This window comes from Salmo salar, chromosome ssa13, assembly GCF_905237065.1.
Source record: "Salmo salar chromosome ssa13, Ssal_v3.1, whole genome shotgun sequence".
NCBI lineage: Eukaryota > Metazoa > Chordata > Actinopteri > Salmoniformes > Salmonidae > Salmo > Salmo salar.
The window spans coordinates 6,603,902-6,748,080 of NC_059454.1; the positions used below are offsets into that span (position 1 = coordinate 6,603,902).

Genomic DNA, 144,179 nt, shown 5'->3' on the forward strand with positions numbered 1-144,179 from the left:
AACACGCACACACACACAGCTGCTTTGTTAGACTTCAGTGCAGCCTTTGATATCATTGATCATAACATATTGCTGAAACAACGTAGGTGTTATGGACAGTTACCTATCTAATAGAACAGAGTTTTTTCTTTAATGGAAGCTTTTTCTGATGTAAATTCGGATTGTGTGTGGTGAACCGGCATGGCAGCCGGATAGGGCAATTATTGTTTTCTGTTTTTTTTTATTATAATTATTTTTTGTTTTTACGAATGACCTTACACTGACCTTGAATTAAGCCTGTGTGTCCATGTACGCTGACGACTCAACACGTCGGCTGAAACAGTCAAATAAATAACTGACACCCTTAACATGGATCTCCAATCAGTTTTAGAATGGGTAACTACCCTGGTGCTAAATATCTAAAAAGATAGCTGATAGCGTAATTTTTTTAAATTTACAATTTTAGATTCTTCAAAGTAGCCACCCTTTGCCTTGATGACAGCTTTGCACACTCTTGGCATTCTCTTAACCAGCTTGACCTGGAATGCATTTCCAACAGTCTTGAAGGAGTTCCCACATATGCTGAGCACTTGTTGGCTGCTTTTCCTTCACTCTGCAGTCCAACTCATCCCAAACCATTTCAATTGGGTTGAGGTCGGGTGATTGTGGAGGCCAGGTCATCTGATGCAGCACTCCATTGGTCAAATAGCCCTTACACAGCCTGGAGATGTGTTGGGTCATTGTCCTGTTGAAAAATAAATGACAGTACCACTAAGCACCAACCAGATGGGATGGAGTATCGCTGCAGAATGCTGTTGTAGCCATGCTGGTTAAGTGTGCTTTGAATTCTAAATAAATCACAGACAGTGTCACCAGCAAAGCGCCCCCACACCATAACACCTCCTCCTCCATGCTTCACGATGGGAACTACACATGTGGAGATCATCTGTTCACCTACTCTACACCTCACAAAGACTCAGCGGTTGGAACCAAAAACCTCAAATTTGTGCAGATTTCCACCTGTCTAATGTCCATTGCTCGTGTTTCTTCAAGCAAGTCTCTTCTTCTAATTGGTGTCCTTTAGTAATGGTTTCTTTGCAGCAATTCAACCATGAAGGCCTGATTCACTCAGTCTTCTCTGAACAGTTGATGTTGAGATGTGTCTGTTACTTGAACTCTGTGAAGCATTTGGGCTGCAATTTCTGAGGCTGGTAACTCTACTGAACTTATCCTCTGCAGCAGAGGTAACTCTGGGTCTTCCTTTCCTGTGGCGGTCCTCATGAGAGACAGTTTCATCATCGCGCTTGGGGGTTTTAGCAACTGCACTTGAAGAAACTTTCAAAGTTCTTGACATTTTCCGGATTGACCGACCTTCATGTCTTATAGTAATGATGGACTGTCATTTCACTTTGATTATTTGAGCAGTTCTTGCCATAATATGGACTTGGTCTTTTACCAGATAGGGCTGTCTTCTGTTTACCAACCCTACCTTGTAAAAACACAACTAAATTGGCTCAAATGCAATAAGAAGGAAAGAAATTCCACAAATTAACTTTTAACAAGGCACACCTGTTAATGGAAATGCATTCCAGGTGACTACCTCATGAAGCTGGTTGAGAGAATGTCAAGAGGGTGCAAAGCTGTCATCAAGGCAAAGGGTGGCTACTTTGTAGAATCTAAAATCTAAAATATACTTGTTTAACACTTTCTGGGTTACTACATGATTCCAATATGTGTTATTTCATAGTTTTGATGTCTTCACTATTATTCTACAATGTAGAAAATAGTAAAAATAAAGAAAAATCCTTGAACGAGTACGTGTGTCTACATTTTTGACTGGTACTGTATACTCCGGTGTCCAACATTGCTCGTCCTAATATTTCTTTATTTCTTAATTCCATTCTTTTACTTTTTAGATTTTGTGGGTATTCTTGTGTATTGGTAGATATTACTGCAGTGTTGGCTCCAGGAACACAAGCATTTCACTACATCAGGAAAAAATCTGCTAAATATGTGTATGCGACCAATAACTTTTGATTTGATTTTGATTTGATTTGCCTTGGCAGCTAATGAGGATCCTAATTAAATACTAATACACACACACACACACACACACACACACACACACACACACACACACACACACACACACACACACACACACACACACACACACACACACACACACACACACACACACACACAAACAGTCCCCTATTCCCTAATTAGTCATTAGAGTACTATTTTGGAGATAACTCCAGTCTCCTATTGAGTCAAACAAAAGCCACATCGTTGACTGACACAAGGTAAAACATGTTGATGTGGATTGAGCTACAGCTTTATGGTTAAAAAAAAATACTTACCAGTGATTTACCACCCACATCCAATGATAAAGCCTTCTAGAACCACTGAAAATAAAATTAAAATGACTTCCTTATTTTTATCTTCATGCTGCATGTACGGGGGGCCTTACTGTGGCATAAGCAGTTCTCTGTCCATGGTCAATACACTGAGCATGTACAGTATATCACTTGACAGACAGACAGACAGACAGACAGACAGACAGACAGACAGACAGACGTGGAGCGATCCAATCAGAACCTTTCATCACCCCGTGTACTCCCCCCCCCCATCCATCCTCCTGGAGATCATTGATTTCCTGTTGATTCTCTAACTCTCTAATTTGAAAGTGTTCTTAATGTTTTGATGAATAAGGTACAATTTGAGACAATACATCCTTTAGAAAACAAATACATCCAATATGTGACCATGTTGTTTTAGTACAGCAATTTTTAAGCAATAGAAAATTAAATATAGGAATATATATTTTGTTAGCTGGCTAGACTCATTTACCAATCTAAATATTATTAGCATACATGAGAGTGACTTTGATGTGTGCGGCATATATTCACACACACACACACACACACACACACACACACACACACACACACACACACACACACACACACACACACACACACACAGACACACACACACACACACACAGATAAAACACAAACATTTACACCTGCTGAAGTCAGGGCCAGCCTTTTGAGAGCTCTGAGAGAGCAAAATATTTCACTTATTGACGGGGGAGTGACTTTAACTTTAAAATAAAAAATGTTCATCTCCCCCGTCAACAAGGGGGCCACTGAAATATTTTGCCCTCTTAGGGATCCCAAAAGGCCGACTCTGACTTCAGTGGGTGTACATTTTTGTGTGTGTGTGTGATATATAGTTCAGTGGGGAGATACAAAAAAATGTATTTTCAAGTTAATTTCCTGCAAATCGACACATTTTGCCATGAGAAATTGAGAAAATGTTGCCGTTTTAAAAGCAAACCTTTTGCAATTTTACAAATGTTGACAAATATTTTCATAATACAAAAAAATCTCAGGATATAAAATGAACGTGGAAAAACAAAATAATGGCAACAGCGTGTCACGTCTTGGCCAGTATAAGGGTTAATTGTTATTGTAGTTTGGTCAGGATGTGGCAAAGCGTATTTGTTTTATGTGGTTCAGGGTGGTGTGTTAGTTAGGAGGGTGTTTGATTTATTATTTCCGGGTTTTGAGTTATGGTCTATGTTTATGTATTTCTATGTGTAGTCTAGTGAGTGTGTTTCTATGTTGAGTTAATTGGGGTGGACTTCCAATTGAAGGCAGCTGTTTGGTGTTGCCTTTGATTGGAAGTCCTATATTAGTTGGGTGTGGTTGTTTTTGCATTGCGTGTTTTTGTGAGCCTGCAAAACTGTCATTGGTCGTGCTTATTGTTTTCTTGTTTTTTGTGTTCAACGTTCTTTAATAAATTAAGAAAATCAACACCAACTCTGCTGCATATTGGTCCACCTTTTCAGACGACGATTTCGCTATATCGTCCTCCGACGAAGAAAGCCGTGACACAGCGATCCTTTAAGTGGACCACAAAACATATTAAATAGTTAGGATGCTTAATAGGTGACAACAAACAACAAATATATAAAATAACTTTATTCTATTACTCAACAATATGAAAACAGATCTAATTAAATGGAAGAATCTTCCCATAATTTCACGCCTTGACCATAGAGAGCTCTTATTTTCTATGGTAGAGTAGGTCAGGGCGTGACTGGGGTTTTTTCTAGTTATTATATTCTATGTGGGGTTCTAGTTTAATTTTTCTATGTTTGGGTGTTTGGTATGATCCCCAATTAGAGGCAGCTGGCTATCGTTGTCTCTAATTGGGGATCATACTTAAGTAGAATTTTCTTCACCTGTGTTTATGGGATATTGTTTTGAGTTAGTGCACGTAGAGTTCTCTGTAGTCACGGTTCGTTGTTGGTTTATTGTTTATTTGTCTTTGCTTAGTTTCACTTTCTAATATATAATGTGGAACTCAATATTCGTTGTGCCTTGGTCGACATTCATTCCAACGAACGTGACACATACATTTTACAAGTAGAATAAACCTCTTCAGAATGTTATGGCTCTCAAAGTTTCTTGTATTTATTTTCCGTAATACCAATTACCCCATCTAAGACATTATTGAATAAAGTATACAGTATCAGTTCATAACAGACTTAAAATTCATATAATAAAAAGGAAAGTTTTACATCTTCCTAAGTCCGAGAGTGGTTTTAATAACCTTCCAGACTTGGAATTGTGTCAACTTGCTACTTAAGGCTTTGACTTGCGACATATAGGTAAATACAGTAAATAATAACAATGGGTACACGTTGAATATGCTCATGTTCATCCCTAGATAATTTTTACGTGTTTATTTTCAAAAGGATAAAGCTAAGAACACAAATAACTTCATAGATAAGAACACTAAAACAATATGGAAAAAAAGTAAATGTATTCTACAATAACCTAACTAATATCACTCCCTAGAAACACAACCTTCTGGAATACTCCTTGGATAGTTTTTCAGAATTCACAGATAAATTGGCCCACATGGAAAAGTAGACATAGAAACCGTAAATGTCTTGTAAAAAGGAAATCTATTTATTGTAGATAGTTTCATATACATACAACTTAAAAGTTACATATCACAACATTTCGAATTGAAATATTTTGGACATCAGAGCAACCTTGAGGGAATCTTATTTGAGTCAGAAAAGCATGTTCACATGATAGGGAAGATATACAAAACCTTGTAGAGTGTCACGATTCCCACCGACGGTGGCGCCCCCTCCTGCTCGGGTGGCGCTCGGCGGTCGTCGCCACCGGCCTATTAGCTGCCACTGATTCCTTTTGTTTTTCCCCTGTTTGTGATTGTGTGCACCAGTTCTGAGTGGGGGTGATTAGTGGGGATATTTATATTAGCTGGTCCGCCTTTTCTTTGTGCGGGATTGTATTTACTGTTGAGGCTTGTGTTTACGCTTGTGCGTTAGTGTTGCGCCACATTGTTTTTCCGCTGTGTTTGGAGGCACGTTATTTTGTGTGCGTGTATTTTCACTGTTTGGGGTGGCTTGTGTTTACTCGCCTGTTGAACCTTATTAAAGCCACTACACTGTGATCGCTGCTTCCTTGATTCCACCTACGACGCCCGACCCTTACATAGAGACCATATCCAACTGACAATCTCTTAGAAAAAAATGTTGGCACAAGATGTAGTGAAAGTTGGAGCATAACTAACGGAATAACAGTTAACTAAAATGTACCCTTAATCCAGTATAAACTAATGTATAGAATGTATTATACAGAAGTCAACATTCACAAATTCTACAGTTGAACAGCAGAGTGTAAAACTAACAATGACTCAATAATCCTTAATAATAATATAAATAATAATAATAATAATAAGCATTAATAAATCAATAATCCATGCTTTCTGGGAACGCTATGAAGTCTGGAAGCTGTGCGCGGAGCTAGAAAGTTGGCTGTCAGAGGTACTACGACGTAAACGTGCAAAAGGGTGGCTATATGAAGGATCTCAAATATAAAACACATTTTGATTTGTTTAACACTTTTTTGGTTACTACATGATTCCATATATGTGTTATTTCGGGGTTTTGATGTCTTCACTATTATTCTACAATGTAGAATAATAGTAAAAATAAAGAAAAACCATTGAATGAGTAGGTGCTCTAAAACTTTTGACCGGTACAGTACGTAACTGAACACCGCTTCAAATTAGTGGATTCGGTAACTTCAGCCGCACCCGTTGCTTACAGGTGTATACAATTGAGCACACAGACATGCAATCTCCATAGACAAACATTGACAGTAGAATGGTCTTACTGTCATAGTATGCCACCTTTCCAACAAGTCAGTTTATCACATTAGACCTGCCTCGGTCAACTGTAAGCAACAACAGCTCAGCCGCGAAGTGGTAGGCCACACAAGCTCACAGAACAAGACTGCCGAGTGCTGAAGCGTGTAGCACACACAAATTGTCTGTCCTCGATTGCAACACTCACTACGAAGTTCCAAACTGCATCTGGAAGCAACGTCAGCGCCAGAACGTTCGCCGGGAGCTTCATGAAATGGGTTTCTGTGGCCGAGCAGCCGCTCACAAGCCATAGATCACCATGCGCAAATGCCAAGCGTCAGCTGGAGGGGTGTAAAGCTCACTGCCATTGGACTCTGGAGCAGTGGAAACGTATTCTATGGAGTGATGAATCACACTTCAACTTGTGGCAGTCTAATGGACGAATCTATGTTTGGCGGATGCCAGGAGAATGCTACCTGTCCCAATGCATAGTGCCAACTGTAAAGTTTGGTGATGGAGGAATAATGGTCTGGGGCTGTTTTTCATGGTTCGGGAGCCTTAGTTCCAGTGAAGGGAACGCTACAGCATACAATGACATTCTAGATGATTCTGTGCTTCCAACTTTGAGGCAACAGTTTGGAGAATGCCTTTTCTTGTTTCAGCATGACAATGCCCCCGTGCACAAAGAGAGGTCCATACAGAAATGGTTTGTCGAGATCGGTGTTGAAGAACTTGACTGGCCTGTACAGAGCCCTGACCTCAACCCTATCTAAAACCTTTGGGATGAATTGGAACACCGACTGCGAGCCAGGCCTAATCGCCTAACATCAGTGCCCAACCTCACTAATGCTCTTGTGGCTGAATGGAAGCAAATCTCCGCAGCAATGTTCCAACATCTAGTGGAAAGCCTTCCCAGAAGATTGGAGGCTGTTGTAGCAGAAAAGGGGTGACCAACTCCATATTAATGCCCATGATTTTTGCATATATATATATATATATATATATATATATACTGTATACATAATGTATTTTTCTATTTTTTGAAGGGGGGGATCGAGGGAAGCAGACTACTCTGGACCCAGCCCTGACTGAAGTGCACACACAGCATCACCCAGCATCACACAGCATCCCACCCACCCAGACAGACATGTGTATGCACAGAGACAAAATTATAACTGTGATGTGCATTGATCTAGTTAAGCAAATCAAGGACGGACGTGGGCTCACTCACAGTGTTGCACCCAGACTGCCTCAGACAGCACCCAGACAGCCTCAGACAGCACCCAGACACACCCAGACAGCACCCAGACATCACCCAGACAGCCTCAGATAGCACCCAAACAGCACAAAGACAGCACCCAGACAGCACCCATACAGCCTCAGACAGCACCCAGACAGCACCCAGACAGCACCCAGACAGCATCCAGACAGCACTCAGACAGCACCTAAGCCAATAGTTGCATCCCAAAATTCCAATGGGCCCTGGTGAAAAACAAGTACAGAACAGGGATTATAGGGAATAATACATGATTCTGTAAATACCCAGAAAGCCCTATAACTGATCTGATCTGGTCTGATCTAATCTAATCTTGTCTGATCTGTTCTGATCTGTTCTGGTCTGATCTGATCTGGTCTGATCTGATCTGGTCTGATCTGGTCTGATCACATCTGATCTGATCTGGTCTGATCTGGTCTGATCTGGTCTGATCTGGTCTGATCTGATCTGGTCTGATCTGGTCTGATCTGGTCTTGACTTGTCTTGAATGGAAAGATGCTTAAAATGGATGTTATCTCTAGCTATTTATATTCACACCCTCTCTTCTTCTCCTTACCGCCCACACCTCACATTTTAATGGCTGTGTGTGTGTGTGTGTGTGTGTGTGTGTGTGTGTGTGTGTGTGTGTGTGTGTGTGTGTGTGTGTGTGTGTGTGTGTGTGTGTGTGTGTGTGTGTGTGCGTGTATGTGCGTGCGTGTGTCATTAGAAAGGAAATTGAAAAAGTGCACAATAGCTTTTCCAAAAGATTACCATATTCCATTCCTACACCGTTGCCTATAGCTATGCATTATTCATCATGAGCTTCTTTGGTTGTGTGTGTGTGTGTGTGTGTGTGTGTGTGTGTGTGTGTGTGTGTGTGTGTGTGTGTGTGTGTGTGTGTGTGTTACAAAATAGCTGGACGACATCTTTCAATTTCTCTTCATAAAATCAGATTGTAAACCCTGATATTAATCCTGATATTAACCCTGGCATTAACCCTGACATTAACCCTGATATTAACCCTGATATTAACCCTGACATTAACCCTGATATTAACCCTGATAATAACCCTGACATTAACCCTGACATTAACCCTGATATTAACCATGACATTAACCCTGATATTAACCCTGACATTGACCCTGACATTAACCCTGATATTAACCCTGATATTAACCCTGATATTAACCATGACATTAACCATGACATTAACCCTGACATTAACCCTGACACAGCAACTAAACAGTGGAATAGGCCATGACTTAGTAGAATAGGCCATGACTTAGCGGAATAGGCCATGACTTAGTGGAATAGGCTATGACTAAGTAGAATAGACCATGACTTAGTGGAATAAACTATGATTTAGTTGAATAGACCATGACTTAGTAAAATAGACCATGACTTAGTGGAATAGACCATAACTTAGTGGAATAGACCATGACTTAGTAGAATAGACCATGACGTAGTGGAATAGACCATGACTTAGTGGAATAAACCATGACTTAATAGAATAGACCATGACTTAGTGGAATAGACCATGACTTTGTGGAATAGACCATGACTTAGTGGAATAGACCATGACTTAGTTGAATAGACCATGACTTAGTGGAATAGACCATGACTTAGTGGAATAAACCATGACTTAATAGAATAGACCATGACTTAGTGGAATAGACCATGACTTAGTGGAATAGACAATTACTTAGTGGAATAGACCATGACTTAGTAGAATAGACCATGACTTAGTGGAATAGACCATGACTTAGTGGAATAGACAATGACTTAGTGGAATAGACCATGACTTAGTAGAATAGACCATGACTTAGTGGAATAAACCATGACTTAATAGAATAGACCATGACTTAATAGAAAAGACCATGACTTAGTGGAATAGACCACGAATTAGTGGAATAGACCATGACTTAGTAGAATAGACCATGACTTAGTAGAATAGACCATGACTTAGTGGAATAGACCATGACTTAGTGGAATAGACCATGACTTAGTGGAATAAATCATGACTAATAGAATAGACCATGACTTAGTGGAATAGACCATGACTATCCTGCCCATGCAGCGTATAACCAGCCAGCTGTATGTCCATTTTGAATGTCCCGTTGGTAGTTTCAAACCTCTGTCTGTCCTGACCCCGAGCCTGACTGCTGTTCTGTACCTTATTGACTCTGCCCTGGATTACGGACCTATGCCTGCCTTTGACCTGTCTTTTGCCTGCCCTCTGTTTGGGTCAATAAACATCTATGACTGTAGCTGTCTGCGTCTGGGTCTCATCCTGAGTCCTGATACACAAGGAGTTCCCACATATGCTGAGCACTTGTTGGCTGCTTTTCCTTCACTCATCGGCAAACCATCTCAATTGGGTAGAGGTAGGGTGATTGTGGAGGCCAGGTCATTTGATCCAGCACTCCATCACTCTCCTCCTTGGTCAAATGACACTTACACAGCCTGGAGGTGTGTTTTGGATCATTGTCCTGTTGAAAATCAAATGATAGTCCCACTAAGCGCAAACCAGATGGGATGGCGTATCGCTGTAGAATGCTGTGGTAGCCATGCTGGTTAAGTGTGCCTTTGCTCTGACGTGCACAGTGAACAGCGGGACCTTATATAGACAGGTATGTGCCTTTCCAAATCATGTCCAATCAATTGAATTGACTGCAGGTGGACTCCAATCAAGTTGCAGAAACATCTCAAGGATGATTAATGGTAACAATTTCGAGTCTCATAGCAAACGGTCTGAATACTTAGGTAAATAAGGTATTTTTGTTTATTATTTTTAATACATTTGCAAATATTTCCAAATACCTGTTTTTAAAAATGTATTTAATCCATTTGCGAATAAGGCTGTAATGTAACAGCCTTATTGGTGCCGGAGAAGAAGGCAGACGTTTTACATGCCCCGAACCGATTGTGTTTTTTTTTTTGTTTATTTGCAACTTATTTTTTTACTTATTTTGTACATAATGTTGCCGCTACCGTCTCTTATGACCGAAAATAACTTCTAGACATCAGGACTGTGATTACTCACCACGGACTGGCAGAATCCTATTTTTCCTTTAACATGTCTGACGAGACCGACGCGAATGATATACTGCTTTCTCGGGAACAGGCCCCCGATCCCCGTGATCTGGGTGAAGAGGAGGCGGAGACAAAGGGGCCGGAGGGCGGGCTGCCTTCTGAGAATTCGTAGGCAGTCGAATTAACCCCCACTTCCTTCCATTCTGCTAGCAAACGTGCAATCTTTGGACAATAAAATAGATGACCTACGCGGAAGATTAAACTACCAACGGGACATTCAAAACTGTAATATCTTATGCTTCATGGAAAGGTGGCTGAACGACGACACTATCAACATACAGCTGGCTGGTTATAAGCTGCACGGGCAGGATAGAACAACGGCGTCTGGTAAGACAAGGGGCAGTGGACTATGTATTTTTGTAAATAACAGCTGGTTCACGATATCTAAGGAAGACTCGAACTATTGCTCGCCTGTCACGTCCTGACCAGCAGATGGAGCTAGTGTTTTAGTTTTGGGGTCAGGACGTGGCATGTTTGTGTTGGTTAAATGTTGGGTGGATGATTGGGACTTCCAATTGAAGGCAGGTGTGTATAGTTGCCTTTGATTGGAAGTCCTATATAGGCGTGTGTGTTTTTCTTTGGGGTTGTGGGTGGTTGTTTTTTGCACTGCGTTTCTAGCCTGCAGAACTGTAGCTGTTGTTACTTTGTTTGAATTGTTAACCTGTTGGGTCTAGGGGGCAGCATTTGCACGTCTGGATAAAAAAAATGTACCCGATTTAATCTGGTTACTAATCCTACCCAGTAACTAGAATATGCATATACTTATTATATATGGATAGAAAACACTCTAAAGTTTCCAAAACTGTTTGAATGGTGTCTGTGAGTATAACAGAACTCATTTGGCAGGCAAAACCCTGAGACATTTTCTGACAGGAAGTGGATACCTGATGTGTTGTATTGACTTTAAAGCTATCCCATTGAAAGACACAGGGGTTTAGGAATATTTTGGCACTTCCTATTGCTTCCACTAGATGTCACCAGCCTTTACAAAGTGTTTTGAGTCTTCTGGAGGGAGATCTGACCGAACAAGAGCCATGGAACGGTGATGTCCCATTAGACACCTGGCGCGCTACTTCATGTTGGGTACCCTCGTTCCAATACGTTATAAAAGGCTATGCATTCGTCCACCTTGAATATTATTCATGTTCTGGTTAAAAAAGGCCCTAATGATTTATGCTATACAACGTTTGACATGTTTGAACGAACGGAAATATATTTTTTCCCCTCGTTCATGACGAGAAGTCCGGCTGGCTTACATCATGTGCTAACGAGACGGAGATTTTTGGACATAAATGATGAGCTTTTTTGAACAAAACTACATTCGTTATGGACCTGTGATACCTGGAAGTGACATCTGATGAAGAGAATCAAAGGTAATGGATTATTTACATAGTATTTTCGATTTTAGATCTCCCCAACATGACGTCTAGTCTGTATCGCAACGCGTATTTTTCTGGGCACAGTGCTCAGATTATTGCAAAGTGTGATTTCCCAGTAAGGTTATTTTTAAATCTGGCAAGTTGATTGCGTTCAAAAGATGTAAATCTATAATTCTTTAAATGACAATATAATATTTTAACAATGTTTTCTAATTTTAATTATTTAATTTCTGACGCTGACTTGACTGCCGGTTATTGGAGGGAAACGATTTCCTCAACATCAATGCCATAGTAAAACGCTGTTTTTGTATATAAATATGAACTTGATAGAACTAAAAATGCATGCATTGTCTAACATAATGTCCTAGGAGTGTCATCTGATGGAGATTGTAAAAGGTTAGTGTATCATTTTAGCTGGTTTTATGGTTTTGGTGACCCTGTCTTTGACTTGACAAAACATTACACACAACTCTTGTAAATGTACTGTCCTAACATACTCTAAATTTATGCTTTCGCCGTAAAACCTTTTTGAAATCGTAAAACGTGGTTAGATTAAGGAGATGTTTATCTTTCAAATGGTGTAACATAGTTGTATTTTTGAAAAATTTGAATTTTGACATTTATTTGGATTCAAATTTGCCGCTCTTGAAATGCACCTGCTGTTGATGGAGTGCACCACAGGTGGCACGCTAGCGTCCCACCTAGCCCCAAGAGGTTAAGTAGATGCTTTACTCCTTTATTTTAATTAAAGATGAGTATTCACGTACCTGCTGCGCCATGGTCCATTTCTACAGAAGACAACCGTTACAGAACCACCCACCAAAGGACCAAGCAGCAGAAGAGGAGGAAGCCACAGGAGAAGAAAATGGAGGAATGGACCTGGCAGGACGAAAGAAAATTCTGGGCGGACAAGTTAAGGGAGCTAAGGGAACCCGAGAGGCAGCCCCAAGATTTTTTTTGGGGGGGGCACACGGGTAGTTTGGCCAGGCCAGGGAAGAGCCGTAAGCCAGCTACCCGTGACTACAGGGAGGTGCGTACGAGGTGGAGGGCGCCATGTTACGCTGAGGTGCGCACCATCTCGCCTATACGGACGCACAGCCCAGTTCGCCCAGTACCAGCGCCCCGCAGGTGCCAGGGCAAGGGGAGCATCGAGCCAGAAGGGTTGATGCCAACCCTGCACTCAAGACCGCCAGTGCGCCCTTTCGGTCCGGTGTTTCCCGCGGGACACACTAGCATGGAGGTGCGTGTCTCCAGGCTGGTACGTCCAATACCTGCCCCACGCATCAGGAGTCAACAGTCGTCATCAGAGCTGCCCGCCAGTCAACAGTCACCAGAGCTGCCCGCCAGTCAACAGTCACCAGAGCTGCCCGCCAGTCAACAGTCGTCAGAGCTGCCCGCCAGTCAACAGTCGTCAGAGCTGCCCGCCAGTCAACAGTCGTCGGAGCTGCCCGCCAGTCAACAGTCGTCGGAGCTGCCCGCCAGTCAACAGTCGTCGGAGCTGCCCGCCAGTCAACAGTCGTCGGAGCTGCCCGCCAGTCAACAGTCGTCGGAGCTGCCCGCCAGTCAACAGTCGTCGGAGCTGCCCGCCAGTCAACAGTCGTCGGAGCTGCCCGCCAGTCAACAGTCGTCGGAGCTGCCCGCCAGTCAACAGTCGCCGGAGTGGCCCGACTGCGCTGAACTGCCGGAGTGGCCAGACTGCGCTGAACTGCCGGAGTGGCCGGACTGCGCTGAACTGCCGGAGTGGCCGGACTGCGCTGAACTGCCGGAGTGGCCGGACTGCGCTGAACTGCCGAGTGGCCGGACTGCGCTGAACTGCCGGAGTGGCCGGACTGCGTTGAACTGCCGGAGTGGCCGGACTGCGCTGAACTGCCGGAGTGGCCGGACTGCCCTGTTCTGCCGGAGTGGCCGGACTGCCCTGTTCTGCCAGAGTGGCCGAACTGCCCTGTTCTGCCAGAGTGGCCGGACTGCCCTGTTCTGCCAGAGTGGCCGGACTGCCCTGTTCTGCCAGAGTGGCCGGACTGCCCTGTTCTGCCAGAGTGGCCGGACTGCCCTGTTCTGCCAGAGGTGCCCGCCTGCCCTGATCTGCCAGGGTGCCCGGCCTGTCAGGATCAGCCCGAGTGGTCCTCCTGCCCTCCGGCCCAGCCCGAGTGGTCCTCCTGCCCTCCGGCCCAGCCCGAGTGGTCCTCCTGCCCTCCGGCCCAGCCCGAGTGGTCCTCCTGCCCTCCGGCCCAGCCCGAGGGGCCCTCCTGCTCTCCGGCCCAGCCCGAGTGGCCCTCCTGCCCTCCGGTCCAGCCCGAGTGGCCCTCCTGTCCCCCGGCCCAGCCCGAGGGGCCCTCCTGTCCCCCGGCCCAGCCCGAGGGGCCCTCCTGTCCTCCGGCCCAGCACGAGTGGTCCGTCTGCCAGGGTCAGCCCAAGTGGCCCATCTGCCCGGCGCAGCTAGCAGCGCCACCGAAGTGGGCTACGCCGACGGTGGAGCAAGGTCCACGCCCTGCACCTGAGCCACCTCCAGGATAGGTGGGTTGGGGAGGGAGGGTGTAGCACAGTGCCGTCGGTGATGGCAGCCACCCTCCCTTCCCTCCCTTATTGTTTTAGGGTTATTGTTTATGGGTTTTGTGTTGGGGTTTTTTGTTGGTAGGTGCATTCCGGGGTCTGCACCTTGAGGGGGGGGTACTGTCACGTCCTGACCAGCAGATGGAGCTAGTGTTTTAGTTTTGGGGTCAGGACGTGGCATGTTTGTGTTGGTTAAATGTTGGGTGGATGATTGGGACTTCCAATTGAAGGCAGGTGTGTATAGTTGCCTTTGATTGGAAGTCCTATATAGGTGTGTGTGTTTTTCTTTGGGGTTGTGGGTGGTTGTTTTTTGCACTGCGTTTCTAGCCTGCAGAACTGTAGCTGTTGTTACTTTGTTTGAATTGTTAAGTGGATGCTTTACTCCTTTATTTTAATTAAAGATGAGTATTCACGTACCTGCTGCGCCTTGGTCCATTTCTACAGAAGACAACCGTTACATCGCCTGAGGTAAAGTATCTCATGATAAACTGTAGACCACAATACCTACCTAGAGAGTTTTCATCTGTATATTTTCGTAGCTGTTTACATACCACCACAGTCAGAGGCTGGCACTAAGACAACATTAAATGAGCTGTATTCCGCCATAAGCAAACAAGAAAACATTCACCGAAAGGCTGCGCTCCTTTACCCAGGGAAACTTAAATACGTTTGACCAAATTTCTATCAACATGTTAAATGTTCAACCAGAGGGACCACCGTTACTTACTATGCATAGAAAGCTCTCTGTCACCCTCCATTTGGCAAATCTGACCATAATTCTATCCTCCTGATTCCAGCTTAAAAGCTAAAATTAAAGCAGGAAGCACCAGTGACTAGATCAATAAAAAAGTGGTCAGATGAAGCAGATGCTAAGCTGCAGGACTGTTTTGCTAGCACAGACTGGAATATGTTCTGGGATTCCTCCGATGGCATTGAGGAGTAAACCACATCAGTCATTGGCTTCATCAATAAGAGCATCGATGACATCATCCCCACAGTGACCGTCGTTCATACCCCGACCAGAAGCCATGGATTACAGGCAACATCTACACTGAGCTAAAGGCTAGAGCTGCCGCTTTCAAGGAGTGGGAATCTAACCTGGAAGCTTATAAGAATATAAGAAATCCCGATATACCCTCTGACAAACCATCAAACTTGCAAAGTGTCAATACAGGACTAAGATTGAATCGTACTACACCGGCTCTGATGCTCGTCGGATGTGGCAGGGCTTACAAAATAAAAAGGGAAGCACAGCCGAGAGCTGCCCAGTGACACAGGCCTAAGAGACGAGCTAAACTATTTGTATGCTTGCTTCATGGCAAATAACACTGAAACATGCATGAGAGCACCAGCTGTTCTGGAAGACTGTGTGATCACGTTCCCTGCAGCCGATTTGAGTAAGACCTTTAAACAGATCAACATTCACAAGGCTGCAGGGCCAGACGGATTACCAGGACATGTTCTGCGAGCATGCGTTGACCAACTGGCAAGTGTCTTCACTGATATTTATAACCTCTCCCTGTCCGAGTCTGTAATACCAACATGTTTTAAGCAGACCACCATTGTGCCTGTGCCCAGGAACACTAAGGTAACCTGCCTAAATGACTACCGACCCGTAGCACTCACGTGTGTAGCCATGAAGTGCTTTGAAAGGCTGGTCATGGCTCACATGGACAAAAGGAACGCCTATGTGAGAATGCTATTCATTGACTACAGCTCATCAATAAGTTAAAGACCCTGGGACTAAACACCTCCCTCTGCAACTGGATCCTGGACTTCCTGACGGGCTTCCCCCAGGTGGTAAAAGTAGGCAACAACACATCTGCCACGCTGATCCTCAACACAGGGGCCTCTCAGGTGCTCAGTCCCCTCCTGTACTCCCTGTTCACTCATGACTGCACGGTCAGGCACGACTCCAGCACCATCATTAAGTTTGCCGATGACACAACAATGGTAGGCCTGATCACCGAAAACGACGAGACAGCCTATAGGGAGGAGGTCAGAGACCTGGCCGTGTGGTGCCAGGACAACAGCCTCCCCCTCAACGTGATCAAGACAAAGGAGATGATTGTGGACTACAGAAAGAAGGCCCTAAAAATTGTCAAAGACAACCAGCCATCTTAGTCATAGACTGTTCTCTCTGCTGCCGCACGGCAAGCGGTACTGGAGCGCCAAGTCTAGGTCCAAGAGGCTTCTTAACAGCTTCTAACCCTCTACATCTAATCAAATGGCTACCCGGACTATTTGCATCCCCCCCTTTTACATCGCTGCTACTCTCTGTTGTTATCATCTATGCATAATCACTTTAATAACTCTACCTACATGTACATATTTACCTCAACAACCGGTGTCCCCGCACATTGACCCTGTAACCGGTACTTTTATTTCTTATTCTTATTGTATATATTTTTTAAACTGCATTGTTGGTTAGGGGCTCGTAAGTAAGTAAGCATTTGACTGTAAGGTCTACACCTGTTGGTCACGGCGCATATGACTTATACCATTTGATTTGATTTGAAAATGTGTAAAGGGTAATGGGGTCTGAATGCACTGTGTCACTGAATCATGTTTATCTTTCGAATGTGTAATACAACCCACATTTATCTGATCTATATAGACCCATTTTTCAATAAATCTACATCAAACATCTAAATTCATAAGCAGTTTGGAGTCAGTAACTATTGCTCCCCGTCTCTGACAATGTGCATACTGTGGATAGACATCTTGCCAGGCAACAAGGGTGAATTATTATTTCTCTGTTTTGTGAAACGGAGTAATATTCAGTCTGGACACCATTCAGCAGGTAAGTAAATGTCTAGATAATAAATATGTTTTTGCCAAGGCAAATGGACTCTCTCTTTCCCTCTCTCTCACTCTTTTGCCCCCCCACCCTCTCTCTCTCTCTCTCTCTCTCTCTCTCTGTCTCTCTCTCTCTGTCTCTCTCTCTCTCTTTCTCTCTCCCTCTCTCTCTCTCTCCCTCTTTCTTTCCCTCTCTCTTTCTCCCACCACCTCTCTCTCTCGCTCTCTTCCCCGCTCTCTCTCTTTCTCTCTCTCTCTTTCTGTCTTTCCCCCTCTCTCATTCTCTCTCTCTTTCTTCCAACTCTCTCTCTCTTTCACTCTCACCCCCTCTCTATCTCTCTTTCTCTCTCTCTCTCTCTTTCTCTCTCTCCCTCTCTCTCCCCCTTTGTTTCTCTCTCTCTTTCCTCCCCCTTCTCTCTCTCTTTTGCTCTCCCCCCTCTCTCTCTCTTTCTCTCTCTCTTTCTCTCTCTTTCTCTCTCTCACTGGTAGTCTGTCGGTTCCCTGTAATGGGATGTTGCTACTCTCTCTCTCATTTCCCTATCAATGGATGCTGTAATTTATGTATGAGGAGTGGTTCAGAACATTCTTTATTCCAAGTTCCATTACTTTAATAGGCTGTACGGTACGATGACTGCCTTGACGTGTTAGACAACCTCCTCTATTCAGACCAATGGTTTGGAAATAGAAGTCTTCTATTTGAATAGCCTTGATGGTATAGAATCTGTGCCCACGACTATGAGGAAACGTTTATAGTATATACAGTGAGGGAAAGAAGTATTTGATCCCCTGCTGATTTTGTACATTTGCCCACTGTCAAAGAAATGATCAATCTATAATTTTAATAGTAGGTTTATTTGAACAGTGAGAGACAGAATAACAACAAAGAAATCCAGAAAAACGCATGTCGAAAATGTTAGAAAATGATTTGCATTTTAATGAGGGAAATAAGTATTTGACCCCTCTGCAAAACCCCCCTCTGCAAAACATGACTTAGTACTTGGTGGCAAAACCCTTGTTGGCAATCAGAGGTTAGACGTTTCTTGTAGTTGGCCACCAGGTTTGCACACATCTCAGGAGGGATTTTGTCCCACTCCTCTTTGCAGATCTTCTCCAAGTAATTAAGGTTTCGAGGCTGATGTTTGGCAACTCAAACCTTCAGCTCCCTCCACAGATTTTCTATAGGATTAAGGTCTGGAGACTGGCTAGGCCACTCCAGGACCTTAATGTGCTTCTTCTTGAGCCACTCCTTTGTTGCCTTGGCCGTGAGTTTGGGTCATTGTCATGCTGGAATACCCATCCACGACCCATTTTCAATGCCCTGGCTGAGGGAAGGAGGTTCTCACCCAAGATTTGACGGTACATGGCCACGTCTATTGTCCCTTTGATGCGGTGAAGTTGTCCTGTCCCCTTAGCAGAAAAACACCCCCAAAGCATAATGTTTCCACCTCCATGTTTGATGGTGGGGATGGTGTTCTTGGGGTCATAGGCAGCATTCCTCCTCCTCCAAACACGGTGAGTTGAGTTGATGCCAAAGAGCTCCATTTTGGTCTCATCTGACCACAACACTTTCACCCAGTTGTCCTCTGAATCATTCAGATGTTCATTGGCAAACTTCAGACGGGCATGTATACGTGCTTTCTTGAGCAGGGGGACCTTTCTTAATGGTCTCTTAAAAGAAGACTGGAGAAGTAATCTGAATTGCTATATGTATATCCCAAGTTCACGTTTCCCTTTATGATTATGAGAAGGACCAAAAAATTGAAAGTCTAAGTAAAGCACCCTGCAGGATTTCAGTCCTTCACGGCATAGTGTGTTACCAATTGTTTTCTTGGTGACTGTGGTCCCAGCTGCCTTGAGATCATTGACAAGATCCTCCCGTGTAGTTCTGGGCTGATTCCTCACCGTTCTCATGATCATTGCAACTCCACGAGGTGAGATCTTGCATGGAGCCCCAGGCCGAGGGATATTGACAGTTCTTTTGTGTTTTTTCCATTTGCGAATAATCACACCAAATGTTGTCACCTTCTCACCAAGCTGCTTGGCGATGGTCTTGTAGCCCATTCCAGCCTTGTGTAGGTCTACAATCTTGTCCCTGACATCCTTGGAGAGCTCTTTGGTCTTGGCCATGATGGACTGTTTGGAATCTGATTGATTGATTGCTTCTGTGGACATGTGTCTTTTATTCAGGTAACAAACTGAGATTAGGAGCACTCCCTTTAACCTGTGCTCCTAATCTCAGCTCGTTACCTGTATAAAAGACACGTGGGAGCCAGAAATCTTTCTGATTGAGAGAGGGTCAAATACTTATTTATAACATTTTTGACATGCATTTTTCTGGTTTTTTTGTTGTTATTCTGTCTCTCACTGTTGAAATAAACCTACCATTAAAATTATAGACTGATCATTTCTTTGTCAGTGGGCAAACGTACAAAATCAGTAGGGAATCAAATATTTTTTTCCCTCACTGTAGTAGGCCGTCATTGTAAAAAAACAAATTTGTTCTTTAACTGACTTGCCTAGTTAAATAAAGGTTAAATAAATAAGTAAATATACAATGTTGTTCAGGAAGAGGAGAATTTCATTGGGGGAAAAGGGTCCATATTTTTACATAACAGATAACAGTTGGTTGATATTCTACAGACCTTGTCCAATGTGTATTTGGAGTTTTGTGGATATGAACCATATCGTGACATTCTGAGCTTTGAGGGCACTATGGTGTTGAACGCTGAGCTGTAGTCAATGAATAGCATTCTCACATAGGTGTTCCTTTTGTCCAGGTGGGAAAGGGCAGTGTGGAGTGCAATAGAGATTGCACCATCTGTGGATCTGTTGGGGCGGTATGCACATTCGAGTGGGTCTAGGGTTTCTGGGATAATGGTGTTGATGTGAGCCATTACCAGCCTTTCAAAGCACTTCATGGCTAAGGACGTGAGTGCTACGGGTCGGTAGTCATTTAGGCAGGTTGCCTTTGTGTTCTTGGGCACAGGGACTATGGTGGTCTGCTTGAAACATGTTGGACTCCCAAGTCCGTTGGGGAGTTGCAGCGTTGACACAAGATCTTAAATAGATATGATGAAATTGGGGAGAAAAAGGAGGTAAAATACAAAAAAAATTATAAAAAATAAAATAACTCTATAATGTAACTAAATGAGGAAAAAGTCAAGGGGTCTAAATTCTTTCCAACTGCACTCTATGTCACTTTCATATGAAGAAGCACGAAGAGATTTTCGGCACCTGAACAAGTAAAATAATTTTGCCGCTGATCATGAGCCAGATTCAGTACATTTTCGATCAGACATACTAGGATGAATATTAAATGTCATGTAAGGATATTGAAATTATGAATCTGAGGAGAAATACGGATCCATTATTGATAAAGTAATGACTACAAATATGATATATTTCTGAAAGGATGTGTATTCGTACATGCCTAAGTATTAAGGCGTAGATATGTCAACCCATACCCTTTCCGGAGTTAAAATATTCTGCACATATGTAATCGGGTGCATGCGGGTGCAAGGCCGTGTATTGAAGGGATCTCAACCCAGATATCTCCCTGGACACATACGGTAGCAGGGAGATTTCTGAGGTCTGGAATGGATGCATGTAGAAGCTGTCCCATTGCGGAGAATATCCTAGCTACATATATGCCTTTGGAAAGTATTCAGACCCCTAAACCTTTTCCACATTTTGATACGTTTCATCCTTATTCTAAAACTGATCAAATATTTTTTTTTTCCCTCAGCAATCTCCACACAATAGCCCATAATGACAAAGTCGAAACAAGTCGTTCGAAATTCTTTTGCTATGAGACTCAAAATAGAAATCTCAGACCATGAGAAACAACATTCTCTGGTCTGGTGAAACCAAGATTGAACTCTTTGACCTTAATGCCAAGCGTCTCGTCAGGAGTAAATCTGGCACCATCCCTACGGTGAAGCATGGTGGTGGCAGCATCATGCTGTGGGGAAGTTTTTCAGCGGCAGGGACTGCAAGACTAGTCATGATTGAGGCAAAGATGAACAGAACAAAGTATAGAGAGATGCTTGATGAAAACCTGCCCCAGAGCGCTCAGGACCTCAGACTGTGGCGAAGGTTCACCTTCCAACAGGACAACAATCCTAAGCACACAGCCAAGACAACGCAGGAGTGCCTTTGGGGTCAAGTCTCTGAATGTCTTTGAGTGGCCCAGCCAGAGCCCGGACTTGAATCCGATTGAACATCTCTGGAGAGACCTGAAAATAACTGTCAGATTTGCTGTCAGATCTCTCTTCGTGGGTGTTGCCTTCAAATTGCATGTATATTAACAACAAGTTTCTACAAATACCTAACTGTCACACGTCAAGTCATTAAGACAGGTGTGACTGCTCTGTGTGTCCCTCTACGCTTTACTATTGTTCACATTAGCCAGCAGTTCTAATAATTTCGTTTTCATTCCCCCCCCCCCAGTCAGTCATTGTTAGGAATGGATTTCTTCACATACCTGACATGTCGCATGTCAACCAGTCACAAAGCTCCGTAACGCTGCTCACATTCTTTAGTCTTCTCCGTCATTTATGTTTTATTCTCAGAACCCTCCAAACGTTGCTTCCCTTTTCCCTCCCTAACCCTAACCCTCCAAACGTTGCTTCCCTTTTCCCTCCCTAACCCTAACCCTAATCCTATCCCTAACCCTAACCCTGTTCAGTGGCATCATTCAGTCACCTCTTCCCTGAGGCCCAAGTGCATCTCAAATGGCACCCTATTCCCTATGTAGTACACTACTTTTGACCAGAACCCATAGGGTGCCATTTTGGTGATGCAGACCCATGTTTGAAGCTCATTACTGCAGTACTATGATAGATCGGGATGGTGAGTGCCTGGACAAAAACGTTATCCCACTGGGACCCGCATGGAACTCAGGCAGCATTTACACCACCTGCCACGGGGGTCGGGAAATCAGCTTGAGTAGTCATGCACTGCACGCAAAACTACACACCTGACAGATGGGGTATGCTAACGAGAGAGAGAGAGAGAGAGAGAGAGAGAGAGAGAGAGAGAGAGAGAGAGAGAGAGAGAGAGAGAGAGAGAGAGAGAGAGAGAGAGAGAGAGAGAGGAAGAGTGAGAGAAGAGAGAGAGGGGGGGTGGAGGGAGAGAGAGGGAGGGAGGGAGGGAGGGAGGGGAGAGAGACAGAGAGAAGAAGGAGAAGTGATATAGAAATCTTGAAACGAAACACATGGATACAGAAACACAGAGAGAGGAAGAAAGAGACAGAGAGAGAGAGGAGCGATTGAGACAAAGAACAAGACAGATTATAATTATCATTTTAAAGTTCCCTTTATTGAATTCATAACTCCACCATTCAGTCCTCAAATGTCAAAAAATTCAAATAAATAAATAACAGCCTGATGAGAAAACATGGTAAACAGATCTCTCTCCTCATTGAGGTGTGGCAGGTAGCCTAGTGGTTAAAGCGTTGGGCCAGTAACCTGAAATGTTTGCTAAATCAAATCCCTGAGCTGACAAGGTCAAAATCTGTCTTTCTTCCCTTGTACAAGGTAGTTAAACCCACTGTTCCCTGGTAGGCTGTCATTGTAATTAAGAATTTGTTCTTAACTGGCTTCCCTATGTAACCGATGTGAAATGGCTAGTTAGTGGTGGTGTGTGCTAATAGTGTTTCAATTGGTGATGTCACTCACTCTGAGACCTGAAGTGGTTGTTCCCCTTGCGTTGTAAGGGCTGTGGCGCGATGGGTAATGATGCTTTGTGTGGGTGTCAGTTGTTGATGTGTGCAAGGGTCCCTGGTTCAAGCCCAGGTTGGGGCGAAGAGAGGGACGGAACCTACACTGTTACATTGATGCTGTTGACCCGGATCATTGGTTGCTGCAGAAAAAGGAGGAGGTCAAAAGGGGGGTGAGTGTAACCGATGTGAAATGGCTAGTTAGTTAGTGGTGGTGTGTGCTAATAGCGTTTCAATTGGTGACGTCACTCGCTCTGAGACCTGAAGTGGTTGTTCCCCTTGCGTTGTAAGGGCCGTGGCTTTTGTGGCGCGATGGGTAACGATGCTTCGTGTGGGTGTCAGTTGTTGATGTGTGCAAGGGTCCCTGGTTCGAGCCCAGGTTGGGGAGAAGAGAGGGACGGAACCTACACTGTTACACCTAGGTAAATAACAGTTAAATAAAAACGTCAATTGACAGAGCATATCACCCCCCCTGAAGGCCATATATACCAACAAAGAGCCTAATGTTTCCCACCAGCCTGTAATAGGTAATACTCAACCCTCAGTCTTGCTGCCAACATCCCTCTGAGCATGTCCACAGACCCCTGTATGAAATTTTTCCTGGTTTTCCAGATAGCTCGTTTGGCTGCTCCTGATATGAAATGATGTAGGGCTGCCACTACCCTGAGCCTAAAATAATTCAAAACTAAAAACAGCGTTTTAAGTGAGAAGTAGGCATTGGTCCGAAGCTTAAAAATAAAGGAAATTCGCATGAGCAGCACAATTCCTATTCCCCACATGTTCTACTAAGGTTTTCCAGCACACAGATTTGACCTACTACAGTAGCTATTGTTGGTCTATTGTACTTCAAACAATGTGTAGGCAGGTTGCTAATGATTCAAATCTTTCTCAAACAACCAGATTTTTTGTTGTTGTTTACTTTAGTTTATTAATTTCGACCATTTAAAAAAAACAAGCACACATAAAACTTGAAAAAAGCCATACATGCACATGAATAAAATCATAGAGGATAACACACCATAAAGTCTGGGGACTTATTTCCATTGTGGTCCTCTTGAGACAAGATGGCTGGACAAGATCCAACACAGTATGGCAGTGAAATAATAAAACAAAAACAGAGAAGAAGAACATCTATCTCATCATTCCAGTTACATCATAGGGGTTATTCATATGGGGACAGAAGACATCAAAACATATTTTAACTTTATTTTTAATGCTGCCCAGAGGACATTGTTTTTATGGGCAGAGGCAACTCATTCCATTCTGAGGCTCCAGTATACAAGAAAGTACATTTCTCAGCATTACTACTGAACCTGTATAAGCACACATCAGCAACACCTGATCTGGTGCTGTGATTGTGTGCATCCAGTAACACGAGGAAAGTAATCACTTAGATATCTGGGCGCAGGACCATAAATACTCCTGTAAACCAAACCTAGTCTAATCTGGGACACCGTAGCTGGGACACCCTAGCTGGGACACCCCCAGATCCATACTGTTAGAGGAGGTGCTTCTTCAACAATGTGATTTATATTGCATACAATGTAAATTATTAGATTCTTCACACACCGCAGTAAGACATTATCCCATTACAATACCTTTTCATGCTTTACTTTTAAACTTACAAGATCGTCATGCTTTGTTGAGCTGTTTTGTTTCAAAGTAATGTGGCGCTTGACTGTAGGTGGCCAACATAACAACAGGTAGTGGAGTGTTTGACACAGTCACTCATATACAGTGGCATTTGGAAAGTATTCAGACCCCTTGACTTTTTCCACATTTTCTTACGTTACAGCCTTATTCTAAAATGGATTATTAAATGTGTTTTTCCCCTGATCAATCTGCACACAATATGCCATAATGACAAAGCAAAACTGAAATATAACATTTACATAAGTATTCAGACCCTTTACTCAGTCGAAGCACCTTTGGCAGCGATTAAAGCCTCGAGTCTTCTTGGGTATGACGCTACCAGCTCTGCAGATCCTCTCAAGCTATGTCACGTTGGATGCGTCGCTGCACAGCTATTCTCAGGTCTCTCCAGAGATGTTCAGGTTCAAGTCCGGACTCTGGCTTTGCCACTCAAGGACATTCAGAGACTTGTTCCGAAGCTACTCCTGTGTTGTCTTCGCTGTGTGATTAGTGTCGTTTTTCTGTTGGAAGGTGAACCTTCACCCGTCTGAGGTCCTGAGTGCTCTGGGGCAAGTTTTCATCAAGGATCTCTCTGTATTTTGCTCCATTCATCTTTCCCTCGATCCTGACTAGTCTCCCAGTGCCTGCTGCTGAAAAACCTCCCCACAGCATGATGCTGCCACCACCATGCTTCACCATAGGGATGGTGCCAGGTTTCCTCCAGACGTGACGCTTTGCATTCAGGCCAGAGTTCAATCTTGGTTTTATCTGACCAGAGAATCTTGTTTCTCATGGTCTGAGAGTCTTTAGGTGTTTTTTGGCAAACTCCAAGTGGGCTGTCATATGCCTTTTACTGAGGAGTGGCTTCCGTCTGGCCACTGTACCATAAAGGCCCGATTGGTGGAGTGCTGCAGAGATGGTTGTCCTTCTGGAAGGTTCTCCCATCTCCACAGAGGAACTCTGGAGCTCTGTCAGAGTGACCATCGGGGCCTCAGGAACTCATTACGATATCTCGGTGCATTCATTTTTCCATCAATAAAATGCAATTGTGTTTGTTGTCTGTAGCTTATGCTTGCCCATATCACAATGTTGACTTCAGCAAACCGCTCACCTACACGACGCCATGCAGCTGTCTGCCAGTTGAAAGCGTGATTCATCTGTGAAGAGCACACTTCTCCAGTGTGCCAGTGGCCATCGAAGGTGAGCATTTGCCCACTGAACTCAGTTATGAATCCAAACTGTAGTCAGGTCAAGACCCTGGTGAGGATGATGAGCACGCAGATGAGCTTCACTGAGACATTTTTTGTTGTTGAGACATTTGAACAAGCTCACAGTTTTCATCAGCTGTCCGGGTGGCTGGTCTTAGAGGATCCCGCAGGTGAAGAATTCATTGGTCTCATTCCCCACACAAGTCTTTAAATGTTGTTACACCCTTTGGAGATTGGGTCTTGGTGGTCAGGTTACTCTGTAAATTTGGTATCGTTTGATTGGTCAATGGTTTTGGGTTGAAAAGTTACAACTTCAGATGTCATCCTGTATTTATCCTGTATTTATTCTTATGAAAAGGCCTTTTGTTCTTATCCTGTATTTAGTCCTTTAAGAAAGCACTGCTTATGCGTTGTTCTGTAAGTTAACCTTAGGCTCTGTGCTTGGAATAATGCCCTGTAATGCTTGTTAATGATTTTAATCTTAATCTTAATCTTTCTGCCTTGTATGTGAATCTATTCATTGTACGATTCTAATTGAATATCTGCCTTTGATATAGACAATTCTCAGACCATTTAAAAAAAAAAAATATTATGATTATTTTTTACCCCCCAAAATCTTGTCTCAACGCTGCACCTCCCCAACGTGCTCGGGAGGCGAAAGTCGAATCACGCGGCCTCTGAAAAATGATCTGTCAAACCGCGCTTCTTAACACCCTCCCACTTAACCCGGAAGCACCAATGTGTTGGAGGAAACACTGCTCAACTGACAACTGAGGTCAGCCTGCTGGCACCCAGCCCACCACAACGAGTCTCTTGGGCACGATCAGCCAAGTACAGCCCCCTCTGGCCAAACTCTCCCCTAACCCAGACGATGCTGGACCAATTGTGCGCCACCCCATGGCACTCCTGATCACAGCCGGTTGTGATACAGCCTGGGATTGAATCCAGGTCTGTATTGACGCCTCTAGAACTGTGATGCTGTGCATTAGACCGTAGCGCCACTTGGGAGGCCCTAGACCAATTCTTGCAAATCAACTCATTGCCTAATGCTTGCTTGTATATTTAAATTATCTTTATGGAGCCAGATAAACATTTGAATTGTCTAATTGGTTAGTCATATTACGAGTCACGTGATGTATATATAATATACTGTATATACATATATCAAATATTACTGGCCACTACATATCAGTTGAGAAGCCTTTTTGTCCTAGACTTGGCACTCCGGTACCGCTTGCCATGCGGTAGTAGAGAGAACAGTCTATGATTTTTAGATCCTTCCTCTGACACCGCCTGGTGTAGAGGTCCTGGATGGCAGGGAGCTTGGACCCAGTGATGTACTGGGCCGTACGTACTACCCTCTGTAGCGCCTTGCGGTCGGATGCCAAGCAGTTGCTATACCAGGCGGTGATGCAGCCTGTCAAGATGCTCTCAATGATGCAGCTGTAGAACCTTTTGAGGATCTGAAGGCCCAAGTCAAATCTTTTCAGCCTCCTGAGGGGGAAAAGGCCTCGTCGTGCCTTCCTCGCCACTGTGTTGGTGTGTGTGGACCATGTTAATTCCTTAGTGATGTGGACACCGCTGAACTTGAAGCTCACAATCCGCTCCATTAAAGCCCCGTCGATGTGGGGGTGTGCTCAGCCCTCCATTTCCTGTAGTACATGATCAGATCCTTTGTCTTGCTGACATTGAGGGAGAGGTTGTTGTCCTGGCACCACACTGCCAGGTCTCTGACCTCCTCCCTATAGGCTGCCTCATCATCTACCTGACCCTGTCTGTAATACATACATGTTTCAAGCAGATCACCATAGTCCCTGTGCCCAAGAACAACCAGGTAACCTGCCTAAATGTCTTTCACCCCATAGCACTCACATCTGTAGCCATGAAATTATTTAGAATATTGAGTTTGTATTCTGGAGGGAGTAATTGAATGGGTGGACACACTCTGAGTCCTAGACAGTGTCAGCGGTTACGTGGGTGACATACTGCCACTTGCACTGGAGGTAGACAACTCATAGTGGTAGTTTAGAGTTGGAGGTAGGGGCGTATATAAGAGGCCCGTGGATGCTGAGAGTGAAGGAGGAGGGATGGAGGGAGGTGGGAATGGAGGGATTGAAGTGCTTTGGGGAGAATGGATGTGTGTGGGCGTTGCACAGATCTTTGCTGGAGTCTTTTGAACAGCATGAAAGATGGAGAGAGGCTGAGAGACAGGAGGGGGAGAGGGAGGAGGGGAAAGAGAGAGGAGGGGGAGAGGGACGAGGGGAAAGAGAGAGAGGAGGGGGAGAGGGACGAGGGGCAAGAGAGACAGGAGGGGGAGAGGGACGAGGGGAAAGAGAGACAGGAGGGGGAGAGGGACGAGGGGAAAGAGAGACAGGAGGGGGAGAGGGACGAGGGGAAAGAGAGACAGGAGGGGGAGAGGGACGAGGGGAAAGAGAGAGAGGAGGGGGAGAGGGACGAGGGGAAAGAGAGACAGGAGGGGGAGTGGGACGAGGGGAAAGAGAGACAGGAGGGGGAGAGGGACGAGGGGAAAGAGAGACAGGAGGGGAGAGGGACGAGGGGAAAGAGAGACAGGAGGGGGAGAGGGACGAGGGGAAAGAGAGACAGGAGGGGGAGAGGGACGAGGGGAATGAGAGAGAGTGGGGGAGAGGGACAAAGGGAATGAGTGAGAGGAGGGGGATAGGGACGAGGGGAATGAGAGAGAGGGGGGAAAGGGACGAGGGGAAAGAGAGAGGAGGGGGAGAGGGATGAGGGGAAAGAGAGAGGGGGGAGAGGGACGAAGGGAAAGAGAGACAGGAGGGGGAGGGGGAGAGAGAGTGAGAGAGAGAGGAGGAGTAGATAGAGATGGAGATATAAGGGAGAGAGAGAGAAAGAGAGAACAAACAGAGATGTGAGATGTGGAAGAGGGACATGTACAATCTTTCACAGCAGCCAGACAGGAAACACAGATAACCAAACGAAATAATCCATTAAACCAGATAACTCCGTTTCGTTAACACTAGAAGAGCCGTGTCATTTTGACTCAATATGAATTTAAAACTAAAATAGTCACCTTGACTTTTCCTAAATAAGTCTATTTGACATGTTATAAGAATTTCGATATCACAAACATAATTAGTTATAATTTATAATCAGCTTTAAGAGGACGTTGTTTCTTCTTCAAAAAGTGACGAAGAAAAGAATTTATATCCTACAGAGTCACATGCAGGTATGACGTTTTGATCTTCGATATAGTATTCTGAGGTTTCCAAAACCTTTACCATAACTCTCAAAATGGAAGAGATGAGCTCTATTTCAAAATATCACTTTTCCCAAGAATCAAAATCAAATCAAATTATATTGGTCAGAAACACATAGTTAGCAGATGTTATTGGCGGGTGTCATTGGCGAAAATCTGATATCAACTTTGGAGGGGACAATTACATGAAATTTTCTCAAGAGCAATTCCTGAGGGGGACACCAAAAGTAGTGCTGTAACACATAGCCTACATTGTAATATGGTAAATGTATATTGAGGAACCAAAGAAATAAGGTGTTTGCCGTACTCCTAACTACCGGTACCCAAAACTACACAACTAATCACAACAGCAATACCATTGCCTTTAACAAATCTTAGTTCAGTCACCAGTTTAAGTTGAGAGTGGGGGGTATCCATGGCATTTTCCAATTATGTTCCTATTTTACAAGTAAAAAAAATTGAGAACCTTTCATAATGTTGCCAAACAAAGACTCAACAAACTTACCTGAGACTCCCTGTCTCTGCCAGTCTGTCCCTGCATATCTGTCCCCAACTCTGCTGTCTGTGTGCCATCTGTTGCATGCTCTGCCTAATGACATCATTGTGAAACATTTCCATTAGAATTTCATTTCTTTCTTATGAACATTTTATCAACTAGTCTTTGAGATATTAGGCTACTAGGTTTCTTACTATGCATTTTGGTGTATTGAAAAATACTCTGATGTCCGTCTTTTATTTTTCTGACATTTTTCTACCTGGCTGTCTGGCTGGCTACACACACAGTGTGTAGGTTATTTACAGTAGGAGATGGGCTTCTATCATCTTCAATCATTCTATTTGGGCTTCGATCTAAAAGGTAGCTAGCAAATGTGAAACGGATTAAAATGACAAGAGTTGACAGCTGTATGAGTTCACCATTTACACAACATATGCTGCAACCTTTGGTAATTTTAATAGTTTGTTTCATATTGGCTGGCTTCCAACAATAGCTGAATTTGCAAAGCTAGTGAGCACCAATTCCGTTTCAGTGGTGTTTGCTATAATCTTTGCTACCCGGGTTAACCTGTTAGGGCTAGGGGGCAGTATTGACACGGCTAGATAAAAAACGTACCCGATTTAATCTGGTTACTACTCCTGCCCAGTAACTAGAATATGCATATAATTATTGGCTTTGGATAGAAAACACCCTAAAGTTTCTAAAACTGTTTGAATGGTGTCTGTGAGTATAACAGAACTCATATGGCAGGCAAAAACCTGAGAAGATTTCATGCAGGAAGTGGCCTGTCTGACAAGGTGTCGTTGTTCTTGCCTCTGTTTATTGAAGACTGAGGATCTCTGCTATAACGTGACACTTCTTACGGCTCCCATAGGCTCTCAGAAGGCGGCAAAAAGCTGAATCGTGGCTTTGCAGGCTCTGGCTGAAAAAAAGTAGCGCGTTTCGGTAGTGGCTGGTTACAGTACTGTGAGACTCAGGCGCATGCCCGCGTCGACCGAATGCTTTGTTTTCTTTCCTCTGTTTACCTAAACGCAGATTCCCGGTCGGAATATTATCGTTTTTTTACAAGAAAAATGGCATAAAAATTGATTTTAAACAGCGGTTGACATGCTTCGAAGTACGGTAATGGAATATTTAGAATTTTTTTGTCACGAATTGCGCCATGCTCGTGACCCTTATTTACACTTCGGATAGTGTCTTGAACGCACGAACAAAACGCCACTATTTGGATATAACGATGGATTATTTTGGACCAAACCAACATTTGTTATTGAAGTAGCAGTCCTGGGAGTGCATTCTGACGAAGAACATCAAAGGTAATCAAACTTTTGTAATAGTAAATCTGACTTTGGTCAGGGCTAAACTTGGTGGGTGTCTAAATAGCTAGCCGTGATGGCTGGGCTATCTACTGAGAATATTGCAAAATGTGCTTTCACCCGAAAAGCTATTTTAAAATCGGACACCTCGATTGCACAAAGGAGTTCTCTATCTATAATTCTTAAAACAATTGTTATGTTTTTTGTGAACGTTTATCGTGAGTAATTTAGTAAATTCACCGGAGGTTTGCGGGGGTTATGCTAGTTCTGAACGTCACATGCTAATGTAAAAAGCTGTTTTTTGATATAAATATGAACTTGATTGAACAAAACATGCATGTATTGTATAACATAATGTCCTAGGGTTGTCATCTGATGAAGATCATCAAAGGTTAGTGCTGCATTTAGCTGTCTTCTGGGTTTATGTGACATTATATGCTAGCTTGAAAAATGGGTGTCTGAATTATTTCTGGCTTGGGTACTCTGCTTAAATAATCTAATGTTTTGCTTTCGTTGTAAAGCCTTTTTGAAATCGGACAGTGTGGTTAGATTAATACATCTAGACGTTCCGCTAGCGGAACACCTGCTCCAATATCCAATGATAGGCGTGGCGCGAATTACAAATTCCTCAAAAATACAAAAACTTCAATTTTTCAAACATATGACTATTTCACAGCATTTTAAAGACAAGACTCTCCTTTATCTAACCACACTGTCCGATTTCAAAAAGGCATAACAGCGAAAGCAAAACAATAAATTATGTCAGCAGAGTACCAAGCCAGAAATAATCAGACACCCATTTTTCAAGCTAGCATATAATGTCACAAAAACCCAGAAGACAGCTAAATGCAGCACTAACCTTTGATGATCTTCATCAGATGACACACCTAGGACATTATGTTATACAATACATGCATGTTTTGTTCAATCAAGTTCATATTTATATCAAAAAACAGCTTTTACATTAGCATGTGACGTTCAGAACTAGCATACCCCCCGCAAACTTCCGGGGAATTTGCTAACAATTTACTAAATTACTCACGATAAACGTTCACAAAAAGCATAACAATTATTTTAAGAATGATAGATACAGAACTCCTCTATGCACTCGATATGTCCGATTTTAAAATAGCTTTTTGGTGAAAGCACATTTTGCAATATTCAAAGTACATAGCCCAGCCATCACGGGCTAGCTATTTAGACACCCGGCAAGTTTAGCACTCACCAATATCAGATTTACTATTATAAAAGTTTGATTACCTTTTGTTGTCTTCATCAGAATGCACTCCCAGGACTGCTACTTCAATAACAAATGTTGGTTTGGTCCAAAATAATCCATTGTTATATCCGAATAGCGCCGTTTTGTTCGTGCGTCCCAGACACTATCCGAAATGGTAAATCAGGGTCGTGCGCATGGCGCAATTCGTGACAAAAAAATTCTAAATATTCCATTACCGTACTTCGAAGCATGTCAACCGCTGTTTAAAATAAATTTTTATGCAATTTATCTCTTAAAAAAGCCATAATATTCCGACCGGGAATCTCCTTTTCGGCAAACAGAGGAAAAATCACAAAGACAGGGGCGGCCAGGCCACGTTAGAGCAGAGAAGTGTCACGTTAGAGCAGAGATCCTTTGTAAAAGATAGAGATGGCAAAGAAGTTCAAGAAATGGTCAGACAGGCCACTTCCTGTAAAGGAATCTCTCAGGTTTTGACCTGCCATTTGAGTTCTGTTATACTCACAGACACCATTCAAACAGTTTTAGAAACTTTGGAGTGTTTTCTATCCAAAGCCAATAATTATATGCATATTCTAGTTACTGGGCAGGAGTAGTAACCAGATTAAATCGGGTACGTTTTTTATCCAGCCGTGAAAATACTGCCCCCTAGCCATAACAGGTTAACGAGAGTCTTGTCTTTAAAATGCTGTAAAATAGTAATATGTTTGAGAAATTGAAGTAATAGCATTTCTAAGGTATTTGAATAACGCGCCACAGGATTCAACTGGCTGTTGAGTGGGTGGGACGAATTTGTCCCGCCTAGCCCAGAGAGGTTAAATAAAGGTGAAATAAAATAAATAAATAAAAGTTCACTTGCGACAATTTAGCTTTTGCAACGAGACCATTAAATATATTTAAGACAATGGCAGAAGAGAGTGTAGTTCTGTTCAGTTTGGATTTCAGTTTATCGCTAACCTTATCACAGGGACTTTGAAGCACTAATTTACATCATCTGCGTGCTGATTCCATCTTTGACGACGCCACATAAATGGAATAGGTACTAGCTAGCTTAATAGTTCATATTTGCGCGCTAGCTCTGCATATTCAGCTAGTGTGTGTGCGCGATTGACTGGATTAACCTCACGTCAGTTACGTAGCAAGCTAAGGAACTGGCAGTGGATCAAACCATTGTGAGGCAAAGGGTGGGGGGGTTGCAATCTTTTGAAACTTAACGCGCTATTAAGTGTCTATAATCAGCACAATTGATATCATTGCGTATTATTAATATTATTTAAATGACATAGTTATGTTTCAGTGATATATTGGGGGGGACAAATCATATTTTTCCCAGGATGGGGGGGTCGTGTCCCCCCCGTCCCCCCGGGATTTCCGCCCCTGGCGGGTGTAGCGAAATGCTTGTGCTTCTAGCTTCGACAGTGCAGTAAATATCTAACAAGTAATATCTAACAGATTACACAACATACACCCAATACACACAAATCTAAAGTAAAGAATTAAGAGTATATACATATGGACGAGCGATGTCAGAGCGGAACGGACTAAGATACAGTAGAATAGTATAGAAATACAGTATATACATATGAGATGAGTAATGCCAGATATGTAAACATACAGTAGGCAACAGATAGTCTACAGTAACATACATTTATGAAATAATTATGTTATTATTATTTTTTTCGTATTCTAATGTTACCCATGACCTTTATAAAACCTAAAGGGTTATTTACCTGATATGAAATGCATTTATTAGACTGGTAGAATGTTTGAGTCAAAATTACTCTTCGTTGGCTCAAAGGGGTTCCATTGTGTTAAAGCTAACCCTAATTCCGCTATGGATAAGAGGATCTGCTAAATTACAAAAAATAAAATAAAATAAAAATAATTTAGAATCCTTAGTTGTTACCTCATTTATTGATTAAATAATTATCCAAAGCAACTTAAAGTCATGCGTGCATTCATTTTACGTATGGGTGGTCCCGGGAATCAAACCCACTATCCTGGCATTTTAAGAGCCATGCTCTACCAACTAAGCTTCAAAGGACCTCATGGATGGTTAGTCCTTGTATCCATAGCTCTGTCTATGAATTTCAGAGTGGTTACATTTCTCCAGGCCCATAATCTCAGCTTTTTTTTTAACCAAAAACAGAGGTTTATTTATTTATTTATTTATTTAAAATGTATTTAACCAGGTAGGCCGGTTGAGAACAAGTTCTCATTTACAATGGCGACCTGGCCAAGATAAAGCAAAGCAGTTCGACACATACAACATAGAGTTACACATGGAGTAAAACAAACATACAGTCAATAATACAGTTCAAAAATAAGTCTATATACAATGTGAGCAAATGAGGTGAGATAAGGGAGGTAAAGGCAAAAAAGGCCATGGTGGCAAAGTAAATACAATATAGCAAGTAAAACACTGGAATGGTGGATTTGTAGTGGAAGAAAGTGCAAAGTAGAAATATAAATAATGGGGCACAAAGGAGCAAAATAAATAAATAAATAAATACAGTAGGGGAAGAGGTAGTTGTTTCGGCTAAATTATAGATGGCCTATGTACTGGTGCAGTGATCTGTGAGCTGCTCTGACAGCTGGTACTTAAAGCTAGTGAGGGAGATAAGTGTTTCCAGTTTCAGAGATTTTTGTAGTTCGTTCCAGTCATTGGCAGCAGAGAACTGGAAGGAGAGACGGCCAAAGGAGGAATTGGCTTTTGGGGTGACCAGAGAGATATACCTGCTGGAGCGCGTGCTACAGGTGGGTGCTGCTATGGTGACCAGTGAGCTGAGATAAGGGGGGACTTTACCTAGCAGGGTCTTGTAGATGACCTGGAGCCAGTAGGTTTGGCGACGAGTATGAAGCGAGGGCCAGCCAACGAGAGCGTACAGGTCGCAGTGGTGGGTAGTATATGGGGCTTTGGTGACAAAACGGATGCCACTGTGATAGACTGCATCCAGTTTATTGAGTAGAGTGTTGGAGGCTATTTTGTAAATGACATCGCCGAAGTCGAGGATCAGTAATATGGTCAGTTTTACGAGGGTATGTTTTGCAGCATGAGTGAAGGATGCTTTGTTGCGAAATAGGAAGCCAATTCTAGATTTAACTTTGGATTGGAGATGTTTGATGTGAGTCTGGAAGGAGAGCTTACAGTCTAACCAGACACCTAGGTATTTGTAGTTGTCCACATATTCTAAGTAAGAACCGTCCAGAGTAGTGATGCTGGACGGGCGGGCAGGTACGTGCAGCGATTGGTTGAAGAGCATGCACTTAGTTTTACTAGTATTTAAGAGCAGTTGGAGGCCATGGAAGGAGAGTTGTATGGCATTGAAGCTCGTCTGGAGGGTTGTTAACACAGTATCCAAAGAAGGGCCAGAAGTATACAGAATGGTGTCGTCTGCGTAGAGGTGGATCAGAGACTCACCAGGAGCAAGAGCGACATCATTGATGTATACAGAGAAAAGAGTTGGCCCAAGAATTGAACCCTGTGGCACCCCCATAGAGACTACCAGAGGCCCGGACAACAGGCCATCTGATTTGACACATTGAACTCTATCAGAGAAGTTGTTGGTGAACCAGGCGAGGCAATCATTTGAGAAACCAAGGCTATTGAGTCTGCCGATGAGGATGTGGTGATTGACAGAGTCGAAAGCCTTGACCAGGTCAATGAATACGGCAGCACAGTATTGTTTCTTATCGATGGCGGTTATGATATCGTTTAGGACCTTGAGCGTGGCTGAGGTGCACCCATGACCAGCTCTGAAACCAGATTGCATAGCGGAGAAGGTGCGGAGGGATTCGAAATGGTCAGTAATCTGTTTGTTGACTTGGCTTTCGAAGACCTTAGAAAGGCAGGGTAGGATAGATATAGGTCTGTAGCAGTTTGGGTCAAGAGTGTCCCCTCCTTTGAAGAGGGGGATGACAGCAGCTGCTTTCCAATCTTTTGGAATCTCAGATGACACAAAAGAAAGTTTGAACAGGCTAGTAATAGGGGTTGCAACAATTTCGGCAGATAGTTTTAGAAAGAAAGGGTCCAGATTGTCTAACCTGGCTGATTTGTAGGGGTCCAGATTTCGCAGCTTTTTCAGAACATCAGCTGACTGGATTTGGGAGAAGGAGAAATGGGGAAGGCTTGGGCAAGTAGTTGTGGGGGGGTGCAGTGCTGTTGACCGCGGTAGGGGTAGCCAGGTGGAAAGCATGGCCAGCCGTAGAAAAATTCTTATTGAAATTCTCAATTATAGTGGATTTATCGGAGGTGACAGGGTTTCCTATCCTCAGTGCAGTGGGTAGCTGGGAGGAGGTGTTCTTATTCTCCATGGACTTTACAGTGTCCCAGAACTTTTTTGAGTTTGTGTTGCAGGAAGCAAATTTCTGCTTGAAAAAGCTAGCCTTGGCTTTTCGAACTGCCTGTGTATATTGGTTTGTAACTTCCCTGAAAAGTTGATGTAAAAAAGGTGATGTAAATGTTTTGTTATTGTTTTAATTAAGGACTCTACCTTTAAGCCAAACCTCTGTTTAATTGGAATGTATGATAGGGAGGTGGTGATGGATGACTGACGTTTCCCTCTTGTTAAGGGCTTTAGGGCTGAGAATATTAGGCTTGATACCTAACTATATTAGGTGGGCTTTGGTAACAGGAGGCTACGTAACGTTAGACATGAATATTTCAGAAACCTCCTTGGCAGTATTAATTGAGATCAAAAGATACCGTCTGAAAACAGGTGGGATGGATTCCATATGAAACGTTACTATAGCAACCAAACAACAAGAAATATAAAATATTGACGTAAATATGCAACAGGTGCCCCAGGGCCGGCGCCATAATGAATCAGTTGGACGAGCGTTTGATTTCTACAGGCGGGTCTGTGTTTTGTTAATGGGTTTTAAGTTTAGGGAAGCTTACAATTTATCCTACGATTTCTATTTAACTGCGTGCCAGTTCTGATTATTTTTAGATGCGCATTTTCATGGAACAGTTTCATTTCAGTAATAACGTTTTTGTAAAAAAATAAATAAATGTCACGTGGTTATTAATCATAAAAATCTGGTAGATGACTGTAATGCACGCATTAACAGTAATTAATTTAACCAAATGACAGGGATTAACATACATTTACTATGCCTACTGGTTGCATATGTAAAAGGGATTTGATTTAAAAAAAAAATAAACAATCAAAGGGCAAACAATTCAGACAATGAAACAATGAATGTGCAAGAATTAGCAGGGAGACAGGGAACCATTCTGGAGAGCTGATTGGACGGGCTATTTACAGGGGGGCAAGTTTCAATGGGGACGGGGGGGACATGTCCCCACCACATTCTGAAATTGCGTATTTGTCCCCCCCCCCCAGTTTTATCATTGGAATGTGATACAAAATGAGGCAACAGTGTGCTTTAGCACCATGCGGGCGCCTCCGAGCATTCGGGTAGGCTGTTTGGAGTGTTTATCCGACTGGATAATAATAATAAAAAAACATAATTATGTCCCCCCCTTACTTTTAAAACTAAAGTTGTGCCCCTGCTTTTAAGTGACAGTCACAACTCAATAATCAGCTAGGCCTAATACCATGCACAATGTCCAAATTGCTAGCTTCCCAAATAGGCAAAGGCCTATGCACTTGTAATGTTAAACAATCCATAGCTCTTTTTAAAATGAAGCTAATGATCCTCTGTCGCTAAGTCAAGTTCTCTGGTAAAGTATTTTGGTTTGTTTCATTTAGACGGGAGTAATTATGTAATTTTTGGCAAAACATCAATTTATTTTAGGTAAAGGTAGCATCCGAACAGCGCACTGTGCACCCACCAACTTTCCTTTCTAATTTGCAAGTGACTGAAACCAGAGATCTGTATATAACGACGACATGCTCATGTCTCCGTCCTAACAATGCTAGTCGTTGTCCCAAAGGTGTGAATGCAGGCGACAAGCTTAGGTCTGCACATTATACCAATAGAAACGCATTGGGCTTTTCAGGACAGATTTTGGAGAGAGTGAGCCATCTCACTTTGCCTCTTCCTCTTCTGAAACTAGCGAGCATAACAGCGCCCCTCTGTCTTACTATATGTAGCCCGTGTATCTGATGCTGTCTGGCCAGACAAAGTATGACACGCCATTTTCCTCTTGTCCAGACAGCATTAGATACATGGTCTATGCATACAGAGACAGAGGGAAGCTGTTTTGCTCGCTAGAATACTTTATCTGAGATTTATGCGTCCTTCTGTCGGCGCGTCTCAGTCAAATAAATGATCAATATTTAAAATATTTTATTTGGACAGGCAATGCGGTACGGTAGGACGAGCCAGGTCCCCTAAGGCCCTGAGGTGGCCTGTCATCCTGCTGTGATCAGCCCTTTATGTCGGTTTGTGGCCTTGTTATTTCTCAAGAAGAAACGTTATTCAAAAAATACCTTTTTTTTGCTCACGTCCTCGGAATATGTTATCCGTAATTTGACAGCATGTTTCTATGGATAGAAAAGTGATAATTTCAGAGATCAAATGATCAAACAATCAATCTACACATCACAAAAACTCAATTTCAAAACAGAATGTTGATTTAAGATGTTTTGGATTTTTAAAGCTGAAAAATGAAAGGACTTTCCTTTGATATGATGTGAAAGAACCTGAAGAAAAAAAAAAAGATTAAAACTCAGATTTCCCTAATTAAAATGCAAATCATTTTATAACATTTTTGACATGCGTTTTTCTGGATTTTTTTTATGTTATTCTGTCTCTCACTGTTCAAATAAACCTACCATTAAAATTATAGACTGATAATTTCTTTGTCAGTGGACAAACGTACAAAATCAGCAGGGGATCAAATACTTTTTTCCCTCACTGTACATGTTGTGGATATGTAGTGGCATAGTAATGTTATATGTTGTACATGTTGTGGATATGTAGTGTTGTAGTAATGTTATATGATGATGTTGTGGATATGTAGTGGCATAGTAATGTTATATGTTGTACATGTTGTGGATATGTAGTGTTGTAGTAATGTTGTGTTGTACATATTGTGGATATGTAGTGTTGTAGTAATGTTATATGTTGTACATGTTGTGGATATGTAGTGTTGTAGTAATGTTATATGTTGTACATGTTGTGGATATGTAGTGTTGTAGTAATGTTATATGTTGTACATGTTGTGGATATGTAGTGTTGTAGTAATGTTATATGATGATGTTGTGGATATGTAGTGTTGTAGTAATGTTATATGTTGTACATGTTGTGGATATGTAGTGTTGTAGTAATGTTATATGATGATGTTGTGGATATGTAGTGTTGTAGTAATGTTATATGTTGTACATGTTGTGGATATTTAGTGTTGTAGTAATGTTATATGCTGATGTTGTGGATATGTAGTGGCGTAGTAATGTTATATGATGATGTTGTGGATATGTAGTCCTGTTGTATGATGTACTGTGTTGTTATATTTGTTATTAATGTGTTTGGACACCAGCAACAGAAGTTGCTTACTTGATTTCAGCTAATGGGGATCCCTAACAAAATACAATACAATACATTCATGTGGATACAACGGGATGAAATGGATGCAACAGATGAAATGGGAATAATTAAAGTTGTACCTTGTTTCCATTTTATCTTAAGTATTTGCGGCTCATCCAGACCAGGGTTGCACTATTCTGGTAACTTCACCAAAAAACTCCTTATTAGAGGATTTCTGCTTATCACTTTTGCTTCCCGAAAATCTTCCAACCAGGATTTCTGGACAACTAAATTACCGGAATTTTGCAACCCTTATCCTGTCACGTCCTGACCAGTAAAAGGGGTTGTTTGTTATTGTAGGTTGGTCAGGGCGTGGCAGAGGGTGTTTGTTTTGTGTGTTTCGGGGTTTTTGGTGTATGTTCTATATTTTCTATTTCTATGTGTTTATCTGGGTTTTTTATTTCTATGTTGGGGTTTTGGAACAACCTCCAATTAGAGGTAGATGGTTGTTGTTGCCTCTAATTGGAGGCCATATTTAAGTGGGTTAATTTTCTCTTGTGTTTGTGGGTGGTTGTTTCCCTGTATAGTCTGAGCACCTTACGGGACTGTTTTTCGTCGTTTGTTTTGTGTAAGTGTATTTTGGTTTTTCCTTCTAATAAAAAGAAGATGTTCACTATACCTGCTGCAGTTTGGTCCGCTCCCTACAACGACGCTTATGACAGAACCACCCACCAACGAAAGACCAAGCAGCGGAGGAAGGAGCAGCAGGAAAAGTATAGGGAGTCATGGACCTGGGAGGAGATCCTGGATGGGGCAGGACCATGGCACCAGGTTGGGGAGTACCGGCGCCTGAAGGAGGAGCTGGAGGCAGCAAAGGCTGAGCGTCGGAGGTACAAGCCACTATATCCTCCATTTCAGGAGGTGAGGAGGCAGCCCCCCCAAAAATTGGGGGAGGGGCACACGGGGAGTTGGAGTAAGTCAGGCAATAGGCCTGAACCAACTCCTCGTGCTTATTATGGGGTGTGTTTGGCGGTGAGAGCACTGTGCTATGCGGAAGTGTGCACGGTCTCGCCCATCTGCACGCACACTCCGGTACGAGCGATACCAGCCCCCCGCAAGTGCCGTGCTAGAGTGGGCATCCAGCCAGGGTGAAGTATGCCTGCTCAATACATCTGGCCACCAGTGCATCTCCTAGGCCCAGGCTACCCTGAGCCTGCTCTACGCACGGCAGCCATCATGCCTCGGCACAGCCCAGTTCGTCCTGTGCCAGCACTTCGTCCGTGCCGGGCTACAGTAACAATCCAGCCAGGACGGGTTGTGCAGGCTGTGCGCTCCAGACCTCCAGTGCGTAGTCAAGGCCCAGTGTATCCAGTTCTTGCTCCTCGCACTAGCCCTGTGGTGTGCGTCACTAGTCTGGCGCCTCCAAAGCCAGCCCCACGCATCAGGCCTTCAGTGCGCAGTCTCCGTCCAGAGCTTCCGGCGACAGTTCCCCGTCCAGAGCTTCCTGCGACAGTTCCCCGTCCAGAGCGTCCGGCGACAGTGCCCCGTGCAGAGCTTCCGGCGACAGTGCCCCGTCTAGAGCTTCTGACAACAGTTCCCCGTCCAGTGCTACCGGCGACGTCCTACAGTCCGGAGCCGACAGAGACGGCTCACAGTCCGGAGCCGGCAGAGACGGCCCACAGTCCAGAGCCTGCAGAGACGGCCCACAGTCCGGAGCCTGCAGAGACGGCCCACAGCCCGAGGTCTCCAGAGACACGCCTCAGCTCGAGGTCTCCAGCGACGCACCTCAGCCCGAGGTCTCCAGCGACTCGCCTCAGCCCAAGGTCTCCAGCGACGCGCCTCAGCCCGAGGTCTCCAGCGACGCGCCTCAGCCCGAGGTCTCCAGCGATGCGCCTCAGCCCGAGGTCTCCAGCGACGCGCCTCAGCCCGAGGTCTCCAGCGACGCGCCTCAGCCCGAGGTCTCCAGCGACGCACCTTAGCCCAGAGCCTTTAGCAGTGGTCTACAGCCATGAGCCTTCAAGGGGGGTGGGTAGGTTAGGATGGGGACTAAAGCCGGAGCCTGAGCCACCTCTGTAGTTGGAGGATTGGGGAGGCGGGGTGTAGCATGGGAGCCGTCGGTGACGGTAGCCACCCTCCCTTCCCTCCCTTTAGTTTGGGGTTATTTTTTGTGGGGTTTTGTGTTTCGGTGCATCCGGGGTCTGCACCTTTGGGGGGGGGTACTGTCACGTCATGACCAGTAAAAGGGGTTGTTTGTTATTGTAGGTTGGTCAGGGTGTGGCAGAGGGTGTTTGTTTTGTGTGTTTTGGGGTTTTTGGTGTATGTTCTATATTTTCTATTTCTATGTGTTTATCTGGGTTTTCTATTTCTATCTTGGGGTTTTGGAACGACCTCCAATTAGAAGCAGCTGGTTGTCGTTGCCTCTAATTGGAGGCCATATTTAAGTGGGTTCATTTTCTCTTGTGTTTGTGGGTGGTTGTTTTCCTGTATAATCTGAGCACCTTACGGGACTGTTTTTCATCGTTTGTTTTGTGTAAGTGTATTTTGGTTTTTCCTTCTAATAAAAATAAAATGTTCACTATACCTGCTGCAGTTTGGTCCGCTCCCTACAACGACGCTTATGACAAATCCAGACAAGTCTGAAAGTCTGTTAGTGGGTTATTCAGCAATGCACACCATCACCTGACTAGCATTTTTTGGAGTTTGTAGCAATAATAATGGAAACGGATGGACCCAGCTAACTGTGCTCTCAGAAGCATGAGGTAAATTGAAATATAAAGGTAAAACTTTATTTGAGATGAACTATCGTTTTCAGTGGTTATTCTATGTGGGTTGCTAATACAGGTTCTATTACTACTGAAGAGAATAAAACAAAACCGAAGGAAGCTTCCCATCAACACCATTTTATTAATATTCAGATAAAAATATACAATTTTCAAATTCAAGCTTCAGCAAATGTTCTTTAGCATCAACAACAAGCTGGCTAGCATATCAACTGTCTTTAGCATCAACAACAAGTTGGCTAGCATAGAAACTGTCTTTAGCATCAACAACAAGTTGCCTAGCATATAAAATGTCTTTAGCATCAGCAAATTAACCATTCATTAATAATAATAAATAGCTACTTAAAATGCAGTTCATGAGTAAACATACTGTTACAATCTTCATTACAGCAACAACCATTTACGCAAACACTGTTTTTCTCTTTTAATATTAATTACAACAACATTTTTTTGCTAGATTTGGCTTTTTGAGAATTTTCTGTTGACATTCAAGTGGTCTGGAAATGTAAACTAATGGAAACACTCTGATAACTTTCCCAGAATTCCCTGTTATTCCAGAAAAAACTGGTTGAAAGATTCCAGGAATCAGGAGGGAATAAGCAGGACATCTGGAATCCCCAAACCAATACTTTTTGGCAAAGTTACCAGAATTTTGCAACCCTAGGAAAGATTCTACCTGCGCCTCTGTACACAAAGAGTTAACAGCACGCATACAGACTCAAGAGGCAAATATACACCAATAACATGATTCATATATAAAGACAGAAGTCTTAGAAGTCTCTTAGATAGATGACTGTAACAATACTTATATACTTTTACATACCTTTATATAGCATGTCTATATATACAGAGTAACACCACCATAAAAATAGAATGAATATAATTAATTATATTTCTATGCACACCACATTATATATAATTATATATTTTAATTTTGCTGCACTTTGTTTTTCCCTTTTTAAGCAATCTTACTTTAAGACTGTGCTGCTCCAAAACACATTGTAATACCAAAGTATTAGTAATAGTATTGTATTAGTATTGTATTAGTAATACAAAATACTGTTGTTTCTTTTTTACAGGACGACAAGCAAAAAATATGTATACGTGGAACCTCAGGCAGCATCATCATCATCTAAATTATTATTTCATTGGTAACAATGAATAAAGGCTTCAAACAAGCAAGTCTCTGTTGTGACGTGCTGCCCGTTCCTACACCTGCAAGGTGATAGAAAACAAACAGTAAAGCACCATCAATGACTAACACGCTTTATCCAGGATAGTGGATAGCATTTATAACAGACTTTGCTTGGTATCTAAGGCCATGGAGTCAGATAAGTTGTTCCTCAGCAAACAAAATAAAACAGAAATACACAAAGAAACCTCCACTTACAGTAATTACTTACAGCATAGAAACAGACAAAAAAAGCATCCATACAACACAAGGAAAAAATGACAACCACATCATTAATCAACCAACCAACAATGGGCCAGACTCAGAGTGGAGAGAAGCGTGCGCAAAAAAAACTGTTGACTTTTCCTGGAAATCGTCCTTGAAGCACACAGAACTAAAGTCACAGACCTAAACTCTAAGCTTAATCGGCCCAAAAATGATCAATCAACTAATATATGACAAAATGACAACCATGTTTACCAAAGACACAGAGAAGTAGAGCCCCTTAGTCCCGAGTAGAAAGTCTGTTAGAATATATGACCCTGCTGTTCGGCATCCAAGCCGCTCCGGCACAGATCCGGTTCCGGCACCAACCAGGCCATTCACACATTGCCCCTGCCCCGGGCTACTTACGGCCCCCAGGCTCTGCCCCTACCCTGGCCCGTCCCCGTTCGGCCCCAGCCCAGGGGGCCGACGTGCTGCTAGATGGTAGTGATCTGCGTGAGCTCTGTGTTGGAGTTCCCTGTCCCTTGGTGGTGGTTGTTCTGGGGCTCCTGGCAGACCAGGGGCAGCTCCACGCCTAGTCATGCGGGATTTGTATTCCCATCCGCCGTTTTGCAGTTGTAGGCAACTTCACGGGCGATGCTCCTCATCCGACCAGACTGCTGCCGGCTATCCAGGCGGAACGGACCCGGGTGGCAGAACTCCCTGAAGCACCTCTTGAAGTTCTCGTCCAGGAAGGCATAGAGGACTGGGTTAAGACTGCTGTTGACGTACCCCAGCGCAATACAGAAGTGCATCAGGGCCATGGTGAGGAGGCTACCCAGGTTGAAGCCCAGCAACTGGGCCAGAGCCATGATCTGGACGGGGGTCCAACAGACCACGAAGGCTGCCACTACGACCAGGACCATGCGGGTGATGCGGCGCAGGTTACGGTCCTTCTCCTTGGAGCCAGACAGGATGCGGACGCTGCGAAGGCGATTGACCATCAGGCTGTAGCAGACACTGATGATGGTAACCGGGATGAGGAAGGAAAAGAGGAAGACGCAAGTGCCGAACACCGGGTCCCAGTAGCTACGGGGGTCTGGAAGGACTATGTTACACTCTATACCTAGGAGAGAGACAGGAGACAGGGTTAGGGTTAGAAACAGGACATAGGGGTTAAGGTTAAGGTTGGACATAGAGTCCCAGTAGCTACGAGGGTCCGGGAGGACTACAATACACTCTAAACCTGGGAGGGAGACATGACAGAGGGTTAATGTAAGGGTTAGGACATCAGGGTTAGGACTAGGGTTAGGGCATGAGGGTTAGGATTAGGGTTAGGACATAGGGTTAGGACTAGGGTTAGGACATGAGGGTTAGGACATGAGGTTTAGGACATGAATTTAGGACACGAGGGTTAGGACTAGGGTTAGGACATGAGGGTTAGGACATGAGGTTTAGGACTAGGGTTAGGACTAGGGTTAGATCATAGAGTTAGGACATGAGGGCTAGGACATGAGGGTTAGGACTAGGGTTAGGACATGAGGGTTAGGACATGAGGGTTAGGATATGAGGGTTAGGACTAGGGTTAGGACTAGGGTTAGGACTAGGGCTAGGACATGAGGCTTAGGACTAGGGTTAGGACATGAGGGTTAGGACATGAGGGTTAGGACATGAGGGTTAGGACTAGGATTAGGACATGAGGGTTAGGACTAGGGTTAGGACTAGGGTTAGGACTAGGGTTAGGACTAGGGCTAGGACATGAGGGTTAGGACATGAGGGGTTAGGACTAGGCTTAGGACTAGGGTTAGGACATGAGGCTTAGGACTAGGGTTAGGACATGAGGGTTAGGACATGAGGGTTAGGACATGAGGGTTAGGACTAGGATTAGGACATGAGGGTTAGGACTAGGGTTAGGACTAGGGTTAGGACATGAGGCTTAGGACTAGGGTTAGGACATGAGGGTTAGGACTAGGGTTAGGACATAGGGCTAGCACAAATGATTCACACCCCTTGACTTTTTCCACATTTTGCCTAGTTAAATAAAGGATAAATTCAATTAAAAGATAAAAAATATACAATTGTGTTACAGCTTCAATTTAAAATTGATTAAATTGAGATTTTGTGACACTGATCTACACACAACACCCCATAATGTAAAAGTGGATATATGTTTTAGAACATTTTATAAATTAATAAAAAATTATAAGCTGAAATGTCTTAAGCCAATAAGTTTTCAAACCCTTGTTATGGCACGCCTAAATAAGTTCAGGAGTAAAAATGTGCTTAACATGTCCTAACTCAGTTGCCGGAGAGGAAGGAAACTACTCAGGAATTTCACCATGAGGCCAATGGTGACTTTAAAACAGTTACTGAGTTTATTGGCTATAATAGGAGAAAACTAAGGATGGATCAACAACATTGTTGTTACTCCACATACAGAGTGAATAGAAGTAAGCCTGTACAGAATAAAACATATTCCAAAACATGTATCCTGTTTGCAATAAGGCACAAGTAAAACTGCAATACGTTTTGGGGAAAATCCACCACACATCACTGAGTACCACTCTTCATATCTTTAGGCATGGTGGTGGCTGCGTCATGTTATGGGTATGCTTGTCATCGGCAAGGACTAGGGAGTTTTTTAGGATAAAAAGAAATGAAATAGAGCTAAGCACAGGCAAAATCAAAGAGCAAAACCTGGTTCAGTCTTTTTTTCCAACAGACAATGGGAGACAAATTCACCTATCAGCAGGACAATAACCTTAAACACAAGGCCAAATATACATTGGAGTTGCTTACCAAGAAGACATTGCATGTTCCTGAGTGGCCTACATACAGTTTTGACTGAAATCGACGTGAAAATCTATGGCAAGACCTGAAAATGGTTGTCTAGAAATGATCAACAACCAACTTCACAGAGCTTGAAGAATGTTTTAAATAATAATGTGAAAATATTGTACAATCCAGGTGTGAAGGGCTCTTAGAGACTTACCCAGAAAGACTCACAGCTGTAATTGTTGCCAAAGGTGAATCTAACAAGTATTGACTCAGTGGTGTGAATACTTATGTAAATGACATATTTCTGTATTTAATTTTCAAGAAATATTTTAAACATGTTTTAATTTTGTCATTACGGGGTATTGTGTTTAGATGGGGGAGGAAAAAATATATGTAATCTAATTTTAAATTCAGGCTGTAACACAACAAAATGTGGAATAAGAATTATATCCACCTTGATCCACCTCTACGCAGACGACACCATTCTGTATACATCTGGCCCTTCTTTGGACACTGTGTTAACAAACCTCCAAACGAGCTTCAATGCCATACAACTCTCCTTCCGTGGCCTCCAACTGCTCTGAAATGCTAGTAAAAGTAAATGCATGCTCTTCAACCAATCACTGCCCGCACCCGCCCGCCCGACTAGCATCACTACTCTGGACGGTTCTTACTTAGAATATGTGGACCCTACAAATACCTAGGTGTCTGGTTAGACTGTAAACTCTCCTTCCAGACTCATATTAAGCATCTCCAATCTAAAATTAAATCTAGAATCGTCTTCCTATTTCACCTCCTTCACACATATTTCGCCTCCTTCACACACCCCCTTCACACATGCTGCAAAACATACCCTCGTAAAACTGACTGTCCTAACAATCTTTGACTTCAGCGATGTCATTTACAAAATAGCCTCCAACACTCTACTCAGCAAATTGGATGCAGTCTATAACAGTGCCTTCCGTTTTGTCACCAAAGCCCCATAAACTACCCACCACTGCGACCTGTATGCTCTTGTTGGCTGGTCCTTGCTACATAGCAAGCAGTTGTCCAGCCGTGAAAATACTGCCCCCTAGCCCCAACAGGTTAACCTGTTAGGGCTAGGGGGCAGTATTTTCACGGCTGGATAAAAAAACGTACCCGATTTAATCTGGTTACTAATCCTACCCAGTAACTAGAATATGCATATACTTATTATATATGGATAGAAAACACCCTAAAGTTTCTAAAACTGTTTGAATGGTGTCTGTGAGTATAACAGAACTCATTTGGCAGGCAAAACCCTGAGACATTTTCTGACAGGAAGTGGATACCTGATGTGTTGAATTACCTTTAAGCCTATGCCATTGAAACACACAGGGGCTGATTAATGTTTTGGCACTTCCTATTGCTTCCACTAGATGTCACCAGCCTTTACAAAGTGTTTTGAATCTTCTACTATGAGATCTGACCGAACAAGAGCCTTGGAACGGTGATGGCCGATTAGACTCTGGCGCGCGAGGTCATGTTGGGTACCCTCGTTCCAAAACGTTTTAAAAGAGAATGCATGTGTCCACCTTGAATATTATTCATGTTCTGGTTAAAAAAGGCCCTAATGATTTATGCTATACAACGTTTGACATGTTTGAACGAACGTAAATATATTTTTTCCCCTCGTTCATGACGAGAAGTCCGGCTGGCTTAGATCATGTGCTAACAACACGGATCTTTTTGGATATAAATGATGAGCTTTTTTGAACAAAACTACATTCGTTATGGACCTGGGATTCCTGGAAGTGACATCTGATGAAGAGAATCAAAGGTAATGGATTATTTACATAGTATTTTCGATTTTAGATCTCTCCAACATGGCCGTTTGTCTGTATAGCAAAGCATATTTTTCTGGGCGCAGTGCTCAGATTATTGCAAAGTGTGATTTCCCAGTAAGGTTATTTTTAAATCTGGCAAGTTGATTGCGTTCAAGAGATGTAAATCTATAATTCTTTAAATGACAATATAATATTTTACCAATGTTTTCTAATTTTAATTATTTAATTTGTGGTGCTGACTTGACTGCCGGTTATTGGAGGGAAACGATTTCCTCAACATCAATGCCATAGTAAAACGCTGTTTTTGGATATAAATATGAACTTGATAGAACTAAAAATGCATGCATTGTCTAACATAATGTCCTAGGAGTGTCATCTGATGGAGATTGTAAAAGGTTAGTGCATCATTTTAGCTGGTTTTATGGTTTTGGTGACCCTGTCTTTGAATTGACAAAACATTACACACAGCTATTGTCAATGTACTCTCCTAACATAATCTAACTTTATGCTTTCGCCGTAAAACCTTTTTGAAATCGGACAACGTGGTTCGATTAAGGAGATGTTTATCTTTCAAAGGGTGTAAGATAGTTGTATGTTTGAAAAATTTGAATTTTGACATTTATTTGGTTTCAAATTTGCCGCTGTTGAAATGCACCTGCTGTTGATAGGGTGCACCACGGGTGGCACGCTAGCGTCCCACATAGCCCCAAGAAGTTAAGACCACACACTACAGTCGTGGCCAAAAGTTTTGAGAATGACACAAATATACATTTTCACAAAGTCTGCTGCCTCAGTTTGTATGATGGAAATGTGCATGTACTCCAGAATGTTATGAAGAGTGATCAGATGAATTGCAATTAATTGCAAAGTCCCTCTTTGCCATGCAAATGAACTGAATCCCCCAAAAACATTTCCACTTCATTTCAGCCCTGCCACAAAAGGACCAGCTAACATCATGTCAGTGATTCTCTCGTTAACCTGTTAGGGCTAGGGGGCAGCATTTGCACGTCTGGATAAAAAAAATGTACCCGATTTAATCTGGTTACTAATCCTACCCAGTAACTAGAATATGCATATACTTATTATATATGGATAGAAAACACTCTAAAGTTTCTAAAACTGTTTGAATGGTGTCTGTGAATATAACAGAACTCATTTGGCAGGCAAAACCCTGAGACATTTTCTGACAGGAAGTGGATACCTGATGTGTTGTATTGACTTTAAACCTATCCCATTGAAAAACACAGGGGCTGAGGAATATTTTGGCACTTCCTATTGCTTCCACTAGATGTCACCAGCCTTTACAAAGTGTTTTGAGTCTTCTGGAGGGAGATCTGACCGAACAAGAGCCATGGAACGATGATGTCCCATTAGACACCTGGCGCGCGAGTTCATGTTGGGTACCCTCGTTCCAATACGTTATAAAAGAGTATGCATTCGTCCACCTTGAATATTATTCATGTTCTGGTTAAAAAAGGCCCTAATGATTTATGCTATACAACGTTTGACATGTTTGAACGAACGGAAATATATTTTTTCCCCTCGTTCATGACGAGAAGTCCGGCTGGCTTAGATCATGTGCTAACAAGACGGAGATTTTTGGACATAAATGATGAGCTTTTTTGAACAAAACTACATTCGTTATGGACCTGTGATACCTGGAAGTGACATCTGATGAAGAGAATCAAAGGTAATGGATTATTTACATAGTATTTTCGATTTTAGATCTCCCCAACATGACGTCTAGTCTGTATCGCAACGCGTATTTTTCTGGGCGCAGTGCTCAGATTATTGCAAAGTGTGATTTCCCAGTAAGGTTATTTTTAAATCTGGCAAGTTGATTGCGTTCAAGAGATGTAAATCTATAATTCTTTAAATGACAATATAATATTTTACCAATGTTTTCTAATTTTAATTATTTAATTTGTGACGCTGACTTGACTGCCGGTTATTGGAGGGAAACGATTTCCTCAACATCAATGCCATAGTAAAACGCTGTTTTTGGATATAAATATGAACTTGATAGAACTAAAAATGCATGCATTGTCTAACATAATGTCCTAGGAGTGTCATCTGATGGAGATTGTAAAAGGTTAGTGCATCATTTTAGCTGGTTTTATGGTTTTGGTGACCCTGTCTTTGACTTGACAAAACATTACACACAACTCTTGTAAATGTACTGTCCTAACATACTCTAAATTTATGCTTTCGCCGTAAAACCTTTTTGAAATCGTAAAACGTGGTTAGATTAAGGAGATGTTTATCTTTCAAATGGTGTAAAATAGTTGTATTTTTGAAAAATTTGAATTTTGACATTTATTTGGATTCAAATTTGCCGCTCTTGAAATGCACCTGCTGTTGATGGAGTGCACCACGGGTGGCACGCTAGCGTCCCACCTAGCCCATAGAGGTTAACACAGGTGTGAATGTTGACGAGGACAAGGTTGGAGATCACACTGTAATGCTGATTGGAAGCTTCAAAAGGAGGGTGGTGCTTGGAATCATTGTTCTTCCTCTGTCAACCATGGTTACCTGCAAGGAAACACGTGCCGTCATCATTGCTTTGCACAAAAAGGGCTTCACAGGCAAGGATATTGCTGCCAGTAAGATTGCACCAAAATCAAACATTTATCGGATCATCAAGAACTTCAAGAGAGCGGTTCAATTGTTGTGAAGAAGGCTTCAGGGCACCAAAGAAAGTCCAGCAAGCACCAGGACCGTCTCTTAAAGTTGATCCAGCTCTGGGATCAGGGCACCACCAGTACAGAGCTTGCTCAGGAATGGCAGCAGGCAGGTGTGAGTGCATCTTCACGCACAGTGAGGTGAAGACTTTTGGAGGATGGCCTGGTGTCAAGAAGGGCAGCAAAGAAGCCACTTCTCTCCAGGAAAAACATCAGGGACATACTGATATTCTGCAAAAGGTACAGGGATTGGACTGCTGAGGACTGGGGTAAAGTCATTTTCTCTGATAAATCCCCTTTACGATTGTTTGGGGCATCCGGAAAAAAGCTTGTCCGGAGAAGAAGACAAGGTGAGCTCTACCATCAGTCCTGTGTCATTCCAACAGTAAAGCATCCTGAGACCATTCATGTGTGGGGTTGCTTCTCAGCCAAGGGAGTGGGCGCACTCACAATTATGCCTAAGAACACAGCCATGAATAAAGAATGGTACCAACACATCCTCCAAGAGCAACTTCTCCCAACCATCCAGGAACAGTTTGGTGACAAACAATGCCTTTTCCAGCATGATGGAGCACCTTGCCATAAGGCAAAAGTGATAACTAAGTGGCTTAGGGAACAAAACATTGATATTTTGGGTCCATGGCCATGAAACTCCCGAGACCTTAATCCCATTGAGAACTTGTGGTCAATCCTCAAGAGGCGGGTGGACAAACAAAACCCCACAAATTCTGACAAACTCCAAGAATTGATTATGCAAGAATGGGCTGCCATCAGTCAGGATGTGGCCCAGAAATTAATTGACAGCATGCCAGGGCCGATTGCAGAGGTCTTGAAAAGAAGGGTCAACACTGCAAATATTGACTCTGTGCATCAACGTCATGTTATTGTCAATAAAAGCCTTTGACACTTATGAAATGCTTGTAATTATGCTTCAGTATTCCATAGTAACATCTGACGAAAATATCTAAAGACACGGAAGCAGCAAACGTTGTGTAAATTAATATTTGTGTCATTCTCAAAACTTTTGGCCACGACTGTACAGCTCACAACCACTTCCACTCCATTCCCCCAGGGGGCAGCAGCAACCTTGTCCAAATGCTTAGTCTTTCGTTTGGCCTTTTTTTGTATGTTTCCTTTTTCGTCACCATCTGAACAAGTCATTATCTCCTTGGAATGGCCAACCAAGAGGTCAAGAGAGAGCTAACCCTGGATCTAAGGTAAGGTAGCTGTCTCCTGGCTATAGACATTAATACACCTAGTCGTACTTACTTCCCACATATATGCAAACATCTTAAATTAGGTTACAGACCAGTTAACTAGGCCTAAGACCCCTAGACAAAGCAAGTGCAACAATATTAGCAGGCTAGTTAACCCTCTACAGTCTAAGCCCTGTCTAAGCAGGGGGAGTGGGTTCTACTAAGCTATATGGAGTTATTTTATGAAGGTCATACCAAGGATAATTTACTTATTTAATTTGGAATTTTAAGACCCCTTGAAGTAACAAACAAATATATAAAAACATGATTTGATAAACATTTTAATTTGCACTTACTGCTATTAGCCCACACAAACGATTGAATAACATAATCACTACATGGAACAACTGATAGTCCCCTCAAAAAATCAAAAGGAAGTTTGTTCTGAAGTGTCTGTCCTATATCTGAGAGATATAAGAATGATCAGGAAACATTTGTACATTTTTATTTTCATGTATTTAACCCTTTATTGGTATTTATTGGTATTGTACCCTTTATTGGTTGGACAAACACCACTCTAGCTCTGTCACCTTTCACCACAGATGCAGAAGTGCGACATCAGAGGATGCGGTGGATTGAGACACATCACAGCTTAAACTGACAGATTTTCATGGGGATTTTTTTATTAGGCAAATCATTTTTCAGTGGGGGCGAGGACATCGACTCTAGGGGTTTTTAAAAGTGTTAATTTCATCAACAAAAATACTGACAAAATATTAGTCTTACATCTATTTTTCAGTGGCAATTGACGAGACTATAACTGATTAAATAGACCCAGAAAAAACTATAACCAAACCAAAATAATTTTTCACTTCAGTTGACTAAAACGAGACCAGAATTGATTTTCTCTGTTATTAAAATCTGACAATTAAGTGGACTGGACAAGAGTTTCTGGAGAGATTGAGAGCTTTTTCGTGATAAGCACAATTAATATGAGCAGCACATTTACGCATTGCAGTTTTGTCCAGCACTGGGAAGGTCACGCCACACCGAGCAAACACAGTCTACATCAGCTGGTGAGCTGCGGGGCAGCAAGTGATGAGTGTGGGCAGACAGGCTCCACCTCCGATAATACACATCGCGCCGGCGACTCTCTTGGTTCCCTGTAGCTAAACAGTCACCACCAGCCGTTTGCCTGGTTAACAAACACAAGCTGCTTTACGAAATTAAAAACAATAGCAGCATTGAGTTTAATAGTAAAACAACAGTGTAGCTAAGTTTCTCTCCCCTCAGTAGAGTATAGAAAAGTAGGTCGTCTTTGAATTTCTAGTCTAGCTCAACCCCTCCCACTTTTCCCACTTCATTCCATATTTAGGTTCTGTAGCCAACTCAACCCCTCCCACTTTTCCCACTTCATTCCATATTTAGGTTCTGTAGCCAACTCAACCCCTCCCACTTTTCCCACTTCATTCCATATTTAGGTTCTGTAGCCAACTCAATCCCTCCCACTTTTCCCACTTCATTCCATATTTAGGTTCTGTAGCCAACTCAACCCCTCCCACTTTTCCCACTTCATTCCATATTTAGGTTCTGTAGCCAACTCAACCCCTCCTACTTTTCCCACTTCATTCCATATTCAGGTTCTGTAGCCAACATAGCCAAGTCTCCCTTTTTTCCTCAGAGAAAAACCTTTAGACTACCGTTCAAAAGACATGACCCATAATACCGGCACTATGATTTTTTTCTTTTTTTCTGCATCGATGGGCCACATTTTACATTTATATATCGCAGGGCGTTCTGAAACTAGGCTAATTGCAGACTGGAACGTTACCCATTTGTTTAGACTACACAACTTGTTCAGTCATTGGGAGTGTTCAACAGCATGCAACGTTTTGGAAGGTTCAGATAGAAATATGCTAAGTAGTCTACTGAACATAACCATGGTAACATTACCAGTAGTCTACTGAACGTAGCCATGTTAACATTACCAGTAGCCTACTGAACATAACCATGGTAACATTACCAGTAGTCTACTGAACATAACCATGGTAACATTACCAGTAGCCTACTGAACATAACCATGGTAACATTACCAGTAGTCTACTGAACGTAGCCATGTTAACATTACCAGTAGCCTACTGAACATAACCATGGTAACATTACCAGTAGTGTACTGAACATAACCATGGTAACATTACCAGTAGCCTACTGAACATAACCATGGTAACATTACCAGTAGTCTACTGAATGTAGCCATGGTAACAATCACCATTTGGTGGCACAGAAAGGAAGGAAAAGGGACGGCAAGCATTTAGCCAATAAATTGTCTCTTAACCTGTTGGGTCTAGGGGGCAGCATTTGCACGTCTGGATAAAAAAAATGTACCCGATTTAATCTGGTTACTAATCCTACCCAGTAACTAGAATATGCATATACTTATTATATATGGATAGAAAACACTCTAAAGTTTCCAAAACTGTTTGAATGGTGTCTGTGAGTATAACAGAACTCATTTGGCAGGCAAAACCCTGAGACATTTTCTGACAGGAAGTGGATACCTGATGTGTTGTATTGACTTTAAACCTATCCCATTGAAAAACACAGGGGTTTAGGAATATTTTGGCACTTCCTATTGCTTCCACTAGATGTCACCAGCCTTTACAAAGTGTTTTGAGTCTTCTGGAGGGAGATCTGACCGAACAAGAGCCATGGAACGGTGATGTCCCATTAGACACCTGGCGCGCTACTTCATGTTGGGTACCCTCGTTCCAATACGTTATAAAAGGCTATGCATTCGTCCACCTTGAATATTATTCATGTTCTGGTTAAAAAAGGCCCTAATGATTTATGCTATACAACGTTTGACATGTTTGAACGAACGGAAATATATTTTTTCCCCTCGTTCATGACGAGAAGTCCGGCTGGCTTACATCATGTGCTAACGAGACGGAGATTTTTGGACATAAATGATGAGCTTTTTTGAACAAAACTACATTCGTTATGGACCTGTGATACCTGGAAGTGACATCTGATGAAGAGAATCAAAGGTAATGGATTATTTACATAGTATTTTCGATTTTAGATCTCCCCAACATGACGTCTAGTCTGTATCGCAACGCGTATTTTTCTGGGCACAGTGCTCAGATTATTGCAAAGTGTGATTTCCCAGTAAGGTTATTTTTAAATCTGGCAAGTTGATTGCGTTCAAAAGATGTAAATCTATAATTCTTTAAATGACAATATAATATTTTACCAATGTTTTCTAATTTTAATTATTTAATTTGTGACGCTGACTTGACTGCCGGTTATTGGAGGGAAACGATTTCCTCAACATCAATGCCATAGTAAAACGCTGTTTTTGTATATAAATATGAACTTGATAGAACTAAAAATGCATGCATTGTCTAACATAATGTCCTAGGAGTGTCATCTGATGGAGATTGTAAAAGGTTAGTGTATCATTTTAGCTGGTTTTATGGTTTTGGTGACCCTGTCTTTGACTTGACAAAACATTACACACAACTCTTGTAAATGTACTGTCCTAACATACTCTAAATTTATGCTTTCGCCGTAAAACCTTTTTGAAATCGTAAAACGTGGTTAGATTAAGGAGATGTTTATCTTTCAAATGGTGTAACATAGTTGTATTTTTGAAAAATTTGAATTTTGACATTTATTTGGATTCAAATTTGCCGCTCTTGAAATGCACCTGCTGTTGATGGAGTGCACCACAGGTGGCACGCTAGCGTCCCACCTAGCCCCAAGAGGTTAACCCTCCCGCTGTCCTGGGGTCATTGTGACCCCAGGCCCCTGTGTCGAACCTGTGGTAGACTGACTGGAGTAGTACACAAGTGGACGGGTGCCTTTATTCATGTACCCATGTGTAAGCTGTAGGAAAGAAAAGGGTAGCAATATGGTCATGGGTACACGTCCGTTTACATCCAGACACGTGGATGAGTGAACCCAATGGCCTGGGGGATATTATTGAACTTGAAAATGGCGTGACCCGTCCTAGACTGACCCGCAGGGGTAAACAAGTGAATTACACCTCCGTACAAGTCCAGACATGTCCATGTATGTGGAGCCCTGCTGATACATGTGATGTCCTGCTGTTGTAGACTAACCCTGAGGGGTAAACAAGTGAATTACACCTCCGTACATGTCCAGTGACCCCCGGGGTAAACAAGTGAATTACACGTCCGTACATGTCCAGACATGTGGATCAGTGAACCGAATGGCCTCGGGGACATTATTCAACGTGCGAAATAGCATGGCCTGTTGTCCTAGACTGACCCCCGGGGTAAACAAGTTAAGTACACCTACGTACATGTCCAGACACGTGCAGCCCTGCTGTCGTAGACTGACCCCGAGGGATAAACAAGTGAACCGTTGCCCTTATTCATGTGTCTGTGTAAGCTGTGGGGAAACAACAAGAGATACTAACAGTGTCACGGATTCATCACGTCCAGTCTTAACCCAATGAGCCGAAGCCATGACCGTGCGGTTCACTGCCCAACAGGTTCTGGAACAGATATTCTCACATGTCCAGCAAGACTACTCTGATTCCGAGCAGGAGGAAGCGGAGGACGTGTCAGAAGATGAAGACGGGGAGGAATACAACCCGGAGCACGATGCGTCATCGTCGTCAGAAGATGAAGAACAACAAGAACAACAAGAACAACAACAAGACATCCCTCAACCCGAAAGAGAGACGTTGCTGTCAAAAACCGGAAAAATCAAATGGTCCTCAGTAGCGGCATATCACGACCAGGCAAGTGTGGCCGAACACAAGTGCACCGAGATGACCCCGGGGCCCACAATGTATGCCGTTTCCCATGCCCACGACATCGCCTCCACATTCTCCCTGTTCATCATGCCGGCAATAGAGTGAATCATCCTGGACATGACAAACCTGGAGGGCTTTCGAAAATATGGCGCGGACTGGAAAGCGATGGACGCCACCAACCTGCGCGCCTACATAGGGCTGCTAATCTTAGCAGGCGTGTACAGGTCCCGATGCGAGGCTGCAGCTAGTCTATGGGATGCAGAGAGTGGCCACCGCGCCACCATGCCACTCAAACGCTTTCACACTTACTCGAGACTGCTACGATTCGACGACCGTGCGTTGAGACCCGCGAGACGTGCCTCGGACAAACTGGCAGCCATTCGAGAGGTCTGGGACGAGTGGGTCAAGCGGCTGCCGCTCCTCTACAACCCAGGGCCTGACGTGAAAGTGGACGAGCAACTGGTTCCATTCAGAGGTAGTGTATCTAGCTAGCTATGTCTAGGGCTCTTCCCCCCTGGGCTCTGTCCTTCCTAGGAGCCCTTTACTAGGCGCCGCGCTTCTACGCCGTCTGCATTGCTTGCCGTTCGGGGCCTTTGTAATAGCGGCCGATCCAACAAGGCCTAAGTAAATGTGATTCCATTTAATATACATACATGTCATAAAAGCGATTGTACACACTATGACTGCTTCTGTGTCTGTGAACAAGGCCTTGGTAAATGTGATTCTATTTCATACATGTCATAAAAGCGAGTGTACACACATTGACTTCTGTGACTACTGCTTCTTCTCTCTGTGACTGCTTGCTTCTGTGTCTGTGTGTGACACAGAACGATACTAATAATTGCCCACCATGCTACTCTCTTGTTGCCAATGGTCATTGTCCTTTCCGGCAGTACATGCCCAGCAAGCCAGCAAAATATGTCATCAAGTCGTGGGTGGCCTACGACACCAAGTCCAGCTACGCTTGGAAGATGCAGGTCTACACCGGAAAGCCAACGAGTGGAGGCCCAGAGAAGAACCAGGGGATGCGGGTTGTGCTTGACGTGACAGATGGACTGAGGGGGCACAATGTCACCTGTGACAATTTCTTCACCTCTTATGAACTCGGACGGCAGCTACTCAGGAGGAACGTCACCATGGTTGGCACGGTTCGAAAGAACAAGCCTGAGCTCCCGCCTGCACTGCTTGCGGCAAAGGACAGAGAGGTATTCTTGTTGAGGTTCACCTTCACGCCCACCACCACTCTAGTGTTCTACCTCTCCAAGAAAAACAAGAACGTGTTACTTCTGAGCACATTGCACACAGGGGCCGCTGACATTAGCCATAGACATGACAGGAAGCCAGCCATCATCCTAGACTACAACTGCAACAAAGGAGGTGTGGACAACCTAGATTAAGGTCATTGGAACGTACAGCTGCTGAAGGATGACTGCCCGCTGGCTCCTGGTCATCTTCCACAACATCATTGATGTGTCCTCCTACAATGCCTTTGTTACATGGAGAGAGATTATCCCGAGCTGGATGCCTCGCAAGCGCAACAAGAGGAGGGTGTTCCTGGAGCAGCTGGGAAAGGCACTCGTGACTCCATTCATCCAAAGAAGGGAGCATCTCCCCCGCACAGACGCATCTGCAGCACTCGTCAAAGCTGTTCACAGGGCTACATCTCGTGAGCAACCTGAGGAGTCAACTGTCCCAACCACTGTTCCTGCTGGGGCGAGTAAGAGGAAAAGGTGTCAGATATGCCCACCAAAGAAGGACTCTAAGACACATACTGTGTGCTGCAGGTGTAAGAAATATATCTGCAAAGGCTGTGCACACACATACTGCCACACCTGTGCTCATTGGGGGTTTAGTCAAGGCGGGTCACATTGACCCGGACAACACGGGGTGTATACGGAATACAAGGACAACGGGAAGGTTAACACTACACTATATCTGACTGGGTAAATAATGCCTCTTGCCACTACACTATATCTGACTGGGTAAATAACTCCTCTTGCCACTACACTATATCTGACTGGGTAAATAACACCTCTATATCTGACTGGGTAAATACCTCCTGTATATCTAACTGGGTAAATAACTCCTCTATATCTGACTGAGTAAAAGACTCCTCTATATCTGACTGGGTAAATAACTCCTCTATATCTGACTGGGTAAATAACTCCTCTATATCTGACTGGGTAAATAACTCCTCTATATCTGACTGGGTAAATAACTCCTCTATATCTGACTGGGTAAATAACTCCTCTATATCAGACTTGGTAAATAACTCCTCTATATCTGACTGGGTAAATAACTCCTCTATATCTGACTGGGTAAATAACTCCTCTATATCTGACTGGGTAAATAACTCCTCTATATCTGACTGGGTAAATAACTCCTCTATATCTGACTGGGTAAATAACTCCTCTATATCTGACTGGGTAAATAACTCCTCTATATCAGACTTGGTAAATAACTCCTCTATATCTGACTGGGTAAATAACTCCTCTATATCTGACTGGGTAAATAACTCCTCTATATCTGACTGGGCAAATAACTCCTCTATATCTGACTTGGTAAATAACTCCTCTTGCCACTACACTATATCTGACAGGGTAAATAACTCCTCTATATCAGACTGGGTAAATACCTCCTCTATATCTGACTGGGTAAATAACTCTATATCTGACTGGGTAAATAACTCCTCTATATCTGACTGGGTAAATAACTCCTCTATATCTGACTGGGTAAATAACTCCTCTATATCTGACTGGGTAAATAACTCCTCTATATCTGACTGGGTAAATAACTCCTCTATATCTGACTGGGTAAATAATTCCTCTATATCTGACTGGGTAAATAACTCCTCTATATCTGACTGGGTAAATAACTCCTCTATATCTGACTGGGTAAATAACTCCTCTATATCGGACTCGGTAAATAACTCCTCTATATCTGACTGGGTAAATAACTCCTCTATATCTGACTGGGTAAATAACTCCTCTATATCTGACTGGGTAAATAACTCCTCTATATCTGACTGGGTAAATACTGTATGTAGGCTGAAATAGGAATGTACATGATCAAACAATTCTTATATAATATAATATAATTCTTGCATACTGTATGTTTGTCATATTTCTGCGGTTGGGAAGAGAATAAGATGTTATGCAGAAAAATCTGTTGGTAGGAGAAGGCTATGTATGTTTGTTCACTTGTAAGTCTGTGATTTATGTTTACTATAGGTTAACGAGACGAATCAAAAGTGATGTGACTAAAATGAAAGGGAATTTAGTTGACTAAAAGTTTACTAAAAAGGGACAATTGTAATTATTCAAATTACAACAACAAAAAATATAAGACTTAACGCTATTTTTTGTGTGAAAATGACTAAAACGAGACTAAATCTAAAAAATATTGTGCCAAAATTCACACTGCTAGTTGATAAGTTTCATAGCACTTCCATCACTGTCCCTATCAATACCTCGGCTTAAACGATTGACCCTCTGTTCGATTGACAACGTTCAAACCAGTTGCGAAAAGGTTCCGACATTTTTAAGCTGTGGCTGAGTATATCCAGTTTAATTTCAATCCGTTACATGGAGTCTGTGTTTGTTATTTTCCTGAACTGAACAAGTGTTTTAAACATTAAGCGCCTGCTCAAAGTCATTTTCCTATACAGTAGCTACAGTCAACTTTACATTGGGATGTGAAATCTATGAATCAATTTTTTTTGTGCAGTGAGACTATCAGGAATGACCCATGGGGTATTACACTAGGATGAAAAAAATACTGATCCCGTGGATAAACAGCACAGCTTGGTAAAGCCGGATATTGATATTTGTCTTTGAACAGTCTGCTAACACTTCAAGGAACAGAAACATTATCCTTTGAGAGTTACAGTTATCTCTCACTCTCTCTCTCTCTCTCTCTCTCTCTCTCTCTCTCTCTCTCTCTCTCTCTCTCTCTCTCCCCCAACCTCTGTCTCTCCCTGCTCCCTCTCTCTCCCCACCCCCTCCATCTCTCCCTGCTCTCCCTCTCTCTGTTCATCCATATCCTGTTCTCTCTCGCTCTATCTCCCCCTCTTTCTCGCTCTGTTCCCTCCTCTCTCTCTTTTTCTTCCCCCTCTACTCTCTCTCCCTCACCCCTCTTAATCTCTCTCTTCCCCCCATATATTTCCTCTGTCTCCCCATCCCTCCCTCTCTCCCTCTCTTTCTCCCACTCTCTCTCTATCTGCGCTCTTTCATTTCATTGTTGGCGACCCTCTCATCTCTGCAAAATGGAGCGTTATCTCACCAGAGCTCTGTCATTTAGAAAAGCCTTATTGGAATCAATTTCTCATCTCTCTGTGTCCTCCCACTCAGTGACCTGTTGGTTTGACACACACACACACACACACACACACACACACACACACACACACACACACACACACACACACACACACACACACACACACACACACACACACACACACACACACACACACACACACACACACACACACACAGGTCTGTCTCGGGGCGTCTTAGGGTCAATCACTCCATCCCTCCATCCCTCCCTCCATGGGTGAAAACCACTCCATCCCTCCCTCCATCCCTCCATGGGTGAAAACCACTCCATCCCACCCTCCATCCCTCCATGGGTGAAAACCACTCCATCCCTCCCTCCATCCCTCCATGGGTGAAAACCACTCCATCACTCCATCCCTCCATCCATCCCTCCATGGGTGAAAACCACTCCATCCCTCCATCCATCCCTCTATGGGTGAAAACCACTCCATCACCATCACCAGAGAACTTGTTTTGAGAACTAGTTCTCAACTTGCCTACCTGGTTAAATAAAGGTGAAATAAAAATAAAAAATAAAAATAAAAAAAACACTCTGGAGAAAACATCCACTTATATTAACTGTAAGATGTAATTGATGTCATGTACTCTACGGATGTTGTAGAGCAGGAGCTCAGCCAACAGACAGTTACAGTAGCCCAAACTGGAGACGACAAGTGACTGGATCAGGACTTGCACCACTTCCTGTGTGAGGAAAGGTCGTATTCTACGGATGTTCCACTTCCTGTGTGAGGAAAGGTCGTATTCTACGGATGTTCCTCTTCCTGTGTGAGGAAAGGTCGTATTCTACGGATGTTGCACTTCCTGTGTGAGGAAAGGTCGTATTCTACGGATGTTCCTCTTCCTATGTGAGGAAAGGTCGTATTCTATGGATGTTCCTCTTCCTGTGTGAGGAAAGGTCGTATTCTACGGATGTTGCACTTCCTGTGTGAGGAAAGATCGTATTCCACGGATGTTCCTCTTCCTATGTGAGGAAAGGTCGTATTCTACGGATGTTCCTCTTCCTGTGTGAGGAAAGGTCGTATTCTACGGATGTTCCTCTTCCTGTGTGAGGAAAGGTCGTATTCTAAGGATTTTCCTCTTCCTGTGTGAGGAAAGGTCGTATTCTACGGATGTTCCTCTTCCTGTGTGACGAAAGGTCGTATTCTACGGATGTTCCTCTTCCTGTGTGAGGAAAGGTTGTATTCTACGGATGTTGTTGAACACAAACCTGGAAGACATTATTTAACAGTAAACATGTCATTCAGACACTGTATACCACAGTAGATGACATTACACGCCCCCTAGCTGACCCAGGTGGAACCAGACCACATTACACGCCCCCTAGCTAACCCAGGTGGAACCAGACCACATTACACGCCCCCTAGCTGACCCAGGTGGAACCAGACCACATTACACGCCCCCTAGCTGACCCAGCTGACCCAGGTGGAACCAGACCACATTACACGCCCCCTGGCTGAACCAGACCACATTACACGCCCCCTGGCTGACCCAGGTGGAACCAGACCACATTACACACCCCCTAGCTGACACAGGTGGAACCAGACCACATTACACACCCCCTAGCTGACCCAGGTGGAACCAGACCACATTACACACCCCCTAGCTGACCCAGGTGGAACCAGACCACATTACACACCCCCTAGCTGACCCAGGTGGAACCAGACCACATTACACGCCCCCTGGCTGACCCAGGTGTAACCAGACCAGACAAATAGCAACAGGATGCAGTATAATGATGTAGAGTAGATTATCTACTCAGAGAGAGAGAGAGAGAGAGAGAGAGAGAGAGAGGAGAGCCCAATGACACCCCTATCAGATCACAGCAAAACCACATTCTACTTGAACAGAGCAATACTCAATCATGAGACATCAAAGCCAAAGGAACTGAATAATATTAAGAAATGCTATCGATGGAAGGAAAGTAGTGTAGAAACCTACCCTAAAAATTATTAGACAACAACAAAGTCCGCTCACGTCACATCCTGTTGAACGAGGACCGAGGGAGAGCTCGGTTTGTTGTTTTGAAAGGTTTTTGTTTTGAAAGTATATTGGAAAGTTTTTAAGCAGCTAGCTAACTTTTTAATTTTGATCCCGTGATGCATTTGGCATCAGTTGCTGTGTGGGAAGCCTTCCACAAGCTTCCCACAATAAGTTGGGTGAATTTTGGCCCATTCCTCCTGACAGAGCTGGTGTAACTGAGTCAGGTTTGTAAGGCCTCCTTGCTCGCACACGTTTTTTTCAGTTCTGTCCACACATTTTCTATGGGATTGAGGTCAGGGCTTTGTGATGGCCACTCCAACACCTTGACGTTGTTGTCCTTAGGCCATTTTGAAAGTATGTTTGGGGTCATTGTTCATTTGGAAGACCCATTTGCGACCAAGCTGTAACTTCCTTACTGACGTCTTGAGATGTTGCTTCAATATATCCACATAATTTTCCTCCCTCATGATGCCATCTATTTTGTGAAGTGCACCAGTCCCTCCTGCAGCAAAGCACCCCCACAGCATGATGCCGCCACCCCCATGCTTCATGGTTGGGATGGTGTTCTTCGACTTGCAAGCCTCCCCCTTTTTCCTTCAAACATAACGATGGTCATTATGGCCAGACAGTTCTATTGATGTTTCATCAGACCAGAGGACATTTCTCCAAAAAGTACGATCTTTGTCCCCCTGTGCAGTTGCAAACCATAGTCTGGCTTTGTTATGGTGGTTTTGGAGCAGTGGCTTCTTCCTTGCTGAGCGGTTATGTCGATATAGGACTAATTTTACTGTGGATATAGATACTTTTGAACCTGTTTCCTCCAGCATCTTCACAAGGTCCTTTGCTGTTGTCTTGGAATTGATTTGCACTTTTTGCACCAAAGTACGTTAATCTCTAGGAGACAGAACGCGTCTCCTTCCTGAGCAGTATGATGGCTGTGTGGTACCATGGTGTTTATACTTGCGTACTATTGTTTGTACAGATGAACGTGGTACCTTCTGGGGCTTTTGGAAATTGCTCCCAAGGATGAACCAGACTTTTGGAGGTCTACAATGTTTTTTTCTGAGGTCTTGGCTGATTTATTTTGATTTTCCCATGATGTCAAGCAAAGAGGCACGGAGTTTGAAGGTACTCCTTGAAATACATCCACAGGTACACCTCCAATTGACTCAAATGATGTCAATTAGCCTATCAGAAGCTTCTAAAGCCATGACATAATTTTCTTGAATTTTCCAAGCTGTTTAAATGGCACAGTCAACTTAGTGTATGTCAACTTCTGACCTACTGAAATTGTGATACAGTGAATTATAAGTGAAATAATCTGTCTGTAAACAATTGTTAAAAAAATTACTTGTGTCATGCACAAAGTAGATGTCCTAACCGACTTGTCAACACTATAGTTTGTTAATTAAGAAGAAATTTGTGGAGTGTTTGAAAAATGAGTTTAAATGACTCCAACCTAAGTGTATGTAAACTTCCAACTTCAACTCTAGCTTCCCATCAAGCTAGCAGAGTTTATTGAGGGCTTGAAGCAGCCAGCGGTGCGGTTAGCCATTGTGTCTAGGACCGCAGATTGTCCCGGGTTTGTGTCTGACTCGATGGACAATCAAAGTGGAACAACATGGTTGTGGACGGAATTGCAGAATCTCCACATGAGATCTGGACGGAGTCTGAGGACAAAGTGAGGGAAATGATCTCTGAGAAATTGAAGATGAACCATAGGAAGATTGAGGTGGAGTCCGCCCGTAGGACTTGAAATCCCACCGCTGGCCCAGGTGACAGGCCCAGGCCAATAGTTGTCAAGTTCCTGAGGTTCAAGGACAAGGTAGCCGTTCTGGAAAGAGCCAAGAACTTGAGAGGAACATATATCTTCCTCAACTATCCTGAAGCTGTGCACCAAAAGAGGAAATAACTTATCCCAGCCATGAAAGATGCCATTGCTTCCTTCTGCTATGACAGTCTCATTGTCCACCCTCCCTCCCAAAAGCCTGGAAGGGATGAGAGAGCCAAGCCTATGGTTTATAGCTTCAACCACTGCAGCACACACACACACACACACACCAATTGATTAATGGACTGCGGAATGTATATATATCTTTCTCTTGCTTTGTTTACTCTTTTCCATATTATGTATATCTCTGACAAGCTACCCAGGAAATGGATGAAAATAGCCCATATTAATCTACAGTTGAAGTCAGAAGTTTACATACACTTAGGTTGGAGTCATTAATACTTGTTTTTCAACCACTCCACAAACTTCTTGTTAACAAACTATAGTTTTGAGAAGTCGGTTAGGACATCTACTTTGTGCATGACACAATGATGTGATTATTAATAAGGAGCATCCAGATGATGAATTTATTAAATTCCTTTTTTTTTGTCGCTGAACACATTATTGTTTAAAATCAAAAGTAACAGTCAGTATCTGGTGTGGCCACCAGCTGCATTAAGTACTGTAGTGCATCTCCTCCTCATGGACTGCACCAGATTTGCCAGTTCTTCCTGTGAGATGTTACCAAGGCACCTGCAAGTTCCATTACATTTCTGGGGGAAGGCCCTCACCTTCTGATCCAACAGGTCCCAGATGTGCTCTTCACTGGCCAAGGCAGAACACTGACATTTCTGTCTTGCAGGAAATCACGCACAGAACGAGCAGTATGGCTGGTGGCATTGTCATGCTGAAGGGTCATGTCAGGATGAGCCTGCAGGAAGGGTACCACATGAGGGAGGAGGATGTCTTCCCTGTAACACACAACGTTGAGATTGCCTGCAATGACAACAAGCTCAGTCCGATGATGCTGTGACTCTATTGCCATTCCTATCTGTCATATCTTTTATCTGAGCCTAGAGGAAAGTATTGCTCTAGACCCAACTTAATTCCTCTAGAATGGTAAAGCGGCCTTTACTGGTTCTAACAGCAGACCTATCAGCTTGCTGCCAGCTCTTAGCAAACTGTTGGAAAGAATCATGTTAGACCTAATCCAATGCTATTTCTTTGTAAACAAATTAATAACAGACTTTCAGCATGCTTATAGAGAAGAGCACTCAACATGTACTGCACTGACAGAAATGACTGGTGATTGGTTGAAATAAATTGATAATTAGAAGATTGTGGGAGCTGTAATGTTAGACTTCAGTGCAGCCTTTGATATTATTGAGCATAACCTGTTGTTGAAAAAACATATGCGTTATGGCTTTTCAACTTCTGCCATATCGTGGATTCAGAGCTATCTATCTAGTAGAACTCAAAGGGATTTCTTTAATGGAAGCTTCTAAAATGTCAAACATGTAAAGTGTGGTGTACTGCAGGGCAGCTCTCTAGGCCCTCTACTCTGTTCTATTTTTACCAATGACCTGCCACTGGCATTAAACAAAGCATGTGTGTCCATGTATGCTGATGTTTCAACCATATACGCATCAGCAACCACAGCTAATGAAGTCACTGAAACCCTTAACAAAGAGTTGCAGTCTGTTATGGAATAGGTGGCCAGTAATAAACTGGTCCTGAGCATCTATTAAACTAAGAGCATTGTATTTTACCTTTATTTAACTAGGCAAGCCAGTTAAAAACAAATTCTTATTTCCAATGATGTTCTAAACCTGCCGAACTGTACACCGCCCTATGGGACTCCAAATCACAGCTGGTTGTGATAGAGCCTGGATTTGAACCAGGGTGTCTGTAGTGATGCCCCTAACATTGAGATACAGTTCTTTAGACCGCTGTTCCACTCAGTAGCTCTGGAACAAAGCATTCCCTAAGTTCTAGACCTCAGCTGAATCTGGTTATGAAAGGTGTGCTGTTGAACAAGTTGAGGAGACTAAATTACCTTATATTGTAAACTGTCATGGACAAAACATATATTTTCAATGGTTGTAAAGATGGGGAGAGGTCTGTCCTTAATAAAGAGATTCTCTGCTTTTTTGACACCACATTCCAAAAAGCAAGTCCTGCAGGCTCTACTTTTGTCTTATCTTGATTATTGTCCAGTCGTGTGGTTGAGTGCTGAAATGAAAGACCTAGTTAAGCTGCAGCTGGCCCAGAACAGAGCGGCACGTATTACCCTTAATTGTAATCATAGGATGGATATAAATACTATGCATGCCAGTTTCTCTTGAATAAGAGTTGAGGAAAGACTGACTGCATCCCTTGTAATTTTTATCGGAAATTTTAATGTGTTGAAAATCCCACATTGTTTGCATTGTCACACAGCTCTGACACAAACACTTTCTCCACCAGACATGCCACCAGGGGTCTTTTCACAGTCCCCAAATCCAGAACAAATTGAATAAAGCATACCGTATTACAGAGAGCCATTATTGCATGGAACTCCGTTCCATCTCAAATTGCTGAAATGAACAGCAAACCTGATTTTAAAGAACCCAGATAAAGCAACACCTCACGGCACAACGCCTCTCCCCTATTTGACCGAGATAGTTTTTGTGTATGCATTTATATGTAGGTTACGTGAGCCTTTAGCCTTTAATAGTTTTTTTACGTAGTTCTGTCCTTGAGCTGTTCTTGTCTGTTAATGTATTGGTATTGACACGCTTCGTGTGCCTTTTTTTATATTTTCTAATTGATGTAGTTCTGTCGTTGAGCTGTTCTTGTCTGTTAATGTTCTGTATTATGTCATGTTTCATGTTTAGTGTGGACCCCAGGAAGAGTAGCTGCTGCTTTTGCAAAAGCTAATGGGGATTCTAACAAAATACCAAATACCAAATCCCTTTTAGACAACTTCCTGGACAAAATGTTTCACTCTAATAGTGAAGGTGTAAACTTGGCAGTAGAAAACCTAAACAGTTTATTTGACCTCTCAGCTTCCCTATCAAATCAAATAATTTCAAGCAGACAACCTAAGAAAATTAACAACAATGGTTTGATGAAAAATGCAAAAACCTAAGAAAGAAATTGAGAAACCCATCCAATCAAAAATATAGACCCAGAAAAACTGAGCCTACGCCTTCACTATGGTGAATCACTAAAACAATACCGATATACACTATGGAAAAAAATAAGGAACACCAAGTCAGAAATCAGCTCAATGTAACTGAAGAATCTATAGAATCTAACCAATTCTGGGAATATTGGAAAACACTAAGCAAACAACAACACGAAGAGTTATCTATCCAAAATGGAGACGTATGGATAAATCACCTCCAATCTTTTTGGCCCTAAAACAAAGAACAACCAGCAAAAACATATCCTCTCTTGGGTAGGGGGCAGTATTTTCACGTCCGGATGAAAAGCGTGCCCAAAGTAAACTGCCTGTTACTCAGGCCCAGAAGCTAGGATATGCATATAATTGGTAGATTTGGATAGAAAACACTCTAAAGTTTCTGTTAAAACTGTTAAAATAATGTCTGTGAGTATAACAGAACTGATATGGCAGGCGAAACCCCGAGGACAAACCATCCCCCCCAAAAGAAATTCAGCCTACCACTCTTTTCAATGGCTGTCACTTTTATTAAAAGGCGAAGTCCTCCCAGATTGCAGTTCCTAGGGCTTCTACTAGATGTCAACAGTCTTTAGAAATAGTTTCATGCTGGTTTTTTGAAAAATGAGCCAGAAATTGTAGTTTTTCTAGGTGGCTCCCATTTTGGCTGTAGTGTTTCCAAGCGAGTGAATGAGAGCGCTTTCTTTGGTATTTTTCTCCGGTAAAGACAATAACGATTCTCCGTCTTAAATTTTATTGTTTATTTACATATTAGGGTACCTAAGGTTTGATTATAAACGTTGTTTGACTTGTTTGGAAAAGTTTATTAGTAACATTTGGGATTCATTTTGTATGCATTTTGATGGAGGGAAACTGGGTGGATTATTGACTGAAGCGCACCAGCTAAACTGAGTTTTTATGGATATAAAGAAGGACATTATCGAACAAAAGGACCATTTGTGATGTAACTGGGACCTTTTGGAGTGCCAACAGAAGAAGATCATCAAAGGTAAGGCATTTATTATATCGCTATTTCTGACTTTCGTGTCGCACCTGCCTGGTTGAAATACGTTTTTCATGGTTTTGTATGCGGGGCGCTGTCCTCAGATAATCGCATGGTGTGCTTTCGCCGTAAAGCCTTTTTGAAGTCTGACACAGCAGCTGGATTAACAAGAAGTTAAGCTTTATTTTGATGTATTACACTTGTGATTTTATGAAAGTTAAATATTTATAATTCTGTAGTTTGAATTTTGCGCTCTGCAATTTCACCAGATGTTGGCCAGGTGGGACGCTACCGTCCCTAAGAAGATATACATGACCAAATACAAATCTTACAATCATTTATAAAAGACTACCCACTGGATTCTTTAAGTACGTTGAATGAACTACAGGACAAAATACCCTCCAACCCAAAAAGGCCCGTGGTGTTCATGGTATCATAAATGAAATGGAAAAATATACTGACCACAAATTTCAATTGGCTATATTTAATTAAACTGTTTAACCTGTTATGGCTAGGGGGCAGTATTTTCACAGCCGGATAAAAAACGTACCCGATTTAATCTGATTATTACTCCTGCCCAGAAACTAGAATATGCATAGAATTATTAGCTTTGCATAGAAAACACTCCAAAGTTTCTAAAACTGTTTGAATGGTGTCTGTGAGTATAACAGAACTCATTTGGCAGGCCAAAACCTGAGAAGATTCCATGCAGGAAGTGCCCTGTCTGACAATTTCTTGCCCTTCTTGATTATCTCTATCCATTACAGAGGATCTCTGCTGTTACGTGACACTTCCTACGGCTCCCATGGGCTCTTAGAAGGCGGCAAAAAGCTGAATCGTGGCTTTGCAGGCTCTGGCTGAAAAAAAGTAGCGCGTTTGGATAGTGGCTGGTTACAGTACTGTGAGACTCAGGCTCGTGCCCGCGTCGACCCCATGCTTTGTTTTCTTTCGTCTGTTTACCTCAACGCAGATTCCCGGTCGGAATATTATCGCTTTTTTACGAGAAAAATGGCATAAAAATTGATTTTAAACAGCGGTTGACATGCTTCGAAGTACGGTAATGGAATATTTAGAAATCTTTTGTCACGAAATGCGCCGTGCTCGTGACCCTTATTTACACTTCGGATAGTGTCTTGAACGCACAAACAAAACGCCGCTGTTTGGATATAACTATGGATTATTTTGAACCAAACCAACATTTGTTATTGAAGTAGCAGTCCTGGGAGTGCATTCTGACGAAGAACACCAAAGGTAATCAAACTTTTGTAATAGTAAATCGGAGTTTGGTCAGGGCTAAACTTGGTCGGTGTCTAAATGGCTAGCTTTCGGGGAAAGCAAAATGTGCTTTCACCGAAAAGCTATTTTAAAATCGGACATATCGAGTGCATAGAGGAGTTCTGTATCTATAATTCTTAAAATAATTGTTATGTTTTTTGTGAACGTTTATCGTGAGTAATTTAGTAAATTCACCGGATGTTTGCGGGGGGTATGCTAGTTCTGAACGTCACATGCTAATGTAAAAAAGCTGTTTTTTGATATAAATATGAACTTGATTGAACAAAACATGCATGCATTGTATAACATAATGTCCTAGGGTTGTCATCTGATGAAGATCATCAAAGGTTAGTGCTGCATTTAGCTGTGGTTTTGTTTTTTGTGACATTATATGCTAGCTTGAAAAATGGGTGTCTGATTATTTCTGGCTGGGTACTCTGCTGACATAATCTAATGTTTTGCTTTCGCTGTAAAGCCTTTTTGAAATCGGACAGTGTGGTTAGATTAACGAGAGTCTTGTCTTTAAAATGGTGTAAAATAGTCATATGTTTGAGAAATTTAAGTAATAGCATTTCTAAGGTATTTGAATAACACGCCACGGGATTCCACTGGCTGTTGAGTAGGTGGGACGATTTCGTCCCACATACCCTAGAGAGGATATATATATATATATATATATATATATATATATATATATATATATATATATATATATTTTGGTTGGTACTTTAACTATTTGCACATTGTTACAACACTGTATATAGCCATAATATGACATTTGAAATGTCTCTATTCCTGTGGAACATTTGGGAGTAGAATGTTTACTGTTCATTATTTATTGTTTATTTCATTTTTGTTTATTATCTTTTTCACTTGCTTTGGCAATGTAAACATATGTTTCCCATGTCAATAAAGCCCCTTAAATTGAATTGAAATTGAATTGAAATTGAATTAAATTGAGAGAGAGAGAATCTGAATATAGATGAATACAGAGGTCAGACTGAGGATAGAACAGATAAATCAGACTTGATAATTAACCAAACAATGTCTATCTAACATCCTTATTTTTCAGAGCTGATCTGGTAGGTCAAAAGACCAATTACTGAAAGAAATATCAGAATTAGGGCTGCCTGTCTAAACGTAGACAGACAGACAGACAGACAGACAGACAGACAGACAGACAGACAGACAGACAGACAGACAGACAGACAGACAGACAGACAGACAGACAGACAGACAGACACCCAATATAACCTACTGTTATGTTCGACCTCCACCTCCACATCTCCCAACACCATGACCGGTACCCCTATCGCCGACGCCAGTACCCACACACAGATGTTGACCACCTTGGCCTTGTGGGGCGTCCTCATGTCCAGGGCTTTGACCGGATGGCACACAGCCACGTAGCGATCCATGCTCATCACGGTCAGAGTAAAAGTGCTGGTGAACATGTTGTAGTAGTCGATGGAGACCACGGCCTTGCAGAGGGCGTTACCGAACGGCCAGAAGCCCAGGAAAACGTCTGTTCCCTGGAAGGGTAAGGTAGCGAGGACCAGGAAATCAGCCAGAGCCAGGTTAAATATGTAGATGTTGGTGGCTGTCTTCATCTTGGTGTACCTGACAGAGAGGAGAATTGTATTAATACATATGTAGATGTTGAGTGTAACTGGGTAGAATAGGTGGCTGTTCTTATCATGGTGAAGAATAGGATAGAAAAGCATATTATACCTAGATTGAAAGCCACTGTAGCGGAAAACCAAGTAAAGTTGGAAAAACGGATACAGTCAGTGTCAAATATTGAACATCCATTTGTTGAAACAAACACACACACAAACACACTGTCTGTCTGTCCGTCCGTCTGTCTGACTATTTAAGGGAGTTTGTGAATGACCTGCTTGGTAACCAGGAAGCAGGTTGGCAACAAAGAGTTGAAAATAGATCCACACCTTCTTTTGTAACAGGAAGTCTTGTTATAGTTTCACAACATGTTCCCATTCCTTCATATTGTTGCTGTCAGAAGAAAACCTTGTTTCTCTTTTTAATATGAAATGATAGTCAACCGTGTGTGAGGGTTTTTCTCCTTTTAGGAACTGAGATGAAGATTGTCATGAAGATGGTTTGTGACTAGGGACCAGCAGACCACATCAGCAGCAGAGAACAAACTGACTTAATTTGGGATTATTTGATGAAATCAAATGGGGGAAAGGCTTTTTTTTTTACACTCTTTAAAATATTTGTTTTTATCTCAATGTGGAAAAATTCAAGCACCCTAGTTCTCTCTCTCTCTCTATCTCTTCTTCTCTTTCCCTCCCTCCCTCCCTCCTGCTGCCTCTTCGCATTTTGAAAATGTGCAGAGAAGTCTCTTCTACAGAGAACATGTCTCCTCTGCAACTCTCCATTTGGGAGTAACTACAGTATATGAGTCTCTCCTCTACACATATAATTACAGCCTAATAATGAAGCTCCATTTCCTCCTCCTCTCTCTCTCTCCCGCTCCTCTCTCTCTTGCTTGCTCCTTCCTCTCTCTCCTGTCTTTATCTCGCTCCTCTGTCTCTCCACTCTCTCGCCTATATCTTTCCACAATCTCTCCCGCTCCTCTCTCTCTATTTCTCTCTCTCTCGCTCTCCCTCCCTCCCTCCCGCTCCTCTCTCTCTCTCTCTCCCACTCCTCTCTCTCTCTCTCTCCTTTCTCTATTTCCTCTCTCTCTGCCATTAATGATGGCATTAGGCTTCTGGCCGTTAGCTCGCTCTGAGGAACGAGTGGGAGGAAAGGGCACCTTCTCTGGAGTGTTAGTAACCACAGAGAGAGTTTCAGCAGTGGCTATGGATATTACTGTGAATAAGTGTTGCGGATGACAAGGGGAAACCATGATGCGCCTCTTAAAAGCATTTAACCTAAGGAAGGCAATTTCAGTGATTAATAGATGACACCTGTTTAAAAATACTATTAAAAATCCTATGATTTATATTCGATTCTCTGCTCAACCACCTCCCCCCCCTCCCTCTCTGTCTTTCTCTCTACCTTTTTTTCTCTCTCTCTCTCTCTCTCTCTCTCTCTCTCTCTCTCTCTCTCTCTCCCCTCTCTCTTGAAATCAAATGAGCAAGAACCAGGTTGCTAACAGAGTTCAAAAAGGTTGAGGAGGTAAGAGAGATGGAAGAGAGGAGGAAGATGGGAGGAAGAGATGTGGAGAGACAGAGGAGTAGCAGTAAGTGACTGCAGTGGTTGGCTGTCATCCAGCCCTCTGTGCCAGGCCTGGTGCGTGTGTGTGGTAGTGCTGAGCAATTAACCTTTTTGTTATTAAACAACTAATTGACCAACCGTTGATTAAATCACTTGAATTCCACCCAACCACTGGGGAGCCAAGCCCAGCCAACCAGAATGAGTTTTTTTTCCAACAAAGGGGCATTGTTACAGACAGAAATACTCCTCAGTTTCATCAGCTGACAGGTGGCTGGTCTCAGACGATCCCAGGTGAAGAAGCAGGATGTGGAGGTCTTGGGCTGGCGTGTTACATGTGATCTGCGGTTGTGAGGTTCGGTTGAATGTACTGCCAAATTCTCGAAAACAACGTTGGATGAGGTTTATGGTAGAGAAATTAACATAAAATGGTCATTCCTGCAGTCAGCATGCCAATTGCACGCTCCCTCAAAACTTGAGACATCTGTGGCATTGTGTTGTGTGACAAAACTAGACATTTTAGAGTGACCTTTTATTGTCCCCAGCACAAGGTGCACCTTTGTTATGATCATGCTGTTTAATCAGCTTCTTGATATGCCACACCTGTCAGATGGATAGATTATCATGGCAAAGGAGAAATACTCACTAACATGGATGTTAATAAATTTGTGCACAAAATTTAAGAAAAATATGTTTTTGTGCATAAGAAACATTTCTGGGATTTTTTTTTTCAGCTCATGAAACATGGGATCAACACTTCACCTGTTGCGTTTATATTTTTGTTCAGTACATATAATGAGCTCAACACACTGTTTATGTTGAGAGAAATCATATCATTCAAGAGAGAAATTAAGTCAAGAACTATGTGGGACACTTGGCTGAAGGGAGTTGTAGTTTTCATGAAGCAAATATTCAACCTATTTCAGTGCAGAAACATGGTAATTAACTACAATGACCATAATCCACTGCGCTTGTTTTTCCTGACTGGATAGCCTACAAACAGACGCATGAGAGAGGATTGTAGCAGACAAATACAGACAGTTTGTGAGGTAGCTCTACACAATTGCTAGTTGTAGTAGATGGTAGTAAGCAGTCTTGAAAGTATGCCTCATGTAGTTTGAAGAACTAGCACAATTATTTAGTCAGACAGCTCTGCAGCACACTTAGGCAGCTACTAACTCAAAGACAGTAGGTGGTTGGCTGGCTGGCTTGCTGAGCAGAGCGGAGATGAGATGATGGGAGCGTTCCTCTGCCCAGACGTTGCTGATGCATGCCAGATCTTACGATGCATATTTTAAAGTGGCTTGCGAAAGTATTCACCCCCCTGGAATTTTTCCTATTTTGTTGCCTTACAACCTGGAAATAAAATAGATTTTTTGGGGGGGTTTGTATCATTTCATTTACACAACATGCCTACCACTTTGAAGATGCAAAATATTTTATATTGTGAAACAAACAAGAAATAAGACAAAAAAACAGCAAACTTGACAGTGCATTACTATTCACCCCCCAAAGTCAATACTTTGTAGAGCCATCTTTTGCAGCAATTACAGCTGCAAGTCTCTTGGGGTATGTCTCTATAAGCTTGGCACATCTAGCCACTGGGATTTTTGCCCATTCTCCAGGTCCTTCAAGTTGTATGGGTTCTGTACAGCAATCTTTAAGTCATACCACAGATTCTCAATTGGATTGAGGTCTGGGCTTTGACTAGGCCATTCCAAGACATTTAAATGTTTCCCCTTAAACCACTCGAGTGTTGCTTTAGCAGCATGATTAGGGTCATTGTCCTGCTGGAAGGTGAACCTCCATCCCAGTCTCAAATCTCTTGAAGACTGAAACAGGTTTCCCTCAAAAATGTCCCTGTATTTAGCGCCATCCATCAATCCTTCAATTCTGACCAGTTTCCCAGTCCCTGCCGATGAAAAACATCCCCACAGCATGATGCTGCCACCACCATGCTTCACTGTGGGGATGGTATTCTCGGGGTGATGAGAGGTGTTGGGTTTGCGCCAGACATTTTCTTTGATGGTCAAAAAGCTCAATTTTAGTCTCATCTGACCAGAGTACCTTCTTCCATATGTTTGGGGAGTTTCCCACATGCCTTTTGGCGAACATCAAATGTGTTTGCTTATTTTTTTCTTTAAGCAATGGCTTTTTTTCTGGCCACTCTTCCATAAAGCCCAGCTCTGTGGAGTGTACGGCTTAAAGTGGTCATATGGACAGATACTCCAATCTCCACTGTGGAGCTTTGCAGCGCCTTCAGTGTTATCTTTGGTCTCTTTGTTGCCTCTCTGGTTAATGCCCTCCTTGCCAGGTCCGTGAGTTTTGGTGGGCGTCCCTCTCTTGGCAGGTTTGTTGTGGTGCCATATTCTTTCCATTTTTAATAATGGATTTAATGGTGCTCCAAGGGATGTTCAAAGTTAAGATATTTTTTTGTAACCTAATTCTGATCTGTACTTCTCCATAATTTTGTCCCTGACTTGTTTGGAGAGCTCCATGGTCTTCATGGTGTCTCTTGCTTGATGGTACCCCTTGCTTAGTAGTGTTGCAGACTCTGGGGCTTTTCAGAATAGGTGTACAGTTGAAGTCGGAAGTTTACATACACTTAGGTTGGAGTCATTATAACTCGTATTTCGAACCACTCAACCATTTCTTGTTAATTAACACAAGTAATTTTTCCAACAATTGTTAACATACAGATTATTTCACATATTTCACACTGAATCACATTTCCAGTGGGTCAGAAGTTTACATACACTAAGTTGACTGTGCCTTTAAACTATGTCATGGCTTTAGAAGCTTCTGATAGGGTAAAAGACATAATTGAAGTCATTTGGAGGTATACCTGTGGATGTCTTTCAAGGCCTACCTTCAAACTCAGTGCCTCTGCTTGACATTATGGGAAAAACAAAAGAAATCAGCCAAGACCTCAGAAAAACAATTGTAGACCTCCACAAGTCTGGTTCATTCTTGGGAGCAATTTCCAAATGCCTGAAGGTACCACGTGCATCTGTACAAACAACAGTACACAAGTATAAACACCATGGGCCCACGCAGACGTTATACCGCTCAGGAAGGAGACATGTTCTGTCTCCTAGAGATGAAAATCAATCCCAGAACCACAGCAAAGGACCTTGTGAACATGCTGGAGGAAACAGGTACAAAAGTATCTATATCCACAGTGAAACGAGTCCTATATCGACATAACCTGAAAGGCCGCTCAGCAAGGAAGAAGCCACTGCTCCAAAACCATCATAAAAAAGTACGACTACGGTTTGCAACTGCACATGGGGACAAAGATCGTACTTTTTGGAGAAATGTCCTCTGGTCTGATGAAACAAAAATATAACTTTCTGGCCATAATTACTATTGTATGTTTGGAGGAAAAAGGGGGAGGCTTGCAAGCCGAAGAACACCATCCCAACTGTGAAGCACTGAGGTGGCAGCATCATGTTGTGGGGGTGCTTTGCTGCAGGAGGGACTAGTGCACTTCACAAAATAGATTGCATCGTGAGGGAGGAAAATTATGTGGATATATTGAAGCAACATCTCATGACATCAGTCAGGAAGTTAAAGCTTGTTTGCAAATGGGTCTTCCAAATGGACAATGACCCCAAGCATTCTTCCAAAGTTGTGTCAAAATGGCTTAAGGACAACAAAGTCAAGTAATTGGAGTGGCCATCACAAAGCCCTGGCCTCAATCCTATAGAAAATTTGTGGGCAGAACTGAAAAATCGTTTGTGAGAAAGGAGGCCTACAAACCTGATTCAGTTACACCAGCTCTGTCAGGAGGAATGGGCCAAAATTCACCCAATTTATTGTGGGAAGCTTGTGGAAGGCTACCCGAAACATGTGACCCAAGTTAAACAATTTAAAGGCAATGCTACCAAATACTAATTGAGTGTATGTAAACTTCTGACCCACTGGGAATGTGATGAAAGAAATAAAAGCTGAAATAAATCATTCTCTCTACTATTATTCTGTCATTTCACATTCTTAAAATAAAGTGGTGATCCTAACTGACCGAAGACAGGGAATTTTTACTAAGATTAAATGTCAGGAATTGTGAAAAATTTAGTTTAAATGTATTTGGCTAAGGTGTATGTAAACTTCCGACTTCAACTCTATCTGTAATAATTATAATCTCTAATAATGTATAGTGATGTATCTGTAACAATTAGCATGTCTAATGACATATAGTGATATATCTGCTACAATTAGCATCCCTAATGACATATAGTGATATATCTGTAACAATTAGCATCTCTAATGATGCAGTGATATATCTGTAACAATTAGCATCTCTAATGACATATAGTGATATATCTGTAACAATTAGCATCTCTAATGATGCAGTGATATATCTGTAACAATTAGCATTTCTAATGACGTACAGTGATGTATCGGTAATAATTTTATCTAATGACGTGTAGTGATGTGTCTGTAATAATTACAATCTCTTATGAAGCATAGGTAAAAATCTGTAATATTTGTCATCTCTTATTACGTGGAGTGATGTATCTGTAATAATTATGATCTATATTGATTTATAGTGATGTATCTGTAAGAATTATAATGTCTAATGATGCATAGTGAATAATCTGTAATATTTATAATCTCTAATGACGTATTGTGATGTATCTGTAAGAATTATAATCTCTAATGACATATAGTTATGTATCTGCTTTAATTATAATCTCTAATGATGTATAGTGATGTATCTGTAGTAATTATAATCTCTAATGATATATCTGTAGTAATTATAATCTCTAATGATGTATAGTTATGCATCTGCTATAATTATAATCTCTAATGATATATCTGTAGTAATTATCATCTCTAATGATGTATAGTGACTGATCTTTAATCATTATAATCTCTAATGATGCATAGTGATGTATCTGTAGTAATTATAATCTCTAATGATGCATAGTGACTGATCTTTAATTATTATAATCTCTAATGATGCATAGTGATGTATCTGTAGTAATTATAATCTCTAATGATGCCTAGTGACTGATCTTTAATAATTATAATCTCTAATGATGCATAGTGATGTATCTGTAGTAATTATAATCTCTAATGATGCCTAGTGACTGATCTTTAATAATTATAATCTCTAATGATGCCTAGTGATGTATTTGTAGTAATTATAATCTCTAATAATGCATAGTGACTGATCTTTAATTATTATAATCTCTAATGATGCCTAGTGACTGATCTTTAATAATTATAATCTCTTATGATGTATAGTGATGTATCTTCTAGAACTATAATATCTTTAATATCTCATAATAACACACAGGAAGGAAAGGTTGAACTGATTCTCTTTCATCTTTCCATATGGCGATGTTCTAACACACACAAACACACACACTCACATATACACGCACACTCACACACACACACACACACACACACACACACACACACACACACACACGCACACACACGCACACACACACACACACACACACACACACACACACACACACACACACACACACACACACACACACACACGCACACACACAAGCAAACAAGCGGTAATAAATGCCATAAATTAACCATTGGACATGTCTACATCGGAACTAGAATCACAAGCATTTCTCTACACTCGCAATAACATCTAACCATGTGTATGTGACCAATACAATTTGATTTGTGGACATGTGAACGTGGGACTTTTTTGGGGGGGCTTTTTTTTGTATGATTATTTATGATATAGTTTTTTTTCTTGAAGGTGTGACTTAAATGTGTAAACACGTGAACGCATGACTTTAAAAAAAGAATGATATATATATATATATATAAAATATATAATATACAGTGCCTTGCGAAAGTATTCGGCCCCCTTCAACTTTTCAACCTTTTGCCACATTTCAGGCTTCAAACATAAAAATATAAAACTGTAATTTTTTGTGAAGAATCAACAACAAGTGGGACACAATTATGAAGTGGAACGAAATTTATTGGATATTTCAAACTTTTTTAACAAATAAAAAACTGAAAAATTGGCCGTGCAAAATGATTCAGCCCCTTTACTTTCAGTGCAGCAAACTCTCTCCAGAAGTTCAGTGAGGATCTCTGAATGATCCAATGTTGACCTAAATGACTAATGATGATAAATAGAATCCACCTGTGTGTAATCAAGTCTCCGTATAAATGCACCTGCTCTGTGATAGTCTCAGAGGTCCGTTTAAAGCGCAGAGAGCATCATGAAGAACAAGGAACACACCAGGCAGGTCCGAGATACTGTTGTGGAGAAGTTTAAAGCCGGATTTGGATACAAAAAGATTTACCAAGCTTTAAACATCCCAAGGAGCACTGTGCAAGCGAAAATATTGAAATGGAAGGAGTATCAGACCACTGCAAATCTACGAAGACCTGGCCGTCCCTCTAAACTTTCAGCTCATACAAGGAGAAGACTGATCAGAGATGCAGCCAAGAGGCCCATGATCACTCTGGATGAACTGCAGAGATCTACAGCTGAGGTGGGAGACTCTGTCCATAGGACAACAATCAGTCGTATACTGCACAAATCTGGCCTTTATGGAAGAGTGGCAAGAAGAAAGCCATTTCTTAAAGATATCCATAAAAAGTGTCGTTTAAAGTTTGCCACTAGCCACCTGGGAGACACACCAAACATGTGGAAGAAGGTGCTCTTATCAGATGAAACCAAAATTGAACTCTTTGGCAACAATGCAAAACGTTATGTTTGGTGTAAAAGCAACACAGCTCATCACCCTGAACACACCATCCCCACTGTCAAACATGGTGGTGGCAGCATCATGGTTTGGGCCTGCTTTCTTCAGCAGGGGCAGGGAAGATGGTTAAAATTGATGGGAAGATGGATGGAGCCAAATACAGGACCATTCTGGAAGAAAACCTGATGGAGTCTGCAAAAGACCTGAGACTGGGACGGAGATTTGTCTTCCAACAAGACAATGATCCAAAACATAAAGCGAAATCTACAATGGAATGGTTCACAAATAAACATATCCAGGTGTTAGAATGGCCAAGTCAAAGTCCAGACCTGAATCCAATCGAGAATCTGTGGAAAGAACTGAAAACTGCTGTTCACAAACGCTCTCCATCCAACCTCACTGAGCTTGAGCTGTTTTGCAAGGAGGAATGGGCAAAAATTTCAGTCTCTCGATGTGCAAAACTGATAGAGACATACCCCAAGCGACTTACAGCTGTAATCGCAGCAAAAGGTGGCACTACAAAGTATTAACTTAAAGGGGCTGAATAATTTTGCACGCCCAATTTTTCAGTTTTTTATTTGTTAAAAAAGTTTGAAATATCCAATAAATTTCGTTCCACTTCATGATTGTATCCCACTTGTTGTTGATTCTTCACAAAAAATTACAGTTTTATATCTTTATGTTTGAAGCCTGAAATGTGGCAAAAGGTCGAAAAGTTCAAGGGGGCCGAATACTTTCGCAAGGCACTGTATATATATATTTGATTTACCATTCAACCAAATGTATTTATAACAATACGATGAGTAAGCATCTGTTTAATTCAGTTCCAGACGGTCAGTTAATGGATTTCACTCCACAATTTAATAGCCACTGTACTAACAGGCCCACTGCACTGTTTACCATTTGTCAAGGTGGGGGTTATAATGCCTGTATATAAACAACACATTACCAACATTATAACATTGTTCATTAGGTCTACATGAATTCGTATAAATATATAAAAAGAAGTAGTTGAACTGTCAATTCTTTCATGTTAGGCTACTACATGAGCCAACGAAGTGGGATTAGCAGATTTGTGAGATGAAACATGTATGAATCTCTCTCATTCTTGGTGTCTTTACATATTTAGACATAAATCATTTACTGTCTTACATTTTTGTCAGTGTATTTCTGTCATTGTAGTTCTGTCATTGTAGTTCCGTCAGTGTAGTTCTGTCATTGTAGTTCTGTCAGTGTATTTCTGTCATTGTAGTTCTGTCAGTGTAGTTCTGTCAGTGTAGTTCTGTCAGTGTAGTTCTGTCAGTGTAGTTCTGTCATTGTAGTTCTGTCAGTGTAGTTCTGTCATTGTATTTCTGTCAGTGTATTTCTATCATTGTAGTTCTGTCAGTGTAGTTCTGTCAGTGTAGTTCTGTCATTGTATTTCTATCATTGTAGTTCTGTCAGTGTAGTTCTATCATTGTAGTTCTGTCAGTGTAGTTCTGTCAGTGTAGTTCTGTCAGTGTAGTTCTGTCATTGTATTTCTGTCAGTGTAGTTCTGTCAGTGTAGTTCTGTCAGTGTAGTTCTGTCATTGTATTTCTATCATTATATTTGTCATTGTCCACAGCACCATAGTCTATGTGTTTCATTAAACATTTACAGAACATTTTATACTGGCTGGTAATAAACCTTATCCTCATTTCTGTATGTAGATCTGGGACTTGCACTGTAATGGCTTTACTCTTTGTGTCTCCTTCTTAAGCATTATTATTGAAATTTAAAAAATGAATTGTTTACCATAAATTTTCCCTTCATATTGTTTGCTGAATAATGTAGATTTTTCAGTCATTTCGATAGGTCATACAGACATTTAGTCACAATGTTATTTATTCTTTATAGGTATGGAGTATTTTTTCACATAATAATATCACTATGCGTGTGTGTTTGTGCAGGCGGCAACCAGTGCATTGGAAGAACGACATATTTTCCAAATGTTTGCCATAGTTTGTTCGAACTGAAATAGTAAGAGCCACTGCATCCAAGAAGATAAGGATAATAAGATGATTCATTTGACTTCTTCGTTTATACACGTTTAAAATGTTGAAGTTGTTCCAAACATCAAATTTCAAGTTAAGGGTTAAGGTTTTGGAAAGGGTTAAAACATTAAGTTTAGGTATTCACTCCGAATGGTTAAATTAACGGTTAAGGTTTGGGATAGGGTTAAACCCCCCCCCTACACAAATATAAATAAGTTTACCACTGGGATTGAACACGTGACCTTCGGATCTGGAGTCACGGGATTACAAATGTTGAAAGAATTGAAAAGTTATTATTTTATTTTTTACATTTAAAATATTTCATGTAGACCCAATGAACAATGTTATGTGGTAATGTGTTGTTTATATACAGGCATTATAACCCCCACCTTGACAGATGGTAAACAGCACATGGGTCCTGTTAGTACAGTGGCTATTCAATTGTGGAGTGAAATCCATTAACACCTGAACCGCCATAGGCCAACGACCACTGAAGTTTGATTTTTTTTTAAATAATAAAAATAATCCCACCCCAAAAAGCTATGTCCTTGCTTCTTCCCTTACTTTTCCTAAATGTTTGTATTTTACACTGCTCATTTGTCAGAATTTTAAATCACAAACAGAAAAGTATTTAGAGCCATTTTACAAAAAGAATTTCAAACCTATTCCTAACTTAATCCGCCGAGACAATGGGCTGTAGGACGTTGGTACCCAGCCAGGCGCTAATGCGTGTCTCGCTCCTCACTGAATGAGTGACACATGGATAAATGTGCTCCTTACTTCACAATTGCATTTAAATCAGGCTGAATGATAAGGAGGGTGAAGAGGTTGATTTAATTTAGAAAAGACAATAGTCTAATGATGAGTTTGTATTATGCCTATTTATCAGCGGCAAATGATTTAGGATTGATACCATTCTCTTTTATGTTTTACTTTGCTAAAAGAAGCTGTTATGGGACTGTTTTATTTTCTATAACTCTATTACTAATCAAATGTATTGTAAGGGAAAGTGAAAACATGCTACGTGTTGCAGTAGTCCTTATAGCATAATGCTAAACATATCCTTGACTTTATCCAGTGACACAAAAGATGACAGCCCACTGACTGAATGACAAATGGATAGAATGGGCAATAATTGTGCAAGTTACTTCACAATCCAAATTAAATTAGGCCTAACTGAATGATGATGGTAAAGAGGAACATCAATAGAACATCAACAGTGTAATGATGAGTTTGTGTTATGCCTATTCATCAGCGTTTAGCGCTCATGTTACCAATTTGACTGCGTGCCTTGCAGATTGATACCATTCTCTATTAGGTTGTACTTTGTTAAAATAAGCTGCTATGGGACTGTTTTATTTTCTATAACTCTATTACTAATCAAATGTATTGTAAGGGAAAGCGAAAACATGCTACGTGTTGCAGTAGTCCTTTTGCATAATGCTAAACATATCCTCGACTTTATCCAATGAAGCAGAAGATGCCAAGTTAATGAGCGGGAAACAAACGATGCCAGTCAGCCTGCACAGACGGCCCATTGAAACTACACATAAACTATACTGAAACTAATTTCACAGATAGTAAGAGTTAGCCTATATACAAGATTAAAATTGACAATCTGTTGAGTGACTATATTTGGCCTATCAGTTGTCAAATTGTACATGAAGAGATGGGTACATCTTGTAATTGACAGATGCAGGGAAAAGAGCATCGCTTTATCAAATCCTCCTGCAGAGTCACATGCAGGTAATTTTTTTTGATTTCTATACAGTATCTGAAAGAGCATATTCTGCACTATCTATGACACTTACCATTGTCAAATAATTCAAAAGGGGAAGGTATTTTATCCAAATGTCACTTTTTCCAAGAATATCCGTGCTTATCGTGCATTCAGCACATGATCTGGGGAAGGGTACCAAAACATTTCTGCAGTATTGAAGATCCCAAAGAATACAGTGGCCTCCATCATTCTTAAATGGAAGAAGTTTTGGAACCACCAAGACTCTTCCTAGAGCTGGCCGCCCGGCCAAACTGAGCAATCGGGGGAGAAGGGCCTTGGTCAGGGAGGTGACAAAGACCCGATGGTCACACTGACAGAGCTCCAGAGTTCCTCTGTGAAAATGGGAGAAGGACAACTATCTCTGCAGCACTCGAACCAATCAGGCCTTTATGTTAGAGTGGCCAGACGGAAGCCACTTCTCAGTAAAAGGCACATGACATCCTCATGAAACCAAGATTGAACTCATTGGCATGAATACCAAGCATCACGTCTGGATGAACCCTGGCACCATCCCTACGGTGAAGTATGGTGGTGGCAGCATCATGCTGTAGGGATGTTTTTCAGTGACTGGGATACTAGTCAGGATCGAGGGAAAGATGAACGGAGCATAGTACAGAGAGATCCTTGATGAAAACCTGCTCCAGAGCGCTCAGGCTGGGGCGAAGGTTCACCTTCCAACAGGCAACGACCCTAAGCACAGAGCCAAGACAGGAGTGAGTGGCTCTGGAACAAGTCTCTGAATGTCTTTGAGTGGCCCAGCCAGAGCCCAGACTTGAACCTGATCTAACATCTGAAAATAGCTTTGCATCGACGCTCCCCATCCAACCTGACAGAGCTTGAGAGGATATGCAGAGAAGAATGGGAGAAACTCCCCAAATACAGGTGTGCCAAGCTTGTAGTGTCCTACACAAGAAGGCTCGAGGTTGTAATCGCTGCCAAAGGTGCATCAACAAAGTACTGAGTTAAGGGTTTGATAACTTATGGAAATGTGATATTTCATTTTCACATGTTTAATAAATGTGCAAACATTTCTAAAAAACAGTTTTTCTTTGTCATTATGGGGTATTGTGATGTCATTATGGGGTATTGTAATGTCATTATGGGGTATTGTAATGTCATTATGGGGTATTGTAATGTCATTATGGGGTATTGTGATGTCATTATGGGGTATTGTGTGCAGATTGATGAGGGAAAAAAATTACTATTTAGATCTTCTTTGTCTACACCCATTCAGCATGGTTTACACCCTCTTAAGCTTTAGCCCCACCCATCTCGTTTCGCTCTCAGAGTGCACACTTGACGCTCTGGCTGATGATTTGTTTACCTATGGATAATATAAAAACAGATCTGCACCAAAACAATTTTCAAATAGCATTTAGTCTTACATATGACATGGAAAGACATAGACAAGTGATATCATATTAATAAAACAAGAACTTTTTTGAAAGAATAATGTCATTCAAACCTGAAAATTAAGACAATTAAAGGACTATCATAACCACAACATTATACAACATACATTTCAGGGTTCATTTTCATCAAAAATTGAATTGGTATTACAAAATATCAATCAAATAAGCCTTATAACAACAATTATTAACTTACATTTCTACATTCAACTAGCATATAGTCTATCACACACAGCGTCCGAAACGTGAACAATTCCAAAAGCACAACATTATTTTACAGTCATTACAATTTACAAGTCCTTCACAGCACAAAGGCTATTAGTCATGAATGAAACATAAAGGGAGCCTGCCATGCAGGATGTGTTGGATAAGAAAGTGAAAACATGGGAGAGGGGACATGGGAGAGGGGCAACATGCAAAAGAGTAAAATGACTAGTGAATATCTGCTCTACATCTGAGTCCCTTTACTAGTGAATATCTGCTCTACATCTGAGTCCCTTTACTAGTAAATATCTGCTCTACATCTGAGTCCCTTTACTAGTAAATATCTGCTCTACATCTGAGTCCCTTTACTAGTAAATATCTGCTCTACATCTGAGTCCATTTACTAGTGAATATCTGCTCTACATCTGAGTCCCTTTAATATCTGCTCTACATCTGAGTCCCTTTACTAGTAAATATCTGCTCTACATCTGAGTCCATTTACTAGTAAATATCTGCTCTACATCTGAGTCCATTTACTAGTAAATATCTGCTCTATATCTGAGTCCATTTACTAGTAAATATCTGCTCTACATCTGAGTCCATTTACTAGTAAATATCTGCTCTACATCTGAGTCCATTTACTAGTGAATATCTGCTCTACATCTGAGTCACTTTACTAGTGAATATCTGCTCTACATCTGAGTCCATTTACTAGTAAATATCTGCTCTACATCTGAGTCCCTTTACTAGTGAATATCTGCTCTACATCTGAGTCCATTTGATTTGATTTGATGTCATTAACATCAATACCTCCTAACTGACAGCAAGGTTCTCTCTGAATGCAATCTGGCACTAACCAGTTTGCCCATTTTCCTTACCAGGTGCTGCGTGATTACACTGCCATTCCTGGAACAAAAGGTACACTATATATACACAAAAGTATGTGGACACCATTTTAAAATTAGTGGATTCGGCTAATTCAGACACACCCATTACCGACAGGTGTATAAAATCGAGCACACAGCCATGAAATCTCCATAGAAAAACATTGGCACTAGAATGGCCTTACTGAAGAGCTTAGTGACTTTTAACGTGGCACTGTCATAGGATGCCACCTTTCCAACAGGTCAACAAGTCAGTTCATAAAATTTCTGCCCTGCTAAAGCTGCCCCGGTCAACTGTAAGTGCTGTTATTGTGAAGTGGAGACGTCTAGGAGCAACAACGTCTCAGCCGCAATGTGACAGGCCACACAAGCACACAGAACGGGACCGCAGATTTCTTATTGTTTGTCCTCGGTTGCAACACTCACTAGTTCCAAACTTCCTCTGGAAGCAACGTCAGCACTCTAATTGTTCGTCGGGAGCTTCACGAAATGGGTTTCCATGACCGAGCAGCCGTACACAAGCCTAAGATCACCATGCGCAACGCCAAGTGTCGGCTGGAGTGGTGTAAAGCTTGTCGCTATTGGATTCTGGAGCAGTGGAAACTCGTTCTCTTGAGTGATGAATCACGCTTCACCATCTGGCAGTCCTGGTGGGGGAAGAATAATAGTCTAGGGCTGTTTTTCATTGTTCGGGCAAGGGGGAAAAAAAGTGTTTTCCACCACTTCTGGGTCTTCTGCAAAACATTTTAGGAGTTGATCAACTGCTCCGACTTGTCTTCCCCACCGATCTGTCTATTGTAATCGTGGATTACAGCAGGCTGGCGGACCACTTTCCTATTCCAAACACCATCCTGTTGGACTAGCCTCGTTACTTGAGTTGAATCATTTGCATTGTAAAAATTGGAAAGGCAAGTAACAGTATGTGTGTCTGTCCACTGTACGGCCTATACATTGCCCACTATCCTACACCAACGCATATCTCCACGCTTGGTTTGAAGCTCCCACTTTTTAAAAGTACTTAAATACGCCAGGAAGCTGTTTCCGGTTTACCCTACAAGTCCCACGTGTGTTGAATCCCTGTTCTCGCAGACTACGTACGAGTGTGGGTGATGAATAGAAGTTGTTGAACCAAACATTGTAACCCTGGTTTGCATATTGAAAAAATAAATTATTTCTCAACAACTTTGCTGTCTAGGTCACCCACACGACCATCCTGACTTCTGGTGTTGACTTTTAAAATCTAAAGATGAAACAATGACCCACTTAGTTGGCTTCCCTTTCGTATACTGCTTGAATCCTGATCGCCCCTTTTGATTTGAACATGTGCTCATCTATGGCTCAGTTTTGGTTTGGCTGATACAGCTTTATACATGTCTGTTATCAGGTAGTCCAGTAAGTACCACAGTTTTCTAAGACCATCGGTATTATCCTCAGTGGCAGGATCCACAACGTGTAAAGCAGCCAACAGAGCTTTGAAGTGATTAAGCAACATGAAATCTCTAGCCCAAGAACCCTGAGGAGACTTTGTACCCCAGTATCGATGAAAGTCAGGCAGTTCGATAAACTCCATGTAAATGAGCAGTCCAAGAAAGCAGTAGAATTCTGTAGGTGTAACCTCAACGCTTTTGAGGGAATCACCATACGATGGATACTCCAAAACAAGTCTCCAACCCTGACTATTTGTGAACACAGAAACCTCTGCAACCAATGCCTGTGTGAAAAACAGAGAGGTCTCAGGTGGTGGGTCCTCAACGTCCTCTGGCCTGTGTGAAAAACAACAAAGAAGAAGTCTCTCTCTTAGGCTTTCCTGAGGCGTTGACTGAACTGCCTGACGTACACTGCCAAGATCTAAACCAATTGGACGTTCAGAAGTGATAGGGATTCTGGTGCCTGTGTATCAACATCATCATCGTAGGACTGAAATGTGCTCTCGGGCAAGACAGAGTGTTTACGCATTACGGGGACGTGGAGCACCAACAGAAAGACTTAGAGACAAGATGAGAGAAAATAGATCATTGTTAGTGTACTCCATAAAATATGAATAAAATAAAAAATGACCTGATAATACATAACAATAACACATTATTTCTCGTTGAGAGCTGAGAGGTCTCAGATGGTGGTTCCTCAACTTCCTCTGGCTTCTTGATCTCCTCCTCTTTATCCTTGTCTTCTCCCAGTAGCTCAGCATCAACGGCATCTTCCTACAAGAAGGCCTCCCTGTAGCTCAGCATCAACGGCATCTTCCTACAAGAAGGCCTCCCAGTAGCTCAGCATCAACGGCATTTTCCTATAAGAAGGCCATGCTTTCATGGTCCTCATCCTCCTCCTGCAGGCCATGGTCCTCCTCATCCTGCAGGCTATGGTCCTCCTCCTCCTGCAGGCCAGGCTATGGTCCTCCTCATCCTGCAGGCCATGGTCCTCCTCATCCTGCAGGCCATGGTCCTCCTCATCCTGCAGGCCAGGCCATGGTCCTCCTCATCCTGCAGGCTATGGTCCTCCTCATCCTGCAGGCCATGGTCCTCCTCATCCTGCAGGCTATGGTCCTCCTCATCCTGCAGGCTATGGTCATCCTCATCCTGCAGTCCATGGTCCTCCTCATCCTGCAGGCCATGGTCCTCCTCATCCTGCAGGCTATGGTCCTCCTCATCCTGCAGGCCATGGTCCTCCTCATCCTGCAGGCTATGGTCCTCCTCATCCTGCAGGCCATGGTCCTCCTCATCCTGCAGGCCATGGTCCTCGTCATGGACAGGGACTGTATTATCTGCTGGTACTGGTCTCCTCTGTCCATTTCGAAAAGTCAAACATAAAGACAGACAACAAAAATTTATATTTTGAAATGTAAATCAGTAACAACCCTTCCAAAGAATAGCCTAAGATTGACAAAAAAGAATACACCTCAGTGCATAAAAAAAGCGAATCAACGAAATTGAATAGTGTATCCACAAGTTATTGCAAGGTGACAAAGTTACATTTTATTATCTAAAGGTTTTCACTGTAATATTTGAGAAAACATGCCATATAATTACATGTGTGATAGTCCACGATAATGTATTGCCTGTAAGTAGCAAAGTCACAAACCAGCTAAACCAGGAATTTTAAGTTAACAAGCTGACTACATAGTCATTATTTCAAAGCTATTATCAAAAGGTTTAGGCTATAACGTTGCATTCATTCTTGCAACAACAAAAAAACTGCCATAAGACTTAATATTTCAAGTGCAAGTGTTGGTTCAGGAAAGGGGGAGGGTCGAGGTGAGGAGTGGGATTATTTAAAATACTCTTTGAAGAGGTAGGGTTTCTGGTGCTGTCGCACGATGGGCAGGGACTCTGCTGTCCTAGCTTCAGGGCGAAGCTAGTTCCACAATTGGGGTGCCAGGATAGAGAACTTGGACTGGGCCCTTCACCCTATGGGATGGCGAAGAGACCAGAGCTGGCAGAACGGAGTCCTCGGGCTGAGGTGTAGGGTTTGAACAGAGCCTGAAGGTAGGGAGGGGCAGTTCCTCTCGCTGCTCCGTAGGCAAGCACCATGGTCTTGTAGTGGATGCGAGCTTCGACTGGAAGCCAGTGGAGTGTGCGAGGAGTGGAATGAGATGGGATAACTTGGGAAGGTTGAAAACCAGCCCAGCCAACAGTGAGTTGCAGGGTCGTACTCTACGGATGTTGTACATCATGAACCTGAAGGAGCGAGTTACTGCTTTGATGTTTAAAGAGAATGACAGGATGTTGTCCAGGGTCACGCCAAGGCTCATTGTACTCTCGGAGGGCGTCCACTATGGAGTTGTCAATCGTGATGGAGAGGTCTTTCCCCGGAAGGAAGAGCAGCTCCGTCTTGTTGAGTGAGGTTGAGCTTGAGGTGGTGGGCTAACATCCATGCTGAGATATCTGCCAAGCACGCAGAGATGCACGTCACAACATGGATATCAGAAGGAGGGAAGGAGAAAAGTAGTTGAGTGTCATCTGCATAGCAATGATAGGAGAGACCATGAGAGGATATGACGGAGCTGAGAGACTTGGTGTATAGAGCGAAAAGGAGAGGGTCTAGAACCGAGCCTTGTGGGACACCAGTACTGAGAGTAGGTGGTGCAGATAATAGATCCTCTCCATGTCACCTGGTAGGAGAGACCTCCCAAGTAGGGTGCAATCAAAGAGGGTGCAGAGCCTGACACACCCAGCCATGAGAGGGTAGAGAGGAGTATATGATGGTTTACAGGGTAGAAGGCAGTGGATAGATCTAGAAGGTAGAGAACAGAGCTTTGGCAGTGTGGAGTGTCTCCATGACACAATCTCAGTTGAGTGATTCGTCTTGACTGGTTAGGCTCAAAAGAAGATTGTTCTGAGAGAGATGAGATGAGAGACCTGATCAAGTGTTTTGGAAAGAAAAGAAAAGGCATACAGGTCTATAGTTTTTGACGGCAGATGAGTCGAGTGTTGGTATCTTGAGGAGGGGAGCAACTTGGGACATTTTGAAGTCAGGGGGGTTGCAGCCAGTGGTCAGGAATGAGTGGAGGGAAGTGAGGAATGGGAGAAGGCCTCCAGAGATGGTCCAGAGAAGGGAGGAGGGGAAAGGGCTGAGTGGACAGGTTGTCGGGTGGCTAGACCGACAGCCTGCATATTAAAAAACTTCCGTTTTTTTTACGATCACGAGTATCATCCGATCTGACTATCAAATGTCAATTTATGGATTCAATTACGAATATGAGTATCGCCATGTTGGCACACAACTAGCAGGGGAGAAACCACTCCCCCTGTAACACAGCCACTGATTACCAAAAAAAATTGCCCTGCCCTTTTAATCCTGGTTAAAAAAAAATATTATACTCATCACTCCTGGAGATATAAATCGGAAAACATATTCTAAAATGTTAATATTATCATTAGCAACATAAAAACGGATTATATATAGTTTCTTACCTTGATATCGTTGTCCAAATCTGAATGATGGTGTTGTCAAAATTGGTCATAACCTGTCAGATTGAGAAGATGAGGGTGAAGAAGAAGGGGAAGCTGCGTCTCCATGTGGTAGCAGCGTCAAACGAGCCATTTTCCTGATTAGTTTTTCCCTTTTGCCTAATTCCCGCCCTTAACCCCAGTAAAAAAATCATATATCATTAATAATGCAGACATTGTAACCAATCAAAAAAAGACGAGTTTTATGAAAAACAATTAAAAGACTGTAGCGCAGAGATATTGACGAGACAACCATCGGAAACTGGTTTCCGATTTTTGAACGGATGTGCTGGAAAGAATTAATCAGATATTCACATGCGCACACACACACACACTCACATACACACAGTATGGGATTCTATCCACAGCTCCATGACAGCCGAGGCAGGGGTACTAATGTATGGGATTTTATCCACAGCAACATAAACCAATATACCCAGAGAAAACAAAACCATCCATCCTGCAACTCTGTAAAAATATCATTTAAAAAGCAAGATGACTAGCTCAAGTGAGGGAATGAATGCTGCATTATGAAGCAGGCAGGCAGACATTGCTTAGAGAGCACTGAAATACATGATATGTTTTTTTTTTTTTTTTAAGATAATGACTCCGAGAGAGATAGAGAAAATCTCCTTTTCATAAAGACACATCCGATTCTGGATCCACTTCAACATAGCGCCTACTTAGATCCCCCCCCCACAAAAGAGGGAGAAAAGATGAATAAAAGCAGTTTGTAAGAGTTCCTATTCAATCTACGCTGCCATTTGGATTGCAGTCCCTTCAGCTTCACAACACTCCCTGTCATAGACGATTTCCACTTGTGAAAAGAAGAAGTGAAAGAGTCATTAAAAGTTTTTTTTAATTGCGTCAATTTAAATGAGTCATTTCACAGGAGTTAGGAGAAAACAGAACTCACTCTCAGTAAAAGACAGTTCACCAACATGGCAATTCAATCTCATTTCCTTCTTGTTTGTCATTGCAGAGATTGTAGACAGCCATACACTTTAATTTCTCTCTCCGTGTAGAATAGACCCTGAATGTTGCTGTAACTACAGTGCCTTCAGAAAGTAGTCATATTATCCCTTGACTTATTCCACATGTTGTTATGTTACAGCCTGATTTCAAAATGGATTAATAACAAAGTGAACAAATGTTTTAAGAATTTCTAGCAAATTTATTGAAAATGAAATACAGAAATATCGAATTTGCATAAGTATTCACAACCCTGAGTCAATATTTTGTAGGTGTCACGGGCGTCGTAGGGATTGGACCAAAACGTGTATACTCATCTTCTTTTTTTTATTGAAGAAGGAAAACAAAAATAAACACGTATACAAAAACAACGACGAAACAGTCCTGTAAGGCTACTAGGCTATACAAAGAACAACTACCCACCAAAACCCATAGAAAAACACCCCTACTAAATAGGACCTTCAATTAGAGGCAACGAGGAACAGCTGCCTCCAATTGAAGGTCAAAACAATAAACTAGACATAGAAATAGAACAACTAGAAAATAGAACATAGAAATACAAAACATAGAACACAACCCAAAAACCCTGACAACACAAAACAAACACACCCCTGCCACGTCCTGACCAAACTACAATAACAAATAACCTCTTTTACTGGTCAGTACGTGACAGTAGGAGCAACTTTGGCGATGATTACAGCTGTGAGTACTTCTGGGTAAGTCTCTAAGAGCTTTGCACACCTGGATTGTACAATATTTGCCTATTATTATTCTTGAAAACCGACTCGTGCACAACTATGGGGCAAAACTGATGGGGCTGGCTTAGATTGTTGACAACATTTTAATTATATTTTGTCTCCAAATGTTTATTGAAAACATCAATACATTTGCACAATGACCACTTGTAGTCTCTCAAATACATCGTTACAGTTGTTGGTTAGTTATCTAATGAATTTTAGCCACATTAGCATAGACATGAAATTAGTCAGAACAGCTCAAAGCAACACATGGTACTGTATCAAGAACAATATGAAACTAGCTGAAATGAGCCACTTACGATTCCTCACATGGCAGCTTCTTGACATTGTTGCTAGCTACACTGCCTTCAGAAAGTATTCATACCCCTTGACCTATTCCACATTTAATTGTGTTACAGCCTGAATTCAAAATTAGATTATAGATTTTTTTTTCCTCCCCCATCTACACACAATACCCCATAATGACAAAGTGAAAACATGTCTTACATTTTTTTTTTAGCAAATGTATTGAAAATGAAATACAGAAATATGTAATTTACATAAGTATTCACACCCCTGAGTCAATACTTGTTAGATTCACCTTTGGCAGTGATTACAGCTGTGAGTCTTTCTGGGTAAGTCTCTAAGAGCTCTTCGCACCTGGACTGTACAATATTTGCACATTATTATTAAAAACAATTCTTCAAACTCTGTCAAGTTGATTGTTGATCATTGCTAGACAGCCATTTTCAAGTCTTGCCATAGATTTTTCAAGTCGATTTCAGTCCAAACTGTAACTAGGCTGAATCACTCTAAAACCATTACCATAGTGTTGATATAACAACAATTTCAACATCATCTTGATAAGCAACTACAGAGTATATTTGGTCTGTTGAAAATATAAAGAGTGGTACTCAGTGATGTGTTGTATTGGATTTGCCATAAACATCACGCTTCATATTCAAGACAAACAAGATGCATGTTTTGGAATATTTTCAAATCTGTAGAGGCTTCTTTGTGTGGAGTAACTACAATGTTGTTGATCCATCCTCAATTTTCTCATATCAAAACCATTAAGCTCTGTAACTGTTTTAAAATCACCATTGGCCTCGTGGTGAAATGCCTGTCCGGCAACTGAGTTAGGACAGATGCCTGAATATTTTTTAGTCACTGACACCATCCAAAGTGTAATTAATAACTTGACCAAAGCTCAAAGGGATATTCAATGTCTACTTTTTTTGTATTACCCATCTACCAATAGGTGCCCTTATTCGTGAGGCACTGGAAAACCTCCCTGGTCTTTGTGGATAAATCTGTGTTTTGAAATTCACTGCTCAACTGAGGGACCGTACAGATAATAGGGGACAGAGACGAGGTAGTCATTCAAAAATCGTGATAAACACTATTATTGCATACAGAGTGAGTCCATGCAACGTATTATGCCATTTGTTAACCAATAAGAGCCCTGTCTAAGCCAGATGAGGGGGTTCTACTAAGCTAAACAGAATTGTTGTAAGAAGGTCATACCAAGCATCATTTTTCTATTTGATTTAGAATTGACCCCTTGAAGTATATAAAAAGACAAAACAGTTATTTAATTAATGAAAAAAAATGTTGGGGCCTTACTGCTATTAGCCCAAACAAACACATTGAATAAAATATTCATTACATGGAACAGCAGACAGTCCCAAAATAAATTCAAAAGGAAGTTTGTTCTGAAGTATCTCTCCTACAGTGCATTCGGAAAATGTTCAGACCCCTTGACATTTTCCAGATATTGTTACGTTACAGCCTTATTCTAAAACAGATTAAATTGTCCCCCCCCACCCTCATCAATCTACACACCATACCCCATTATGAAAAGCAATTTTTGGGGGGACATTTTTGTACGTTTATTAACAATAAAAATCCGGAAATGTCACATTTACATAATTATTCAGAACCTTTACTCAGGACTTTGCTGAAGCAACTTTGGCAGCAATTACAGCTTTGAGTCTTCTTGGGTATGACGCTACAAGCTTGGCACACCTGTATTTGAAGAGTTTCTCTCATTCTTCTCTGCAGATCCTCTCAAGCTCTGTCAGGTTGGATGGGGAATGTCAATGAACTCTTTGGCCAGAGATGATCGATTGAGTTCAAATCCAGGCTTTGGCTGGGCCACTCAAAGGACATTCAGAGACTTGTCCCAAAACCACTCCTGCGTTGTCTTGGTTGTGTGCTTAGGGTCACTGTCCAGTTGGAAGGTGAATCTTCACCCAAATCTGAGGTCCTGAGTGCTCTGGAGCAGCTTTCCATCAAGGATCTCTCTGTACTTTGCTCTGTTCATCTTTCCCTCAATCCGGGCTGGTCTCCCAGTCCCTGCTGCTGAAAAACATCCTCACAGCATGATGCTGCCACCACCATGCCTCACCATAGGGAAGGTGACAGATTTCCTCCAGATGTGACGCTTGGCATTCAGGCCAAATAGTTTAATCTTGGTTTCATTAGACTAGAGAAAGTTGTTTCTCATGGTCTGAGAGTCCTTTAGGTGCCTTATGACAAACTCCAAGCGGGCTGTCACGTGCCTTTTACTGAGGAGTGGCTTCTGTCTGGCCACTCTAGCATAAAGGTCTGATTGGTGGAGTGCTGTAGAGATGGTTGTCCTTCTGGAAGGTTCTCCCATCTCCACAAAGGAACTCTAGAGCTCTGTCAGAATGACCATCGGGTTCTTAGTCACCTCCCTTACCAAGGTCTTTCTCCTCCGATTCCTCAGTTTGGCCGGGCGGACAGCTCTAGGAAGAGTCTAGGTGGTTCAAAACTTTTTCCATTTAAGAACGATGGAGGCCACTTCTCAGGGACCTTCAATGCTATAGATATTTTTTGGTATTCTTCCACAGATCTGTGCCTCAACACAATCCTTTGTCGGAGCTCTACAGACAATTCCTTCAACCTCATGGCTTGGTTTTTGCTCTGACATGCACTGTAAACTGAGGGACCTAAGAGTTGAAGTCGGAATTTTACATACACCTTAGCCAAATACATTTAAACTCAGTTTTACACAATTCCTGACATTTAATCCTCGTAAAAATTCCCTGTTTTAGGTCAGTTAGGATCACCACTTTATTTTAAGAATGTGAAATGTCAGAATAGTAGTAGAGAGAATTATATATTTCAGCTTTTCTTTATTTCATCACATTCCCAGTGGGTCAGAAGTTTACATTCACTCAATTAGTATTTGGTAGCATTGCCTTTAAATTGTTGAACTTGGGTCAAATGTTTCGGGTAGCCTTCCACAAGCTTCCCACAATAAGTTGGGTGCATTTTGACCAACTCCTCCTGACAGAGCTGGTGTAACTGAGTCAGGTTTGTAGGCCTCCTTGCTCACACATGCTTTTTCAGTTGAGGTCAGGGCTTTGTGATGGCCACTCCAATACCTTGACTTTGTTGTCCTTAAGCCATTTTGCCACAACTTTGGAAGTATGCTTGGGGTCATTGTCCATTTGGAAGACCCATTTGCGACCAAGCTTTAACTTCCTGACTGATATCTTGAGATGTTGCTTCAATATATCCACATAATTTTCCCACCTCGTGACGGAATTGTAAGGAATTGTGAAAAACTGAGTTTAAATGTATTTGGCTAAGGTATACGTAAACTTCTGACTTCAACTGTAAGAAAGATTTTTTTTTAATGTTTTTTTTTTTAATATGTATATTTTTTTGACATGTATTTAACCCCATATTTTTGGCATTAAATGGTCTCCATATATACACTACAGGCCAAAAGTATGTGGACACCCCTTTAAATTTGTGGATTTGGCTATTTCAGCCACACCTGTTGCTGGCAGGTGTATAAATTTGAGCACACACCCATGCAATCTACATAGACAAACATTGGCAGTAGAACGGCTCGTACTGAAGAGCTCAGTGACTTTCAATGTGGCACCGTCATAGGATGCCACCTTTCCAATAAGTCAGTTCATACAATTTCTACCCTACTAGAGCTGCCCCAATCAACTGTAAGTGCTGTTATTGTGAAGTGGAAATGTCTAAGAGCAACAACGGCTCAGCCACAAAGTGGTAGGCCACACAAGCTCACAGAACAGGACCGCCGAGTGCTGAAGCATGTTGCAACACTTCACTGACATTTTCAACCTCTACCTTACAGAGTCTGTAATATATACATGTTTCAAGCAGACCACCATAATCCCTGTGCCCAAGAAAGTGAAGGTAAACTGCCTAAATGACTGCCGCCCCATAGCACTCACGTCGGTTACCCTGAAGTGCTTTGAAACGCTGGTCATGGCTCACATCAACACAATCATCCCGGAAAGCCTAGATCCACTCCAATTCGCATACCGCCCCAACAGATCCATAGATGGTGTAATCTCAATCGCACTCAACAATTCCCTTTCACACCTGGACAAAAGGAACACCTATGTGAGAATGCTACTCTTGACTACAGCTCAGGGTTCAACACCATAGTGCCCATTAAGCTCATCACTAAGCTCAGGACCCTGGGACTAAACACCTCCCTCTGCAACTGGATCCTGGACTTCCTGACGGGGGCGGACCGCCCCCAGGTGGTAAGGGTAGGCAACAACACATCTGCCATGCTGACCCTCAGGGGTGCGTGCTTAGTCCTCACCTGTACTCCCTGTTCACCCATAACTGCATGGCCACGCACGACTCTGACATCATTACGTTTGCTGACGACACAACAGTGGTAGGCTTGATCACCGACAACAATGAGACAACCTATAGGGAGGAGGTCAGAGACCTGGCAGTGTGGTGCTAGGACAACAACCTCTCCCTCAATGTGAGCAAGACAAAGGAGCTGATCGTGGACTATAGGAAAAGGAGGGAAGAACAGGCCCTCATTAACATCGACGGGGCTTTTAGTGGAGCGGGTCGAGAGTGTCAAGTTCCTTGGTGTCCACATCACCAACAAACTAACATGGTCCAATCACATCATGGCAAAGCTATCACCCCTCAGGAGACTGAAAAGATTTGGCATTGGTCCTCAGATCCTCAAAAGATTCTACAGCTGCACTATCGAGAGCATCCTGACTGGTTGCATCACTATCTGGTATGGCAACTGCTCAGCCACCGATCGCAAGGCACTACAGACGGTAGTGCGAACGGCCAAGTACTTCACTGGGGCCAAAGGTCAAATTGGGGGTACTTGTATTTTTCCTATTCCAGGAAGATTGTTTACTATTGACGTGAAAAATTGGACGTCTATCGACGTCCTGAGGACATCGGGAAACGGATTCAAAGCTGGTCCCTTGGGGCAACAGTGAGCGCTATTGCCATCCAGTAGGGTTTTGCTAGGGTGTTGTGAACATGGCAGATGGATCAGAACATTCCCAGTGTTATTGTTTTGTTTGAACTCTATCCAAAACCTTAACCAGTACCCTAACCATTCAGTATGAGTGCCTAATCTTAACCCTTAACTTGGAAATGTGACGTTTAGAGTAATGGGACAACACAGAGCAGCACGAGGCTTGTTAAAGCTCTTGCCATGCTAAGATAGTGTGTTCGATTCCCGGGACCATCCATATGTAAAACATGCAGGCATGACTATGTTTTTTGGGGGGATAAAATTCTCTTCATATTTTATATTCTTCTCTCCACACTCACATTGTATGAATGAAGCAATTAAACGCAATTGACACAATAGTTGTTATACTACTATTTTGTCCACAATGCTTCTGTCATTTCCATTGTATTGCGACACTTTAAATTGAGATGTATAGCTTGAGTGTGGACCCTCCTTCCATCAAACTTCTTGGAGATACCAAGTTTTTATTCTTTGATCAACTTCTGACTTAGTCGGAGTAGAAGATAAAATATATCGTTTTGGCGTTGACATGAGGCCACAGAAGGACAAGAGCTTTTTGCCATAACTGAGAGATCAAACTACAAGACTAAAGGTACATAGGGAAATAACAATAAAAAAAAAAATCCCTGGTATAAAAAAAAAGGAAAAAATAACATCAAGAGTCAAAACATTAAAGACCTAGAATGTCAGAAATCCACTTAGGATTCTACTTCCCCTTTCAGAAAACACATAATAGAAAGCAATCTCCTGTCTTCACTGCTTCTGGAATGAGCCAATGATATTTTGCACAAAGGATGACATTCTCTCACAACAGATAAGCAAAAGGGTGTCATTACAGAGTGTGTGTGTGTGTGTGTGTGTGTGTGTGTGTGTGTGTGTGTGTGTGTGTGTGTGTGTGTGTGTGTGTGTGTGTGTGTGTGTGTGTGTGTGTGTGTGTGTGTGTGTGTGTGTGTGTGTGTGTGTGTGTGAGAGGGGGAGAACATTATAATACCATCCTTCAGTCTATTTCCTCATAAAAGGTTAACTAATAGCAAATAGAAAAACTGAACAGACTGAAAACAAAGTCATCATAATGAGTCTAGCAGGATCACCAAGAACAACACTACTCAAGGATTGGCTACAATTAGGTACACAGACGTTCTGTCACACTCACACAGATGTTCTGTCACACACACATACATTCTGTCACACACACAGATGTTCTGTCACACACACAGATGTTCTGTCACACACACATACATTCTGTCACACACACAGACATTCTGTCACACATACCTCCTCGGACTAGGGCTGTTGCGTTGACCATATTACCGCCACACCGGCGGTCACCAGTCATGAAGGCAGTCAAATTCCAGGTGACCATTTTATCATGGTCATTAGGCTTCTCCAAGCTCTGATGCTGCTGATGATCATTAGTAGCCTACCAAACTAGCTAACTGCCTGGTACTCAGCGCTCTATTGTCCCTCTAATCACTCTGACATCAATGCAAATCTAATCAAAAATCTAATCAAACACTTCATGAGTGCCCATGAGCTCATGTTGCGCAACATTTCTATAGGGTATGCAATTGCGCAAGAAAACAGAGTGATGGCCTCTACTAAAAAGAGGACTTCTTAAAATTAACCACATGAATCCGGGTGTAGAGCCTAACTGGTGTACATATGCAGCACGTGAGTTTCAAGTTTGGGGAAGATCATTTTCACCATAAAATTGCACCTTTATAATAAAAGCATTACCTGCATAATCGCATTTGCGGTCACCTTTGATAATGGTGTTTTCCCGCTAATGGAACATCATGCTTATAGCCTACTGCCACCACGTGTGCATTATATAATGGGAAAGAAATAGCCTAATAGTTTATAAACATTTGAAGGTAAACGTTCTGATCTGTTGCGTTAGACACATTGTGTAAAAACGTTTTTTTTGATGCTGGTGGTTGTATTAATTTGGGATCTATCACATCCCACAACTGTCCCAGACTATGTTTGTAATATTTAGTTCTCGCACAGAATAGAATAGGTCGACCTTTGTACTATGGGGATAGTAGATTGACATAGGCTAGTGCTTTTGCTGTTCGTTAGGCCTACTCATCTTGTCGGCTGACAGAAAGTAAATGTGTACAGTTCTTCCAATATCTTCAATATGCACCTCGGAATTGGATAAGGACGCACGTAGTTGTGTCCCCGATGTGCCCGTCTTCACTTGCAGCCTGTGAGAAAGACCCGATCACGCAGCATTCAGGTAGAAGGGCACACCGACCGCCGACCGCAAAATGCATGGATTTACTTAGGGTGCATTATGGCCACACTAAGGGGATGCCGTCGTGAAATTCTAGCCATTATCAAGTGCTTGTCAAAATGTGAATGAGAGACTGATGAAGTGTGTACAGCCTGCACAAAAAAACAACAAAGCAGAGCTCATGCCTTTCAAGCAACCTTTTTCTAATCATCATTAGAGTCTCATGTATAAAACATTAAAACATATTGCCCTACATTTGTGGAACAACTAAAGTTACATTAATAACTCTAAATTAAACAAATAGGGACACACCTCAAACCGTTTAGAGAAAATATCCAACCTATTTTATTCAGCTTTGTTCAATTGTATTCTTCATACTATGAAATAATAATAGTGAAGAATAACAGTGAAGACATCAAAACTATGAAATAATACATATGGAATCATTTAGTAACCAAAAAAGTGCTAAACAAATCAAAATATATTTTAGATTTTAGATATCTCAAAGTAGCCACCCTTTGCCTTTATGACAGCTTTGCACACTCTTGGCATTCTCTCAACCAGCTTCACCTGGAATGCTGAGCACTTGTTGGCTGCTTTTCCTTCACTCTGTGATCCAACTCATTCCAAACCATCTCAATTGGGTTGAGGTCAGGTGATTGTGGAGGCCAGGTCATCTGACGCAGCACTCCATCACTCTCCTTCTTGGTCAAATAGCCCTTACACAGCCCGGAGGTGTGTTTTGGGTCATTGTCCTGTTGAAAAACAAATGATAGTCCACTAAGCGCAAACGAGAAGGGATGGCGTATCGCTGTAGAATGCTGTGGTAGCCATGCTGGTTAAGCTTGCCTTAAATTCTAAATAAATCACAGACAATGTCACTAGCAAAGCACCTCCACCCATCACACCTCCTCCTCCATGCTTTACGGTGGGAACTACACATGCAGAGGTAATCCGTTCACCTACTCTGCGTCTCACAAAGACACGGCTGTTGGAAACAAAAATCATAAATTTGGACTCATAAGACCAAAGGACAGATTTCCCCCAGTCTAATGTCCATTGCTCATGTTTCTTGGCCCAAGCAAGTCTCTTCTTCTTATTGGTGTCATTCAGTAGTGGTTTTTAATAGGGCATACCGGTTAATTGAAATGCATTCCAGGTGACTACCTCATGAAGCTGGTTGAGAGAATGCAAAGAGTGTGATAAGCTTTCATCAAGGCAAAGGGTGGCTACTTGTTTATTTTTTTTACACTTTTTTTGGTTACTACATGATTGTTATTTCATAGTTTTGATGTATTCACTATTATTCTACAAAGTAGAAAATAGTAAATATTAATAAAACCCTTGAATGAGTAGGTGTGTCCAAACTTTTGACTGGTACTGTATATGTTTATATAACCCAGATGAATTAAAAAATGTTATGCAGCACAACTAGAGAAAACCCACTAGAGTGGCTTCATTAAATAGTACCCGCAAAACACCAGTCTCAACGTCAACAGTGAAGAGGCGGCTCCGGGATACTGGCCTTCTAGGCAGAGTTGCAAAGAAAGAGCCATATCTCAGACTGGCCAATAAAAATAAAAGATTAAGATGGGCAAAACAACACAGACACTGGACAGAGGAACTCTGCCTAGAAGGCCACCATCCCGGAGTCGCCTCTTCACTGTTAACGTTAAGACTGGTGTTCTGCGGGTACTATTTATTGAAGCTGCCAGTTGAGGACTTGTGAGGCGTCTGTTTCTCAAACGAGACACTCTAATGTACTTGTCCTCTTGCTCAGTTGTGCACCAGGGCCTCCCACTCCTCTTTCTATTCTGGTTAGAGCCAGTTTGCGCTGTACGAGATCTTCATTTTCTTGGCCATTTCTCGCATGGAATAGCCTTCATTTCTCAGAATAAGAATAGACTGATGAGTTTCAGAAGAAAGTGCTTTGTTTCTGGCCATTTTGAGCCTGTAATCGAACCCACAAATACTGATGCTCCAGATACTCAACTAGTCTAAAGAAGACTAATTTTATTGCTTCTTTAATCAGAACAACAGTTTTCAGCAGTGCTAACATAATTGCAAAAGGGTTTTCTAATGATCAATTCGCCTTTTCAAATTCTAAACTTGGATTATCTAACACAACGTGCCATTAGAACACAGGAGGGATGGTTGCTGATAATGGGCCTCTGTACGCCTATGTAGATATTCCATAAAAAATCAGCCGTTTCCAGCTACATTAGTAATTTACTACATTAGTCATTTACAACATCATTTACAACATTTACAACATTACACTGTATTTCTGATCAATTTCATGTTATTTTAATGGACAAAAAAATTTGCTTTTCTTTCAAAAACAAAGACATTTCTAAGTGACCCAAAACTTTTGAACGATAGTGTACATATTGTAAGTATATACACACCTTTGCTCCAAATTGAGCTCAGGTTCATCCTGTTTCCATTGATCATCCTTGAGAATTCACTGTAACTTGATTGGAGTCCACCTGTGGCCAATTCAATTGTTTGGACATGATTTAGAAAGAAACACTTCTCTGTTTATAGAGGGTCCCACAGTTGACAGCGCATGTCAGAGCAGAAACTATAACCGTAAGTCCAAGTCTGTAGATCTCCGAGATAAAATTGTGATGAGTCAAATCTGGGGAAGGCTATAGAACAATTTCTATAGTGTTAAAAGTTTCCAATAGCACAGTGGTCTCCATCATTGGGAAATAGAACAAATATGGAACTTCCCAGCCTAGAGATGGCCGTCCGACCAAACTGAGCAACCGGACAAGAAGGACCTTGGTCAGGGAGGTGGCCAAGAACCCAATGAACACTCTGAAAGAGCTACAGAGTTCCTTGGTTGAGATGGGAGAACCTGCCAGACAGAACTTCAACAATCTGAGCTTTATGGGGCCAGACGGAAGCCACTCCTGAGAAAAAGGCAGAGGGCACGCCTGGAGTTTGCAAAAATGCACCTGAAAGACTCAGAGAGCATAAGGCTAAACATTCAGACAAAAATGTAACTATTTGGCCTGAATGAAAAGCGCTATATCTGGAGAAAACGAGGCACAGCTCATCACCCATCTAACACCATCCCTATCGTGAAGCATGGTTGAGGCAGCATCATGCGTGGGGATGCTTTCCCGGGGAAACTGGTAAGGGGGGGGCAAAGATTTACATTCCAACAGAACAATGACCCCAAGCATAAAGCCAAAGCAATGCTGGAATTACTTCAGAACAAGAATGTGAAAGTCCTTGAGTTGCCCAGCAAAACTCCAGACTTGAATCCCATTGAAAATCAGTGGAAAAACTTGAAGATTGCTGTTCACCGCTGCTCCCCATCTAACTTAACAGAGCATTATAAAATCTGCAAGGAAGAATGGGAGAAAATCCCCAAATGAAGATCTTCAAAGCTGATATGGACATACACAAGACGACTCAAAGCTGTAATCACCAACAAAGGAGGCATCTACAAAGTATTGACTCAGGAGTGTGAATACTTATGTCAATTAGATATTTCTGTATTTTCAATAAATTTGCAAACATTTCTTAAAACCATGTTTTCACTCTGTTATCATGTGGTACTGTGTGTAGATGGGTGAGATTTTTCTTAATCCATTTTGAATTCAAGCTGTAACACAACAACATTTTGGAATAAGTCAAGGGTTATGAATACTTTCTGAAGGCACTGTATGGGTCGGGAGCCGGGATCCAAAGTCGGCCCTGGGCATGTGAGAGGTTTCGAGTTCTAAGAATACCTACTACAATCACATACCATTTATTCATAATTTCGGTCGTTGGAGGACGAATTGGGTCACAGGAGGGTGGTCAATTTCTCATTTGGGTCTTGAGTGGAATAAGTTTGAGAGCCTCAAACACAAGAGTACCTCAAGTCAACAAGCCATCTCAAGTCAATAACAAGCCAACGGAAATCCCCAAGGTGTTTTGAGAGATTTTTGTCTCTGCTCAAAATGTGCCAAATCCAGTTAGCATGCAGACTTATACAGAGTGACAGGTGAAGGTTAGAGAGAGAGAGAGTGAGAGGGAGGGAAAGAGACAGAGAGAAGGCGGGAGAGAGAGAGAGGTTGACATACAAGTCAGGCTGCTCAGCTGACAGTAACAGCAGTGTACATGTAGGTAGGGGTAAAGTGACTATGTATAGATAATAAACAGACAGTAGCAGCAGTGTACATGTAGGTAGGGGTAAAGTGACTATGTATAGATAATAAACAGACAGTAACAGCAGTGTACATGTAGGTAGGGATAAAGTGACTATGTATAGATAATAAACAGAGAGTAGCAGCAGTGTACAAAACAAAGGGGGGTGTCAATGTAAATAGTCATGGTGGCCATTTTAATACTTACATAAATACTTATGTAAATGTGATATATATTTTTTTATAACAAATCCGCAAACATTTCTAAAAACCTGTTTTTGTGTCAACATTATGGGGGTTTTGTGTGTAGATTAATGAGGGGAAAAAGCAATTTCATCCATTTTAGAATAAGGCTGTAACGTAACAAAATGTGGAAAAAGTCAAGTGGTCTGAATACTTTCTGAATGCACTGTTTAAAGGGCACTCAACTTGTACTGCACTGACTTAGATGACTGATGATTGGCTAAATAATGGATAATAAGATGATAGTTGGAGCTGTTTTGTCAGATTTCAGTGCAACCTTTGATGTTACTGAACATAAATTGTTATTGAAGAAACTCACTTGTTATGGCTTTATATCACCAGCCATCACATAGCTGGAGAGTTACTTATGCAATAGAACCCAGAGACTGTTCTTCAATGGAAGCTTCTCTAACATCAGATATGTACAGTGCGGTATCCCTCAGGGCAGTCCAGAGACTGTTCTTCAATGGAAGCTTTTCTAACATTAGATATGTACAGTGCAGTATTCCTCAGGGCAGTTGCCTTGGGCCGTTACTCTTCTCTATTTTTTCAAATGATTTGCAACTTGATTTACAAAAAGCTAAAATAATTATATATATGCTAATTATTGCACACTGTACACATCAGCACCTATAGCCAGTGAGCGCACTGAGTCTCAGAGCAAGGAGTTACAGCGAGCGGCAGAATGGGTAATTTACAATAAACTGGTCCTAAATGTAAAACCAAAAGGATTGTATTTGGTTCAAAACATTATCTTAGAACTAACAGTCAACTGGAGTCGTGAATATAAGGTTTGACCATTGAACAATTGAAGAAGCTGAATTCCTAGGAGTAACACTGGATGGCCAGTTATCATGGTCAAGTCGTATTGACAAAGTTGATGTGAAGATGGGAGAGGAATGTCTGGCCCCCAGTTGTGCTCTGGACACCATATGTGAATTCATCGCCTCCCATCTATCTTCAGAGTTCGTTCTGTTAGGTGACCTAAATTGGGACATGCTTAACACTCCGGCCGTCCTACAATCTAAGCTAGATGCCCTCAATCTCACACAAATCATCAAGGAAGCTACCAGGTACAACCCTATATCTGTAACCATGGGCACCTTCTTAGATATCATCCTGACCAACTTGCCCTCCAAATACACCTCTGCTGTCTTCAACCAGGATCTCAGCAATCACTGCCTCATTGCCTGCGTGCGTAATGGGTCAGCAGTCAAACGACCACCCCTCATCACTGTCAAACGCTCCCTAAAACACTTCAGCGAACAGGCCTTTCTAATCGACCTGGCCCGGGTATCCTGGAAGGATATTGACCTCATCCCGACAGTGGAGGATGCCTGGTTGCTCTTCAAAAGTGAATTCCTCTCCATCTTAAATAAGCATGCCCCATTCAAAATATGTAGAACAAAGAAACGATATCATAACCGCCATCGCTAAGATACATTATTGTGCAGCCGTATTCATCGACCTGGCTAAGGGTTTCGACTCTGTCAATCACAACATTCTTATTGGCAGACTCAACAGCCTTGGGTTCTCAAATGATTGCCTCGCTTGTTTCACCAACTACTTCTCCAATAGAGTTCAGTATGTCAAATCGGAGGGCCTGTTGTCCGGACCTCTGGCAGTCTCTATGGGGGTGCCACAGGGTTCAATTCTCGGGCCAACTCTCTTCTGTGTATTCATCAATGATGTCGCTCTCGCTGCTGGTGATTCTTTGATCCACCTCTACGCAGACGACAACATTCTGTATACCTCTGGCCCTTCGTTGGACACTGTGTTAACTAACCTCCAGATGAGCTTCAATGCCATACAACTCTCCTTCCGAGGCCTCCAACTGCTCTAAAATGCAAGTAAAAATACATGCTCTTCAACCGATCGCGCCTGCACCTGCCCGCTCGACTAGCATCACTACTCTGGACGGTTCTGACTTAGAATATGTGGACAACTACAAATACCTAGGTGTCTGGTTAGACTGTAAACTCTCCTTCCAGACTCACATTAAACATCTCCACTCCAAAATGAAATCTAGAATCGGCTTCGTATTTCGCAACAAAGCATCCTTCACTCATGCTGCCAAACATACCCTCGTAAAACTGACCATCCTACCGATCCTCAACTTCGGCGATGTCATTTACAAAATAGACTCCAATACTCTACTCAACAAATTGGATGCAGTCTATCACAGTGCCATCCGTTTTGACACCAAATCCCCATATACTACACACCACTGTGACCTGTATGTTCTCGTTGGCTGGCCCTCGCTTCATACTCGTCGCCAAACCCACTGGCTCCAGGTCATCTACAAGTCTCTGCTAGGAAAAGCCCCGCCTTATCTCAGTTCACTGGTCACCATAGCAACACCCACCCGTAGCACACGCTCCAGCAGGTATATCTCACTGGTCATCCCCAAAGCCAATTCTTCCTTTGGCCGCCTCTCCTTCCAGTTCTCTGCTGCCAATGACTGGAACAAACTGCAAAAATCTCTGAAGCTGGAGACTCTTACCTCCCTAGCTTTAAGCACCAGCTGTCAGAGCAGCTCACAGATCACTGCATCTGTACATAGCTCATCTGTAAATAGCCCATCCAATCTACCTCATCCCCATACTGTATTTATTTATTTATTTATCTTGCTCCTTTGCACCCCAGTATCTCAACTTGCACATTCATCCTCTACACATTCTACCATTCCAGTGTTTATTTGCTATATTGTAATTACTTTGCCACCATGGCCTACTTATTGCCTTACCTCTCTTATCCTACCTCATTTGCACATGCTGTATATAGATTTCCTCCTGTATTATTGATTGTATGTGTGTTTATTCCATGTGTAACTTTGTGTTGTTGTATGTGTCGAACTGCTTTGCTTAATCTTGGCCAGGTCACAGTTGCAAATGAGAACTTGTTCTCAACTAGCCTACCTGGTTAAATAAATGTGAAATAAATAAAATAAAATACAAAAATGTAACACGGAAAACTAAAGGCATAGTAACCATAAATGCCTTGTGAAAGGAAATACATTTACTTCCATTACAGAGTTGAAAAGTAATGTTGAACTGACCAATGTACATAGTTTCACATTCATGCAACCTAAAAGTTACATATCACGAAATTTCTATTTCAAATCTTTAGGACATTGAGGGAATCTTACTTGAGTCAGAAAATGATGTTCATATGATAGGGAAGATATACAAAACTTTGCAGAGACCATATAAGACAGGTAAGCTATCAATCCTGACGCTAGGGTTTGAAAATGGAAGAGCGCCGTCTCTTTAACAGCTCAAAATTGCAAACAATCATGTGTTTTGACGATTGTGCTGGTTTATCAATGCCAGCTACAAACAGAGCCCATTGTGCCTATCAGCAGAAATCAATAACGTTTTCCAAGGACTTCCTTCATTCACTTCCCTCCCTACCCTTCTTGCTCCCCCCCCTCCTCCCTCCTCGCCCTGACCACCCTACCAACATCCCATCCCTCGTGAACCATTCATCCACAGCAGAGCTCTCAGAATCTTGGTTAATTGGCTCCATCCCCCCTCCCTCCCTCCCCCCTCCTCCCTCCCTCCCTCCCCCCCTTCCCTCCCCCTCCATCCCCCCCTCCCTACTCGCCGCCCTGACCTCCCTACCAACACCTCGGCCCCTTCCTGAATGATTCTTTGACAGCAGAGCTCTCAGACACCATACAAACACTACTACACTATACACACCATACAAACACTACTACACACCACACAAACACGAATACACTATACACACCGTACAAAAATACTACACTATACACACCACACAAACACTACTACACTACTACATACCATAGTACACACTACTACACACCACACAAACACTACTAAACTACTACATACCATAGTACACACTACTACACACCACACAAACACGACTACACTATGCACACCATAGTACACACTACTACACTATACACACCACTACACTATACACACCACATAAACAATACTACACTATACACACCATAGTACACACTACTACACTATACACACCATAGTACACACTACTACACTATGCACACCATAGTACACACTACTAAACTATACACACCATAGTACACACTATTACACTATACACACCACCAGGGTTGCAAAGGGTTGGAAACTTTCCGGACATTTTCAATGGGAAGTTAAGCCCTGGAATTTGGGGAATTTTGCTTAAATTAATCAAAAACAGTTAGCTTATAACAGTGAACCTTTTTTTTGTGGGATACGCATAAGGCAATTCTAGGTCTTGTGGCATATTTTGGTTAAACTATCTCCAACCCTCTGCATGTGCAGTGCATTTTTCCAGCCAGCAGCATACCACCCTGCATCCCACTACTAGCTTGCTTCTGAAGCTAAGCAGGGTTGGTCCTGGTCAGTCCCTGGATGGGAGACCAGATGCTGCTAGAAGTGGTGTTGGAGGGCCAGTAGGAGGCACTCTTTCCTCTGGTCTAAAATAAAATATCCTGGGGCAGTGATTGGGGTCATTGCCCTGTGTAGGGTGCCGTCTTTCGGATGGGACGTTAAACGGGTCTCCTGACTCTCTGAGGTCATTAAAGATCCCATGTCACTTATTGTAAGAGTAGGGGTGTTAACCCCTGGTGTCCTGGCTAAATTCCCAATCTGTCCCTCATACCATCATGGTCACCTAATCATCCCCAGTTTCCAATTGGCTCATTCATCCCTCTCCCCTGTAACTATTCTCCAGGTTGTTGCTGTAAATGAGAATGTGTTCTCAGTCAACTTACCTGATAAGATAACAAAAAAACATGTACAGCTGATTCTCAGGTTCTTGCACACTATTGAGATGCTATTGAGCCCACACTACTACACTGTCTGAGCCAAGGACTACATGCTTTCTGCTCAGTTTGGATTATGCTACTGGGTGGGGTGAATATATTTTATATGACATACATTATTTTTTTGTTAACTAGTAAATAGTAGCTTTCAGCAAAGTGTGTTTAAATCATTTCTAACTCGTTAACAATTTCTGCTAGTTAGTATTTGCTACGATGTGGGTTTTAGCTTGATTGAGCCTGCTAACTGAGGAGTGTTAATTCACCTGTTTCCATAAATGTTTAATTTTAAAACGTTTATCTTACAAAGGAGTTGTTTAAACTTACTTCTTAACTATTTATCTGTACATGGAATTGTATTGTTTTTTTTAAACTCATTTTATTCTAATCTTTACAGTATGTCTCAGCTCACCTCTCATTACTTCTGTCACATACTAGATGTTATTGCTGGTGATTGAGCATGTTCACAAATACTTACACACCACACAAATACATACTACACACCACACAAGCACTGCAACAGTGTACACACCACACAAACACTACTACACACCACACAAATACTACTACACACCACACAAGCACTGCAACAGTGTACACACCACACAAACACTACTACACACCACACAAACACTACTACACGCCACACAAACACTACTACACTACTACACACCACACAAACACTACTACACACCAAACAAACACTACAACAGTATACACTCCACACAAACACTACTACACTATGATACCAGAGCACACAAAAACAATATAACTACACACTAAGCACACACACACACACAGCTGAACACCATAGTACACACAAACACAGCTACACACCATAGTACACACAAACACAGGTGCACACCATAGCACACACACACACACAGCTGCACACCATAGTACACACAAACACAGCTGCACACCATAGTACACACAAACACAGCTACACCATAGTACACACACACAAACACAGCTACACACCATAGTACACACACACACAGCTACACCATAGCACACACACACACACAGCTGCACACCATAGTACACACAAACACAGCTGCACACCATAGTACACACAAACACAGCTACACCATAGTACACACACACAAACACAGCTACACACCATAGTACACACACACACAGCTACACCATAGCACACACAAACACAGCTACACCATAGCACACACACACACAGCTACACCATAGTACACACAAACACAGCTACACCATAGTACACACAAACACAGCTACACCATAGCACACACACACACACACACACACACACAGCTGCACACCATAGTACACCATGTCTCCTGACTAACATTTTTCCCTGGTGCCACTACATTTCTCATTTGGTGACACCAGCCGATTGTGCAGATTCTGTTATCCTAAGCTACAGTACAGTCACTGTATACATAAACAAAAAGAAAATAAGAGCTTATGGCAGTAAGACAGGTTTACAGTAATGAAAAGAGTTTACTCTGATTCTGCAGTAAGACAGGTTTACAGTAATGAAAAGAGTTTACTCTGAGTCTACAGTAAGACAGGTTTACAGTATGGAAAAGAGTTTACTCTGATTCTGCAGTAAGACAGGTTTACAGTAATGAAAAGAGTTTACTCTGAGTCTACAGTAAGACAGGTTTACAGTATGGAAAAGAGTTTACTCTGATTCTGCAGTAAGACAGGTTTACAGTATGGAAAAGAGTTTACTCTGATTCTGCAGTAAGACAGGTTTACAGTATGGAAAAGAGTTTACTCTGATTCTGCAGTAAGACAGTTTTACAGTAAAAAAAAGGGTTATAAATGGTTCCTTCTCCGCTCTCGGAGAACTCCTGTTTAAAAAAATTTACTTTGAGTTAAGTGTGGTGTTCTTGGCGTGGCATCTATGCTTCTTCAGAATTCTAAAATGTTCTTGAACTGTACGGAAGCCTGAAGATGTGTCCCTTTCATAGCACACAGCACATTGGCCAGTGTTAAAACGGGTGTTGATTTTTTCAGTGCAAACATTTCCTCACATTGATTCAAGAGTTAAGCTTTCTGCCAATATCAGATATGTCCTGGGAAATGTTATTTCTTGTTACTTACAACCTCATGCTAATCACATTAGCCTATGTTAGCTTAACTGTCCCGTGGAAGGGACACCGATCCCGAATAAGTTTTTAAATGAACACACAGGGCTCTGATTTAACAAAGTGAACGTAATGCTACATCTAAGCACTGGCGGTAGGGCTATAGATTTGGGGATGTGTCCGAAATATTGTTGCTATTTTCACAACCGGAATTTTCGATAGATGGCACATAAGGGCTGGGATTTTGTGAATGAACAGGTTTTAGAGGTGTGTCGAGGCTTGACACCTCACTGAACAATCAGCACGGACTCCAGGGCTAAACATGTGTTCGTTCAAGTTGTGTATTTAAAGTCATGTATGTATTGCATTGTCATCAATTACAATTTCAATGTTATTCTGGTTTAGCCTAGTTTGATAAATAGCCTACAGAAAGTAAAAAATACAATGCAGGCTTGTCCCATATTTGCGAAATGTGTAACTTTGTTTTGAACATTAATTGCATGGCTTTAATATGGAAATATATTGTTAACATAGCATTCACACTGATATACAGTGCCTTTGGAAAGTATTCAGACCCCTTGACTTTTTCAACTATTTGTTACATTACAGCCTTACTCTAAAATGGATTAAACAAAAGAAATCTCAGCAATCTACACACAATAAACCATAATGACAAAACTAAAACAGGTTTTTAGAAAAGCATGCAAATTTCCCAAAAAATTCAAAACAGAAATACCTTATTTACATAAGTATTCAGACCCTTTGCTATAAGACACGAAATTGAGCTCAGGTGCATCCTGTTTCCATTGATCATCCTTGAGATGTTTCTACAACTTGATTGGAGTCCACCTGTGGTAAATTCAATTGATTGGACATGATTTGGAAAGACACACACCCGTCTATATAAGGTCCCACATTTGACAGTGCATGTCAAAACAAAAACTAAGCCATGAGGTCGAAGAAATATTCCATTGAGTTCCGAGACAGGATTGTGTCGAGGCACATATCTGGACAAGGGTACCAAAAAAAATTCTGCAGCAGTGAAGGTCTCCAAGAACACAGTGGCCTCCATCATTCTTAAATGGAAGAAGACTCTTCCTAGAGCTGGCCGCCCGGCCAAACTGAGCAATCGGGGGAGAATGGCCTTAGTCAAAGAGGTGACCAAGAACCCGATGGTCACTCTGACAGAGCTCTAGAGTTCCTCTATGGAGAAGGGAGAACCTTCCAGAAGGTAGAGTGGCCAGACGGAAGACACTCCTCAGTAAAAGGCACATGACGGCCCGCTTGAAGTTTGCCAAAATACTCTCAGACCATGAAAACACAAGATTCTCTGGTCTGATGAAACCAATATTGAACTATTTAGTCTGAATGCCAAGCGTCACGTCTGAGGAAATCTGGCAGCATCCCTACGGTGAAGCACGGTGGTGGCACCATCATGAGGATGTTTTTCAGCAGCAGGGACTGGGAGACTAGTCCGGATCGAGGGAAAGATGAATGGAGCAAAGTACAGAGAGATCATTCATGAAAACCTGCTCCAGAGGGCTCAGGACCTCAGACTGGGGCGAAGGTTCACCTTCCAAAAGGACATCGACCATAAGCACACAGCCAAGACAACGCAGGAGTGGCTTCCCATACTTTCCATAACAAAGCCATCACCTACAGAGAGACTAACCTGAAGCAGAGTACCCTAAGCAAGCTGGTCGTGGGGCTCTGTTCACAAACAGAATCTACAGAGCCCCAGGACAGCAAAACAATTAGACCCAACCAAATCATGAGAAAACGAAAAGAAAATTACTTGACACATTGGAAAGACTTAACAAAAAAAGTGAGCAATTTGGCCCTAAACTGAGAGTACACCGTGGCAGAATAACTGACCACTGTGACTGACCCAAAATTAAGGAAAGCTATGACTATGTACAGACTCAGTGAGCACAGCCTTGCTATTGATAAAAGTTGCCGTAGGCAAGGATATGCATATTCTTGATACCATTTGAAAGGAAACATTTTGAAGTTTGTGGAAATGTGAAATTAATGTAGGAGAATATAACAAATTTGATCTGGTAAAAGATAATACAAAGATAAAACCAAACTTTTCTTTTGTATTTATTTTGTACCATCATCTTTGAAATGCTAGAGAAAGGCTGTAATGTATTATTCCAGCCCAGGCACAATTTAGATTTTCGCCACTAGATGGCAGCAGTGTGTGTGCAAAGTGTTATACTTTTATTTTTATTTCACCTTTTATTTAACCAGGTAGGCCGGCTGAGAACAAGTTCTCATTTACAACTGCGACCTGGCCAAGATAAAGCAAAGCAGGGCAACAAAAACAAAAACACAGAGTTACACATGGGATAAACAAACGTACAGTCAATAACACAATAGAAAATCTGTATACAGTGTGTGTAAATGAAGTAAGGAGGTAAGGCAATATATATGCCATAGTGGTGAAGTAATTACAATTTAGCAATTAACACTGGAGTGATAGATGTGCAGATGATGATGTGCAAGTATAAATACTGATATAAATACTGGTGTGCAAAAGAGCAGAAAAAAACAAAAAACAAATATGGGGATGAGGTTGGTTGGATGGGCTATTTACAGATGGGCTGTGTACAGCTGCAGCGATCGGTAAGCTGCTCTGACAGCCGATGCTTGAAGTTAGTGAGGGAGATATGTCTCCAACTTCAGTGAATTTTGTAAAAAAAAAAATACTGATCCAATGAACCATTGCATTTCTGTTCAAAATGTATCATCAAGACTGCCCAAATGTGCATAACTTTTCAAGTTCATAACAGTGCACTCTCCTCAAACAATAGCATAGTATTATTTCAATGTAATAGCTACTGTAAATTGGACAGTGCAGTTAGTTTAACAAGAATTTAAGCTTTCTGACAATATCAGATATGTCTATGTCCTGGGAGACATTTCAAATGTCATATTATGGCTATGTACTGGGTTGTAACAAAATGCAAATTGTTGAAGTACAAAAGGGAAAATAAAAATAAATATGGGTTGTATTTACAATGGTGTTTGTTCTTCACTGGTTGCCCTTTTCTTGTGGCAACAGGTCACAAATCTTGCTGCTGTGATGACAGACTGTGGTATTTCACCCAATAGATATTGGAGTTTATAAAAATTGGATTTGTTTTAGAAGTCTTTGTGGGTCTGTGTAATGTGAGGTTAATATATGTCCTAAACATGGCCCATACATTTGCCAGGAGGTTATGAAGTGCCGTTCAGTTTCCACCTCATTTCGTGGCCAGTGTACATATAGCCAGTCTTGTCTTAATAAAACGACACCGTGTCACATATGTAACTACAGAGTGTCATACAGACATATATTCCCTAAATAGTAAACTACTTTGACCAGAGCCCTACTGACTTACATAAGGAATAGGGTGACATTTAGGAGGCACACAATGAATTTGATTGAGTTGTGTAATACTGCGGAGAAAGAAGGCCAGGATCTCTGGGCTCAGCTGGTTCTTTCTGTAGATATTGAATATATAGATCTGCAACATATTTAATATTAAAGGCCAGGTCCTCTGGGCTCAGCTGGTTCTTTCTGTAGATATTGGATATATAGATCTGCAGCATATATTCAATATTAAAGGTCAGGTCCTCTGGGCTCAGCTGGTTCTTTCTGTAGATATTGGATATATAGATCTGCAGCATATATTCAATATAAAAGGCCAGGTCCTCTGGGCTCAGCTGGTTCTTTCTGTAGATATTGGATATATATGTCACGTCCTGGCCAGTATAAAGGTTAATTGTCATTGTAGTTTGGTCAGGACGTGGCAGAGGGTATTTGTTTTATGTGGTTCGGGGTGGTGTTTTTCTAGAAGGGCATTTGATTTAAGTATTCCGGGGTTTTTGGGCACTGTTTGATTTTCATGTATTCTATGTTTAGTCTAGTGTGTCTGTTTCTATGTTTGGTTAATTGGGGTTGGGACTCTCAGTTGAAGGCAGGTGTTGTCTATTTGCCTTTGATTGAGAGTCCCATATATTAGGGTGTGTTTGTGTTTGTCATTTGTGGGAGATTGTTCTGTGTTTAGCCTTGTGCCTTGCCAGACTGTTTTGTTGATCGTTCGTTCTTTTGTTATTTTGGTGTTCATTTTGAATTTATTAAACGTCAAGATGAGCATACACATACCTGCTGCATTTTGGTCCTCCTTTACCAACGACAACCGTGACAGAATCTCCCACCAAACCAGGACCAAGCAGCAGAGGGAGGAGCAGAGGGAATTTGAGTTGGACTATGGTGAGAGATGGACTTGTGAGGAGATCTTGGGAGGAGAAGGCTCCTACACTTGGGAGGAGATCCAAGCAGGAAAGGATCGCCTTCCATGGGGACAGGTGGTAAGAGAGAGGGAGGAGAGGCGAAAGGCTGGTAAGGACCGGGAACGTTACCGAGGAACACGACTGGCGTTGAAGCACGAGAGGCACCCCCAATAAAAAAAAATTGGGGGGGCACACGGGTAGTTTGGCTAGGCCAAGGAAGAGCCAGAAGCCAGCTACCCGTGGTTATATGGAGGAGCGTATGAGGTGGAGGGCGCCATGTTTCGCTGAAGAGCGCACTATCTCACCCATACGCACGCACAGTCCGGTGCGCGTTATTCCAGCCCCTCGCAGGTGCCGTGCTAGAGCGGGCATCCAGCCTGGTAGGAGGATGCCTGTGCAGCGCATCTGGTCGCCGGTACGCCTCCGAGGACCAGGCTACCCAACTCCCGCTCTACGCACGGCTACCATCAGGCCCCTGCACAGCCCAGTCCGCCCTGTACAAGCACCCCGCTCGTACAGGGCTACTAGTTCCATCCAGCCAGGACGGGTTGTGCAGGAGGTAAGATCAAGACCGCCTGTGCGCCTCCATAGCCCGGTGTTTCCAGTTCCTGTCTCTCGTGCGGACCCGGAAGTGCGTCAGCCCAGTCCGACTCGTCCTGTTCCCGCTCCCCGCACTAGCCTGGAGGTACGTGTTCCCAGTCTGGTACGTCCAGTACCAGCACCACGCACCAGGCTTCAAGTGCGTCATCCCAGTCCGAAGTCGCCAGGGCTGCCCGTCAGTCAAGAGTCGCCAGAGCTGCCCGTCAGTCAAGAGTCGCCAGAGCTGCCCGTCAGTCAAGAGTCGCCAGAGCTGCCCGTCAGTCAGGAGTCGCCAGAGCTGCCCGTCAGTCAGGAGTCGCCAGAGCTGCCCGTCAGTCAAGAGTCGCCAGAGCTGCCCGTCAGTCAGGAGTCGCCAGAGCTGCCCGTCAGTCAGGAGTCGCCAGAGCCGCCCGTCAGTCAGGAGTCGCCAGAGCCGCCCGTCAGTCAGGAGTCGCCAGAGCCGCCCGTCAGTCAGGAGTCGCCAGAGCCACCCACTAGTCAGGAGCTGCCAGAGTGGCCAGACTGCCCGGAGATGCCAGACTGCCCGGAGATGCCAGAGTGGCCAGACTGCCCGGAGATGCCAGAGTGGCCAGACTGCCCGGAGATGCCAGAGTGGCCAGACTGCCCGGAGCTGCCAGAGTGGCCAGACTGCCCGGAGCTGCCAGAGTGGCCAGACTGCCCGGAGCTGCCAGAGTGGCCAGACTGCCCGGAGCTGCCAGAGTGGCCAGACTGCCCGGAGCTGCCAGAGTGGCCAGACTGCCCGGAGCTGCCAGAGTGGCCAGACTGCCCGGAGCTGCCAGAGTGGCCCGACTGCCCGGAGCTGCCAGAGTGGCCCAGCGGCCAGGATCAGCCAGAGTGGCCCATCTGCCTAGAGTCTGCCGATGACCAAAACCCATTGGAGTCTAGCAGCAACCTTGAACTGAGTAAGTCTGACAATTCAGAACTTAAAGAGATTAACTGTTTAATTGCTGAGTCTGCATACAGGGTGGAGAGGTGGAGGTCTGCCCATGATCCGGAGCAGGGGGAGTCTGCCTACGGTCCGAGGCTGATCGGGTCGGTCGGCACTCTGGAGGACAATAGGCCGGAGCCTGAACCACCACCTGCATAGGTGGGTTGGGGAGGGGGGGTGTAGCACAAGTGCAGTCGGTGACGGCAGCCACCCTCCCTTCCCTCCCTTTAGTTTAGGGGGATTTTTTTTGGGGGGGGGGGGTTTTGTTATTCTTGAGGTGCTTCCGGGGTTAGCACCTTTAGGGGGGGGGGGGTACTGTCATGTCCTGGCCAGTATAAGGGTTAATTGTCATTGTAGTTTGGTCAGGACGTGGCAGAGGGTATTTGTTTTATGTGGTTCAGGGTGGTGTTTTTCTAGAAGGGCATTTGATTTAAGTATTCCGGGGTTTTTGGGCACTGTTTGATTTTCATGTATTCTATGTTTAGTCTAGTGTGTCTGTTTCTATGTTTGGTTAATTGGGGTTGGGAATCTCAGTTGAAGGCAGGTGTTGTCTATTTGCCTTTGATTGAGAGTCCCATATATTAGGGTGTGTTTGTTTGTCATTTGTGGGAGATTGTTCTGTGTTTAGCCTTGTGCCTTGCCAGACTGTTTTGTTGATCGTTCGTTCTTTTGTTATTTTGGTGTTCATTTTGAATTTATTAAACGTCAAGATGAGCATACACATACCTGCTGCATTTTGGTCCTCCTTTACCAACGACAACCGTGACAATATAGATCTGCAACACATATTCAATATTAAAGGCCAGGTCCTCTGGGCTCAGCTGGTTCTTTCTGTAGATATTGGATATATAGATCTGCAGCATATATTCAATATTAAAGGTCAGGTCCTCTGGGCTCAGCTGGTTCTTTCTGTAGATATTGGATATATAGATCTGCAGCATATATTCAATATTAAAGGTCAGGTCCTCTGGGCTCAGCTGGTTCTTTCTGTAGATATTGGATATATAGATCTGCAGCACAATCTTTTGCTCTTGTCTTCTTGACTCTTCATCTATGTTGTTCAATTTTCTACTGGCAATATCAACCACTGTGACGAGTGGATGACAAGGTTTAGTTGGTTGGTTGTTTGGTGAAAATATATTGCTCTGTCTGAAATTGGAGCCTTACTCCAGCCTACAGAAGACATTAATAAAAATGTGCTTTTGTGGAAACTAAGGTTTTAAAACTTGTAAGGTAAGCTGAAGCGACAGGTAACCACAGCTGCAAAAGAATTCAAGGAACTTTTAAATAATAGCAACAGGTATTAAAGGTATTTTGTTTTTCATATAAGAAAAGATTAAACTAAAGTGTATTGTCTTGGCCACACACACACACACACATACACACACACACACACACACACACACACACACACACACACACACACACACACACACACACACACACACACACACACAGTGAGTTTCTAGCTTACAGCCCGACCGCAAGCAAGTAGCATTGCATTTTACCGTTTTCTTTCTTTTTATTTCATTATTTGGTCTGTCTGAGTGAGACCCAACTGTTATTCTAACAATAGAAGTTGAGTGAAGGTGATTGGCTGGATGGAGGCAACAGCTTGCGTTGGTTTGAAAGCCAACACCACAGAGCAGTCACTCTGAAGCAGTAACAGCAAAGACAACCATTATACACAACTCAATGCAGACAGGAAGACAGACAGACACACACACACACACACACACACACACACACACACACACACACACACACACACACACACACACACACACACACACACGCCCTCATTTTGTCAATATTGACATTCTGTTGCATTATTGGTGTCACCAATCAACACAGGTGAGGTCTCCAATCAAATTCAAATCAATTGTAGTTGTCGCATAACCAGTTTACAGCAGGTATACTTGGTGCAGTTAAATGCTGAGGTAGTTATTAGTTATTAGTTATTTATTTATATAACTATGTTTATATAACTATATAACTATGTTTTTAGTCGCTCTCAATAAGAGTGTCTGCCTAATGATTCAATGTAAAAAAAATGGGGTAGTCAGTGCAAATCATTTCTAAGGTGCGTATATAGTCTCTCTGGTGAAATAGTCTCTAAGCTACAGGTCTGTTCAATCCGACCAGGTAGAGAGAGAGAGAGAGAGAGAGAGAGAGAGAGAGAGAGAGAGGAGGTCGCCACGAGCCCTTACCTGATGATGACGTACATGACCAGACAGTTACCCACAAGCCCCACCACGCAGACCATCATGTAGACTACAACGATGGTGATCTTGATGCCAGTGGGGAGGAAGGCGTAGGTCTCGTTGTAGCCAACACTGAAGTTGTTCTGGAAAAGCAGAGAGTCGTTGTAGAAGTGGAAGGCTCTCAGGTCCAGGTCTGATCCGCCGACCAATGAGTCGTTTAGGAACTCCATGACAAATGTCCTTCCTGTGCCTGATGAGAGAGAGAGAGAGAGAGAGAGAGAGAGAGCATAATAACAGACAGACATGAGATGAGGAAAAGACTGGTGTGTGACGCGTCAAATGATGGAGAGGCCTGCACGGGAATCTTGCTGCTCCTCAGTGCTATTTCCCTGTACCCAAATCAACAACGTTTCGACTTTACCGAAGTCTTCATCAGGTGGGGAAACATCACAGACAGAAGTGTGCGTTGTATTTATTTTATTCAGTACAAGACAGGTCTGGTCTGTATGTCTGTAACACACAGACAGGCGGTTTGCAAGCCAACACTCCTACTAAATATTTGTGGCGTCATATGGAGGCGCTGCGCAAACGTGGGCTGCCTAGTTCCTATAATAAATCAATGAGGTTTACCCGCAACAGTTCCAATATCCAATGTATGCACATGTGTGCTCATAGGAGAAGATACATACAGCTACTTTAACATCAACATACATGTTCACACCGGCCGAACTGGAGAATGTAAGGTGCCCAAATATAGGCTACATTTCTATGCAGAAAGCAGCATTCTCACACACGGACAGTATCAAACAGCGCCAGCACAATACCGTTATTCGCGATGCAATTCCAACGATATGTTATGAGTCCTTCCTGCGCTGGCCTCCGGTGCCTTCACAGAAGTAGCTTATTTTTGGTTTTAGGTAGTTGGCTGCTTTCTTATGTTGTATGTTGTTTATCTCAGTCTCTTGCTCGTTGTTCTGTTTTCTACAGTTGCCAGCGCAGCGATACAGATTTCCGTTGGTGTAGCTCTAGGATAGGATCATTATTTATTTTAACCCCCCCCCCTCTCTCTCTCTCTCTCTCTCTCTCTCTCTCTCTCTCTCTCAACAACATACGAACTGTAGAGTGACGAGTGGTCTAAATCTAGCCGGTTCCTTACATACTTTCGAATAGGTTCGTTCATCAGACAAGGAGAAAGATCTCGGTGTCCTCGCCCTCTCTCCTTCTTCCCTCGATCCCTCTACGCGCGTCCTCTCTCTATCAGATCACGCACGGGTACGCGAAACCTGCGTGTCTGGAGATATGCGGCTTGTTTGTATTGCTGTAGCGAAATGATGCGTCTACTATGTCTCTTACGGGACACTTGTAAATGTCTCCATTAGCAAGACTACAAAAGTGATTGATATATATATTCGTATTCTACTACTACTGCTTGTGTAGTCTCCACTAAATACATTGCGCTTACTAATAGGTGTGAGGTATTCTTGGAGTTGATTCTAGGTATATGAAGTCAGGCACCCTTATCTCAAAGTCTAGGATAGTGTGCGTCGGTGAGTGCCGTGCACATTCACAACAATCCTCCGCTGACATTCCCACTAGATTGATACAGAAGATAGGCAGGCTGTCTGTCTGTCCTGTGTGTCTTACTCTGAGACGCTGTAGGCTACAGTACGGACAGCCTGTCCTATCTGTCCTGTGTGCCTTACTCTGAGGCGCTATAGGCTGCAGCACGGACATATTCTATCCATATTCCATTATATCATTTTCTATTCTATCCTATAATACCCTATTATATCCTATCAAATTATATTATATCCCATCATATCCTATCCTATCCTATAATATCCTATTCCATCCTATCCTATCCTATCCTATTCTATCCTATTCTATTCTATCCTATTCTATCCTATCCCATTCTATCCTATCCTATTCTATTCTATTCTATTCTATTCTATTCTATCCTATCCTATCCTATCCTATCCTATTCTATTCTATTCTATTCTATCCTATTCTATTCAATCCTATTCTATTCTATTCTTTCATATCCTATTCTATCCTATTCTAACCTATTTTATCCTATCTTATTCCATGATGTATCCTTCTCAGTCCTCTCCCTTTACTATGAGCACTCCAATGCCCCTACAGGGGCTGCTTGTTATTTGACATTAGAAGGTGTTGATGAGGGGGTGAAGAAATATTTACAGGTGTTGTTGTTCTTATTAAGATATGTTTTATTAACGTAAGGGGTTCTACTAAGAGGTTCTACTAAGGGGTTCTACTAAGCAGTTCTACTAAGAGGTTCTACTAAGGGGTTCTACTAAGGAGTTCTACTAAGAGGTTCTACTAAGGGGTTCTACTAAGGAGTTCTACTAAGAGGTTCTACTAAGGGGTTCTACTAAGGGGTTCTACTAAGCTATATGGATTTGTTTTAAGAAGGTCATAACAAGGATAATTTAGCTATTGGATTTAGAATTTTAAGACCACTTGAAGTGAAAAAAAAATATGTTTGGCCTTACTGCTATTAGCCCAAACAAACATATTGATTAACAGAATCACTACAAGGAACAACAGATAGTCCAAAAAATATAAAATGGAAATTTGTTCTGAAGTCTCTCTCCTGTATCTGAGAGATTTAATCCCATAATATTTTTTGATTATTCAAAGTAGCCACCCTTGTCTTGATGATAGCTTTGCACACTCCTGCCGTTCTCTCATCCAGCTTCATGAGGAATTATTTTCCAACAGTCTTGAAGGAGTTCCCACATATGCTGAGCACTTGTTGGCTGCTTTTACTTCTCTTTGCGGTCCAGCTCATCCCAAAATCATCTCAATTGGGTTGAGGTCGAGTGATTGTGGCTGCCAGGTCATCTGATGCAGCACTCCATCACTCTCCTTGGTCAAATAGCCCTTACACAGCCTGGAGGTGTGTCTTGGGTCATTGTCCTGTTGAAAAACAAACGATAGTCCCATTAAGCCCAAACCAGATGGGATGGCGTATCACTGCAGAATACTGTGGTAGCCATGCTGGTTAAGCGTGCCTTGAATTCTAAATAAATCACTGACAGTGTCACCAGCAAAGCACCCCCACACCATCACACCTCTTCCTCCATGCTTCACGGTAGGAACCACACATGCGGAGATCATCCGTTCACCTACTTTGCGTCTCACAAAGACACGGCGGTTAGAACCAAAAATCTGAAATGTGCACTCATCAGACCAAAGGACAGATATCCAGCAATCTAATGTCCATTGCTCGTGTTTCTTGGCCCAAGCAAGACTCTTCTTCTTCTTGGTGTCATTTAGTAGTGGTTTCTTTGCAGCTATTCAACCATGAAGGCCTGATTCACGCAGTCTTCTCTAAGCGACCCACCTCGACAACATCTGGTGAAATTGCAGAGCGCAAAATTCAAATGACAGAAATCATAATATTAAACATTCATGAAAATACAAGTGTCATACATCATTTAAAAGCTTAACTTCTTGTTAATCCAGCCGCATTGTCAGATTTCAAAAAGGCTTTACGGCAAAAGCACACCATGCGATTATCTGAGGACAGCGCCCCGCATACCAAAGCATTAAAAACATTTTCCAACCAAGCAGATGCATCGCGAAAGTCAGAAATAGCGATAAAATAAATCCCTTTGAAGATCTTCATCTGGTTGCAATCACAAGGCTCCCAGTTACATAACAAATGGTCCTTTTGTTCGATAAAGTCCTTTATATCCCAAAAAAGTAAGTTTATTTGGCGCGCTTCATTCAATAATCCACCTTTTTCCCCTCGTTCAAAATGCATATAAAAAGAATCCCAAACGTTACCAATAAACTTGGTCCAAACATGTCAAACAACGTGCCTAATCAATCCTCAGCTACCCTAATATGTAATTAAACGATACAATTTAAGATGGAAAATAATATATTCAATACCGGAGATAAATAACCAAGGAGCGCATCACAAACATTTTCCAACCAAGCAGATGAATCACAAAAGTCAGAAATAGCGATAAAATAAATTGCTTAACTTTGAAGATCTTCATCTTTTTGCAATCCCAAAGGTCCCAGTTACACAATTAATGGTCCTTTTGTTCGATAAAGTCCTTCTTCATATCCCAAAAATGTCAGTTTATTTGGCGCATTTGATTCAGAAATACACCTGTTCCAACTCACCCAACATGACTACAAAGGAATGTAAAAAGTTACCTGTAAACTTGGTCCAAACATTTCAAACAATGTTTCTAATCCAACCTCAGGTACCCTAATATGTAAATAATCGATAAAATTTAAGACGGAATAAACAGTTTTCAATACCGGAGAAAAACAACGAGGAGCGCACACTCATTCACGCGCACAAAAAAAAACTAGAGTCCTTCTGAGTGACACTTAGAAAGAATACGAATAATTTTTAATTAAAAAAAAAAAAACATTGAACAATTTCTAAAGACTGTTGACATTTAGTGGAAGCCATAGGAACTGCAATCTGGGTCCTAATAATTAGGCTTTCCCATAGATACTCATTGGAAAGTCCAATGACCTAAAAAAAAAAATAGGATGGATTGTCCCCTGGGTTTTGCCGACCAAATCAGTTCTGTTATACTCACAGACATTATTTTAAGTTTTAGAAACTTTAGAGTGTTTTCTATCCAATACTACCATGCATATGTATATCCTAGCTTCTGGACCTGAGTAACAGGCAGTTTACTTTGGGCACCTCAGTCATCCAAATTTCCGAATACTGCCCCCAGCCTTAAAAAGTTAACAGTTGATGTTGAGATGTATCTGTTAGTTTATTTGGGCTGCAATTTCTGAGGCTGGAAACTGTAATGAACTTGTCCTCTTATCCGCAGCAGAGGTAACTCTGAGTCTTTCTTTTCCTGTGGTAGTCTTCATGAGAACCAGTTCCATCATAACGCTTGGAATTTTCCTGATTAACTGATCTTCATGTCTTAAAGTAATGATGGACTGTCGTTTCTCTTTGCTTTTTTGAGCTGTTCTTGCCATAATATGGACTTGGTCTTTTGCCAAATAGGGATATATTCTGTATACCACCCCTACCTTGTCACAACACAACTGATTGGCTGAAACACATGAAGAAGGAAAGAAATTCCACAAATTACAATTTAACAAGGCACACCTGCTAATTGAAATGTATTCCAGATGACTACCTCATGAAGCTGGTTGAGAGATTGCCAAGAGTGTGCAAAGCTGTCATCAAGACAAAGGGTGGCTACTTTGAAGAATCTAAAATCTAAAACATATTTTGATTTGTTTAAAACTTTTTTGGTTACTACATGACTCATGTCCAAAGTTTTGACTGGTACTGTATATTTTCTGGGTGACCTAAATATTCACTGGGTTTCATCAAGCTGCTCTTAACAAATAGTCTGTCCTACACAATAGTCTATCCTTCACAATAGTATGTACTATACAATAGTATGTACTACACAATAGTCTGTCCTACACAATAGTCTGTACTACACAATAGTCTGTCCTTCACAATAGTCTGTTCTTCACAATAGTCTGTCCTACACAATAGTCTGTCCTTCACAATAGTCTGTTCTTCACAATAGTCTGTTCTTCACAATAGTCTGTACTACACAATAGTCTGTCCTTCACAATAGTCTGTTCTTCACAATAGTCTATCCTACACCATAGTCTGTACTACACAATAGTCTGTACTACACAATAGTCTGTCCTTCACAATAGTCTATCCTTCACAATAGTCTGTCCTACACAATAGTCTGTACTACACAATAGTCTATCCTACACAACAGTCTAATCTTTGAAATTGTTGCATGTTGCATTTACATTTTTGTTCAGCGTAGATAGTTATAACCACCACAACACATCACAGTTTTTTTTTTGGTGGCATAATATATTAAAGAGGCGGGTAGCCTAGTGGTTAGAGCTTTGGGCCACTAACTGAAAGATTACTGTATCAAATCCCAGAGTTGACAAGGTAAAAATATTTTGTTCTGCCCCTGAACAAGGCAGTTAACCCACTGTTCCCCAGTACGTCGTCGGTGTAAATAAGAATTTGTTCTTAACTAAATTACCAGGTTAAATATGTATTTATATTTTAAAGCCAAACTCATGCTTGTTGACAATGCACATCATAATGAAGCTGCCACGACTGTTGCTTTGGTGCAACTGTGTGTTTCATTACGTTAATTACAGACAAAACAACAACAGAAACAGGTCGCCACTCCATGCCGCCGAGTAGACATGACACACACACACTAACAAGACACCACTGTGTGTGTGTGTGTGTGTGTGTGTGTGTGTGTGTGTGTGTGTGTGTGTGTGTGTGTGTGTGTGTGTGTGTGTGTGTGTGTGTGTGTGTGTGTGTGTGTGTGTGTGTGTGTGTGTGTGTGTGTGTGTGTGTGTGTGTGTGTGTGTGTGTGTCTATTAAGTTTCCACCACACTTCAGGATCTTAAATTTACCCCCCCCCGAGCTCTGAGGAGGGGCAGGGGCCTCTGAGTACACACACACACACACACACACACACACACACACACACACACACACACACACACACACACACACACACACACACACACACACACACACACACACAGTCTTAGTGTGTCTAGACAGACCAGCTATAATCAAAACAAGCCATCCATCGCATATTCAGACCCATTCCAGGCGGTATCCATCAGTCAACCATCATCCAGGCCCTGCTCAGACTGACACAAACAACTGGTAATACGTTGAAAAGTAGCGTTCGGAACATTCAACAAGTTTCCCAGGTGCAGAGACTCAAAGATAAATACTATAATAGCAGTAGAAATACTGACGAAAATGTTGTACTCTCCCTCTCTCATGTTCACTCCCATAGACTTTAATGCTGCAATGTTGAGCCCAGAAGGTCTTTACGTTTTAAATCTAGATTGTGAGAAATAAAAGTCACACATATTGGCTTGACAACTAAATCATTGTGTTACCTTTCCTGGCTCCCCCTCTCTCCTCCTCCCTCCCCCTCTCTACCCCCGTCTCTCCCTCTCGCCTCCTCCCTCCTCCTCTCTCCTCTTCTCTCCCCCTCTCTCCCATCTCTCCAACATAACCACTGGCCTTGTCCTCCTCCATCCTCTTCTCCTCTTCGCTGGCCTCGTCCTCATCCACATCTCTCCATCCTCTCCTCTTCTTCGCTGGCCTCATCCTCATCCACATCTCTCCATCCTCTCCTCTTCTTTCCATGACTCCCCCCTTCCACTGAAGACAGGCCGAGAGCCTCTACTTCCGGCAACCTTTTCTCTATGAGCCCTGGTCTCACACACACACACACACACACACACACACACACACACACACACACACACACACACACACACACACACACACACACACACACACACACACACACACACACACACACACACACACACACACACACACACACACACAAACACAGTCTTAGTGTGTCTAGACAGACCAGCTATAATCAAAACAAGCCATCCATCGCATATTCAGACACATTCCAGGCTGTATCCATCAGTCAACCATCATCCAGGCCCTGCTCAGACTGACACAAACAACTGGTAATACGTTAAAAAGTGGCTTTCGGTATATTCAACAAATTTCCCAGGTGCAAGGACTCAAAGGTTAACAGTTAACTGTTGACCCTAGTGACATTTTTTCAAGGCATCATCCCGACATCCTCTGGACATGGACGGACACCCAATTTCGAAATGAATCCCTGAAAGACCTGGCTGCCACACCACAGAATATGCATCTCTATCTCTGCCTGAAAGCAGAAACATTTCCACTAACACAAACATCATGGCAGAAGACCTAAAGCAGAGATGCCTCAAGGAACATCTAAGGTATTGGTTTCATAAACACTGGAATAAACAGTGCCAGACAGGATTGTGTCGAAGCACAGATCTGGGTAAGGGTACCAAAGCATTTCTGCCAAGCGTCACGTCTGGAAGAAAAGTTGCACCCTCCCTACGGTGGAGAATTGTGGTGGATGTTTTTTCAGCGGAAGGGACTGGGAGACTAGTCAGGATCGAGGGAATGATGAACAGAGTACAGAGATCCTTGATGAAAACCTGCTCCTGAGCGCTCAGGACCTCAGACTGGGGCGAAGGTTCACCTTCCAACAGGACAACGACCCAAAGCACACAGCTAAGACAATGCAGGAGGGGCTTCGGGACAAGTCTCTAAATGTCCTTGAGTGGCCCAGCCAGAGCCCGGACTTGAACCCGGTCAAACCTCTCTGGAGAGACCTGAAAATAGCTGTGCAGCGACACTCCCCATCCAATTTAACAGAGCTTGAGAGGATGCGCAGAGAAGAATGGGATAAACTTCAAAAATACAGGTGTGCCAAACTTGTAGCGTCATACCCAAGAAGTGTCACGTCCTGATCAGCAGAAGGCGTAATTGTGTTAGTCTTGGTCAGGATGTGGCAGGGGGTTTGTGTTTGTTAAATGTTGTGTGGGTGATTGGACTCCCAATTGAAGGCAGGTGTGTTGAGTTGCCTTTGATTGGGAGTCCTATATAGGAGTCTATGTTTTTCTTTGGGGTTGTGGGTAGTTGTTTTTGCACTGCGTTTAGTTAGCCTGCAAAACTGTTGCTGTCTTGTTTATTGGTTTTTCCTGTGGATGCCTTACTCTTTTGAATTAAAATATGAGTATCCACATTCCCGCTGCGCCTTGGTCCATTTTTGAAGACAACTGTTACAAGAAGGCTCAAGGCTGTAATCGCTGCCAAAGGTGCTTCAACAAAGTTCTGAGTAAAGGGTCTGAATGCTATAAATGTGCTATTTCATTTTTTTTCTCATAAATTTGTAAAAAAATATATATATATTTTTGGGGGCCCGTCGAAATAACCAGTCACCAACATTACCGAACATGACATAAAACAATCCCGCACAGCACCATGGGGGAAACAGAGAGTTAAATACCTGAACAATAATTAGGGGAATGAAAAACAGGTGTGTAGAAACAAAGACAAAATAAATGGAAAATGAAAAGTGAATCGGCGATGGCTAGTAGACCGGCGACGCCGACCGCAGAGCACCACCCGAACAAGGAGAGGAACCGACTTCGGCTGAAGTCGTGACACATAGCCTGTCTTCTCTTGAGAGCCAGGTCTGCCTATGGCAGCCTCTCTCAATAGCAAGGCTATGCTCACTGACTCTGTACATAGTCAAAGTTTTCCTTATTTTTGGGTCAGTCACAGTAGCCAGGTATTCTGGGGCGGCATGTAGCCTAGTGGTTAAAGTGACGGGCCAGTAAACGGAATATTGCTAGATTGAATCCCCGAGCTGACAAGGTAAAAATCTGTCATTCTGCCCCTGGAAAAAGGCAGTTAACCCACTGTTCCTAGGCCATCATTGTAAATAAGAATTTGTTCTTAACTGACTTGCTCTAGTTAAATAAAGGTAAAATAAAAAAATCTGCTGAGGAGACTCTTCTCTATAGTTAAATCTCTCTCTCTCTCTCTCAGACTAGGTTCCATTAGATAATGTCAACATAGCCCTGCTGCCCGCTGTCTGCTCCCTGAGACATGGTGTTGACTGAAAGAGCAGATAAGTGTGGAGACCAGGTGGAGGGGAGAGGGAGGAGGAGGAGGAGGAGAAAGTGGGATGGAGATGACCCTGTCTGTGACAGAGGAACCAAGGCATTTCTCATAACTTTAGTTATTCATACTCAAGCTAAGTATGGCTAGTGGACCGGTGACGCCAACCGCCGAGCGCCACCCAAACAAGGAGAGGAACCGACTTCGGCTGAAGTCGTGACAGTACCCCCCCCCCCCCCCCCGACGCCAGCCTCGGGGACGACCCGGAGGACGAGGTGCAGGGCGATCCGGATGGAGACGGTGGAACTCCCGCAGCATTGAAGGGTCCAACACGTCCTCCACCGGCACCCAGCATCTCTCCTCCGGACCGTACCCCTCCCACTCCACGAGGTACTGAAGGCCCCTCGCCCGACGCCTCGAGTCCAGTCTGAACCAAACTGCATATGCCGGAGCCCCCTCGATGTCCAGAGAGGGCGGGGGAACCTCCCTCACCTTAGATTCCTGGAGCGGACCAGCCACCACCGGCCTGAGGAGAGACACATGAAACGAGGGGTTAATACGGTAATCGGGGGGAAGCTCTAGCCTGTAAAACACCTTGTTTATTCTCCTCAGGACTTTGAGTGGCCCCACAAACCGCAGACCCAGCTTCCGGCAGGGCAGGCGGAGGGGCAGGTTTCGGGTCGAGAGCCAGACCCAGTCCCCCAGTGCAAAACCCGGGGCCTCACTGCGCCAGCCTTCTGACGTCTTACGACCCGCTGAAGGTGCACATGAGCAGTGTCTCATGTCTCCTCTGAGCGCCTAAACCAGTCATCCACTGCAGGAGCCTCGATCTGGCTCTGATGCCATGGCGCCAGAACCGGCTGGTACCCCAGTACGTACTGGAAGGGGGAGAGGTTAGTGGAGGAGTGGCGGAGCGAGTTTTGGGCCATCTCTGCCCAGGGTATGAACGCCGCCCACTCCCCCGGCTGGTCCTGGCAATAGGACCGCAGAAACCTACCCACATCCTGATTCACTCTCTCCACCTGCATGTTACTCTCAGGGTGAAAACGTGAGGTAAGGCTGACCGAGAACCCCAGACGTTCAATGAACGCCCTCCAGACCCTTGACGTGAACTGGGGACCTCGATCAGATACTATGTCTTCAGGCACCCCGTAGTGCCGGAAGACGTGTGTGAACAGGGCCTCCGCAGTCTGTAGGTCCGTATTGAGACCGGCAAAGGGAGGAGACGACAGGACTTAGAAAACCGATCCACAACGACCAGGATCGTGGTGTTACCCTGTGAGGGAGGCAGATCCATTAGGAAGTCCACCGACAGGTGCGACCAAGGCCACTGTGGAACGGGTAAGGGCTGTAACATCCCTCTGGGCAGGTGCCTAGGGGCCTTACACTGAGCGCACACCGAGCAGGAGGAAACATAAACCCTCACGTACTTGGCCAAAGTGGACCACCAGTACTTCCCACTAAGACAGCGCACTGTCCGACCAATGCCCGGATGACCAGAGGAGGGTGACGTGAGGGCCCAATAGATCAAACGGTCGGGGACAGCAGACGGAACTTACAGACGCCCAGCTGGACACTGGAGGGGAGCGGGCTCTGTACGTAACGCCCGCTCGATGTCCGCGTCCAGCTCCCACACTACCGGTGCCACCAGGCAAAAGGCTGGGAGTATGGGAGTGTGATCCATGGACCACTCCTCTGTGTCATACATCTGGGACAGTGCGTCTGCATTAGCGTTCTGGGAACCTGGTCTGTAGGACACAGTGGCCAGGTATTCTGGGGCAGCAGGTAGCCTAGTGGTTAAAGTGACGGGCCAGTAAACGGAATATTGCTAGATTGAATCCCCGAGCTGACAAGGTAAAAATCAGTCATTCTGCCCCTGGAAAAAGGCAGTTAACCCACTGTTCCTAGGCCATCATTGTAAATAAGAATTTGTTCTTAACTGACTTGCTCTAGTTAAATAAAGGTAAAAAAAAATAATCTGCTGAGGAGACTCTTCTCTATAGTTAAATCTCTCTCTCTCTCTCAGACTAGGTTCCATTAGGTGATGTCAACATAGCCCTGCTGCCCGCTGTCTGCTCCCTGAGACATGGTGTTGACTTAAAGAGCCGATAAGTGGCTCTGAAAGACCAGGTGGAGGGGAGAGGGAGGAGGAGGAGGAGGAGAAAGTGGGATGGAGATGACCCTGTCTGTGACAGAGGAACCAAGGCATTTCTCATAACTTTAGTTATTAATACTCAAGCTCTTCAGATTTCAAATTCCTCTTCAGATTTCCAAACACTCTCTCCTTCTGTCCCTCTCTCTCCTCATCTCACTCTCTCCCTTAGTCTAGCACTCCACTCGTCTCTCCGTCTCATCCATCCATCTCTCTATCTCTCTCTCCCTCTTTCTCTCACCCCTCTCTCTCTTTCTCTCTCTCACACACACAGGAAAACAAATATTCTGTGTAACTGGCCTGTGACTGAGGTGTGAGGGTTAGCTTGCAGTGTGAAAGCTAAATGAGATCGGTCTGGTGTGTGCTCAGACATCTCCTGTCCTCTATCTCCTTCACACACACACACGCACGCACGCACACACACAAGCACACACACACACACACTTACACACACACACATTCTGGAATAACTAACCTTGTGGGGAAACACAATTCAGTCCCATTCAAAATCCTATTTCCAGAAACCTAACCCTAACCCTAACCTTAACCCTATCAATAAAACTCATTCTAACCTTAACCTTAAAGCCCCTAGAAATAGCATTTGATCTTGTGAGGACCCAAAAAAATTCCCCAGTTGGTGACATTTTGTTTGTTTAGTATTATTGTGAGGACTTCTGGTATAGTTAAAGACGTCCACACGCAAACACAAGCACACACAGAGGAAAACACATTTAAACACAGATACAATCAAACCATTAGACTGTCTCTGGTATAACTCTGTCAGAGGGAAACCATTAGACTGTCTCTGGTATAACTGTCAGAGGGAAACCATTAGACTGTCTCTGGTATAACTCTGTCGGAGGGAAACCATTAAACTGTCTCTGGGGGAAACCATTAGACTGTCTCTGGTATAACTCTGTCGGAGAGAAACCATTAGACTGTCTCTGGTATAACTGTCAGAGGGAAACCATTAGACTGTCTCTGGTATAACTGTCAGAGGGAAACCATTAGACTGTCCCTGGTATAACTGTCAGAGGGAAACCATTAGACTGTCTCTGGCATAACTGTCAGAGGGAAACCATTAGACTGTCTCTGGTATAACTCTGTCAGAGGGAAACCATTAAACTGTCTCTGGTATAACTGTCAGAGGGAAACCATTAGACTGTCCCTGGTATAACTCTAACAGAGGGAAACCAATAGACTGTCTCTGGTATAACTGTCAGAGGGAAACCATTAGACTGTCTCTGGTATAACTGTCATAGGGAAACCATTAGACTGTCTCTGGTATAACTGTCAGAGGGAAACCATGAGACTGAGTCTGGTATAACTCTAACAGAGGGAAACTATTAGACTGTCTCTGGTATAACTGTCAGAGGGAAACCATTAGACTGTCTCTGGTATAACTCTGTCAGAGGGAAACCATTAGACTGTCTCTGGTATAACTCTAACAGAGGGAAACCATTAGACTGTCCCTGGTATAACTGTCAGAGGGAAACCATTAGACTGTGTCTGGTATAACTGTCAGAGGGAAACCATTAGACTGTCTCTGGTATAACTCTGTCAGAGGGAAACCATTAGACTGTCTCTGGTATAACTCTAACAGAGGGAAACCATTAGACTGTCCCTGGTATAACTGTCAGAGGGAAACCATTAGACTGTCTCTGGTATAACTGTCAGAGGGAAACCATTAGACTGTCTCTGGTATAACTCTGTCAGAGGGAAACCATTAGACTGTCTCTGGTATAACTCTAACAGAGGGAAACCATTAGACTGTCCCTGGTATAACTGTCAGAGGGAAACCATTAGACTGTCTCTGGTATAACTCTGTCAGAGGGAAACCATTAGACTGTCCCTGGTATAACTGTCAGAGGGAAACCATTAGACTGTCCCTGGTATAACTGTCAGAGGGAAACCATTAGACTGTCTCTGGTATAACTCTGTCAGAAGGAAACCATTAGACTGTCCCTGGTATAACTCTAACAGAGGGAAACCAATAGACTGTCTCTGGTATAACTCTGTCAGAGGGAAGCCATTAGACTGTCTCTGGTATAACTGTCAGAGGGAAGCCATTAGACTGTCTCTGGTATAACTGTCAGAGGGAAACCATTAGACTGTCTCTGGTATAACTCTGTCAGAAGGAAACCATTAGACTGTCCCTGGTATAACTCTAACAGAGGGAAACCAATAGACTGTCTCTGGTATAACTCTGTCAGAGGGAAGCCATTAGACTGTCTCTGGTATAACTGTCAGAGGGAAGCCATTAGACTGTCTCTGGTATAACTGTCAGAGGGAAACCATTAGACTGTCTTTGGTATAACTCTGTCAGAGGGAAACCATTAGACTGTCTCTGGTATAACTCTGTCAGAGGGAAACCATTAGACTGTCTCTGGTATAACACTGTCAGAGGGAAACCATTAGACTGTCTCTGGTATAACTCTGTCAGAGGGAAACCATTAGACTGTCCCTGGTATAACTGTCAGAGGGAAACCATTAGACTGTCCCTGGTATAACTCTAACAGAGGGAAACCAATAGACTGTCTCTGGTATAACTGTCAGAGCGAAACCATTAGACTGTCTCTGGTATAACTGTCAGAGGGAAACCATTAGACTGTCTCTGGTATAACTCTGTCAGAGGGAAACCATTAGACTGTGTCTGGTATAACTGTCAGAGGGAAACCATTAGACTGTCTCTGGTATAACTGTCAGAGGGAAACCATTAGATTGTCTCTGGTATAACTCTGTCAGAGGGAAACCATTTGACTGTCTCTGGTATAACTCTAACAGAGGGAAACCATTAGACTGTCCCTGGTATAACTGTCAGAGGCAAACCATTAGACTGTCTCTGGTATAACTGTCAGAGGGAAACCATTAGACTGTCGCTGGTATAACTGTCAGAGGCAAACCATTAGACTGTCTCTGGTATAACTGTCAGAGGGAAACCATAAGATCGTCTCCAATATCTCTCATGTTCCCTCTTCTCTCTCTTCTCCCTCTCGTGTTCCCTCTCCTCCCTCTCTCATGTTCCCTCTTCTCTCTCTCCTCCCTCTCTCATGTTCCCTCTACTCTCTCTCCTCTCTCTCTCATGATCCGTCTCAAATCAAATCAAATCAAATGTATTTATATAGCCCTTCTTACATCAGCTGATATCTCAAAGTGCTGTACAGAAACCCAGCCTAAAACCCCAAACAACAAGCAATGCAGGTGTAGAAGCACGGTGGCTAAGAAAAACTCCCTAGAAAGGCCAGAACCTAGGAAGAAACCTAGAGAGGAACCAGGCTATGAGGTGTGGCCAGTCCTCTTCTGGCTGTGCCGGGTGGAGATTATAACAGAACATGGCCAAGATGTTCAAATGTTCATAAATGACCAGCATGGTCAAATAATAATAATCACAGTAGTTGTCGAGGGTGCAACAGGTCAGCACCTTAGGAGTAAATGTCAGTTGGCTTTTCATAGCCAATCATTGAGAGTATCTCTACCGCTCCTGCTGTCTCTAGAGAGTTGAAAACAGCAGGTCTGGGACAGGTAGCACGTCCGGTGAACAGGTCAGGGTTCCATAGCCGCAGGCAGAACAGTTGAAACTGGAGCAGCAGCATGGCCAGGTGGACTGGGGACAGCAAGGAGTCATCATGCCAGGTACTCCTGAGGCATGGTCCAGGGCTCAGGTCCTCCGAGAGAGAGAAAGAAAGAAAGACATTTACACTGGACACTGGAGAAATACTCCAGATTTAACAGACTGACCCTAGCCCCTGACAGATAAACTACTGCAGCATAAATACTGGAGGCTGAGACAGGAGGGGTCAGGAGACACTGTGGCCCCATCCGATGATACCCCCGGACAGGGCTAAACAGGCAGGATATAACCCCACCCACTTTGCCAAAGCACAGCCCCCACACCACTAAAGGGATATCTTCAACCATCAACTTACCATCCTGAGACAAGGCCGAGTATAGCCCACAAAGATCTCCGCCACGGCACAACCCAAGGGGTGCGCCAACCCAGACAGGAAGACCACGTCTGTGACTCAACTCACTCAAGTGACGCACCCCTCCTAGGGACGGCATGGAAGAGCACCAGTAAGCCAAATGACTCAGCCCCTGTAATAGGGTCAGAGGCAGAGAATCCCAGTGGAGAGAGGGGAACCGGCTAGGCAGAGACAGCAAGGGCGATTTGTTGCTCCAGTGCCTTTCCGTTCACCTTCACACTCCTGGGCCAGACTACACTCAATCATAGGACCTACTGAAGAGATGAGTCTTCAGTAAAGACTTAAAGGTTGAGACCGAGTCTACGTCTCTCACATGGGTAGGCAGACCATTCCATAAAAATGGAGCTCTATAGGAGAAAGCCCTGCCTCCAGCTGTTGCTTAGAAATTCTAGGGACAATTAGGAGGCCTGCGTCTTGTGACCGTAGCGTACGTGTAGGTAAATCGGAAAGATAGGTAGGAGCAAGCCCATGTAATGCTTTGTAGGTTAGTAGTAAAACCTTGAAATCAGCCCTTGCCTTAAGAGGAAGCCAGTGTAGGAAGGCTAGCACTGGAGAAATATGATCAAATTTTTTGGTTCTAGTCAGGATTCTATCAGCCGTATTTAGCACTAACTGAAGTTTATTTAGTGCTTTATCTGGGTAGCCGGAAAGGAGAGCATTGCAGTAGTCTAACCTAGCAGTAACAAAAGCATGGATTAATTTTTCTGCATCAATTTTGGACAGAAAATGTCTTATCTTTACAATGTTACGCAGATGGAAAAAAGCTGTTCTTGAAACAATCTTGATATGTTCGTCAAAAGAGAGATCAGGGTGCAGAGTAACGCCGAGCTCCTTCACAGTTTTATTTGAGACGACTGTACAACCATCAAGATTAATTGTCAAATTCAACAGAAGATCTCTTTGTTTCTTGGGACCAAGCATCTCTGTTTTGTCCGAGTTTAAAAGTAGAAAGTTTGGTATAACTCTCCTCTCTCTCTCATGTTCCCTCTCCTCTCTCTACTCCGTCTCTCATGTTCTCCCCTCCTCTCTCTCCTCTCTCTCTCACGTTCCATCTCCTCCATCTCTCATGTTCTCTCTCCTCTCTCTCATGTTCCCTATCTCATGTTCGATCTCCTTCCTCTCTCATGTTCCCTCTCTTCGCTCTCTCATATTCCCTCTCTTCCCTCTCTCATGTTCTCTCTCCTCTCTCTCATGTTCCCTATCTCATGTTAAATCTCCTTCCTCTCTCATGTACCCTCTCTTCCCTCTCTCATGTTCACTCTCCCCTTCTCTAACGTCAATCATGTTCCCTCTACTCTCTCTCCTCCCTCTCTAATGTTCCCTCTTCAATCTCTCCTCCCTCTCTAATGTTCCCTCTCCTCTTCCTCCTCCCTCTCTCATGTTCCCTCTTCTCTCTCTCCTCCCTCTCTCATGTTCCCTCTTCTCTCTCCTCCCTCTCTCATGTTCCCTCTACTCTTCCTCCTCCCTCTCTCATGTTCCCTCTTCAATCTCTCCTCCCTCTCTCTTGTTTCCTCTCCTCCCTCTCTCATGTTCCCTCTTCTCTCTCCTCCCTCTCTCATGTTCCCTCTCCTCTCTCTCCTCCCTCTCTCATGTTAAAACACATCCCTCTCTCATGTTCACACTCCCCTTCTCCAACCTCAATCATGTTCCCTCTCCTCTTCCTCCTCCCTCTCTCATGTTCCCTCTCCTCCCTCTCGCATGTTCCCTCTCCTCTCTCTCCTCCCTCTCTCATGTTCTCTCTCTCTCCTCCCTCTCCTCCCTCTCTCATGTTCCCTCTCCCCCTCTTCCCTCTTTAGATTAATCAATCTTCTGATCTGTCAGTCTTCCCCTTTCTGGACTGAAACTTTCAGTACATCTAATGAAGTATGAAAGACAAAAGTAGGCTTGTCAATATTCCATTTGCTTCCGTTTTAGAAATGTTTTTCAACAGAATCGGCAGAATGAATGAACACCCCTGAGCGCACGTAAACATAGAAGTAGCAGCCACATACAGTGGATTTGGAAAGTATTCAGACCCATTGGCTTTTTCCACATTTGGTTACGTTAAAGCCTTATTCTCAAATGGATGAAATCGTTTTTCCCCCCTAATCAATCTACACACAATACCCTATAATGTAGAAGCAAAAACAGGTTTTAGAAATTTTTACAAATGTATATATATATATATATATATTTTTTTTTTTTACTGAAATATCACATTTACATAAGTATTCAGAACCCTTACTCAGTACTTTGTTGATGCACCTTTGTCAGCTGCTACAAGCTTGGCACACCTGTATTTGGGGAGTGTCTCCCTTTCTTCTCTGCAGATCCTCTCAAGCTCTGTCAGGTTGGATGGGAAGTGTTGCTGCACAGATATTTTCAGGTCTGTCCAGAGATGTTTGATCGGGTTCAAGTCCAGGCTCTGGCTGGGCCACTCAATGACATTCAGAGACTTGTCCTGAAGCCACTCCTGCGTTGTCTTGGCTGTGAGATTAGGGTTGTTGTCCTGTTTGAAGGTAAACCTTTGCCCAAGTCTGAGGTCCTGAGAGCTCTGGAGAAGGTTTTCATCAAGGATCTCTCTGTACTTTGCTCTGTTGATCTTTCCTTCGATCCTGACTAGTCTCCCAGTCCCTGCCGCTGAAGTGTAGTATAAACAAAAAAAATGAAATATTTTTCTCCCTCTCTCTTGCTTCTTCATTTATTGCTAGCTAAGTAAGTGAATTCTCCTTAATTTTGCAAGAAATTAATTTGTTCAAAACTGTTCAACTATTGTCTTTCTCTCTCTTTGAGTCAACTACTCACCACATTTTATGCACTGCAGTGCTAGCTAACTGTAGCTTATGCTTTAAGTACTATATTCATTCTCTGATCCTTTGTTTGGTTGGACAACATATCAGTTCATGCTGCAAGAGCTCTGATAGGTTGGAGGAGGTCTGGAAGTCGTAATAATTACTGTGTAAGTCTATGGAAGGGGGTGAGAACCATGAGCCTCCTAGGTTTTGTATTGAAGTCAATGTACCCAGAGGAGGACGGAAGCTAGCTGTCCTCCGGCTACACCACGGTGCTAACCTACAGAGTGCTGTTGAGGCTACTGTAGATCTTCATTGCAAAATAAATACATTATTTGTTGACGTGAATATATTTAGTATAGTTTATCTAAAACTGATAACTTTTTTAATATGTTTCACTAGTTTTCTTTTTATGAAATTCACTGAGGAGGATGGTCCTCCCCTTCATAGTCTGAGGAGCCTCCCATGCTATATGGGTATTAGGGTGCTAATTGGGACACACCAAAAGTGTATTGTCCACTTCCAAGTGATCAAATTACATTGTCATTAACCCCCTAGAGTAGATTTCCGGCACCACCTCAATCTAGTATAATCATTTTTGGGGGGTCTTACAGACAATACGGTGTGGACTCTGGGCTTCTTCCTGGAGGAGATTCTAGATACAGAAACAGGATTAATTTGCCGATGTGTGTCAATGTAGCAGAACTGTATCCCGTGAACTGTATCCCGTGGGCAGGTATGGTCCCACCAAAAATTGCCTGTTCTGCATGTTATTTTGGCATTAATACGTGTCACATATCAGATGGCAAACAATGTTAAAAAATAAATAATTATTGAGTATTTTTTTATTTACATTTTTTTGTGTCATTTTTTTGGGGGGGGGGTGGATCAGTTTTAATATTGCGAATAGATTCCAACAATGTAATTGTCTGCATCATTTCCAATCCCCCATATATTTTTGTGGTAAATATATATATATATATATATATATTTACAGTTGAAGTCGGAAGTTAACACACACTTAGGCTGGAGTCATTAAAACTCGTTTTTTCAAACACCTCACAAATTTCTTGTTAACAAACTATAGTTTTGGCAAGTCGGTTAGGACATCTACTTTATGCATGACACAAGTCATTTTCCCAACAATTGTTTACAGACAGATTATTTCACTTAAAATTCACTGTATCACAATTCCAGTTGATCAGAAGTTTACATACACTAAGTTGACTGTGCCTTTAAACAGCTTGGAAAATTCCAGAAAAAGATGTCATGGCTTTAGAAGCTTCTGATAGGCTAATTGACATCAGTTCAGTATATTGGAGGTGTACCTGTGGATTTATTTCAAGGCCTACCTTCAAACTCAGTGCCTCTTTTCTAACTCAGTGCCTCTTTGCTTGACATCATGGGAAAATCAAAAGAAATCAGAAGACCACAGAAAAAGTGTGGTTCATCCTTGGGAGCAATTTCCAAACGCCTGAACGTTCCACGTTCATCTTTATAAACAATAGTACGCAAGTATATACACCATGGGACCACGCAGCCGTCACACCGCTCTGGAAGGAAACGCGTTCTGTCTCCTAGAGATGAACGTACTTTGGTGCAAAAAGTGCAAATCAATCCCAGAACAACAGCAAAGGACCTTGTGAAGATGCTGGAGGAAACAGGTACAAAAGTATCTATATCCACAGTAAAACGAGTCCTATATCGACATAACCTGAAAGGCTACTCAGCAAGGAAGAAGCCACTGCTCCAAAACCGCCATAAAAAACCCAGACTACGGTTTGCAACAGCACATGGGGACAAAGATCATACTTTTTGGAGAAATGTCCTCTGGTCTGATGAAACAAAAATATAACTTTTTGGCCATTGTTATGTTTGGAGGGAAAAGAGGGAGGCTTGCAAGCCAAAGAACACCATTCCAACCGTGAAGCACAGCGGTGGCAGCATCATGTTGTGGGGGTGCTTTGCTGCAGGAGGGACTGGTGCACTTTACAAAATAGATGACATCATGAGGTAGGAAAATGATGTGGATATATTGAAGCAACATCTCAAGACATCAGTCAGGAAGTTAAAGCTTGGTCACAAATGGGTCTTCCAAATGGACAATGACCCCAAGCATATTTCCAAAGTTGTGGCAAAATGGCTTAAGGACAACAAAGTCAAGATATTGGAGTGGCCATCACAAAGCCCTGACCTCAATCCTATAGAACATCTGTGGGCAGAACTGAAAAAGGAGGCCTACAAACCTGACTCAGTTACACCAGCTCTGTCAGGAGGAATGGGCCAAAATTCACCCAACTTATTGTGGGATGCTTGTGCAAGGTTACCTGACATGTTTGACCCAAGTTAAACAATTTAATTGCAATGCTACCAAATGCGAATTGAGTGTATGTAAACTTCTGACCCACTGGGAATGTGATGAAAGAAATAAAAACTGAAATAAATAATTCTCTCTACTATTGTTCTGACATTTCACATTCTTAAAATAAGGTGGTGATCCTAACTGACCTAAGATTTTTACTAGGATTAAATGTCAAGAATTGTGAAAACTGAGTTTAATAAATGTATTTGGCTAAGGTGTATGTAAACTTCCCACTTCAACTGTATGTAGCAAAATTTGGATTTCTGTTTTTTTACATTGGATAAAAGTAGACACTCAGAGCTACAAAACGATATATCATACACAACATTTTTGAGGAACAATAGGAAAGTAATTCCATACATTTGTAAACTCACTTTTGAGAAAAGGGCCTTTGAATGTTTTAGTATCTACTAGAGAGCTATCCTTTGTCTACACCCATTTCAGCATTGTTCACACCCTCTTAAGCCTTTAGCCCCACCCATCTCCTTTAAGGATTCACATGAGGTCATGTGATAAAGACTAAAAAGTGGTAGTAGCCTACAATAAGGAACAATTCCAGGTAAACAGAAAGGGTCCAGATAAAAAAAAGATTTTATATTAGATGACCCAGATACAAATCTAAATTGATGGTTCATGTGAAAGAAATGCTATAGCCACCAGTGGTGGAAAAAGTACTAAATTGTTATACTTGAGTAAAAGTATAAATAATCTCAAATTCCTTATAGTAAACCAGATGACACAATTGTATATTAAAAAAATTTTATAATATGTATTGACGGATAACCATGGGCACAATGTACTTAAGTATCGAAAGTAAAAATATTAACCATTTCAACTTCCTTATATTTAGCAAACCAGACTGCACCGTTTTATATTTTTATTGGTGGATAGCCATTGACACACGCCATCACGCCAACACTCAGACATCATTTACAGATAGCCAGGGGAACACTCAGACACGCCGACACGCCGACACTCAGACACTCAGACATAATTTACAAATGAAGCATTTGTGTTTAGTGAGTCTGCCAGATCAGAGGCCGTATGGATGACCAGGGATGTTCTCTTGATTTTCCTGTCAAAATGTACACGAGTACTTTTGGGTGTCAAGGAAAATTAATGGAGTAAAAAGTACATTATTTTCTCTACGAATGTAGTGAAGTAAAAGTTGCCAAATATATAAATAGTAGTGTACAGATACCACAAAAAAACTACTTCAGTAGTACTATAAAGTATTTTTACTTAAGGACTTTACATCACTGCCAAATGCCTTCACACCAGTACGTTAGCATACTTTATATACTGTTACACATGCACTTATCACATATATAACATAAGTTAAGGCCATGCAACCTGAGTTGAAACCTGAGGGAGGTGCACATGTACAGTACATAAACAGATGCATGCGCCATATATTTAAGTGGTGGACACTTGATACGGTAACATGATATTGTTGTGGTATGTCACAAAATCATGTTACGACCACACATGTCAATATTCATTTTATATATCAAGTCTTTGCTAAGTGGATGGGTCTCTACAGTCGGTGTAAACGGTACAGCCAAATTGGTTACTTGCATAGTAGCAATATCAGAAATAGATAGTGTCTTTATAAATAAAATAATATACAGTATGTATAAGAACAATATCAATAATGATAGTGATAGACGAGGTAGTTATATGCAAACAATCAGGGATAAAGTGGCTGAGCAGCAGGATAAACATTAGTAGCAGCAACATATGGCGTGTGTGTTAGGAGAGAGTCATTTGAATAGAGGCACTGCAGATAGTGCTGATGACTGGTCCGTCCAAAACCACGCATGAACAAGGGAATGTATATTCGGAGAGCCTGTTTCTGTCGTGCCCTTGATTTTGGTGCAAGACATGTGATGTCCATTGCCTCTTCGTCGCAAAACTCCCTGATCTTCTCAAAAATAAAGTTTGTCTAGCTGTGTTCAGTACAGGTGGTGCTTGTACAGGCAGACCATCTATGGGAGGAAGGATGTCACCATTGCTCAGCAGCTGAAACCTGGTCCCGACAGTCTTTAACGCTCCTTGGCGACAAAAACACCAGGCTCCAGAGCATCGAAGCTGTAAAACAGGGAATAACAAAAAATCTGAAGACATTACAACCCCGCACAACATCAATTCACCTCCCAAGTTTAGATAAGAAGAATAACCTCATACAAAGATATTATTTTTTTTTACCTGAGGTGCTGGTACTGCTGAATCTGTAGCAGAGGCCTGAAGTACGGAGTAAGGTGTTGTCAGCCATATCTTTCCACCAGCACCGTACCATCCTCTAGTCCAACCAGCTGTGGGATGTTGACCCCTGTCACAGTGTTGTCCTTCACAGAGAGTCAGCATTGCATGGTACGATTGTCGTCCAGAAAGTAGTCCATCACAACTTTTACATACTGACCTCTGTCGATAGTGCCAGATAAATTGAGGGCAGTAATGTTATTGAGAGCAGTAGCAACATATTTGCAGTTCTCGATGGCTAACATAATATCTTTAGAAAAAAACTGCAGTAGAAAGGACTATCTAGGCATTACGAGCAGCCCATTTTATAGACATAAGATGCAACACCGTAGACCAATCCAAACTCATCTCTCAGCATGTCCAGCCCACTCATTATCTCAGCCAATCATGGCTAGTGGGGAAGGTTGCTGACTTTTTCTGTGGCTAAACCAACTAGGCTCGTAATTTAACAATTTTATTCATATTTACAGACGAGTTTGATATTTTGATAAAACATATTTATTTACGTTCAAAACGATCTCCTGTGAAGTCGTGACTTGCAACATACGCCTAGTTTCCTGAATCGGGTCACATATCAAACTTCATTGTATATATCATTCATAAATCACATATTTTTAAAACACACTGAGCTTCACGTTGTCTTAAGCTCTGTTCAGTTCTAACAGCTGACATTAAGAGAAGACCAGACAACGCTAGCTTCAGGTTTAGAATGCTGTGTTGTAGAACAGCTAACTAAAGATGGGGCATTCAGATCAAAAAAGACAAGACATGTATAATACCACATCAGTACACATGAAATACTCATGAAATTGTGTGAAAGATCAGAGAGGCTATTATAGAAACACTGAATCTCCTATCGTTTACTTTTTTATCAGATGATAAGATAGGAACGACAGTTAAAATGGGCCCCAGGGCATTCTTTTCTGAACCAATCTCCTCACACAGTTCTGCTGTCGTGACGACAAGTGCCCATTTTAATTGCCGTCCCCTTGTCAGTGGTTCTG

The 144,179-nt window shown here is 42.6% G+C and overlaps 1 protein-coding gene across 1 annotated transcript; it reads right to left on the minus strand.

Moving 5' to 3' along the window:
- Positions 1-42,412: 42,412 nt before the first annotated feature.
- On the minus strand, positions 42,413-121,204 carry LOC106566357 (nociceptin receptor). The gene is made up of 4 exons (XM_014134287.2): positions 120,953-121,204; positions 120,135-120,378; positions 71,725-72,086; positions 42,413-44,814 (listed from the first exon to the last, which is right to left on the minus strand). Exons 2-4 carry the CDS (start codon positions 120,356-120,358, stop codon positions 44,288-44,290), a joined length of 1,113 nt encoding a protein of 370 aa, XP_013989762.1. The 5' UTR covers positions 120,359-120,378; positions 120,953-121,204; the 3' UTR covers positions 42,413-44,287.
- Positions 121,205-144,179: the final 22,975 nt, after the last annotated feature.

What these genes read in the sequence shown, in the direction of transcription:
- LOC106566357 (XM_014134287.2), bottom strand. Translation starts at nt 120,358, where the DNA reads ATGGAGTTCCTAAACGACTCATTGGTCGGCGGATCAGACCTGGACCTG. An exon ending in GTCATGTACGTCATCATCAG is followed by an intron (nt 72,087 to 120,134) that starts GTAAGGGCTCGT and finishes CCTCTCTGTCAG; the next exon opens with GTACACCAAGATGAAGACAG. An exon ending in GGTGGAGGTCGAACATAACA is followed by an intron (nt 44,815 to 71,724) that starts GTAGGTTATATT and finishes TCTCTCTCCTAG; the next exon opens with GTATAGAGTGTAACATAGTC.